At 43.7% G+C, this 121,896-nt stretch overlaps 1 protein-coding gene across 1 annotated transcript; it reads left to right on the top strand.

Moving 5' to 3' along the window:
• The first annotated feature begins 2,002 nt into the window (after nt 1–2,002).
• ATP8B1 (ATPase phospholipid transporting 8B1) lies at nt 2,003–113,241 on the top strand. Its single transcript, XM_054724149.1, has 28 exons — nt 2,003–2,240; nt 57,231–57,433; nt 65,970–66,067; nt 67,382–67,495; nt 69,555–69,653; nt 69,770–69,831; nt 71,811–71,883; nt 71,986–72,056; nt 73,281–73,363; nt 73,479–73,637; nt 73,808–73,896; nt 76,030–76,220; nt 79,970–80,178; nt 81,554–81,597; nt 82,252–82,408; nt 89,646–89,834; nt 91,799–91,911; nt 93,814–93,978; nt 94,710–94,821; nt 96,053–96,128; nt 99,174–99,306; nt 100,146–100,434; nt 104,507–104,730; nt 105,881–105,964; nt 106,954–107,199; nt 107,516–107,654; nt 109,867–109,997; nt 111,585–113,241. Exons 2-28 carry the CDS (start codon nt 57,253–57,255, stop codon nt 111,807–111,809), a joined length of 3,756 nt encoding a protein of 1,251 aa, XP_054580124.1. The 5' UTR covers nt 2,003–2,240; nt 57,231–57,252; the 3' UTR covers nt 111,810–113,241.
• Nucleotides 113,242–121,896: the final 8,655 nt, after the last annotated feature.

The following is a 121,896-nucleotide window of genomic DNA, read 5'->3' as shown; positions in this document are numbered from 1 at the left end:
TGTTTCCCTGGACAGATTGAGCACTTGCTGGTTGATCTACATGAAGAGGAATCCTTCCTTTAGTCGAGTCATTGCTTGATTCCTAGGTTTACAGAGCCCTCCTCAATGGCCTCCCTCCTCCTGACTCTGCTGTTCCTACTAATGCCATCACCCAATCTGCTGAACTTGACTCACCATCCATGCTTCTGTCTGCCAGTCAGTTGCAAGTTCTGGCCACTCTGTGTCTTTGCCATTTCCCCCAGCCTGTCCCTGGAAGCGCATCTGTCTTTTCACTTCCACCGTCTATTTTTCTCAAAGCATTTGTCACATTTTCAGATACAATTTGCCTGATTGGTTCACTGATGCATCCAAGCAAGTAGAACAGTGCCTAGCACATAGTTGGCACTTAATAAATGCTTGCTAATTTTGAAACAATACCCAACTCCTTCAGGCCCACCTTTTGTTACTGTATTAGCCCCCTGAGCGGTACTTCAGTCTTATCCTCTTCCAAGACTATCCCCACTACTTTCCCTAAACACAACCTTGATCACATCACTGTCGTGGTCATAAACTTTCAATGGTTTGTAGGTGCTGCTTGCATTCAAGGGCTTCCAAACTCCAACTCCCTCAGTAGCCTTATGCAGTACCATTGCATTGCCAGCCAACTGGTCTACCCCACCGTCATTAAACAGGCCCTGTCTCCAGGCCTCTGTACCTCTGCTCTGTTGTTGGGCTCAGAAAATAAGCCCTGGAGGGAACCATTTCAGATCATCTGGTCCAGTGTCATTTTACAAATGAGGAAACCGAGTCCTAGAGAAATTAAGTGATGAGCACTACCTAGACAAAGATCAAGTGTGACGAATGAACAAGAAAACCAGGGCAGTCTAGGGTCTAACTGTATCAGTTGAATCTTTCATATACCTTAAGATTATATGGTGGAATACCCTCTCCATGCAACTCCGATCCCTAAAAGTGTGCATCTTTGAGTCCCGCCTCAAGCAGAGCCTCCTCAATGAAGTCTTCCTTCAGCCCCCAGTTGTGAGCCTGAACCCTCAGGCCAATAACCTAAGCCTGTGACCTGCAGGGAACTAGAGTCCTATCTCCCTTACTACATGTTAAGCAACCTCTGATTCATCTTCGACTTTCCTTCATTCTTATCCCAGAGACTTGTCCAATGCAGCTTGAGCAGCAAAATTCTACTGAAGGGGGAGCTTCTGGCGTGTGGAGGAGCGTAGTGTGCTGTCAAGCCAGGGAGGTGCGGTTCACAGGCCGGGTCACCAGCTGTCAACCGCGCCTGCGAATCCAACATTTCCAACGACACCGCGCCATTCAAATGCCGCATCTTGGCTCCCATTGACCCCAAACTTGTAAAGGTGAGGAAGTTTGGTCTCGGCAAAGAGCCTACTTGCTGCAATTACAGGATACGTTTCTCGAAGTCTTCTGGCACCGTCTCTTTCCCCACCCTCCGCGCGACTTGTATTCAGCGACCTGTCCCGGAACGTGACTTGGCATGGAGAGAGTACAGCTCCCCTTACCGAGGGAGCTCAGGTCCCGGGCGAGCCGTGACCAAGACAGCTTTCCGGGCTGGCGCGGTCACCGACCCCGGGCGGCGGCCAGGGCAGCCGAGGGCAGCGGAAAAGGGACGCGGGGCTGGTGGGGCGGGGTGGCGAGCGCGGCCCCCAGGGAGGCGGAAGCATCTGGGAGCCGAGAGCGGCCGCAGCTACCGGGTCGCGGAACTGGCGAGGCGCAGGCCACCCCCCAGGGCGCCCGCCTGCCGCGGGGGGACACCGAGGGCGCGGGGCTCTACCCGGGCCGCGTCTGTCAGCCCTGGGTTTCGCTGTCTAGCTCCTCTCAGCCCCCGGGAGGGACAGAGGGAGGGCCGACGGCTGGGCCCGCCCCCAGCCCTTGCCGTGCGCGGCTGCCGTGGCTGCCGAAGGGAGACGGGAGGCACCTACCCGGAGCGGAGAAACCAGTTTGGCCGGTCGCTGGGAGCGGAGAGAAAAAGGGCGGCCGCGGAGGGAGGGCGCGCGGACGCGGGGCGGGGATCGGCGAGGAGCCATTGGTGAGCCGCGAGAGCCGGAGGAGCCGCCGCCAACTGGACGAGCTTCCCGGGGCCCCGGGCCAGCCCCGTGCGCCATGAAGCGCTAACTCGGCGGCCAGAGCTGGGGCCGGGCGGGCGGCAGCGGCGGCCAGGTGCGCAGCGATCGCGCGGAGAGGCGCGCACCCGGCGGATGCCCCAACCGGGGCCCAGCGAGCGCCAGGTACGTAGGGGCGCGGCGTCGGGGGCCTCCGACCTCTCCCCACCCCGTTGCCCCCGTGGGTCTTCTGTCTGTCCCGGGGCCGGCGTTCTCTGGGGATCCGGGATGCGGTGGCAGCAGCTGTCCGCGAGCCTCGGGCTCCGGAGTCCTCTCGCGTGGGACTTGGGTGAGGGTACGGGAGCCTTCGCGGCCTCGGAGATGGGGAGGCACAGCTGGACGGGCAGACAGCACTGTGGAGAGGTCCATGGGGTTTTCACCTGTTGGGAAGAGGGGGAACTCGCGGGAAGTGTTTGGGTCCTTCGCTCACCGGTAACACACACGCCCGGGGTTAAGCTCGGAGGGTCAAGCTTGGTGGGGCTTGCGGGTCCCTGGGACGTGCCGCTGGCTTCCCTGCCTTGTCTGCTGCCCCTGCGGAGGTTCTGCTGGAGCCCCCTTTGGGAACCGATGTCAACGCGTCCAAACACTCCTTAGGGCCCTATGTACCTGGCCGCACCTGCGGAGAAGGATGGCGAGGGCGCCTGCACCGCGCCTGCTGCTGGACCAGGCGCCCACCCGACGCGTTCCGTGCGCTTTTACGCAGGCTGGGAGGTGGTGGGGGAAAAGTCACTTTTCCCGGTGATTGTAGGGTGGTATCCGCCGGCTCGCATGACCCCACTACAGCCCATCTACTTTTCCCAGTTTGGAGCCCAGCCGTGTCACCTCGTTTTAGGTGTGCGGAGGGACAACTTGTTGCGAGGGGCGGGGGGCGGGGGAGGGCTTGCAGAGAATGGCGAGTGTTTTCACTTCTCCGGTCCCCACTCCTCCCCAAGCGAAAGAAAAGCTTGAATGGTCCGGACAACTTATCCCAGGGGGTGTGCGCTCAGGGTCCCCGCGGGGAGGACACTCAAAATGCAGATCCGTGACAGCTGTAGACGGGGAACAGAACGGGGGAGCGGGATTGACAAGCGCAAGTAAGGGGAAGCTGGCCACATTTCCACCCAGTGAGCCTCCCTCGACCCGACCCGACCCTCTCCGCCTGCCCGCGCCGTCCTGGCGGGCTACAAGCACTTGGGTAGCTCCGGACGCCCCCGAGTTCCCTTCCCGGAAACCGCCCGCCCTGTTGGCTGGAGAAGAGATTCTCTCCCCTCTTCCTGGCTCCGTTGCCTTCCAAGGTCTGTCTCACTCCTTGAGAATGAAAGGACACACCACAGGCGAAGTGCTTGAATATCGCCCGCCACGCAGTAGGTTCTGGGCCAAGGGTAGCTGTTTTTAGGAGCAAAAACGAAAAAGTGACGTGTGTGATAGTAAATACAAGCGCCTATAAAAAGAGGAAACAACACAAAACCTGAAGTAGAAGTTCTCATTTTCACTCTCAGGAGTCCTTTTGTGTTAGAACTAAAATGCCATTCATGAACTCTGGGCTATTGTTGCAGGCCTTGTTAAAACCCATTATAACTGTATATACTGTGCAGAGGATGATGAATCGTTACTTGCTGGTTACTGTCTGGGGAGATGCCGGCCTGCCTGCAATAACCCCTTTGAATTCTCCTACTGGTTTTCACTACGTAGTGGAGGCTTTCTTCATTTCAGTGTCCCAGTGGTTGGTGCTTTGGTGCGTTTTAGTGATTCTCTGTGTCTGTTATTAAGGGTCAAACAAGATTCACGCGGCTCAATACTATTGAACACAAGTGCCATCTGTGTGCGAGCAGGGGTGGCTACCTTCAACGTTCAAGCTTTCCACCTGGTTTTATCTCCAGGAAAATGCATACAGGTGTGTACTTACTACCTGTTGGTTACTGATAGAATTAGAAGGAGGTGGTGGTTGTTGTTGTTTTTAAATATATTTTTTATTGATTTCAAAGAGGAAGGGAGAGGGAGAGAGATAGAAAGATCCATGATGAGAGAAGCATTCATCGGCTGCTTCCTGCACACCCTGTACTGGGGATTGAAACTGTGACTGCCTGGTTCACAGGTGGACACTCAACCACTGAGCAACACCGGCTGGCCGGGCTTGTTTTGTTTTTAAACTGAGGCTTTAAAATAATGATTTGGTAAAGCAAATGGCTCACTAAAAAGAAGCCTGCAGGTGTAAGTCAAGTTTAGGATTAGTTCCGTGTGTTACCTGGATTTCAGGCTTTGGGATCTTAGTGCTAATGACACTGACCATTACTTTCCCTGTCTGTCTGCAATCCTTTTCTTTCCTTTTTCCTTCCTTCCTTCTCAAGCAAGGAATAGTGGAAAGCATGTGGATTTAAATTCCTGTAGACTTTGATTCTTTTCCTTACTTTAAGTTGTATTTAATTTTTACAATTTATTTTTAATATATTTATTTACTTTCAAAATTGTATAACCTTAGGTGAATTCCTAAATTTTCTGGACCTCAGTTTACTCATTTGCTGAGGTAAAAAAGATAGCAAGGTGTTTGGGTAATTGAGAAAATTAAATGAGAGGACAGGTGAAAGTCTCTTGTACATGGTAGAGGTTCGAATGTTGTTTTCTTATTTTCTTTATTAAACATGTTTTTTTTAAGTAGTGTGATGCCCAGGTATTTGGGGGTATTTTTAATGATTTATTGCCTTATTAATATGAATTCCATTTTGTTTTTCATAAACAACACTCACGGAATCCAGATGATCCTTATAATCTGCCCCAGAGATATTTTAATCTACTAGTTACCTTTGCTCTCTAGTTTCAATCATTATAACAGAAGCCTATGCTCTTATGAATGCAGAGGAACTTGCTTTTTAGGCACCAGAACAAGTTTTATGGGGTTCATTCATAACCTGTATCTCTAAAGAGATGTGCCGTTAAAGTTTCTTAAACAATTTTAGAATTTGCTTCTAGATTAATCTCCTGGGAAGTTTTAACTTATGGTATCTTTAGGTATCTTGTGAGTTTTAAAGCCTGTTTGTTGGCAACATTCAATTAGATTAATTGTAGTCATGCCTGTAGGTGTTATGTTACTTATTAAGATAAGAAAAAAATTAATTTGCTGCCAGAAGAGTTTTAATAACACACAAAAAAGATAGCTTGTCCTTTTTATTCTGTTAACTGTGTTATTCCTGAATTCCCATCCCTGTCCTAGCTAAAAATAATGCTCAGTCTAAGATCTTTGAGGTCCTGTGTCCCTGAAGACCTGGCATTATGGAGTACACACACACACACACACACACACGTACACACATGCACACTCATGCCTTATTTCTCATTTTTATTCTTAGAAGACAAAGAAAGTTTTACTATCTGGTCATTTAGGAACACATAAGTACCGTTCCTAGTACTTCTAAAATACACTGCACTTTTATTTTTACTTTTTAATTTTTTATTATTATTAATCCTCACCTGAGGACATACTTGAGAGAGAGAGAGAGAGAGAGAGAGAGAGATCAACCGGTTGCCTTTCATGCATACTCCATCTGGGGATTGAACCCACAACCCAGGTATGTGCCCTGACCCAGAATGGAACTAGCAACCTTTCGGTGCACAGGATGATGCTCAACCAGCTGAGCCACTCCATCTGGGCAATGCATTGCACTTTTAAATAAATTGTTGCCAAAACCATGCCCAATGGGGGCTAGATGTTTGATAACTGGTTGCAGCGTGTACTGAGCCCAGAGGCAGTGGTAAATACAGGTGGGTCACACACTCTGGATTCCTTTGACCTAGCCTGGAATACAGGTCTCATCAAAACCTAGAGTAAGTCACTTAATCCCTCCCTCTGGCTACAGTTTCCTTACCTGTAACATGGAACAGCAGCCTCACATGGTTGTATGATGAGTTCCAAATGAAAGAATTAATCAAAAAGGTTTAGCACACAGCTCAATAAAGAGGAGGCATTACTGTTGTGTTGTTATTATCACTCAGTAAATATTTATTGCTCACTTATCAATTCCCTTTCTCCTACACTGTGAGGAACCAGGAATCACTCTGTTAGTCTTTATTTAGCAAACATAGGTGCTTATTCACGCCAGATATTGCTCTCACCCTAGAGTAGGGGCCAGGTTCTGGAGCACGGGCGTCCCAGGGTGACACAAAGGCCCAGGGTGCTCAATGACCTAGGGACATGCCCACCCAGTCACAGGCACGTGGTTCCTGGTTGCTCTCGCCTGGGTGCTCCTCCTCCACAGTGGAGGCCCGTGGGGCTCCTGAGTTCCGCTGTGTCTCCTTTGTCCCCTACTTCCGATCTGTCTTGCTTCTCCCTCAGCCTCTGTGCTCATTTAAAAATATATATCTATTCTTCCCTTAAAAATATATTATAAATTCAGAACTTCTAAACCTTGAGTGTTTTTATAGGATCTGTGCTCTCCATGTGGTTTCTTAGTGATGGTGCCTGGTAAGTGTTGCTAATGACAGGGACCCTTGGTTCTATCCCCTTCATTCAGTCATTAGTTTTTAAAATGGCTTGAGCATCTTCTCCAGGCACTACACTATGGATTACCTCCCTGCTTCATGGAAGCCTGCGAGGTTTTCAGAAGGTCTGAGTTGTGTGTTCTTGTTCTTCTTCAGCAGGAAAGTGGGTCGGATGTTCTCTCTCTCCCTGCCCTGGACTTTGTTCCTGCATGGAGAGAGGGTTGCCTTAGCTTAGACCCTGGAGGATGGCCCAAGCCACTTCCAGCTCTGAGCTCTGTTTCACGACCAGTTTCCAAATCTGGTGAATTTGCATCTACTAAGGGAGAGCTGGGCCTGGAAGCCATGGAGGGTCAAGGTGGGAAGCCCACTGACTTCGGGGGGACAGAAGTCCCCCTTGTTCTGGGGCAGTCCTTCAGTGGTGACAGCCACCTGCCCAGCGGGACTGAGAAGCCCTGCACTTCTGCATTGAGTGCGTGTGTCGCCTGACCTTTGGATGGTAGCTCAGGTCGTTATTTACAGGGCTGGCGTTTATGGCTTTGTCTCTTTGCTGAGTGGCTTTTGTTCACCAGAGTGGAGGTTTGTTTGATTTAGCGCAGGCCGTGTTTGAAATCAGTTTTTTAACCTTTACTCATATTGAGTTGAGCTGGAATATCCTCATTGGAACTTCTCAGGTGCCCAGCATTCCCCTCACGCAGTCCCCGGAAGCTTCCATGGGTTGGGTGCCTATTGATTTTATAAAGTGCAATGTGACTTGTACACAAACCCTTCCTCTGTCTTCTTGGGACACAGTGAACTCACCCCATTCTCTGAGATCTGTATATGATTGATGGGCCCAGAAAATAAATGTTCAGTGTTCTCTATCAGAAAACAGATCACCATTTGAGGTGGGTGGTTTAAAATGAGGATATGGATGGGTCAGGTTTCATATGGACACAAACCTGAGGGCCTTTAAGCCAGGCACTGAGAACTTGTGTGGGACTCTAAGCCTCTAGAATTTGTGACGAACAAGGAGAATAGTGTGTGGGTTTTATCAGAGCGCAGAAATTGTGAGAATTAAGTGAAAATCTATCCTCTGTTTTTGGAACCAGAACAACTCTGGGAGGAGAGGAGGTTCCTCATGATCTCACCTTCGGGCAGAAATTTATTTTATGGGAGTTGTGTTCGTTGTGGTAAAATGTTTATGAAATTTGCCATGTTAAAGTGTGAATTCGGTGGCATTAAGCCCATTCACAGTATCATGCAATTATTGCCACTATCCATCTCCAGAACTTTTTCATCATCCCCACCTGAAACTCTGTAACCATTCAACAGTAACTCCCTCTTTCTCCTTCCCCACCGCCCCTGATAACCTCTGTTCTGTTTGTCTCTGTGAATTTGGCTATTCTAAGGTACCATATACCGGTCTAAGTGGCATCATGCAATGAGGATATTTGTCTTTTGTGACTGGCTTATTTCGCTCAGCATCATGTCCTCAGGTTCATCCATGTCGAAGGTTCATCCATGTCGAAGCCTATGTCAGAATTTCCTTCCACTTTTCCAGGCTAACATTCCACTGTATATACATGGTACTTTTTGTTTACCTGTTCATCTGCCGATGAACACTTGTCTACCTTTTGGCTATTGTGAATAGTGCTGCTATGAACATGGGCATACGAGTCTCTGTTCACAGTGGTAGTTGAGATCTTATCCGGTTTTGTGAGACTTATCTTTCATAGTCTTTCATAGAAAGTAGTTAAGATGGGCAGAGACATGTGGTGTATAACATCACATTTCAAAACATCCTGGAGATAAGAACTCAGGAAGCTTCGGGGAGGATGGGGGTGTGAAGACACGTGTAAGGCAGCCACACGCTTCTCCTTTTCCCTGGCAGCTGCTCCGGTAGTCCTTTGGCATGCCATCACCCAATTGCCCGCGGTGTGGCTGCCACTGTGCTCAGTGCCAGCGTGGGCATGAAGCTCGGGAGACCTCTGCAGACCACAGCTGCCTTCTAGGAAGGACATTCTGTAGTGGAGGGCGGGGGGGAAATCCTTCACTTTCCTCCAGAAATAACTTGGATTTTTTAAAAAAAAATTATTTTGGTGGTGGTGGTGGGGGTGGTTTAGAATATGAGGAAAACTGATTATTTAAATGTTTGAAAAATTGAATAATTAAAAGTCAGGTTTTTCTACCTTAGGGCAGAACCCATGGTTTTCAAAATCAGCTTTAAGGTCAAAGGTCAGTCGCAGACTGTAGGGATGGCTGGATGATCGAAGGTTGCATCTGTGTGAGAAGGCGCTTGTATGCATAGCAGGGTGAACCAGAGGCCTTTCTTTAATGATGGGATGTCAGTCTGCGTTAAAGACATCTTTGAATTTTCTAGAGAACAATAGACTCCCTTCTGAGTTTATGCTCAGACCGTGCCCTGAAAATTAGCCAACATAAGAATTTGCATGTTTAATATTAGCAAACACCACCATCCTTGGCTATTATTCCACCTTCCTATCCTACGCCAGTCGCAGCCACAAAAAAGGATGTTGGGGCTGACATGGCTCATCTCTCGGCTTTGATACTTTGTCTAGCTCAGCTTGATTAAGGTCATTGAAATTTATTTAGCCGTCTTGGGCTCCTCCCATTACATAGTAAAACATGGCGATAATTCCAATGTGTCTTTAAGATTACTCGGACCAACACTCCTCTGAAAGCTGAAGAAAGTTTGCCCAGGCCCTAACTCTTAGTTAACTATTGGTCTCGTTTCCTGAGTTCTGTCTTGAAGGGCTAAAGAAATAAACTGATGGCTTCTCCTAGAGAACTTCATGTTTCTCCAGTCAGTCCACATTGGAGACCCTCCTCCTCAGCCTTACAAATTCTGAAACAAGCAGGCCCCACTTTCCCAGCCAGCTAGACAGCCAGCAGATACGTAGTAGAAAGCACATCCTGTGTGTCAGGCACTTGGCGCCTTAGTGAGTCAAGCTTGAAGAGCCTGCCCTCGGGGAGCTCACAGTCTAGAGAGGGGAGAATAAAGATAATAGGTAGATTAGATGGTGCTTGAAGATAAGTGCTTCAGGATAAACAGATACAGCTGAGGAGGGTAAAGGGGATTGGAAGGAGGCCAAGGGAGCGGGATGTAGTTGTAGAGTGGAGGCCGTGGTGTGTGAGCAAAGACTGCACCAGGAAGAGGGTGAATCATGAAGGTTTCCCAGAAGGTGTCCCTGGCAGAGGGGACAGATCTTGGTGCGGAGGCCCCAACATGGGAGTGCCTGGCTCCTCTGATGAAGTCTGATGCTGGTCCTGGTGCCTCTGAGCTGGGAGGGGAGGGAGAAGGAAAGACCAGAGCGGAGAGGTAGGGAGCCCCCTCTGCAGGGCTGCCTAGTGAGGAAGGACTTTGGCTTTGACTTTATGCAAAGGGGCGGGGGGGGGGGGGGAGAATCAGTGCAGGACATTGCCCATTGGAGCAGCGTGATCTGTGATCTGACTTGCATTTTCAAAGGGTCCTTCTGGTTGCTAGGTGGAGATCAGGCCGGGGGAGGGCTCCCAGGTAAACAGCCATTCGGGAGGTTTGGACTCACCTGGGTGAGGTGTCTGAGAGAGAAGGTTGTGGATGTATATATTTAAAGGTAGAGCCAACAAAATTTCCAGACAGCTTGGATATGGGATGTGAGAGAAAGAAAAACCAAAGATAACTTTCTTGGCAGAGCCTGGGCTGTACACGGAAATCTGAGTTTGTAAATTCAATGGGCAGCGTTCAGATCACTCATAGTAGGTTACAAAGAGGCTCGTCAGAAATGCGTATATTTATATAAGGTTTTGGGTGGTTCAGAGAACTTAAACTGTGTTTATCATCAGAGCATGTCTTCCTACTGTGGTGGGGATGGAGATGGTGTACATGAAGCAGTGGCCTCTACTTGTATTGGAGGGATGATGGTTTGGAGGATGGTCTGACTCTAGCAGGTGCTGGCCGGGCCCTGCTCCCTTCCTTGCCTGCTGTGCATGCGTTGAGAAGGCAAACTTCCCAACTATCAAACAGGTAGCACCCCATATTTACAGAGATATAATTCATATTCCATACAATTCATCTTTTTTAAAGAGTACAAGTCCATGGTTTTTAGTACATTTACAGAGTTGTACAACCATCACCAGAATGTATTTTAGGAAATTTTCATCACCCCCCAAAAGATATCCTGTGCCCATTAGCCTTCACCCGTGTTCTGTTCTGCCCTCAGCTCCTGGCATCCTCTCCTCTGCTCTCTGACTCTATGGATCTGCCTCTTCTGGACATTTTATGTAAATGGCATCATACACTATGTGGTCTTTTGTGTTTGCCCAGCTTAGCATAATGTTTTCAAGGTTCATTCATGTTGTAGCATTAATCAGTACCTCCTTGATTTCTCTATATTGCCGAATATGCAAGTTACTTTTGCACATGATGCATTCTGGAAAAGAACGCAGGCAATGGAGCTGTGTGCCCGTCACAAACAGACTGACTTCCATGTTACAAAGGCAGTTGGTGGTGCCCAGAGAACTAAAGGTGTCTGTGCATGTGTGTGCACGCATTAATTTGTTCTCTTTCACAGTTGAATACAAAGTCCATGGAATTTGCCAGGGAACATAGGCTGGTGGCTTTCTGGTGGCCTAATGATTTTCTTTCATTCAATGATTCACAATTATTTATTAATTACCTATTACACTCCAGGCCGTGTCGGGAACTGGTGATTAATACAGGGATGAACAAAGCAGACATGCTCCTCCCCATTGTGGAACTTATAAGGTTGTTAGGAGTGGGGTGATAGGAGTAGATAATAAACAAAATGTTGAACAAAAGAGATATGAAACAAGCTGATATTAGAATTATGATCTATGAGAAGCCCTGAAAAGAAAATGAGACATTACTAAGATAATAACTAGAGCTTACTTTAAAATGCTCTGAGAGAAATGAGATGGCCTTTGAGGGGTGAATAGATAAACAAATTGTCGGGTATCCATACAAGGGAATATCATTTGTCTTTAAAAAGAAGGAAATTCTGACCCAGCACGGATGAACCTCGAAAACAATGCTGAGTGAAATAAGCCAGGTACAAGAAGACAAATATTATATAATTCCACTTATGTGAGGTACTTAGAATAGTCAAATTTATAGAGACAGCCCTAGCCGGTTTGGCTCAGTGGATAGAGCGTCGGCCTGTGATCGGAAGGGTCCCAGGTTTGATTCCAGTCAAGGGCACATGCCTGATTGCAGGCTCAATCCCCACTATGGAGTGTACAGGAGGCAGCCAATCAATGATTCTCTCTCATCATTGGTGTTTCTATCTCTCCCTCTCCCTTCCTCTCTGAAATCAATAAAAAAAATGTATTTTTTTTTAAATTTACAGAGACAAAAAGTAGAATAGGGATTACCAGGGGCCAAGAGGAGGAGGGATGGAGAATTAATGTTTCATGGGCACAGAGTTTCAGTTTGGGATGATGAAAAAGTTCTGGAGATGGATGGTGGTGATGGTTGCATGACAATGTGAATTTCTTATTACCACTGACTGTACACTTTAAAATGTTTTAAAATGGTAAATTTCATTATATATATATATATATATATATATATATATATATATATATATCTTACTACACACACACATGAAGCTCAGGAGGGTCTCTTGGAAAAAATTATACTTAAGTTGAGACCTGAAGGATGAGAAGGTACCAGTCAGAGGTTCCCTGGTCCAGCCAATGGGAACAGCATGTGCAGAGACCCCGTGGACAGAGCTCAGTGCTGTGACCTTGGAACTGTGGGAAGGAGTGATTGTGGGGCCAAGAAGCCTGGGGTGTAGGCAGGGACCCACCTGATAGGGAGGCATTAATATAGTTTTTAAGCAGTGGTTCCAGATGTGATTTCTGGTTTCAGTGGATAACTCAGCAATGATGTGGAATGGACTGGGGGCAGGGCCAAGACCATCAGGTGACTACTGTGCCCATGAGAGATGGTGGGGGTTGGGCCAGGGTGACAGGAGTGGAGTAAGAAATGGAGGGTAGAAACTGCATTTTAGAATTAGAATGGGAATCTTGGTCTTGGAGATACATCAGATTGAGAACCTCAGAGAAGGGAAGTATCAAGTGATTTCCAAATTTCTAACACAAGCAGCTAAAGATAATGGTGTCAGAGACAGAGGTTCAGACTGGAGGATTAAGAATTTAGCTTTGGTCACATTCAGTTCCAATTGCTGGACACCTAGAAGTGGCCAGAGGTCAAGCTTGGACAGATTCAGAAGTCTTGGCTAGAGACATGAAACCTCACAGAGGATGGAATTGAGTTTGAGGAACTCTATAGGGATAGCCTTTAAATTTTGACTATTTTTGTGAAATCACACATTCAACTATTATTGAGCAATAAAGCACTTACATTTGAACCATAAAAGCACTTGTGCAAATGCACAAGCCCTACTTTCTGGACGAAGAGGACAACGGAGAGCTGGTTCGGGGTCGTCCTATAGGCAGGCCCACCATATACTGAGCAAAATGCTTATCAGATTCAGGAGATGGCCAGTTTGTATTCAATGAGAACTCTCTAAAGTTAGGAAATTTCTCATGGGAAATAGGGTACTTGAATTGGCTTGTGTGGCCTCACCTACAAACCAAAGTGCTCTTTCCAATAGTGTGTATAGGGTGATACGACAAAATGGTGTTGCCTTTGTTAGCGGAATACTGTACTTTCCACATGTAGCATTTACCCACTCAGTCCGGTGGTATTTATTGGCCTCTTCTTGTAAGTGAAGGAACTAGAACTTGCCTGAGGTCTCAGAACTAGTAATTAATAAAACCAGAAATTGAACTCAGGTTTCTACACTCTCAAGGTGAGGGTTCTTTCCAGAACCTCACAGCTGATAGTTGGAAAAACAGTACAGATGATCCAGAAATAGATTAGCAAATAAAAATAGAGGGCAGTTAAATTTGAATCTCAGATAAACAAATACTGTTTTAACAGAAGTATGTCCCATGCCGTACTTGGGACATACTTACACTAAAATTATGTATTATTTATTGAAAATTCAAATTTACCTGTGTGTCCTGTATTTCATTTGGCAACACTACTCAGGAATGAACATCTGGAACATAGGGCTGTGTATTTAAGCTCCACTTGACCACTCCTGGATCGTTCATGCAAGTTTTTGAAATTTGAGAATGGGGTGGAAGGAGGATTGATTTTCCTAGTCTCTCAAAATGACCGTATGGGGTTATTCTCCTGCTCTTGAATAAATATTTATGATTTGTAATAAACAGCAGCCTGGTATTTGGAAACAGGGCTTGGGTTCAGAGATGTCAAATCTGGCTAACTCATTCTCCAGTTCTCTGGCCTTGGCTGGTAATAACAATGCTTATTGTTGATAGGCCACTTTAAATTTTTCTCATCTGGAAGCAGTTAGGACAGATATTATCCCCATGGAACAGATGAGGAACCCAAGGGGAAGCAGTGTGTGGGGGGTGGTCAGTGGCCTGATTTGGGCTCGAACACTCCCAAAATTCACTTCAGTGATCATCTTCAGTTCATTTTCTAAGCTCCCATTTCTTTGTGCTTCAGATCAAGGCCCTGCTGTTTTATAGGTTACTCTTCTGATGTAATTCCATGACTTTTTGTGGTCTCGTTGGCCATAAGATTCCAGTTTTAAATGTACGTGATGTAAATTTCAAGCATTGCAGGCTAAGAAGGCAATGAAACATATGCTTTTCTGATGGCAGATAAATACAATAGGTTCTTTGATCATTCCATATACTCACATTTAGAAAGTATTTTTATGTTGACACAATGAATACTACAGCTTCCTTTCGGAGGTTTATAAAATTACAAATGAGGCCTTTTTACTATAAAGGTTTCCCCACCTCCATTTTGAGAGATTCTAAATCTTTAGAAAAAATAAAACCAACATTCATGTTCCTGATCATGGAGGTTTGACAAAATTTAGGGCATTTTTAAGTGACAAGACTCCTTTTTTTAAAGTTGAAAATTCGTAAAGCTGTGTAATCAATAAAGCACTAAAAGCCAGTTTTGGAAAAGAAACTCATGGCAAAGACCAAGGGAGAATAAGAAGAGGAAATCCACACTGTACCCTGGCTGCCCAGCCTCAGTGCTCAGGACCGGCTCTTAATCCTTACTTGATGAAGTTATGTCTTCTTACATGTAAGTTCCTCTGCATGTGACGTAAGGAAACCAGTAAGTATGATATGGCTTTAATTGCACTTGGCGCAGGACAAGGCAATATAAAGGTTACAAGAACTGAAGTGCATTTTGCTTGCTAGTAAAATTTTGTTTGCTACGTTGTCTTAGGCATTGTGCAATGATCTCCAGTCCAGAGTACCCTTTGAATTTAATATGAATGTCATAACATTTATTGTCTTCAAAGTTTTATATTTGAATGCTTCACATCTTTTAAGAATTATTTCTCCTCTGATTTCCTGTTGGCAGTCTTTGTATTCTTTAGAATGTGTCTGACTAAGCTCTAAGTTGTTACAGGTCATTTTTCTGTTCCAATGTGTTCAAAGGCAATGTTATCGTCCATATCTGGCTGTATTTTAACCTTTCTTACTAGACAGAGATGATAGTATCTCTCCTTTGTACTCAAGCAACTCTTGATTTTTTAAAACTTCCTTTAACATGTGGGGGGTTCCTATTTTTCATGAACCTTTAGAACACATTTAATTATTGAAAGGAAGGGACTGAGTTTAGAAGATAATCAGCAAAATTCCCACCTCTAACATCACTCTTTATGTCCAGTTTGCTGGATCCTTCCCTCTGTCCCAATCAGTTTCTATTTAAAAGGTGATCCTGAGATTTTTTTTATTTCTTTGTTCATTTTCTGGACTGTTGCAGGCACCATCTTTAGGCTAACTGAGCACCCCACATTTGCACATATTCTTAGTAGTGATATTCAGATGTCAGGGTTATTATTATTTCATAATCCTGGCATTGGGATTCACTCTTCTAAAGCTCGGGCTATTGTATAAGGAGGCAAGCATCCGGTACAAAAGGAAGAAGGATGACAATGAAATACAGTCATCCTTGGTATCTGCAGGGAATTGGTTCCAGGACCCCCAAAATTTGTAGAAGGTCCAGTCCCTTGTATACAATGATGTGGTATGTTTGTATAGGTTACAGCAGGGTGTGTCTACAGGTCACTTCATTCACTTCATTGGAGTGGATTCAGCATTACTGCTTGGCACAAGGCAAATTCAAGGTTTGCTTTTTGGAACTTTCTGGAATTTTTCCCCCCAAATATTTTCAATCAGTGGTTGGTTGAATCCAAGGATACAAAACCCATGGGTATGGAGGGTCAACTATCTTTGGTCATTAAAATGCTTTCAATAGAAGGAATGTTTTTATTCCTGATGCAGTTGCTTTTGCTAACCTTGCCTGAGATCTTAGAATTCTATTGGGACAGGGTCTGTTCCCTATGTCTCCGAGCATTGGCTCTCCTTCCCCACCCGCCTCTATCTGCTGACCAGGTGCTGCCTCCCCCTGGAAGATGTCCTGTTCTTTCAGCTTTACTCATCCTCCCTCCCTCAGCCTCTCCCTCCTTCAGTCCCTTCCTCCCGCCCTCCCTCCCAGGTCAAAGTGAGGGGCCCCTCCCTTGTTCTGGTACCTGTCTGTCCCATCCCCATCCCAGCTTGGATGGTGCCATTCCAGAAACAGTAGCCAGCTTTTATCTCGTGTGCCACCTCGGCCTGAGTATTAATAGTGGCCTAGACACTGGTTTTCCTGGACCAGCAGCATGGGCGTAACTGGGGCCCCATCGAGACTCACCGAATCAGAAACTGCGGGTAGGACTCAGCAATCTGGGTCTGAATGCACCTTCCAGGGGCCTCTGATGCGGGCTCCAGGTTGAGAGACACGGGCCTAGAGGTTTTTTTGATGAGAAGGATTCCAAGGTAGTGTCTGGCCACCGCAGGGAAAGGTGTGTTAGGATTCCTTAATGACCTCACCCAAAGGAGGTGAGAAGCAGGACAGATGTGGGTCCAGGGGATGCCATTCCTAAACTGCGTTGTCATTGCTGGTCTGTTTGTCTGTTTAAACTAGACTAGGCTGTGACCTTGGTGAGAAGAGCAGCTTTTTAAGGTCTGCTGAAACAGCCCTGGCCCCAGGCAGTGCTTAAAGTGTAGTAGCTGTTCTACAGAGTAAGCCAGGGAGCCAGAAGCATGTCTTCCCCACACTTCCAGGCACTGGCTTTAGCTGCCATTATTAAAAGACTAGAGGCCCGGTGCATGGGACTCATGCACTGGTGGGGGGCGTGGCATGCGGGGATCAGCCCGCTGTGGGAGCACTGCTCATCCCGGTCAGCCAAGCAGCTGTGGACCTGCCCTCTGAGCAGCTGTTCCATGGTCTGGCATCTTCCTTGGAGCCGGAGCACTCACCTGTCCAGGAGACCAGGTTCGGGTCCAGGCCCAGGGACAATAGCACTGAGAGGCAGCAGAGTAGGCCTCAGTCCTGCAGCAGCCACAAACCCACCTCCCAGCCTCCAGGGTCAGCTCTGCGAGCCCTGCAGCACTGCATGGCCTGTGGGCATCTGGAGGAGGCAGCAGGGAGCGAGGAGGAGGACCCTGGGGTGAGGAGGCTACAATCGCAGCCTGGTTCCTTCCCATTGGCCCGGGGTTCGCAGCGGGAGCAGCCACTCATCCTGGTCAGCTAAGAAGTGCTTCCACTCTGGTAGTGCACTGACCACCAGGATGTTGAGCATCTGCCCCCTGGTGGTCAGTGTGCATCATAGCGACTGGTCAACTGGTGGTTCTTGTTCTGCCTTTTGGTCACTGGGCTTTTATTATATAGGATGATCTATGAGAGAAGGCTTCAAAGTTGTCTGTATTTGATAAAAAGAACCCACCTTGGCCTGATCATATAAACTCTAGGACTTTCGTTCCTTCAGTAAGATACCAGAAGAGAATAAGCAAGTTCTTGGACCTTGTTACTTAGTAAAAGTGGGTGAGTGAATGAATGGGGACGAGCCTGAAGCCGTGAGGCTCTGGGAACACAGAGAAGAAAGTTACTAACTCAGTTTGGGGTGTTCAGGAAGCTTTCCAAGAAGGCGTTGCATTGGAGTGCAAGCTTGAAGAATGATTTGGGGTTCTTCAGACTTGGGAAATAATAATAATGTTCCAACTGGGGTGGGGGAAATACTTGAAATTAAAGAAAATCTGGCCTCTGATCATGCCCCCATATGGATGCCAGGGACCTTTCAGAAAGTGGCTCCTCCCACAGTGTCCCCCAGTCCCTTCTCAAACAAAATTGCATGGGACTCTCCTGAGGGATCCTGTGAAAAAGTAGATCCCGGGTTTGGCATGGGGTGATGTTTTGTAATTCTCACAAGCTCTTGATGCTATACATGCTGCTGGTCTGCAGACCTCACTTTGCATAGCAAAGACACAGGACATGGAAGACCAGCCGTGCTGTTGAAAGGACATCAGCTCTGTCATCACCTGTCCTTTGATATTTGGTCAAGGAAATGGCTTCTGTCTTTTCCTCAATATTTAATTTTCTTTTACATTTTCTTTTGTGAATCATGTAAGCAAGAATTTTATGACTTCATTTTAGGCAGCACCTACCAGGCATATTTGATATCTTTATTTTTTTTAATAGATTTTTTTTTTTTAATTTTAGAGAGAGGAAGGGAGAAGGATAGAGAAACAGAAACATAGATGAGAGAGAAACATTGATTGGCTGCCTGTTGTATGCTGCCTACTAGGGATCAAGCCCACAACCCGGGCATGTGCCCTGACTGGGAATTAAACCTCAACCTCCTGGTTCATGGGCCAATGCTCAACCACTGAGCCACACCAGCCAGGCTATTTGTTATCTTTAAAGTTATTATTTTACACTAGAGACCTGATGCACAAAATTTGTGCTCAGGAGGGGGACGTCCCTCAGCCCAGCCTGCACCCTCTCATAATCCAGGACCCCTCGGGGGATGTCCGACTGCCGGTTTAGGCCCAATCCAGTGGGACATCCCTGTCGCAATCCGGGACCCCTGGCTCCTAACTGCTGGCCTGCCTGCCTGCCTGATCACCCCTAACCACTCTGCCTGCTTGCCTAATTGCCCCTAACCACTCTGCCTGCCTGCCTGATCACCCCTAACCACTCCGCCTGCCTGCCTAATTGCTCCTAACCACTCTGCCTGCCTGCCTGATCACCCATAACCACTCTGCCTGCCTGCCTGATCACCCATAACCACTCTGCCTGCCTGCCTGATTGCCCATAACCACTCTGCCTGCCTGCCTGATCGCCCCTAACCCCTCTGCCTCAGCCCCTGCCACTGCAGCTTCGTCCGGAATGATATCTGGAAGGTCATTCTGCTGTTAGCATATTACGCTTTTATTATTATAGATGGGCCCTCTTATATTATTAAAGGAAATGGAAACATAAAAAATAGAGTTGTTGCCCTGGCAGGTTTGGCACAATGGTGAGAGTGTTGGCTCAGGACCAATGAAGGATTTGATTCTCAGTCAAGGGCATGAACCTCAGTTGTAGGCTCCATCCCTGGCCGGGGGCGGGTGGGCACGGGAGGCAACCAATCGATGTGTCTCCCTCACATCAATGTTTCTCTCTCTCACACTCTCCCTTTTCCCTCCACTGTCTCTCAAAAAAAAAAAAAATCAATGGAAAAAATATTTTTGAGTGAGGATAAAAAAGAGTTGTTTTTGAGTCCTCCCTGTTGCATGCCTGACATCACTTTCAAAGGACCACAAGAAGCTGATAGTATTTTCATTAAACAGAAATGCACCTCAGTATCATCTTAGCCATCCTGCCTGCATTCCTTCAGGTGCACCCTCTCTCCTAGAAACCGCATATTATCTATTTTATGGCCCCTTTGCAGAGCATTTTTAGTCTGGACAGTCTGTTCTCTTGTCATACTTCTGGGCAACCCCCACTCGCTATCAGCCTGAATTTCTTCAGAAAAGACAGCATAATATTCATCTAGGCCAGTCATCATTCAGGGGGTAAATGTTTTCCTAAAAGCACCATAGTACAGTCTAGACTGAAGACACATGGATCTCATGTTTCCTGGAGGCTTCTTTAAGATGTATAAACCAGAGGGGACAGAGGAATTTCCTTATGTGGGAGTGTGTAGCCCCTTCTTGGTTTTGCAATAAATGAGGTTCTCAACGTTGGCTTCACATGAGAAATTCTTGGGCAGCATCAAATATACTCATGCCTGAGCCCCCACCTGGAGATTCTGTACCCAACAGGGGTACATCTGGGGTGAGTCAAGTCAGAGAACTGCTCTTTGGAAGGTAGGAATCGGACCTCTTTGGGATGCCTTTAGTGTATCAAAAATTCACTTGGGTTTAGGGAAATGTCTGGATCTGAACATATGGGAGAAGTGATTTAAATGAATGAGTGGTGTAACTCAGACATTGGACTGGAGTCTGTAATGCATTGGCTGTAGGTGGCCTTGATCAAGTCACTTAACCTCATGCTCACATCTGTGCAGGGATTTGCCGATTACAAAGCACCATCACACGAAATATCTTATTACCAGAAGAATTCCAAAGAGAGAGGGCAGGCACCTTTGCCCCTTCTGCCCTTTCTCCAGGGAACACAATTCTTCATTGTTTGGATTTAACATCCTTCTGGCCTGGAGTGCCTCCCCAGCTCTTCCCGTACGGCTTCTCCAAATTTCCACCGAAGCGGGAACACATCACCCTTTCCTGGCACTTACCATATTGAACTGTGATAATCCTGTGTTACGGGTTCTCTCCCCGTGAGAAGAGGGCCGTCATATTTTATTCATCCCAAGCATCTGTTACCTAGTGGGCATTCAATAACTGTTTGATGATTGAATTACTACAATAATCACTACTTTACAGGTGGGGATGCTGAGGCACAGGCCTCATATTCACCTCACCTATCCTTTCTGAGCTCCAGATTCTTCTTGTGGAAATGAAGAATTTGGAAATTTTCTCTAACAATCCTCAGAGATCTCAAATAGGGGCTGTTCTAGTCTACATGGTAGTATTATCAAAAGTCACAAAGCTCTCCAGACCGGTGTGGGACAGTCTCAAGAATAAAGAGTAAAGAAATATGATCAGAGTAACCTATTTATTGACATGAACAGAAATTCATATTTCCACTTCAGCCTAGACCAGTAACCCAATTACTGCTATGCTTTTCATTCATCTCAAGAGAATGAGAAAGTAGAGACTCCTGTGTTAGTCCCTTTGGTTTCTCTGTAGTTCCCCAAAAGATTGTGATGTAGACTGACCAGCAGTTAAGGCCTACTTTCTGGTGTTCTGGAGATTGCTCACATCTGACCAACAGTGGTTCTGCTTTTATGGATTTTAAACAGCTGGCTGATGCAAACACAGCCCTGTTTGACAGCTAGCGTTGGCCAGCCACAGATATACACGAATTGTTGAGACGAGGATGTTGTCTTCTGTCCAAATGAAAATGGAATCAGGGACCTTGCTGCTGAGCCTGGATTCCTGACCACTTAGAAACCATTTCCTAATCGGCTAGGGTGAGGAGCAGGCGTGGGCGTTCTGGAATACAGAAGGAAAAAGGAAGTGGGAGACCTCATCATCTTTCTCAGGGTAAAACTGTTCACAGAAGAAATACGTTTTTCACAGATTGTGGACTTTATTATTTCCATCAGGCAGCCCCTCAGCCAAAGCCAATTAGGAGATTATTAGGGCCTGGCTGGTGTGGCTTAGTGGTTGAGCCTTGACCTATGAACCAGGAGATCATGGTTCAATTCCTGGTGAGGGCACATGCCTGGGTGGTGGGTTTGATCCCCAGTGAGGGGCATGCAGAAGATAGCAATTGATGTTTTACTCTCATTAATATTTCTATCTCTTCCTCTTCCTTCCCCTCTCTAAAATCAATAAAAACTATTTTTTTTAAAAAAGAAATTTTTAGGGCTGCAAAATGTAAGGATTAGGCAAGTATATCTGATTATTGAATTTTTTTTGTTTTAATTAAAAATAATTTTTTTTAGAGAGAATGCATTATTTATGCATTCATTGATTGATTCTTGTATGTACCCTGACCTTGGCATATCAGGACAACGCTCTAAACTACTGAGCTGCCCATCAGGCCCAGTGTATCTGAGAATTTAAATTAAGTAATTTCTCTGGCCGGGAGTAGGATTGCCAAACTATTGAAAATCCATATTCAGATGTAATTGCGACCATCACACACACACACACACACACACACACACACACACACACACACACACATATTTTCCGAGGAGTTTTTCTTGGTCTCCCACCAACACAGCCCTGAATTGGAAGCCAGCCTACCATAGTTCAGCGGATGATAAGATCTGACACTTTTAATTGTTAAGTTCCCGAAGCTGTTACTATATGCAAACATACAGCAGGATGTCCTTACAGCTGCAGTGAGGACTTGGGAGCCAGGCCAGAGGGAGTCATGCACAGGGCGAATCCTGTCAAACCTTCCTCATGTTCAGACTAAATGTGAACTCTTGCATTTTTGTTTTCAAAGGACTTTTTAAAGAAACGGACCAGTTGAATATTTCTTAATCCTTTTAAGGATTTACTTATGTGAGTAAAAGATGAAAAAATACCTTGTTTGCTTTACCTTTCCAACTTCAGATTTAAAAAAAGATGTTTATTGACGTCTCCAAGACAGTTTTACTTATACAGTTTTTTATACACTTGTGAATTTGAAATTCATAAGGATCAAACAGGAGGATCAGCAACGTGGCCTTCAAGGTCAGTTGCTTTATTCAGCGTTTGAACTCTTAACATTTATATGCCACAGTGATCTACATGGGCTTAGCAAAAAGACAATGCTTAACATTATTCCTGAGTGTTTCATTTCTCTCTTATTACATAATACAAGAATTGATATTTAATCATTAAAAAAAATAAGATAGAAACATCATGTCTAGTGTTGCTAAAATTTAAAAAGTGGGCATAACAGATCAACTGTGATTTTAAAAGTTAACTTTGAATTTTCTTTTTGCCTTCCCTGGATGCCTCCAGCTCCGTCCCTGAGTGTTCATGATGTCTGGCATCTGCTGATGCTGTGTTGTTGTTTTTTTAATATATAAATATATTTTTATTGATTTCAGAGAGGAAAGGAGAGGGAGAGAGAGATAGAAACATCAATGATGAGAGAGAATCATCTATCGACTGCCTCCTGCACGCTCCACCCTGGGGATCCAGCCCACAACCGAGCATGTGCCCTGACCAGGAATGGAACTGTGACCTCCTGGTTCACAGGTTGAAACTCAACCACTGAGCCACACCGGGCTGAGGCTGTTTTGCGTGAAGTCAGATCTCTCTGGTTTTCATTTACCACTAGACCTCTCATGCTTATTCCATATGACTTTTCAAATGGAACTTTCTCAAATGACTTTTACCGTATTTGGGATCCTGTTAAATGTCAGGATTCTCATTAAGTGTAATTTTTGGCTGCTTCTGTTTCTGGGTATCCTTTCTCCTGGAGGATGGCTGGACCTGGAGATGCATTCTGATGAATAGAATGTGGCAAATAGGAGGGGAGGTCACTTCCTAGGCAAGCGTGCTCTAAGCGAAGCCAGCTGCCGTATATGAGCTGCCCCGTGGAGAAACATGCATGGCCAGGAACCCAACAGCCCATGGGAACCGAATCCTGCCCGCAGCCCTGTGAGTGAGCTTGGAAGCAGAGCCTTCCTGAGGGAACCTTCCTTCAGATGCTGAAGCCTTTTTTTTTTTTTTTTTTTAATATTTTTGTTGATTTTAGACAGGAAGGGAGAGGGAGAGAGAGAGAGAGAGAAACATCCATGATGAGAGAGAATCATGGATCAGCTGCCTCCTGCACGATCCTTGCTGGGGATTGAGCCCGCAACCCTGGGCATGTGCCGTTGACCGGGAATCAAACCCGGGACCCTTCAGTCCGCAGGCTGATGCTTTATCCACCAAGCCAAACCGGGTAAGGCCAGATGCTGCAGCCTTGACTGACACCGGACTGTGGCCCTGAGAGAGACCCCCAGCCACTGAAACTGAGATCACGCTTATGTTTTAAGCTGCTAAATTTGGGGTAATTTGTTATGCAGCGATACATAACTAATGCAGGGACAGAGACTTAAGGCAAGTGCTCCCTGCTTGGGGAGCTCACCATCTACCTTGTAAGCTCCATGGTTGTCTAGCATCACGGGTAAACCAAGATGTGGAATCGTCAATTGTTATTTTTGTATGAAGGGCTCCAACAAAAATGGTTTCCAAGCTTCAGTTTTGTTTCACATATTTTTTCTTTGTTTTTCAGTTGAATTTTATGAATAAGTAATACATGCAAATGATACAACCTTCAAAAGGTACAAAAGGATATAAGTGTATAGTAAATGTAACTGCCCCCTTTGACCCTAGTACCGTTTCCCTTTCCAAAGGCAACAGCCATTACCAGTTTATTGGTTAACCTAGCATTCAACTTTTCATTTACAAATGTGTACATACATACATACCACCCCACCCACCGCCAAAACAAAACAGAACAGAACAAATGGCAGTGGAATTTCACTTTCAAGTTCGACTTGAAATCAGGAGGATGGTTGATACACAACAGATTGAAATCTTACATAATTTCTGCCAATGGATTCTACTCTCAACTTAGTAGGTAATTACCTTGAAGAAACCATTGGAAACCTTTGAGAGAAAGGAAGATAACATGTCGCCTAACGGTAGGGCTGGAGTGGGATCTAAGAAGCCGTCTGGTTTGTCCACTTGCCTTGGGGCAGGACAGTATTTACAACATCAGGGAGGGCTGCTTTTGAGAGGCTCCTCAGTGAAGTGCCTTGTTGATCTTTGGGGAAGGAGGTAGGGAGAGATGAACATACACTCCCGATCAGAACATGTCCTAGACGATTGTCCCAGCTGATCAACTTCTCCCTCACTTCATGCTGTGAACAATTAGGGGTGTCTGTGATTTGCTTCTGATCACTTTAGGGAACTAAGCTGACTCCTGGTTAGAAGTGGGATGAGCCCTGAGAACAGGTATGAAGAGGGAAGGGAGGGCATAATCTTACTGCTTTGCTAGTTCTTTCTATTGCCCCAGTGGTGGAGACTGGGTAACCGTTGGTAACTGTGTGGGTGGTGTCCCAGGCTTGCCGAACAGGACTTGCCTCCTTCCTCGCTTGCCCTGAGACCTTGGCCACACATCTTAACCTGTTCATGTCTCCGTTTCCCGCCTGCAAGGTGAAGGCGCTGGAACCAGGTGGCGAAATACTTTCAACAATGGCGGAGGTCTAATTAACATGGTATACCAAGACTAATTAATGCTCTAGAAGAAAGGCTCTGTATGAATATGAGGTGATATTATTATTACAGTCATTACCTTTAAAGATTATAGGCCGCATGCCAAACAAGTCGCAATGGAGGTAAAAGAGTAATTGGCCAGAATTCAACTGAACACAGATGTTAGTTTTGTTTCCTTAGTGTGTAGTATCGACTTCAGATTGAACTGAGTCATAGAGTGCGTTCACCTGGCTTGTTAAGCCAAATCACAAGATTAGTCAATCCTTTGAATTTATTATTCAGAGAACCGCAGAAGAAAGCAGCCAGAAATAATGATAATAATTATTATTCAGTGACTTATGATTCTTTTGATTGGAATCCAGGGTATTGTTTATTCCTTGTCCTTCCATCATGACTAGATATACCACCCCCCCCCCCTTTATTTTTTACTAAAGGAACTCGTGAATGGATCAATTTTAAATGAGTACCTACTTATTTCATTGCTTCCATACAGAATGTCTTGTACCAGAAGAACCAATTGTTTCTTTCTTTTAAGCCACTCATCTGTGACCCGGATGATATGGAGTGAGAATTTCTTTGACCCTCCCCCCTACCCTTCCCTCCTGCCTCTCCCCCTCCTCCCTCTCTCTTCCTTCCTTCCACTCACTTACCAAACATGTAGATTCTGTTTCCAGAATCTAAAACCTCTCGCTACCTACCAACTACCTCCTATAGTGCCAGGCACTGTTCTAGGTGCTCTGGATACAGCCAGGAGAAAAACAGTGCGGGGTGGGGGGGGAGGAACAAACTTTACCCCAAGGTCCTTCTGGCTGGTCGAATAACCAAATAGACATGAGGCTGCTTAGCAAGAGAAAACCAAATTTAATGCATACGTATAGGAACCCCCGCATGCATGAGAGAGTCAGAGGTTCAGAGACAGAAAGGGGGTCAAGATATACTAGTATCTGACATCGTGAGCTAGGGATGCAGTCATGCTCCTTGGGGGCTTCATAGGGTCACTGAGGAAGATGAAGGCAGATGTTTAGTAAATGAAAGTTTGCCCAGCCCCATTGGTGGGTCAGAAGGGTTATCGCTGACAATCTCTTATTATGGGCAAGGGCCCTAGTTCTTCCAGGTAGTGAAAGGGAGGCGCAGGGGTTTCTCTTGAGCCTGAAGCTAAAATTGCCTTTAGCTTAAAATAACCCACCTACCACAGAGGCACATCTTGGGGTGGCTCGTTCTGAACCCCACATGACAAAGTCCCTGCCTTCCTGGAGCTTACTCACATGCTCACATGGAGAGACAGAGAATGAGGCCTCTAACAAGCAGTGTGTCGGTTGGTGATAAACGCAGTGGAAAAAAATCAGCCGGTACACAGGGAGGCCTCGTTAACAAGGTGCCCTGTCATCCAATCACAGTATCTCTAACATACCTGTATGTAGGGCTCTGCTCTCGGTGCTGGGAGTAGATCTGAACAAAAACCCCAGGAAGCATGCGTGCTGGCGGGGAGAGACAGGTGGTACATGAACACATTTTGGAGTCTGTTAGGAGGTGAGGGTGTGGGATGGTGTAAAGGAGGGTGAGGGGCATCAGGAAGGTAGGACTGCACAGGTCAAGTACAGAGGTCGTTGGGCAAGTCCCCTAAAACGGTGACATTTGAGCTATGGCAAGGACGAGATGAGGGGCTGAGCTTTGCTGTGACTACAGGAGAGTGTTCCAGGCACAGGGAACAGACACTGCCTGGCCCCCAGAGGCCCAGGGCCAGGAGGGGCAGTGTGGCTGGAGCAGAGTGGGTGAGGGTGGTGGAGGTGAGGCTGAGAGGTTAAATGGTACATGGATGTTGGGTTTTGCTCTGAGAGAAATGAGAATCCATAGCAGGCTTTTGAGCAGAGAAGTCACATGATCTAAATTACCTTTTGATAGAATCAGTCTGCCTTCTGTGCTGAAATTAGGCTGACATGGAGCAAGGACAGAAGAAGCAGGACAGGACGATGGTGGCTCAGCCAGGTGGCCAGCATGGAGGTGGTGAGGTTTTAGATTCTGGAAACATCTGGAAGGCAGCACCAATAGGGTTTGCTGATGGCTTAGGGACAGGGTGTGGGGAAAGAGCAGAGTCGAGCAGGACTCCAGGTGTTTGTCCTGAGCACCTGGAAGGATGGAGTCGCTTTTTTACTGAAATGAGGAAGACTGGGCAAGAGTGGGCTTCAGAGAGAAAGTGAGGGGTTCCGCTTTGGTTAGGTTTGGTTTAGGCTCTAAATTTAGCTTCCTCTGGAAATGTGGAAACCACCTTCCTCTTGAGCAAAATGCTAGGCCCATTAAAATGCTGTTGCTGAAGGGTCTCTCAATGAGAGGGTAAAACTAAGACTATTTCCCATTCGAGCCGCTTGCTCTGCCTCGGGTTACAGCAGCAGCTACCTGAGCTAGAAGCCCCGAATCTTCCTTGATGTTTGTCCTACCTGAGCCCTTGCCCCAACCAGGTGAGCTGTGAACCGCTGCTGCCTCTCCCTCTGAGAGGTTCCATGGCCTCCTCTCCGCCTGCACTGCCTTCGCCCCTGTCTCTATCGTCCAGAGGTCAGAGGACCGAGGAACTTCCTGCAGCCTTGTCTTGGCCACAGATTAGCATCGTCTCTCTCTGGAGTGCGTGGTCAGGGTCATTTCCAAAATGCAGGTCTGATCAGACCAGTTCCTGTTGAAGAGGCTCCCGGCCCTTTGCACAGTTCCTACAGCTGTGCTCCCTCTCTTCTGTCACCCTGCGTATGCTTCAAATTCCAGGGTGACCTCTGTGCCCTTACTTCTGTGGGACACATCCCTGCCTGTGTCTTCCCTTTAAGCTGCGGAAGGACAGGAGCCATGCCTCGCCCACCAGCAGCTACCTAAGTACCTGTCCTGTGGTTTGGAGACGATTGTTTTCAAAGCTTAAGCCTCTCGTGGCCTGTGCTTACTTAGCACACACGTTCCGAACGCCTCTAACCTGCGAGGCTTCAGTCCACACCTCTGCAGCCCCTTCTGCCAACCATCTCCTCCTGCACCCGCCTCCACCTCAATAACTCAATGAAGCCTGTGTCCTGTTGTGCTTTAGAACTCTCACTTCCATGGTTTCCTCTCCTGAGATGCCGTTCTCCTCTCTCTTCCAATCTCACAACTGGACCTTCAAGGCTCACCTCAAAGAACTTCCCTCTTCCCTCTGCCTTCTCTACAGTCCCAGCTCATCCTACCTAATAAAATAGTAATATGCAAATTGACCACACCTTCGCTATGCCCAAGTCACGCCCATCAGCCAAAGCCACGCCCACCAGCCAATCAGGGCGAGTATGCAAATTACCCAACAAATATGGCAGTTAATTTGCATACGCCGAGGGAGGGAGGAGTGAAGACTGAAGACAACTTAGAAGGAAGAGGGAGGAAAAACAGAAAGCAAGGTGGCTGCCAGAGGGAAAGCCCAGGCAGGGCGGAGCGGGGTGGAGCAGGGCGGGCTGCAGTGGCGCACGGGTGCAGCCGTGGCGGCCGCAATGGCGGCAGCGCACGCAGCCACAGTGGCCGCTTGCAGGATTCTTCCTGCAAATGGGCTACTAGTCAAGTATAATTGACAGCAGTCTCCTGTGGATTCTCCTTCTAGCATCTGTCACACCGAATTATGGTGGGCATTTGCCAACCGTGAGCATAGGAGGACCAGGCCGTATTTCATCTCTCTCTATACTTATATATACTTCCTATACTATGTGTCTTTATATTTCTCTATACTGTATGCTGTTGTCTTTATATACATTATATGTAACTGATAATTTGTTTATTGCATTGGTTTTTCGGTTAATAGAAAAAACAGTGGAATATCACACTTTAGAAGGCATGTTCCTTATGAGGAATCTTAACTCTTTTGTAAAGCACAGGTGTAAGCAACAGAATCACAGGTCGGACCTCAGAGAGCACAGGAAGGATTTTGTGGTGGGAACCTGGGGCTCTCCATCTGGTTTATTTGTCTCAAAACTAAAGGTACAGCCTGCCTATTCCCTGCCAGCTATTTTATCACCAGTTTCCAGCCTCAGGCTGTGTTGCCTCCTGTGTTTTTTCTGGTTGTTTCAAGAAAAGTGCTGAGAATGGCCCTTAATGTAATTAGAAAACTAACTTGTCTCTTTGATACCATTCAAATCTTCATCATTATTACTTTTTTGTTAATCCTCACCAAGGATATTTTTCCATTGATATTTTAGAGAGATTGGAAGGGAGGGGAAGAGACAGAGAAAGAAACATTAATGTAAGAGAGACACATCGATTAGTTGCCTCCTACATGTATCCCAACCAGGGCCAGGGATTGAGCCTGCAACTCAGGACCCTTCAATCCAAGAGCCAACGCTCTATCCACTGAGCCAAACTGGTTAGGACATTCAAATCTTTAGAGACTGCATTATGATCAGCTCACTGGTTTTTATCAGCAGGAATTCCGGTAAACTGTAGACCTGGGAGCCTGAGAGCAAACTGCCTTTAAGGGTGCCCTGAGTGAATCACGAGCCCCTGACAGCTCATCATTGCTTATCACAAAGAAAGCTCCACAATCAACTTAAAGTGCTGATGCCTAAGAATGACTCCTCGCTGATTTTCGGAAGCTTAAGTAAGGGAAAGCTGATTATCTCAGATCATTCAGGAATTACAAAGATGAATTGAAGGGTCGGAAGTAAGGCAGAATTAGAACCTGGAGCACATTTTCCTGTAGAAATAAAAAAACTTTTACCAGGAGTCTTTTTGAACATGCTCCATGTTTATGTTGGTTCTGTCTGTCCATGTAGAGTTGAGTGAGCCCGAGCAGAGAAGAGTAAAATGCTAGTTTCCCTTGCCAAAGCCGGTTTGGCTCAGTGGATAGAGCGTCAGCCTTCGGACTCAAGGGTCCCAGGTTCGATTCCGGTCAAGGGCATGTACCTTGGTTGCAGGCACATCCCCAGTAGGGGGTGTGCAAGAGGCAGCTGATCGATGTTTCTCTCTCATCGATGTTTCTAACTCTCTATCCCTCTCTCTTCCTCTCTGTAAAAAATCAATAAAATATATATATATATATATATATATATATATATATATATATATATATATAATGCTAGTTTCCCAAGGGGGATGTAGGGCTTTCTTCCTTTGGAACTCAATGAACTGTTCTATCACTTTGTACACAGGGGTGGGGAACCTTCTTTCTGTCAAGGGCCATTTGGATATTTATAACATCATTCATGGGCCAGACAAAATTATCAACTTAAAAATTAGCCTGCTATATTTGGTCAAACATTTAATTAACGCGTTCCTGATGCCTTGGCAGGGCCAGACCAAATGATTTCCAGGTCTTATATGGCCCGCGGGCCAGACATTCCACACCCCTGAGACTAACTTCACCCATGTGTTCCTTAGACACAAAATAAACTTTCAGAGTTTTCTAAAATAAAATAAAAAGAAGAAGAAAATGAAGTAAGGCAGAGAACAGAATTGTCTGAAATATGAGATGTGCCAAACACAGTGCTGAGGAGTGGACTAGATCATGCTCAGTAAAACGTGTGAGCAGGTGAAGGACTGCTAACCTATCCTCTAAAGTAGGTAGGTAGTTTGTCTCCCACAGAAATAGCTCTATTTTGATTTTATGAGGTGGATGTGCTAAAAGATTGACCATCTTAACTCCCTCATCAGTTGTACCAGCACTGAGTCGAAATTTACTCCTGATAAAAATAAAAGTCCATATCCCTAGTAGAGCAGAGACACTAAATAACCCATGTCTGACGGTCCTCTTTCTGTCCTTCTACCTCTCTTTAGCAGCAGGGCATGTCGGATGTCTTCACCTAAAAGTATATTGCCATGAAATCTGCTGCAGCTGACAGGCTCGATGTACCTGTTTCTTACTCCTGGTTTGCCCTAATTTCTCCTCCACATCCCATCTCGACCGCCTACTTCAGGCCCTCCTTTGCTGTTTCCTGACACTGGAGATAAAGCACATACTACCTGCTTCTTGCTTTACCCTGGCACGCCCAGTGAGTCTTACCATTCCTGATTTTAACCAAGCCAGCAATTGGTAAATACGTGATCATCCATTCTTGGCGGTTTGTAGTATAAAAGCCGATGGACATTCTTAGAAAGGCTCTAGAGAAATAGTTTTAACCTGAGGAAGGATTCTATCCACAGGGCATAGAAGAGGAAGCCAAATAGATCTTGATTTTCATCTCCTCAAAGGGCAGATCCAGGCAGAGATATGGGGCATAGGAGCAAGAGGTGGCTGAGTGGAAGTCTGCATCTCAGCCTCTCCTCCTCTAGCCTCTCTCACTCATTGAAGCTCTTGTCTCCGTGGTTTGGCTCTGGGGCATCCTGTTCTCAGAGTAGGCTGTTGGGAGCCAGTGGAAGGAGCCTCGTGTCTCATGAGGGTCATGGGGTGAGGAAGATGAGTGGAGAGGAGGCTCTGGCATTGCAAACTGAACATTATTGCACCTGGTGACTAAGTTTGATGGTGCCATTTGGTGTAGAACCTCTCAAGGCAAAGGAACATTCTGTGGGCTACTCTGGAAATATCCCGTCCAATTCTAAAATCTGGGGTTGCAGTTTCTACTGGCAGCTTGGGTGAGCGGGGCCCCTGGGAAGGCCTGCTGGGCTGAGGTCTTTCTGAAGCCTGAGAGCAAGCTGAAGGAGTCCCAGGCATGACGGTTTGGTGAGCAGGATGCTGGGACCAGGATGCTGGGAATCTGAGCTCTACTGTGTACTGGTTGTGAGATCCTGAGGAAGTTTCTTGGCCTTCATTTCTTCATCTGTAAAACGGGAATAACAGAACCTACCTCACTGGGTCTTTGTGAGCTTTAAATGCATGTATATGTATTAAGTGTTTGGAACAGTAACTGGCACAAAGTATTAGCTCCATAAATGCTGGCTAGTGTTACCATTAATCCATTATTAAATCTGAATTACAAGTAAACGATTCTTGGAGGACCCCTGCCATGTACTGTGCATGGGGAATGCACAGATGCCCGTTCCTCCTGAGTTCACTTTCTCCTCCAAATCCCATCTCGACTATCTACTCAGGCCCTCCTTGGCTCTTTCCTGACACTGGAGATAAAGCACATACTACCTGCTTCTTGCTTTACCCTGGCACGCCCAGTGAGTCTTACCATTCCTGATTTTAACCAAGCCAGCAATTGGTAAATACGTGATCTTCCATTCTTGGCAGTTTGGAGTATAAAAGCTGATGGGCATTCTTAGAAAGGCTCTAGAGAAAAAGTTTTAACCTGAGGAAGGATTCTATCCACAGGGCATGGAAGAGGAAGCCAAATAGATCTTGATTTTCATCTCCTCAAAGGGCAGATCCAGGCAGAGATGGAGCATAGGAGCAAGGGGTTCCCCTGAGGGCAGGCAGAAAACGGAGCTGGGGGAGTGGGGTGGGGCCGTGGGAGGGGAGTTGGGGGGGAAGCTGGGGAGGAGGCAGGACGCCTAGGCTCTCCTGGGCCTGTCTGTGGTTTTGAGCAATGCAGACACACAGCTCTTGTTTCTTTCTAAGATGCCCCTCCTTTAACATGCCTGGACTCTCAGAATGCTGAACAAAGCCTACAGGTGGTCTGTCTGGGTACTTCCCAAAGCCACCTGTGCCTTGGCCTCCCTGGGAGGACCATCTAACCATTGGGAACTCACCTACCAGATTCTTCATGGAGGCTTGGGGCTGGGCTCTTGGGCGTTGCCTCTCTACTCCTGGCTGGTCAGTTACTTCCTGAGCAGCTGGGAAAATAAAAACACCTCTGGCTTCAGAAATCATCACCCACCTCTGGCTTCTTAGTTTGTTAGCTAACTTAAAATGAAGGGTTAAACTTTTCTCCTGGGCGTGGGTCTCATTTCACAGCATAACTCATTTCCTCTCTGCATCAATTTCCATTTCTGTCCTTGGCTTCAGATTTGTTACCCACTTGGAATGCAATATGTCTTGCCTTTTATTTTTGGAACTTAGAGTAAGAATTGGCACTGTAATAATATGAATCCTACCAATTGAAATACAAGAGAGGAAAAGCCTTAAAAGCTTAGCTTTTTTGGCTCATAAGCAGTCAAAATGGCCTTTTATAATTTTAATCCAGGGTGTATTATCCTTCCTCAATTCCTTTGGCTAATTATTTTGAGGATTTAGAAATGGCTTTGGAGAATGAGTGTGATTCTAGGATTCTTCTTAGTGGCCTGGAAAAAATATGCCTTTTATCTCCTTATGTAAGTGATATCTTAGAATATTTGTAGCTTGAATATATATTGTGAGGGACTGCCAGTTGTCTGGGTTTTTACTCTGTAATTTAAAAAATTGATTTAGAGCTGTGTGTGTGTGTGTGTGTGTGTGTGTGTGTGTGTGTGTGTTCATGAATGACGCCCAACTCAGTTGCATGCTGGTTTAATGCAGTAAAGCCAAGATGCCTGGCAAGTCTTAGATCCAATCCTGCTTATATATCCTGGACCACTGCTGTCCAATAGAACTTTCTATGATGAGATAAAGGTGCTACCAGCCACATGTAGCTATCGAGCACTTGAATGTGGCTAATGCAATGGAGGAACTGGCTTTTAATTTCATTTTATTTAATTAAATTGAAATAGCCTCACATCACTAGTGGCTACCTGCATGGGACCTCACAGGGGACTGGACTATTCTTACCTGAAGCACCCTGTAACTCAGGCATCAGTTAGCTTTCTGAAGAGCTAGAGATTCTATAGGGGGTCAGCTGGGGTGACTAGAATTAGAAGGACACGAGACACAGGCCACTGCCCACTCCCCAACTCTCCAGGCAGTGTCTCTGCTGGATGGAAGCAGTCCCTGGGGCAGGATGATCTAGCCTTAGCTCTTAGAGTGTAAATCCTTTAATGCTGAAAGCCCTTGGGAGCTTCCTGCTGCTCTGAGGATAAACTCTAGGCTCCTTAATGCTCTGGGTTATCTGCTCACCTCTCACTTCCTTGCTCATCACTTTCGCTGTCACCCTCTGACTTTCCGTCACATGGACAGAGTTGCATCCGTCGCATGGACAGGCTGTGTGCCTTCTCACCTCGAGTCCTTTGCAGATACTGTGCTCTCTCTCAGATATTAGTATGACTTTTCCCTTCCCCTCACCTAGCTCACTCCTACATGGCTTACTGGTCTCAGTTTAGATATCAATTTTTATGGTATCTCCTCCGGGAAAAGCTTTCTTGACAACTCCTAAGACAGACAGGTGCCCCTGCTGATATATAAACTAGGTGGATCCCCAACGTAGCACCCACCACACTTGATTGGAATCATAGGGTATTTGTCCTTTTGTGACTGGCTTCTTTCTTTCCTTCCTTTCTTCTTTCTTTCTTCTTCCTTTCTTCTTTCTTCCTTCCTTCTTCTTTTCTTTCTTTCTTTCTTCCTCTTTCTCTCTCTCTCTCTCTCTCTCTCTCTCTCTCTCTCTCTCTCTCTCTCTCTTTCTTTCTTTTATTGATTTTTAGAGAGAGAGGAAGGGAGAGGAAGCAAGAGAAACACCGATGGGAGGTAAAACATAGATCAGCTGCCTCCTGCATGCTCCCTACTGGAAGTCAAACCTGCAATTCAGGCATGTGCCCTGACTGGGAATTGAACCAGCGACCTTTAGTGTGCACAGGATGATGCCCAACCAACTGAGCCACACCAGCCAGGGCATGACTTGGTTTTTCACTTAACATAATGTCCTTGAGGTTCACAGTATCGCAGCATGTGTCAGAATTTCCTTTTAAGGCAAAATATTCCACTGTGTGATATATATATCTTGATTATCTATTCACCCATCAATGGACACTTGGGTTGTTTCCACTTTGGCTGTTGTGGATAATGCTGCTTTGGACATGGTGTTCATAGATGGCACCATTTCCCCAGTCTCTTTAAAAACAGTAACAACAAACACAACTGGAGGTCATTCAGCCTTTTTGGCTGGATTAGTCCTCTATTTTCTCTTGTTTCAAGAAAATCCTTTTCTGCAAGCTGCCTATCTGGGAAAGTGAAGCTATTTTTATGAAGTCATCCCCTTTTAGTAATAGAGGTGCTCCGTGATTACCGACTCTCGAGCATGTTATTTCAGTCAGACATACTGACCCTTCTAAATATTTTCTGTAGAACAGAAGCAGTTTTTAATTGGAGAGGAAACATTAAGTTATAATCCATTGGATACAACTTTTGGTGTGTGAATTAGATCTATTTCTATTACGTTTTATTTTTTTTTTGGGGGGGGGGAAGAACTTTGGGCCTTTTAACGTTGGTCTTTGAGGGTCCTAATTTATGGTGACAGGAGAAGATTTTACTGTGGGTACATGGTGGGCACATGGTGCAATATAGAGATCTTGTAACATAGAATTCCATACCTGAAACCCATATGTTCATGTTGACCAATGTCACCCCAATAAAAATAATTTTTAAAAAGTTTGTTTTTACATCTTGGTGAACAAAGAGGATAGCTAGCATATGACCATCCTTCCTGGTCAGAAATTTCATGAAGGGGAAAAGATTTTACTGCAGGCCTAGGATTGAACTCCAGGATGTGGTTTCCTCAGGGGCTGTATCTTGTGAAAGCCACTGGTTTCTCTTTACCTCCAGGGTTCAGTTCAGGGAAAGTGAGAGAGAAGAGGTGAAGGTGGAGGTGGGCTGGCCATGGGGGAGGCCTCAGGCACCACTAGAGCTGCCTCTGCCCAGCCTCATATTCCCAGCCATTGCATTTTGTGGACAGGACTCTCACTCAACCAGATAGGACAGGGACTGAGGCTGAGCCCCTCAGATATTCCATCCATCCTTAGCCTTATCCGACAGAGATTGTGTTTGTGACATATTAATCCCCTGAGACTTTTAATTATGATATTAGGATACCTTCTTCACTTGTGGCTTTCTTCCCTTTATATTTCTGTATGCTCACTAAAATCACTATGGTGGGAATCATGTTTAGTCGTTCTTTTTTCTCCTTGACTTTGTATATTGGAGAGATTGGCCAAGTTGGAAAAGCCAAGTACCACAATACTAACCACCTTCTTGTTGGTGAGTAGAGTTTGGAGTGCAAGCCCTCTCCAGGGCCTTTGAGTTTGGGTGTGGGCCACAAAGTGGGTAAACTCCTAGCAGCTCTCCTTCTTGGTGGGGAGGATGGGAGGAGTCACAGAACATTAGCCTTGAACTGCAGTTGGCTTGCCAAGGGCAGGGCTGAGAGTGAGTTTTCCAACAGTGGTGCTGGGTTTGTTTTGAGTCATCCTAATACCTTCTCTTCTTTCCTGGTTCCTTTTATGGCCACTGGACACAACTGCCAGATATCTGTCAGGGTTTAAAGGTTCACAGAGTATCTTTCCTTTCTATTCCCTATGCGGGAATATTTACTTAGTTGCTACTATTGAGGCCACCATTTTAGATAAAAATTTTGCCAGTCCTAAGTCCCTGGAATGTCGTAAGTATCTTACCTGGAGATTAAGAAATTCACTGTAGCCCTGACCTGTGCTCTGTGCACTGCAAGGTCGGCGGTTTGATTTCCACGTCAGGGCACATACCTGGGTTGTAGGTTCGATCCCCAGTTGGGGCATGTGCAAGAGACAACTGATCGATGTATCTCTCTCACATTGATGTTTCTCTCTCCCTTCCCCCCTCTCTCTACAAAAAAAAAAAAAAAAAAAAAAAAAAAAAAAATTACTCTAGCCCTGCTGAAGTTGGGCCCCTAAAGGCAAGCTGGACCTTAGGACATGGAGTGGTGGATGATGACTCCTGTCTTGGAGAACAGAGAGCAGAAAGGGAGCAAAGCACAGTGGAATCTATAAATTTCCTTACAAAGTTTTCCATGCCAATGATTTAGACACATATTATAATGTTTCTGTACTTCGTTTGTAATCAGTATCTGAAAAGTGAATTTTAATGATTTCCAGGAGATTCTAAGTTAGAAAAACAAAGTTCAAAGGAGCATATATATTCAACTTGTGTATAAGAAAGATAAAAGTAAGAAATATATATTTATCTTTATAAAAAGAATAAACAGAACACAGTGAAGCTGATTACCAACCAGAGGTGGGTGGGGACAAGAAGGGGCTATGTGAGGAAGAGCCACTTGGCTAAGTACCTTTTAGCAGTGTTTTGACTGAGGAGCATATTAATGTTCTATATATTCAAAAAATAAATTCTAATCAATAAAACGTGACGGTGGGGGAAAACCCTAAAACTGAAAGCAAAATAAAATGAATGAACCCAATTGCATTTCAAATGAGTAAAACAACCACAATGAAGAGGGGAAGAAGGAGAAAAAAAAATCCAAGGAACAATGGAACTATTTTACTACAAATGCTCAGTCTTAGACAAAGTGTGGGAGAAAGGCAAAAAAATAAATATATAAAAATAAAAAAATCCTAAAATATTTTAGTATGTTTTTCATAGTGATATTGGCAGAGCAATTATGAAAAAATTTTGGATGTATGTTAGCATTAAGCAAATGAATAAATGTATTGATATGGGGAGCCAGGCTTCTCACTAAGGAAGAAGGGACCTAGAGATAATATGGAATGGGAGAAAGTGTGGGGATCAATTGGAATTGGAAGTATTGGTATGAACTCATTTCTGAAATATGTGCATGCAGAAGCATTCTCATGTAACATATATGCATGTATATGTGTTTGTATGTTTAAGATATCTGCATATACATGTCCATCAACGGGCCAAAAACTCAAGCCACTCCAGTAGCAATGAGCACTCTGGTGCCCAGATCTTGGTCTCTAATATCATTCCCCACTAGAACTAACAGGACTGGGCAGAAGAGATGCAATGAGCCTGGCGCATGTTGTTCCTGCCGCAAAGTATATAGAAATGCTCAAAGAATGTTGTGGACCTGTCACAAGGATATATGTGCCAGCTTGAAGGGACTCCCACTGGCCCAGGCTGGGACAAGTTGAACAGGAAAGTAATTATGGACAATAAGGTATTAAAAACCATTGGGAAAAATAGAGTGTGTGCATTCATACTGAGAACCAATGGATAAGTAGACAAATTAAAGGGAATAAGGGAGACACTCCTTACAGTGAAATGCTCAAGCGACTAATACATGCAGAGGGAATGCTGGAGCTGGGGTGTCATCCTGGCATAGACATCGTAATGATGGGATCAGGCAATATCCTCAGTGGATGCCACATCTAAGAGGGAGTTTTGATAAGGAGCAGGACATTGGCATTGTCTCCCCACAGATTGCAAGTTAAAAAAAATGCAGTGGAGAAATCAGATGAAAATTAAAACACCAGTGAGGAGTGGAGGATGTCTGTGCCTCCAGATGTGATGTCCTGGGAAGGATGCAGCATCACCTGTGCAGTTTCCAGCAAGGATGCATCGCCTGGATTCAATCATGAGGAAGCATCAAAGCTCAAATGAGGAACATTCTGTTTTGTTTGTTTCTTTTTAAAAAGTGGGGGTGGAGGGTGGAGGGGGTAGGTGAGAACTGTACTCTTTAAAAATGTCAGTGTCATCAATGACAAAAAAAAAAAAAAATAGGTTATGGGAATGTTCCAGACTAAAGGAACTGGCCATTTAAAGTAATTCCTGATTCTAGACTGGATTCTGTTGGGAGGCAAAATCCTATATAATAAAAGGCTAATATGCAAATAGACCAAACGGTGGAATGACCGGTCACTATGACACGCACTGACCAGGGGGCAGACGCTCAATGCAAGAGCTGCTCCCTGGTGGTCAGTGTGCTCCCACAGTGGGAGTGCCACTCAGCCAGAAGCCAGGCTCACAGCTGGCAAGCACAGCGGTGGCGGGAGCCTCTCCTGCCTCCATGGCAGCGCTCAGGATGGCTGTCTGCCAGCTTAGGCCCACATCCCCCAAGGGCTCCCGGACTGCAAGAGGGCACAGGCCAGGCTGAGGGACTCTCTGCCCCCCAAAGCACGAATTTCATGCACTGGGCCTCTAGTAATACTATAAAAGACATTGTTGGGTCAATGATAAAAGACTATTAGATAGCCTATTAATGGTAAATTGTCTTATGCCGCTAACTTATGATTATGGCTATGTAAGGAAATGTAAGAGACTCCCCCTAAAGGATTTAGGGTAGGGAATGTGCTGTAACTTATCCTCAAATGGTTTGGAGGGAAATTCACAGACATGCATGAAAGTGACCTAAGATTAAAGCAAATGGTGTAAAATGTTAACAGGTGAATCTGGGTCAACCAAAACACACACACACACACACACACACACACACACACACAAAACGATTCCTGTTGTAGAAATGGTCCGTGGTTCCATAGATGGTATTTTTCTTTGACCTTTTTAAGAAGTTTATGACTAATTTGTGGCTATCTTATTATTCTAATTCAGATCACCCTATATTGATTAACTGAGAGGGTGTCTTTGGCAAATAAAGAATTTGAAAATTACCCAGATCTATCTATCCTGCCGGTTGACATTCTTGGTCTTTTGCTAAAAGGGGACAAGTGATCAAGAGTGTGTGAGTTAAAAACACCAGTTGGGAGCAGAACAGACTTTGAATGCAATTCCAGCTTGCCACTTGCTAGTTGTATGATATTGAGGGAATCACTTAGCCTTCTCTAAGCCTCAGTTTTCTTTTTGGTATAACAGGAGTAGTAAGAGTATTTGAGGGGTCCCAATTCAGTTCCTGAAAGGGCTAGGGAGGGGTCCAGGCTGGCTGGGTGGGGAGTGGGGCACTCAAAAGGGGCAGTTACTACCCAGCCCCCATAGATAGTCGTCTTGCTCAAGTGTTGCCAGATTTATCAATTTAAGAAAATTTCAGAAATCTGGATTTCATGCGAATCAACAGATTTTTAAATGCACCGAACTACAGTTTAAGTAAACAAGAAACTCTCAGTGAGCCAGACAACACACAGCTGCAGGTTGCCTTCAGCTGCCACATATCGGTTTCTGCTCCAACTCCAGTGGGCACATGGCTAGCGCCACGTGTGTCCCGGGAAGTCTGGCTCCCGTGTGATGGTCGGGGGTTGTTGGCATTGGAAGAACCACTGAGGCTGTGCTCTTTTCATTCAAACAGGTTTTTCAGATGACGGGGCAGGATAGAGAATTTAAGGCCTGGAAATGATTGGGGCAGTGACCACTTCGGCCCATTCTTTCAACAGTTAAAAGTGAAAAACTCCCTGTGGGCGCTTGCCTGTGTAAACAGGTGAGGCCATCAGGTGATCAGGAAGGGAGGCCAGCCTGGGACTCACAGATAGTGAAGCAATCAATCGTTAAACATGCAGATAATCAAGGATTAACTTGATGAAGCAGTCCATGTGAAGTTGCCAAAAACCATAGGAAATTTTATCAAGGATGTTTGTCTCAGTAGGAAACAAAATGGGAAGATTTCGTCTCTGTTATCATCTTTGTCTCATCCCAAATGTTAATGTGGTTTTTATAATACACAGAATTGTCCTTTTACATTCCGATGCGATCATAGGAACCATTTAATAAAGCAATTTCGATAGGAGTGTAACGTGTGACTATAAGAATCCATTCGGCTCGGGTTCTCCAATGTACAATTACACATTGTTGATAAACAGCCTGAGACTATTTTGGGCTGCCTGGTGTAGTATGTCTCTTGTTGGCAAGACGTACACCGTATATTGTGGCAGAGGTGTCGGATGTGGACAGTTTCTGTTTCTGAAAATAACACTTTCTCTTCCTGAAAAATCCCACTTTTATCCATTCTGCAAAGGTAGGGACTGTGAGGCGTTGGGTGTATACAGTATTTTACATTCTGGAGTGTGGGTTTTGTAACGCTTTTCCCCTTTACTCGGGAGATCTGACGAGGAGGTAATGGATACACCCCACGCTGCTTTGTTGAGAGCAGCTGGGAGAGTAAAATATTTAATGTCTCTCTCACTACTAGGGTGACATTTTCCTGCGGCCCAAGCATAACAGGTTACGAGCCGGGTATTCCCCTGGCTATCAATGATTCAACAAACGAAGGTACATTTGAGCCTCGGCATGAGCTGGAGTACTTCTCAGCTGTTCCCGAAGTGAAGGTCTGCTCACACATTTCCTCTCCCAGGAGAACAACAACGACCAGTGTTTATTGTGCTCTTCCTTTGCGTCTGGTTCTGTTTCAGGAGCTTTCCATATGTCCGCTCATTTCATCCTCACAGCAGCCCTAAGAGGCAGGTGCTATTATTTTACCCATTTTACAGATGAGCAAACCAAGGAACAGCAATGTTATTAAATGAGCTTTCTTGAGGTCTCCCACCTGGCAGTAAGTGTGGCTCCAGAGTCCACACTCTTTGCCACTAGAATGAACTTCGAGCAGGCTGAGGATGCCGGATCACTGCACAGGGAAATGACCTTGACACTTGGAGACTTGGGGCGTGGCTCCAGTTTCAGCCCTATGGCAACCCACTTTGTGACCTTGGGCACTTCATACAACCTTTCTCAGCCTCAGTTTGTTCATCCTTGAAATGGGGATAATGACAATATTTTACTCACACTTTGGGGGAGGAAAAAAAATGTGATAAAGGATGGGAATGGTATTTGAGCTAAAAAGGATTCAAAGAAAAGAGTTAAAATGCACAAAAACAAGTTCTTAGTGATCCAAAGAGCAAATATGCCTCCTCCGGTACCATACAGGTGGGGCTGCCCTAATTTGTACAATGTTGTAACTGTGACATTTTTACTTCATGAACTATTTAGTGAAATTCCCTTTTTACTTTATTAAATATTAAATATTCAATTTTCTTTAAAAAGATTCTCCTTTTAGCTACGAAAAGACTTGTCATTTAATATCTGAGGTCTTAAGATGGGCCAGTGGCCACACAAAACACATGGTACCTTCTGAACCTATATTGGGAATTAGGGTACATGTGCTACATAAGAGGGTGACTTAGTGTTAATACATTGGTTTATTTTAAGACTAGTTTTTTTGTTTCTTATTTTTTAAATATTTTTTATTGATTTCAGAGAAGAATGGAGAGGGAGCAAGAGAGAGAAACATCAATGATGAGAGAGAATCATTGATCAGCTGCCTTCTGTGTGCTACCTACTGGGGATCGAGCTGGCAACCCAGGCATGTGCCCTGACCAAGAATCGAATCGCGACCTCTTGGTTCATAGGTAGACACTTAACCACTGAGCCTTGCCAGCTGGGCTTGTTTCCTTTTTTTTAATTGAGGAAGATTTTAAACATATATAAAAACAGGCCTGGCTGGTGTTGCTCAGCAGTTGAGTGTAGACCCAGAAACAAGAGGTCACAGATCAATTCTGGTCAGGGCACATGTCCCAGCCACTGTTACAGGCTCAATGCCTAGTAGGGGACATGCAGGAGGCAGCTGATAGATGATGTTTCTCTCTTTCTCTCTCCTTTCCTCTCTTTAAAATCAATTTTATATATATATAAAGCATATAAAAACAAACAATTGTATAATGAACCCCTCTTGTGCATGGCCATGTCCCTCTGTCTCCCTCCCCCATATTATTTCAAAGCAAACACAGCCATTGCATCTTTTCAAACTGGTTTTTCAATTTGAGTTTGTTTCACTTGGTCATACCAGGATAAAGATTGTTTGCTATGCGGACTTTGAGGAAAGCAAAAATCTGCATTGCAGTTTGAGTAATTAGATCACTAACTATACCTCCCCCGGATGACACACAGTGATAGTTTTGTTGGTTTGTTTTCATTGGGGTCCACTTTTACGTGGTCTTGGAGCTATTATTATCTAGAAAATATATGGTTCTCTGGAACCTGACCCCAGTGGCAAGAGACAGGGCGGTGGAGGGGAAAGGATGCAGGACTTGGACTCAGAGGATGAGACCTGATTCTAGTCCTCTTCCTGTTGAACTCTGAGAACCTGGATACAATGTTGACCTTGAAGCTTGATGCTTCATTTATAACGTCCATTCACTTAGTAATTCTTTATGCAAGGTCTGCTGTGTGTCAGCCACTGTTCTGAGCCTTGAAGATATCAGAGAACAAAACAAAAAGAATCTACTCTTCAGTGCCATTGTATGGATCAAGTACATTGACCTATATGTGAAAATGTTTTGCAAATTCTGAAATAAAATATCCAGGTTACTATTACACTTATTTTCTTACTCTGCTTTTCACTTGAAAACTTCAGTTCCCAAGTATTCTAGGCTTATAAGAATCTCTCTATATAAAAGCTGAAGTTACCGTTCGACCGTTCAACCAGTAGCTATGATGTGCATTGACCACCAGGGGGCAGACGCTCTACACACAGACATGGAAACATAGAACAGACTGATAAATCTCAGAGGGAAGGTGGGAGGGGGAAGGAGAAGAGATTAACCAAAGATCTTATATGCATACTAGAGGCACGGTACATGGATTCATGCACCAGTGGGGTCCCTAGGCCTGGCCTATGGGGATTGGGCCAAAACTGGCCCAGTGGTTCACAGATTTCTGCACCGGTAGGGTCCCTTGACCTGGCTTGTGCCCTCTCACAGTCTGGGACCCCTTGGGGGATGTCAGACTGCCGGTTTCAGCCTGATCCCCATCAGCCAGGCTGAGGGACCCCACTGGTGCACGAATCTGTGCACCAGGCCTCTAGTTTATAATAAACTAAGTTTCATTGAGGAGAAAGATATCACTCATTCGATCATATCTACGCTGTCTTGCTGCATTTCTGATGAAATAGATCACGAAGTTGTTTACATGGTGGATGGATACTTGAATCCCAGTACTGAGCACTCTGGTTTGACATAATATCAAAACTGAGCTTCACAGGACCCTACAAAGTAGGCATTATCCTCATTTAATAAGTGAAGGGTCTTAGTGAGGATATTTGTCCCAAAGTCCTATAGGCTGTAAGTGGTAGAGCTGGGATTTTAGCCCTATCTTGTTGTCTGTCTTCAGACAGGGAGCCCTTAACCATTTCCTGGTTCTGCCTCACTTGGGAAATAAGAGAAACAGGGCTTGGTCCTGAGCCTTTGAAATTTACACTCTATTGAAGACAAAAAAATTATAAAAACACAATACAAGGCAGAATACAAAGAATGGGCAGGGCAGAAAGTAACTTGTTCCAGTGCAAATGAAAAGCCATTACTTGGGGATTTGAGGATCTGGAAAAGAATGAGAGTGCCTGTGGCCTTTGTATGCCCCTGGGTGGAGGTGGGAGGTGGATGGAGGAGGAGAAGCTGGTGGTGGGTGGGGCCAGAGCAGGTACCCTAACCCTCTAATTTCTAATATAGATGTGAAACTCCAATAATTTCCATAATGAAGCACGTCTGAAATCATCTGTCACCAGCTTTTGAAGACAACCGAGTAATCTCACAGATTCCCCTCCTGACCTACAACCCCACTTGAGTGTCATTGATTCATTTCAGAATATATTGAACATTAATTGTATTTGTACCTGTTCTAGAGAGCAAAACATATGTCCCATTCAAATAATTCTTCACTTATTGATAGACTAAGTATTTAGAACCTGACAAGCTTGAGTAATATGTAAATCCTCCTGTGATATCTGCAAACATCCTTAGGACAACATTGTTTTCTGTGCATGGGGTTTGGACTTTAGGAAGCTAAGCTGCGAATTCACCATAGTCAGATCTCCTGGGTGAAAGAGGAAGAGAGAGCTGAGACCTCTGAGCATCGGTTGGGCTTGTAGCCCATGTTGAGTCCAGGGACCCCCTTGCTGGGGCAGGTCTGGTTGAGGAAACTTAGACACTCCTGATAATTGACTTGTTCAAAATCTGACAGCCAGAACAATTAGCATTGTGACTATCTGTAGGAAACCTGGAGACTATAAGAGCCAAATGCAAGTGCTTCCAAGGGACATATACAATATTAATCACATGTTTGCTCTATGGTCTTGGTCCAAAACTCCAAGTGTGAATTCACCTGTCTGGGAAGAGTTTGTAATCTAAGTTGAGTCCTCTAAGCTGACTAAATACAGCAGAGAGGAGAGTGTTGTTAGCATCAGTTGTGGCCTTTGTCCCTAAACTTCTGGGACCCAGAGTTTATGAAGGTGTTAACTTCCAAATGGAATGAGAAATAAGGCTCTATGACCAATCAGAGGTGTTTATGAGGCCATGGCATGTCTAGAAAAGATCTAGAAGTTGTCCTAAGTATACTCGATATGCCAATCAGACATGGTGCCATGTAGACCTTGAAAGGTATTTACCCATGAATATTTGGAAAAAACCTGCCGCATGGAGGTTTAGTGAAAGTCAATGCTTGTCCTCTAAGAGCCACTCTGACCTGTACGGGCACATAGTACAGGTCAGAGCGGCTCTTAGAGGACAAGACAGATGCAGACTGGACTCTAGGCACCTCGTGAGCTTGAGGAGAGAATTGGAATCTGAGGTGTACGGATGGACTGGGAAAGAGCGATGATACAAAGGACAAAAATTGGTATGTTTCATCTCTCCTGCTCTGCCTGACATGCAAACCATCCCATCTTTGCGCTCAGAGATGGCCTCTGGGTGAAATGGGCCAGCTTTCATGCTACTGTTTTCGGTTTTGCAGTCACTTGCAAAGAGATGGGGTGATAGCAAATCAAGTGTGGGTGAGCATGGCGGTAAAGACATTAATAACCCGATACAACTCTTCTTCCCCCTTGAAACCGCTCTGTGACAAGTTTTAAGGGAGTTGGGGGCAAACAGAACTGGTTGAAACTTCACTGTATGACCCTGGAGAAGTCACCTGACCTCTATAGGGCCCACAAAACAAGGCTAATCCTCCCTTTTAGGAATGTTGTAAGGATTCCATAAAGTAAGCTCAGCATGTAAGTGACTGTTCAGTAGTCTTCAACAAGGGGTGGGGAGTTATCACCAACTGTTGATTATATTGGAATGAGAAACACATTGGATCTCTTCTTTCAGAGCAAAAATTCAGTTCTGAAGTATGCACACATATTATCTACAGAGCTGCAGTAATAGGACCCCATTCTGTCTTTCCCCCTTTTCATATTAATATTGTTTCTATGACTGTTGATAGATGAACATCATCATTTATAAAACCATTATCCTGTTAGACTCTCAGGTGACTTTTATTCCTGCTTTTTAAGCTAACAATGACAATCAAATATTTTGCATGAATAGTTATTTCACTGTTTATTTCTGTTGGAGGGATTTCTGTAGATTGTTGGGTCAGATGTTACAAATATCTGTAGTGTTCTTGGTACATAAAGTGTTGCTCTACTGTTTTCTAAAGGAAAGAAGCAGCTTCCATGTTAGCAGCAGTGTGTATGTGTCTGTGTGTGTGAACACTCATCCCACTTAGCCACCACCAGCATTTGATGCTGTCACTGAATATTGTTAACCTAATGGGCGTAAAAAGGGATCAGATGCTTTCATCAGTCTGCCTTTCTTTGATTACTAGGGAAAGTAATCTTTCCCATATGTGTTCATGGTTTCCATTTACTCATCACATCTGCCCCTCCTACTACCCATTTATTCCGACCAGCGCTGCTGTTGAATCTGAATGGGGCATATAAGTAGTCACTCTGTAGGTTGAAAATTTCCAGGTTCATGTTCAGGTCTGGAGAACTATGCTGATTCCTGTGTTTTCCTGTAGTGTCATCTGCGTTAAATGCATCTAGCAATACCTTAGTTACTCCTCAAACATTAAAATTAATTCAATTTGAATTGTTTTACCTTGGAGGTTCTGCTTCCAGGCAGCTGTCCCTTGTAAAACCCCTATGATTTTATATCATTTAAGCATGAATAAAATTTATAAGCCTAATCAGGGAGGCAGGAGTGATGAAGTAAAAATGGAGCCATTGTCCCTAACAAGTAAGCATGAAGCTTGAATGTGAAAATAACAATGCTTTTCTCCTGGTAACTTTCAGTGTTTCTTATAAAAAATAATTGTGGATTGAGGCTGAGTCTCCAAAATAAACATCTGGGGAATTCTGGCATTATTATCCTATGGGAACCAGTTCCAGTCTTTTGTTTACTTCTTTTCTTAGTTTTCCAGACAAAAGAAGGGCAGCCCCACCCGGTCTTCATTTTATACACATTTTCCTGGTTGCCACCACCCTAACTCAGGCCTGTGTTCCTTCTTGCTGCCGCTGCGCCCACTGAGTGTTGCTGCCGGCCCCGCTGCAGAGCTGCTAGGTTCTGTAGATGACACAACGGTGACTGGGAGACTCAGGGTCCACTGTGACCTCTGGACGGGCTCCCTGCCTAGCTCTCACCTTCCTGGCCTCCAGCACTCCCTCCTCTATCAGGTTCATCTTCCTGAAGCACCTTTTGGATCGTATTTCTTTCCTTGCAGACGCCTTCAGTGGTTCCTCCGGCTGCTGGAACAAAGCCTTGCCAAGGCCTCATGGACCAGGGAAAGTGACTCCGGTCAGCCTCCACCAGCTCATGTACCCCTAAATCTCAGCTGGGCGGGTGACTCGTATCCTCCTGCTCCTACGTCTTGTCTGAAAAGCTCTCTCTCATCCCCCCTGAATTCTTGCTCTCGCCTGTGACTCCTATATGACCCAGCTCAAAACACCTAAGAAATGATTATTGACTTATGTACACTCTATCGTGATAGAAATTGGGAAGCATTTATGATTTGGGTGCTCGTAGGAGGGACCTGTCTGTAGATTACAAAGGTAGCTTTATTTTGCTTGTCAGTTTCTCCATTTCCTTTGCTTAGGTTTTTTTTTTTTTTTTTTGTGACTAATGGGGCTTTAAGTTGGTATGGAGAGGGGACAGCAGTTGACACTAGCAGTTGTGGAGCAGGCCCTGATGCCCCCAGACAGAGCTCGAGTTCTAGGATGAATCCTGATGCGTTCACTGTGCCACATCTGGACAGACTTGGCTTTGCAGTGAGGCGCCCGCATCCAATCCCAAACAATCTTGGGGCTTAACCCCTTCCCTGTTCCCATTGGTAACATGGCCATGATAGTGCTTGGCCACACATCTCAGAATAATTCCATGATAATTGTGAAAAATACTTAGAGAACTGTTAAGGGCTGCCAGACATTGATGGGAAATATCATCAGCTTTAGTAGGATGTGATGGGGAGCCCACAGAAGAGGTAGACCACATTACCCAGAAATCCTTTCAATTTTTTTTTTTTTAAATATTTTTATTGAGGTATTATATGTGTACATACCTTACTATTACCCCCCCACACCCCACACCCACACATGCCCTCCCCCAAATCCTTTCAATTTAACAGGAAGGTCCAAATTTGAAACTCTCCTGTGCCTTCCAGTGATAACCATGGAAGCTGTGAGAAGTGAAATGGTGGTCAGTCTTCTCTGTGGCTGAGGGTTCTGGGGTGGACTTTCGGAGGAATAGAGGATGGAACTGTGGACCCAGAGGAACCTTTTCTATCATGAGTAAAGGTCTGGGCTTAGTTCACGTTAGTTACCCCAGGCTTCTAAGTTTTCTAGGCTTCAGTTTGGGAGGAAATAAAATATATAACCCTCTTTGTCCTGGGAACAGTAATCATGTTGTTTCTATAACAGTATAAAGTTTAAATTTAATCTAGATCCTAGATATGTTTTATTACTATTGCTTCATGAGATTCTTTGTCTAATTACAACTGTCATCAAGCTTGTCAGATTATGCTCTTGAGAGTATTGGGTAGATTCCAAACAGGGTGTGGCGTGTGTCCGAGTAACAGGTTCCCGCTGCTTCTTAGATGGGGCTGTTCTTCAGAATATGTTTGAAACAATAGTGGCCATAGAATTATTATTACCATGGAGTTATTATTATTTATGATTAATGATATGTGTATTAGTTATCTGTTGCTACATAACGAGTTACTTCAAAATATGGCAGCTGAAAACGACCCACATTTGTTATCTGATAGTTGCCATTGATCAGGAATCTGAGCACTGCTTAATTGGGTTCTCTGCTTCAGGGTCTTTCCCAAGGTTACAATTAAGGTGTCAGCCCAGGTTGGGATCTCATCTGAAGGCTGGAGTGAGGAAGGGCCCTTGTGGTTGGTGGCAAAATTCATTTCCTTTTTTTCTTTAAAAAATATTTATTTTTTCTAAGTTTTATTGAGATATAATCTACACTAATAAAAGAGAAAGATGCAAATTGACCGTACCGCTGCGACACTCAGAAGCCAATCAGGAGTGGGTATGCAAATTAACCCAACAAAATGGCAGGTTAATTTGCATATGCAGGCACAGAGCAAAGACTGAAGGCTCTGCTGTGGCCGGAGCCAAGCCTGAAGACTGAAGGCTTGACTCCTCTGCGGTCGGAGCCAAGCCTGAAGGCTGAAGGCTTGACTCCCCTGCGGCCAGAGCCAAGCCTGAAGGCTGAAGGCTTGACTCTGCTGTGGCCGAAGCCAAGCCTGAAGGCTGAAGGCTTCACTCCCCTGTGGCTGGAGCCAAGCCTGAAGGCTGAAGGCTTGATTCTGCTGTGGCCAAAGACAACCCTGAAGGCTGAAGGCTTGGCTCCACTGTGGCCCGGGTCCCAGGTGCCAGAGGAAAACCGGTGCCGGCAGCCAGGGGAAGGAAGGCCTATTGCACGAATCTTCATGCAATGGGCCTCTAGTTACTAATAAAAGGGAAATATGCAAATTAGTCAGGATGCCCTCACAGTAACAACTGAACAGCAGGCTGTGTGGGGTGACAAGGCTGGCAGGAGGGTTAGTGAGGGACAACCAACTAACTGAACAGCAGGCTGCGTGGGGCAATCAGGATGGCAGGGGGGTTAGTGAGTTACAATCAAATGACTGAACAGCAGGCTGCGTGGGGTGACCAGACTGGTGGGGGCGGGCAGTGAGGGGCAACCAGGCCGGCAGAGGAAGGCAGTAAGGGGCAACCAGGCAGGCAAGGGGGGCAGTTGGGGGCAACAAGGCCAGCGGGAGAGGGGCAGTTGGGGGCAACCAGGCCGACAGGGGGGCCGCAAGGGGTGACCAGGCCAGTGGGGGGGCAGTTGGGGGTGACCAGGTGGGCAGGGGGGCAGTGAGGGGTGACCAGGCTGGCAAGGGGGGCAATTGGGGGAACCAGGCAGGCAGGGGGGGGCAGTTAGGGGCAATCAGGCCAGCAGGCAGAGGCAGTTAGGGGCAATCAGGTAGGCAGGCAGGTGAGCAGTTAGGAGCCAGCGGTCCCAGATTGTGAGAGGGATGTCCGACTGCTGATTGGGCCTAAACCAGCAGTCAGACATCTCCCAAGGGGTCCCAGATTAGAGAGGGTGCATGCTGGGCTGAGGAGACCCCCCCCCACCCTGGTGCACAAATTTCATGCACCAGGTTTCTAATCTATAATTATAAAAGCATAATATGCTAATTAGACCAGACAGCTGAACGACCTTCTGGACATAATTCTGGATGTAATTCCGGACATCCTTCTGGACAAACCACAGTGGCAGGGGCTGAGGCAGAGGCGATTAGGGGCAATCAGGCAGGCAGGCAGAGGAGTTAAGGGCAATCAGGCAGGAGAGTGGTTAGGGGTGATCAGACAAGCAGGGAGGTGATCTATTAGGAGCCAGCGGTCCCAGATTGTGAGAGGGATGTCCGACTGCTAGTTTAGGCCCAATCCCTAAACCAACAGTCGGACATCCCCCGAGGGGTCCCAGATTGCGAGAGGGTACAGGCAGGGCTGAGGGACACTCCCCCCCCAATGCACGAATTTCGTGCAATGGGCCTCTAGTCTATATATATAATAGCCTACTATGCAAAGTGTCCTCTCAGGAGTTCGACCGAATGAGATTTCGATCGCTTGTTATGACATGGGCTGACTACCAGGGGGAGACATGGAATGAAGGAAGGCCCTGGCTGGCAGCTGGTGACCAGGGAAGGGAGGCCCTGGCCAGTGGCTGACAGCAGCTAGGGACCCTACCCATGGACAGTCTCTAGTCTATATCTATACTAATAAAAGCCTATGTGGTGGTCACGCCCTCACACCATGATGCCCTCATGCCATAACAATCCATCACCAGGAGGCTGCGTGTACAGCAGGTGCGCACGGGTGGACGGGGACTTGACGCTGCTTGCACGGTGCAGAGGCAGGTCACGGCGGCTCTGCACCACAACACCAGGGATCCCAGTCCCGGCAGTGCCGTGCAGTAATGCTGGGGGCAGGTCCTGGCAGCTCTGGCCTACCTCTTTGGGGCAATTCATTGAGGAGCCCCGGATGGGTGGATGGGGCCTACCTCTTAGGGGAGATCAATCGCGGGGCTCCTGCACTGTGAGAGGGCACAGGCCAGGCTGGGGAACCCCCTGCCGAATGCACAAATTTTGTGCACCAGGCCTCTAGTATACTAATAAATATGTATTAGTTTAAGTTGTACAACATAATGATTTGACAGCTGCATAAAGTGCAAAATGATCACTATAAGTTTAGTTAACATTCATCATCTCACATAGTTACCTATTTTTTTCTTGTGAGAACTTTTAAGATCAACTCTCTCAGCAACTTTCAAATGTACAATACAGCATTGCCAGCTATGGTCACCATGCTGTATGTGTACAAAGTTAATTTCCTTGAGGGTTGTTGGACTGAACACCCTCAGTTCCTTATTGCCTGGTGGCTGGATGCTCACTTCATTTCTTGCCATATGAATCTCTCCATAGAGCAGCTGCTTTCTCAGAGTTAAGAAGGGGAGAGAGCTGGCTGCCAAGAAGGAAGTTACAGCCTCCTGTAACCTAATCATGGAGGAGACATCCCCTTTTCTGTTGGATGAAAGCAAGGCTTTATGTCTAGCCCCCTCTCATGGGGAGGGGTTACACAGAAAGAGGTGGGATCAGTGGAGGTGTCTTAAATTCTGCCTGCTAGAGTTGTAACTTATTATATTTAGTATAGAGCATATAATAAAAAGCATACAGAGTCTAGAAAATACAAAAATATAAATATACAAATTTACTATATCATGTGTGTTATATATTTGTATTATTTTTAATAATAATAAGCAAATGAAATGAAGAAAACACATTCCAGCCCTAGCTAGTTTGGCTCAGTGGATAGAGCGTAGGCCTGTGGACTGAAAGGTCCCAGGTTTGATTCCAATCAAGGGCACATGCCTGGGTTGTGGGCTCGATCCCCAGTAGGGGGTGTGTGCAGGAGGCAGCCAATCAATTATTCTTTCTCATCACTGATATTTCTGTCTCTCCCTCTTCCTTCCTCTCTGAAATCGATAAAAATATTTAAAAAAAAAACAGAAAAGAAAAACAACATTTTCTTGTTGAGGACTTTAAAAGCTGTAAAAAAAAAAAAAAAGATGACAAAGAATAAACAAAAATGAATACTGTGAACTTACTTCCTGTCTAAGCTTGGGTCTCCCTTGACACAAATCAAGTTACACAACAAAGATATCATTGATCTGGGATTCTTGGCCTCTCCCAGCCCAAGTTCTCGTTGTTGCTGTGCATGCACACAGATCATATCCCAGCAGTGACAAAACTCAACTATTATTGTCCCCATTTTCCCTTTATTTGACCCTGGAAACCTGTGTTAGCAAAGAAAGTTTGAGCTCTCATTCCTTCTAACTTCAGAGTTTTATTGCAAAGGCAGAAAGTTTATTCCTTTTGCCTGGATTCCCTTTTTCTCCCTCCTTCAACACCTCCTCCCCCACAAAGGGGACAGAGGATTTCAAGTATTTGAAGATGACAAATGATGGATGTTAGGGGTTCAAGTTTGGAAATCCTGCTGTTTACCCCTCCTGTCTTCTGGAGTTCATGACTAAGAGGGCTGAATACTATAGGAGGCAGGATGGGAAATGAGGCACTGCTGTATTAAAGTCTGGAAAAACCCCTAATCGAGCTCTGGTGTAAATAAGGCCTCATGGTTCCTATTCTTCCCTCTGTTTCTTCCCCACCCCAGACTCATTTTAGGAAGCCTGTAGAAAGGTCTAGAGTCCACTACCCAGACAGCTACATGGTGGGGGACAGAATAGAGAGGAGGGGGACACTGGGGTTACTACTAGAAGGCAGACCCCATCCTGGGGTGTTGCCCACATGGAGATGTCAGGTGGAAATAGCCCACACAGCAGCCTGAACAGGAGATAGAGTAACATGACCCCCTTAGTGCTGCAAGCTCGGGACCCTCCCTTAGGGAGGACCAGGTAAGGGGTGGACAGGAGGGCTGAAAGGTTTTGTCTGCCTTGGGGAATGGTCTTTGAGGCTTTATTTTGAAAATCTGTGTCTTTCCTGAGCACTGAGAAGGAGGGGTGGGAAACAGCCTGCAGGGAATGGCAGGGCTCTGGTGGCCTCATGGAAGGTCATCACAGGAAGTCCAGTTAGAGTACACTTGTAGTGTTTTAGGAGAGAGAGGATGGTGGTCTGCATTAGTGTGGTGGCTGTGGAAATAGAAAGGGAATGGATGGGAGGGGTGTATTTGGGGAGAAGTGACTATGTCTCATAGCTGTCAGGCATTGTTCATTTATCTGTACTCCTCCATAGCCTAGAACCGTGGTTGGCAAACTGCGGCTCGCAAGCCACATGAGGCTCTTTGGCCCCTTGAGTGTGGCTCTTCCACAAAATACCACGGCCTGGGCGAGTCTATTTTGAAGAAGTGGCGTTAGAAGAAGTTTAAGTTTAAAAAAATTGGCTCTCAAAAGAAATTTCAATCGTTGTACTGTTGATATTTGGCTCTGTTGACTAATGAGTTTGCCGACCACTGTCCTAGAGGAAGTCTCTAGGGCAAACATGTCAGACTCGCAGCCCACAGGCTGCATGCCTTGTTGATTTGGCCTGTGTTAGCCTTTGAGTTTGACATGCTTGCTCTAAGGCAGTGGTCGGCAAATTCATTAGTCAACAGAGCCAAATATCAACAGTACGACGATTGAAATTTCTTTTGAGAGCCGAAAACTGACTTCTGTGCATGGGCCACGAAGTTTCAGTCGCACTGTACGTCTGCGCCCGCACGTGGTATTTTGTGGAAGAGCCACACTGAAGGGGCCAAAGAGCCGCATGTGGCTCGCGAGCCGCAGCTTGCCGACCACGGCTCTAAGGGGTCTGTTTCCAGGGCCTAGTGTAGTAGCCTCACCAAGCAGGTGCTTAAAGGAGGCTGAGGAAACACACAGGTGTCTGCAGTGTGCTGCCGTGGTGGTAAGAATGTTACAGTTTCCAAAGCCAGGGTGTACATAGTGCCTGCCTTGTAGGGATCATGGTTTGGACCTGGGAAGCTTTGGCTAGGGTTTCAAAGAAATTATTTCTTCCTTATTTTTCTTTCACTGCCCTAAAGTGACAGAGCTACAGTAGCCCCGTGTGTGGCTGTGTCTGGACTGCACACACATGCAGACATCAGAGAACTTCCCACGCAGCTTTAAGCTCCCTGCCCGTGCCTGCTGGGTCGCCTGCACAGATCGGGCCTGTGTGCGTGCTCTGGTGGGGAGCTGGTTGGTTATGCAAGGCCTTGCTTACTTTGGATCACATACTTGTGGTTGTCAAATCCCTTTCTTTTTGTGTGTTTGTCTCCTCCCCCACCTCAAGGACTGGACTCAGTCTTAATATGCAAAATAAGCATGGAGTTGCTTAGAAGTGATGATATGTTTGCTTACAAAATGTATCTATAGAAGGCGTTGAATGCCACGGACCTGTGCACTTAACAATGGTTTAAGTGGTGAATTTTATGTTGTGTATGTTTTACTACAATAAAAACTGTTTGTATAAAGTGCTCTCAGACTTTATGATATTTTATATGCCCCTATAATGGAGAGATTAGATCTTGATCCTGCTACTTACCAGCTGAGCCTCAGTCTACTTACCTGTAAGATGGGATGATAATATCTACCTCCCAGGGTTGTCCTGCTTGACATAGTAAGTGCTTACTTAGTAAGTGGTAACCACTTTATTATTTGTGTTCTGAAAGACTTCTGGTGTAAGTTTTGCCTCTCAGAGTTTGGGAATTTTTAAAAAAGAATGTATTAAATTTAAATATTAGCTAAAGCCGTGGTCGGCAAACTGTGGCTCGCGAGCCACATGCGGCTCTTTGGCCCCTTGAGTGTGGCTCTTCCACAAAATACCACGGCCTGGGCAAGTCTATTTTGAAGAAGTGGCGTTAGAGAATTTTAAGTTTAAAAAATTTGGCTCTCAAAAGAAATTTCAATCGTTGTACTGTTGATATTTGGCTCTGTTGACTAATGAGTTTGCCGACCACTGAGCTAAAGCATTGATGCCACTATATTACAAAACCACCAAAAGGCCAATTAAATGCTTGTGAAGTCCCAAGAAATATCCATTTACAAACCCACAGACAGTTGGGAAAGAGGGAAAACTTTTCACTCTGCAATTAAGAGGTTTTATAGCTGAATATATCTGTGCTTAAGTAGACTCATATTTTATAACTAGAGGCTCAGTGCATAAATTCGTGCAAGGGTGGGGTCCCTTGTGGTGGCCTGCGGGGATTTGGCCGAAATCCTCAATCCAATGCCACCTGCCGCTTCTGCCTGCCGCTCCTGCTCATCCCGGTCCCACTGCGCCTGCTGCGGGCTTGGGCCCAGTCAGTCCCGATTGGGAGAGGCTCGCGCCGCTTCAACAGCGCTCACCAGCCATGAGCCCTGTGCCTGGTGCCCATCCTGTGCCAGCCCAGGATCCAGATCCATCCCGCTGACATTCGTGCTAGTTGTCGGGAGCCACCTGGTGACCACTTTTATATCGTTTCTTCCTTGCAGAGCATCTAGGGAGGGGAAGCAACCAAGGTGCGCAAGGCCACCTTCCAGGAAGCTGGCAGTGTTGTCGGGATTGTGCCAGCGGCACCGGTCCGGCGGTGCCTGGCCCATTCTCCGGAGATTGGACCTACAGGACTACTGAGGGCGGGAGTGGCTGCTGCCGGGCTGGTGGGCCGCTGGGACGGGTCGGTCAGCTGATTGGCGCTCCCGCCGTTGGAGCGCACTGACTACCAGGGGGCAGCTCCTGCGTTGAGCGTCTGCACCCTGGTGGTCAGTGTGCGTCGTAGTGACTTGTCAACTGGTCATTTGGTCACTTAGGCTTTTGTATGGATAGATAGCCTAATATTTTTACTCCCAATGATGAGTAGGTGCATTTTAGAAGTGATCTTTGAAGATGGAAAAGCCTAAAGGGATAGATCTCCATATGGTCCCATTTATTATTGTAAATAACTTTTTTTTATAATTACGGGAATAATTTTTAACAATAGCAATGGCTAATGTTTGAGTACTTACAGTAGGCTAAATCCTGAATCAAGCAATTCATGCATCATCTCATTTAAAATCATGCATGCCAGTTGTTGGAATTCCGGAAAATGAATAAATGTGTGTGTGAATAACTGGGACTGTGCTGTACATAGGGATTGTAACTCACTTTTCAACTTAATGTGTTTAGACATTTACAGTGTCATTAAAAACTCTTATGATCACTATCTAAATAACTAGTTTAGATCTGTCCCCATAGTATGAAGAGGCCACAATTTATGTGCCATTTTAAATAACACTGGACAAAAGCCTCATAAATATTTGAACAGTTCTTGGATGTACACTTGTGACTATAAAAATGTACATGTCCAAGAGGCTAGATTTGGTATAAAGCCATGCAGTCAGCTAAATAGTTCCACACACAAGGCAACTAATACTCCATTAAAATATATAACAACTTGCAACATAAAAGTAGAATATAGAAAATCTCGCTTTGGGAAGCAGATGATTTTGCTGCAAATTTTTAATAATTATCATGCAAGTTACTCAACCTATTCAACAGAGAAGAAAACTCTAAGCTTTCTTCTCTGTTGAGTAGGAATAACAATAATACCTTCACCAAGGTGGTAGGGGAAGTTTCAAAGGTCAGTGCCTATAATGCATGTAGGCAGGGCCTGGTGTGCTGGTAACACTAAATAACTGTGAGGTGCTATTGACAATACTGAGTACATAGTGTGATGCTTATGTAAATATTGCCCGGCTGTATGTCGATCCTGAAGTATTTGTGTAAATATTTCCCTAATATAAATGTAACTAAGGTTGTCTTTGTTACTTGTGGACAGTCATTTTATACAGCGGCATATACACAAATACAAAATGGAGATACAGGCAGTGGGTGGTGGCAGTTAGGAAAATGGGCTAGGGAGTGCTCCCAGGAAGTCGTTAGCAGAATTTGAGGACTTAAGCTTGTATTTAATGTATCGGAGTAAAGACTCAAAATATTAGTGTTAGCAGAAACCAGATATCTTAGGGCAATGGTTTTTAAATTTTGCGAGCAATACACAGTACAAAATTCAGTTCCATTTATTTGCATTGTGAGTCCCTTCAGACTCACAATGCAAATAAATGTGTGTAAGCATTGTTTTGTAAAACTGTCTCACCAACAATACTAACTCTTACTGTGTGTGCTGTACTCTGAAATTTTAGAATCGGTTTCACTTTCTTTTAATGTTGGTTGTGAACCAGTTAAGTTGCTTTGGCTGGGTAGAGACCCCCAATTTGAAATACAACCTTAAAGTTTGTCTATCCTTCCTCTTTAAAAAAAAAAAAAAAAATTGCAGCACCATTTTTTGTTGTTAATTCTCACCCAAGCATTTTACCAATAATGAATGGTTTGGTTTTTCTTTGCATAAGAACTTGAACTTTGGGGTCATTATTCAGACATATTTATGTTAGTAAGATACTATTCTATTAAAAGGGCATTGTAACCAGAGGAAGACAGAATTCTACCAAAAACGGGGCACGGGCCATAATGCACTCTGGTTTCCCTTTCTCTTAAACCAGGTAGTTCCAATTTGCCAGCAGGATGAGTACAGAAAGAGACTCAGAAACGACCTTTGAGGAGGATTCTCATCCCAATGATGAAGTGGTTCCGTACAGTGACGATGAAACAGAAGATGAACTTGAGGACCAGGGGCCTGAGGTTGAACCGGCACAGAATCGAGTCAACAGAGAAGTGGAGGAAAGACGGGAGACACTAAGAAAAGGTAACTGCTCTGGGACTGGAGACCAGGTACCATCCTTGTCATCCTCACATGAGCAGTGGCACTGGCTGCAAAGGATGGATGGCCCGTGTTAGATAGTCCAGGAGTTACCTTCCTTCTCTTATCTCAGGATGCAACTGGGAGAGTGGCTTGGTCAAGTACACAGCGTCCTCAGTATATAGGGCCGGTCTACCTTATCTGATGAGTTCTACCCAGAAGCTGGAGGTCTTCAGTGTTCCTTCGTGTCTGTTTTTTAGAAGGGGGTTGTATGTGAAGAATTTGCTTGTTACTGAGCCCAGGGACCTTTGAGTTACCATAGCTTTTGTTCAGTCATTAGTGACTATAAAATGGTTTTGGCTCTCTATTTCTCTAGGAAAATTTTTATGGGTTCTCTGACTGCCACATGGGGCCTGTTATATAGCAGCTTCGAGGCCGTGTCTAGACCAGGGTTGGCAAATTTCTTCTGGTAGTGGCTTTTCTATTTCATTTCCTGCTGGTTCTCCCACCCTGTGGCCTTTTCCTTAGCTCTTCTGCTCCACGAGGAAGCTGATCCTTTTCTCTTTGGACCCCAGATTTGCTCCAGGTTGAAACCGTTTCCTCCAGGTTCCTAAATACCAGCGAAAGGTCTGTGGTTTCCAAGTCACAGAAATCTCCATGAAATTGATCTGGTTCTGACTCTCCAGACACACCTCTCCACAGCCTCTATCAGAATGACCTCTGGTTTTATCTGGTTTCTCCAAAGTCTCCATCACCACCAGTCTGCCTTTCCAAGGTCTCCCAGAAGCCTGCGTCCCTCCTGTCACCCCTTGCCCCCTCGTCTCTCCTTCCAGCGTTCTGCTGCCTGTTAAACTGGTCTTTTTTCAAAGTTTTCACCCAGAGAAAAAAGTGGCATGGCATGAAATCCCTCACACTTCTGCCATGATTCCTCCTGATCAGACGGTGCCTCTGCTCTTCTGTGTGGGGAGGCTCTCAGTGGGGGGGGGCGGGGGGCCATATGTCCACGCAGGACCCTCCCACCGCAGCTCTGAAACCTGGGAGGCCATCAATATGTGTATATCGCTTGCCTGTTTCTCAGCTTTCCACATCAAACTTGTAGCCCGGCCGGTGTGGCTCCGTGGTTGAGTGCTGACCTATGAACCAGGAGGCCATGGTTAGATTCCTGGTCAAGGCTCCATCCCCAGTGGGGGGCGTGCAGGAGCCAGCCAATTAATGATTCTCTCTCATCATTGATGTTTCTATCTCTCCCTCTCCCTTCCTCTCTGAAATCAATAAAAATTATTATTATTTTTTAATTTCTTTATTGATTAAGGTATCACATATTTGTCCTCATCCCCCCATTCCCATCCCACACCCCTCCCCACACATGCCCCCACCCCCCTGAAAATTATTTTTTTTAAAGTATACTTTTTAGACTTTCTCGTGGACTTCTGGCTGATATTGAGTATCAAGCTTACGTGCTTTCTGCCTCTAAGTAGAAGTCATGACAGTGGAGCTAATTGAAAATGGAACCACTGCCAAGCTGAACAGGAATGTGGCTTCTGTCATAACAGGTCCAGGCTGGGTAGAGTTCAGATGGGGAAAGTTAGCGAGGAGTTCTAGCTGGTTGCCCAAATAGTGCACAACCTGTTTCTTCCTCATTCCTTTCCCGCTGCACTTCTAAGTTTCATATCACAACCTTGGAATCTCTACCGTAGAGAGATATCTGGTGAGCTGGCTCCACGGGTAAAGGGTGAACTTGGCTGCTGGTGCTTGGTGTCACGCTATCAGATTTGTGGTTGAGGACACAGCAAAGGGCCTGGGGTTGGGTGCCTGCAGAAATGTCAGACAAGCACGTAGTGGGTGGCAACTCTCACCCCTGGTTTTTTCCAACTCTGCCTTCACATGCTGGTGCTCCAGGCTCTTTCCTGATGGCTGAGTTGGCAGGTCTTATTTCTTGTCGATTTCTATCCTCAGAATATAGGCATTGAGGGGGTTCGGCTTGATCTGGTCTCTTCATAGTCTCTTCCAATGGGGGCTTATATTTCTAGAAGAATTTGGTGGTTCTCATTTCTCAAAACCCCTGTTGAATAACTTTGCTTGTGACTTTTAAAAATATTATTATTCTGACACTTCTGTCTGCCCTTCCAAACACAGAGAGGACATTCAGTAAGTGCTAGGCCTCTTCCCCCATTCCTTTCTCCTTCTGCCTGGCATTTGCCCCCAACCAGTCTGCTTCCTCTTCTCCCCTTCTCCCCTTCTCTCTTCCTCTCTTCTTCCCGTGCATCCCTCTTTACCCCTTTCTTAACTCTGCTTCCCTTCCTATTTTCACTTGGGCATGAACACTCTCTTTTCATGATGAACAAACACACTAGCACAGAACAGTATTAGCTAGAATGTGTTCTGGGAAACACCAGTCCCACCGAATACTCCGGGGCACTGAGTTTCTGTGGTCCTGTAACCAGAAACTCAGAATTCTTGATCTTTGTCTTGGAGTTTAAGGTTGTCCATTGGCATAAAGGGATCCAGGAAGGTTGTGCTTTAAAGAAACCAGTTTAATTCTATTCAGCCACAGCTTCCTTAAATTCCTTGACGCTAGAATGCTGGGTCTTTTTGTTTGTTTGTTCTTTGGTTTACCATCCTGGTGTTACTAGGTTAGCTCCCTGGGTGACCCTGTGCCAGTTGGGAACCAGCTTCGAGAGGAAGTCCTTGGGAAGAAATAGTGGTCCGGAGGGGATCCCTGGATGAGTACAAATTGGCCCTTTCTTCTGAGCCCGGGACGGAATGGAAAAGCTGTCTCCTGCCTCCTTGGCAGCATTGCTTTAATGAACTCTCCCATCTTCTCGCTCTGGCTGGCTTACAGATACACCCACAGCTTCCCATCTACAGCAGATTCTTACCTGAATCTTGCTTTCTGCCTCGGGCCGGTGTCCTGTCTCCTGTTCTCATGGCCATGCATCTGGAAACCCGTTTATCCACCTCCACATCCTCCTCTTCTCTCAGGTTCTTCCCCTCCGTGGGCTGCCTGTGGATAGCACTTTCTGAAAGGTCACCAAGAACCCCAGTGCCAAGTCCGGTGAGCTTCGTATCACTCACTTATTCCCGACCTCTGTTTTCTCTGACTGCTTGACCTTTTCAACAGCCTCTCTGTCAGGAAGTGCTGACCTCCTTGGCAGGTGATACCCTCCTGTCCCAGCACTCCTGTTTCTCCTCTCCCCCCACCTTTAAAATGTTCACATTTCCATTCATCCTCTGTTCTCTCTCTACAGGCCTTCCTTTGGCAAGCTAATAACTTTAATCTGCTTCAGACACCACACCTCTATGCGTGACTCAAAGACAAAACTCGTGTGATGGTGAGGAGGGAGGACCCTGGATGGAGATTGTGGCATAAAATGGCGATTTCATGATGTTCACAGATTCTGAGTCAGGAGTTCAGACAGGACACAGTGGGGGTGGCTTGTGTCTGCTCTCGGGTATCTGGGACTTCAGCTGTGAAGACTTGAACCATTGGGGTCTGGAATCATCTGGAAGCTTCTTCATTCCTATGTCCGGCCCTTGAGCTGGATAGCTCAAATGCTCAACTGGGCCTTTGGATGGAAGCACCCCCAGCATCTTGGGCTTCTCCTGGCATGGCGCTGGGCTGCCATGGGAGTGTCCTAAGCGGGATCATCATGCCAAGAGATCAAAGCAGAAGCCGGTTGTAGAATTCAGGCAGCATCATGAGTGCTACGTTCTCTTGGTTATAAGAGAGCCACTGAGGCCAGCCCTGATTCAAGGGGAGGGAAATTAGATGCTACTTCTTGATAAGGGGGTCACAAGGTCACATTGCAGGATGGGAGATACGGCTGTGGCCACCTTTGGAAAGTGCCTTCTGCCTCGGTGGATAACAGAGACATCTGTGGGGATGAGTAATCGGGTGGGGGGGGTGGTTCAAGAAGAGGGTTGTTGTTTTGAACCTAACCACTTGGAGATATTTATGGGACAGCCACTTGTGTTGCTGGCTGGCAATTAGAAGTTTAGGATGAACTAGTAAGAAACGAACAAGAATGGTGCAGCCTTGTACCTGGAAAGTGACAGAATTTTAAACGCTTAACCACAATGTAATAGACAGCTTTGAGCTTTAGTTTCCAGAATGCAGTCCTTAGAGGAGTCGGCTGACTTTTGGGTTTTGCTGTGCCCATGCCAAGTCACGTATTCTTAGGGAGAGGGAGAGTCCAGGTAAGGGCTTTAGGAGAGGAGCCCCTTCCGTGAGTTCCTGCCCCCAGTCCTTCCATAAGTGCACCCACCCCCTACTCCCCATCCACACATTCTTCACATTTGCATACATTCTAAGAGGTGTGACTACTGCGTATTAGAACTGACTGATTCTGACTATACAACTTGGAACTGGAGGTGATTCACACAAAAGCTTCAACATCATTCATTCATTCATTCATTCATTCATTTTAACCTAAATGATAGTGTACAGGGAGTCCCCCAAGTCCTTTCTTCTTGACTGTGTTGGGTTGCTCTCTGTACTTTAAAATAGAAAATTGCATTTCTTTTAAAGCCTTTTCCAACTCGGAATTTTGTGTAGGGGTGAATTTTGTGTTGTGTTGCTTGACTGTTTAGGATGGAATGTTCAATCATGAGGGCTTAAAGGTATCACCAAGAGAGCATCAGGACACAGGGAGGAAGTGTGCTGCGTGTGACTTCAGACTGGGTGTGGCATCAACAGAACAAGAACAGCTGCAAACCCCACGGAAATGCTGTCTTCAGAGAAGAATGGGAATGAAGGGTGTGGCTCTCTAGAGTATCTTTGAATTCTCTTCTATCTGGAATCAGAAAACAGACTAAGCTAGCCCATTGAAATATGTGAATCCTAGGAAATCCTTGGAGCATGCTGAGGATCAATGTTTTCTACTCAATCAGATTCGTTTTCAGTTTTCAACACCTAACATGTGGAAATTCCACTCTGATTACTTAATTTCTTTCTCTAATTGGCTGTAAACTGCCTGCCTGTTCTTTAGCCTTAAGACACTACAGTAACTGGCAGTTTGTAAAATAAAGGGTGTGTGAGCGAGGGGGTGGGGATATTCCTGTGTCAATGATTTGTAATGGGGGAGGGGGTGGTGAGACTGTGCCACCTCCCTCTTTGGAACTTGATTCTGAGTAGTGTCATTCATGACTGAAGCTTAGGAGAGGAGCTTTTGCTCATGGAGACCTAACACGGCTTGTGCTTTTCTTACTGCCTGCTTGGATTCTGAGTTTCTCTCCCCACTCTTCTCTCATTCTCTCTCTCCCCCTCTCCCTAACTGGGGGTGCTCAGTCTCACTGGTGCATCAGAACCACATTTGTGGAGCTTTTAAAACCCTGTGGGTGCCTGGGCCCAGTCCCTGGAGATGCCGATAGAGTAGGTCTGGAGTGAGACAAGGAGAGAATCCATATTAATATGAATTCACCAGTTTCTACCTCGAATCGGTAGAATAATGCATCTCATCCCTACTTAGCACACCTGCTCCTCAGAGCCTAGTGGTCACCAACTAGCATCACTGGGTGCTTGTTAAATGCAGAACCTCCAGCTCCTCCCAGACCAGCCAATCAGACTCTGTTAACAAGATCCTCATTAAGGGTGAGGGCACTTTATTTCAAAAGGCAGTTGAGCCCCCAAAGTCCTGCTTTGCTCCAACCCTGCAGTGAGTTGCTTAGTGACAACGTATATTGCTGGGAGGGTTGTCACTGTCAGGTGTGATGGAGGCAGGAGAAAGGCTGAGGAATGCTGCTCTTGAGCAGTGGATTACGTCACCTGCAAATTAGGGTCACCTGGGACCTTTACTGGGCTCACCCAGACTAAAGCAGAAGGGGTGGACAAGGCTTTGGGAAGTGATTTAAAAAAAAAAAAAACACCTTAGGGATTCCATTTGGATCAAGAGCAGCTAATCCCACAGCCATGGTGCACAGGAATCCATCTGAGATCTTGTGAAAATACTGATTCTGGTGCCCAAGGTCTGCGTGTGACCTGAAGAGTCTGCATTTCTAACCAGATCTCAGGCGATGCAAGTTGTCCATACTTTGTATAGAAAGGGCCAGAAACAATGAGTGAAGTTGTTGTTGTTGTTGTTTTTGTTTTTGTTTTTGGCAACAGAGCTGAATGCTCCAAAAGCACACAATCAAGCAGCCATGATAAATTCTTGACTCCAACCTCTGACCTCCTTTCCCATTTTCTCAAAAGCTGGTCAGACCTTCACACTCCCTGTAGGTGCCCACTTTGAGCCACCTCATGCGCTATCCCTTGAGAAACTCAAGGCCCTACATACCCTCCCTCACTCATCCTTCTCTACCCCTCACCCCAGGGAAGAAGCCCTCCCTCTCACCTCCTCTACACTCCCCTCCATCAGCCATCCCCTTGTCTTCCTATCTTCTAACCATCACCTCTCCTGGTACCTTCAGGCTCCCATTCTAAAAACACTTAATGAGCTCCCCCTTAGTTTCTTATCCAGAAGAAACTTCTCAGCGAGGGCTGAACCAGCTGCAGGCCCCTTGGACATGACAAAAAGAAACAAGTTTGGAGCAGTCCAAGGGGCAGTAGCCACAGCCCCACCACAAAGGATCCTAGGACATCCCACAAATCAGAGAGGGGCCCCTCTCCTGCTATATCAGGTTCTGGAAGTAAGAGACCCACTATGAGTTATCCCTTTCCAAAATGCCAGCCCTACCACAAAACAGTCGTCACCATGAGGTAGAGAGGTGGGTGTTGGGTCTAAAGCCATGGAGGACACCGTAGAGAGGACAGAGGGTGGCCAGGGAACTGTGTCATGTCACTACTGCAAGCTGAGTCCCCAGTCTTCAGTCAGGCTACCCACCTCACATTCATGCTTGTCAGAGCTGTATGAGGGCACTGCCCTGCCTCAGTCCTTCCTGGCTTTGGTTCCCCAAGGCTGTAGCTGAAAGTCACACCACCACCACCACCACCACCACCACCACCACCACCTTCCTCTCCTATTCTTTCTCTCCCCCTCAATGATGACTGAACTCATATCCCTTCAGGGGATGTTCAAGAGAGGGAGAAAGGGTGCATCAAGATTCATGGGCAACCAAAAGATGAAAGTCATCATCTAGACTTAGCAATTCCACTCCTAAATAGATACCTGGGAAAAAATCTTACGAGTTCCAGGAGACAACCACAAGAATGTTTATAGCGAAACAATCTGTACTAGCCAAACACCCCAATCGCATTAACAGAGATTTGATAAATTGTGGTATGTGCATATGATGGGATACTAGGGAACAGTGGAAATGAATAACAGTTCTTCACCTGAATGAAACTCACATAATGTTGAGGGATAAAAAGCAATTCACAGAAGAATGCACATGATATAGCTCAAGAACTGGCCTGAATAATATATTGTTTGGGGCTCTTGTTTGGTAAACATGTATGAGAAAACAAGAGGATGAGGGGTACACATGTTAGGAATGTGGTTGGTTGAAGGGTAGAAAGGAGGAAAATGTGAGGGGGGAACACACAGGAGACTTCCACAGAGTTGAGAAATGTTCTGTTAAATCAGGAAACATCTTCTATATATATATATATATAGATTTCAGAGAGGAAGGGAAAGGGATAGAGAGATAGAAACATCAATGATGAGAGAGAATCATTGATCGGCTGCCTCCTGCACACCCCTTACTGGGGGATCGAGCTGGAATCGGTAACCCTTGGGTCCACAGGCTAATGCTCTATCCACTGAGTCAAACTGGCTAGGGCTGAACTTTCTGAAGTGCCCTGGAATTTAGATGTGGTGACTGAATGGTAGATGGGATGTTAAGTACGTAAAATGAACTTATAAAGATGACAGATACTTCAGATCGGGATAAAGCAGTGCATAGCACTAACCTAGGATCAGAACTCAAAAGTTTGAGTTTGTTGTTTATGCCTTTTTTCTTTGATTTATTCATTCACTGAATATTTAATGGGTTATAAATTAGTTTCCTAGGCCTACTGTAACAGAGTACCACAAACTGGGTGGTTTAAAGATAAGTAAATGAGTTCGAAAAAATAATTTAATTTAGCTGTGACCTTCTGGGGCTCTGGGATTTTTTGTTTGGGTATTTAAACAAAGTTCGCTCTTTTAGGACCCTGATGTTCTATGGACAAGTTACAATATGTTCATTAGTGTGCCATAAACTGGGTAACGTCAACAGCAGAAGTTTCTTGTCTCACAAGAAGTTCAAGTCCAAGGTGTTGACAATGTTCATTCCTTCAGGGAAGAATTTGTTCCAGGCCTTTTTCCTTGGTCTCTTGGTCTTTCCCCTGTGACTTCACATCATCTCCCCTCTATGTGTATCTCTGTGTCCAAATTTACTTTTTTTAATAAGGATATTAGTCATGTTGGGTCAAAGGCCATTCTAATGACCTCACTTTAAATTGATTCCATCTGCTATGATCCTATTTCCAAATAAGGTCATATTCTGAGGTAGGGGTGGAGGGTAAGATTTTGGCAAGTGAATCTGGGAAGGACACAAATCAACCCATAACAACATGCTAATTGTCTACATCATGGATTTTTCTCTTCTTTCTTTTTTAAAGATTGTTCATGGCAAGTCAAAGCAAATGACCGAAGCTTCCACGAACAGCCCCATTTTATGAACACCAAGTTCTTTTGTATCAAGGAGAGCAAATATGCAGTAAGTTGATTTTAACTGCCTACATTGTCTTCACTAAAAGCCAGTTTTCTCCAATAGCCAACCTGCTTGCCAGCTTCATGTGACACCTGCCTTCTAGATAACCCCTGGCTAGGGCCATGACAGTCATTGTTAGGTCTATAGAATGTCATAGCTGTAAGTTTAGCTGCCCTGAGGCTGTCTAAGGGTGGTTTGAAACAAAACAAAATTATGTAGATTTAAAATTTTTCTATGTATTTGCAAAATTCTCTTTACCGTGTCTTATGAAAGAATATACAGTCATATCACAGAAGCCTTATGTTCAAAAGTAAGAAAAAATTGAAAGGAATCTTAATAACTTATCTCTCCCTTTCCTGCCTATGATAGATTTAGATATTTTGGAGATATTTTCACCTCAAAAATGCTTATTATCTTTGAAATATGCTAAAGGACACCTGTGCAGCATGGGCTGAAATGTTGTCTGTTAGCTCTCTAGGAGTGCTGCAAGGAAGGACCGTACACTGGTGGTTGAAGACAACAGAAAGCCATTGTCTTACAGTTTCAAAGACCAGAATCCCAAAGGAGGGTGTTGGCAGGGTTGGTTCCTTCGGGAGGAGCTGAGGAATGGTCTGTTGCAAGCACCTGTCCAGCTTCTGGCAGCAGCTGACCGTTCTCACCATTCCTTGGCTTGTAGGAGCATCCCTCTCGTCTGTGTCTGTCTTCACATGGACTTCTCCCTTGTTTCTCTGTGTCCCAATTCTCCTTCTTCTAAGGCCTTCAGAACTGGATTAGGGCCCACCTTAATCCAGAATGGCTCATTGTAACTTGATTACATCTTCAAAGATCCTATTTTCAAATGAGGTGACAGGCACATGTATCAGGGGTAGGACTTGAGTGTAACTTTTGGGGCACATAGTTCAGCCCACAACGGTGTTTGTTACTCTTTCTCACATAGCAGCCTCCATCACCCCTTAAACAGAAAGTGTTCCTTCCCCTCCTGCTTTGCCGCCCATGTTGACATCTCCCTTTGTCCTGTTTTCTAAGAGGCTCTAAGGGGTCAAGAATATAGCAGGGCCCGTTTGGTCACAGTTGGATTTGCCAGAGACTTCTGAGTGAAATGTCTGCATCTTGATACCATCTCTGATTTAGGCCTCCAAGGAGTCATTTTGAGACCTGATTAGAATTAGAAGCTTAAAGGAAATCTCAGTATCTTTCTTTGGGATAAATGACGTCTCTGTGTCACTGTTGGCTATGGGACTTAGTGCTTTCGCAGATGTGTGTACATTGTGATAAATGTGTGGGCGTGATTTAGAATGACTTTCTCCTTTTTTCCAACAGGGCAATGCAATTAAAACGTACAAGTATAATGCCTTTACCTTTCTACCAATGAATTTGTTTGAGCAGTTTAAGAGAGCAGCCAATTTCTATTTCCTGGTCCTTCTTATCTTACAGGTAATGCCCTTTGATATCTTAAAATCTGTTTTGAATTATGGTGACTCAGTAACATTTATGTTGTGGATGCATATAAGTCGACTAATCTTGAAAGTTTTTATATTAACAGCAGGGTGATGCTCGTACAGGAATATGCTTTTTGCACAGAACTGGCTCCATCGGTGCTAAATGAACAGGGAAAGGGAGCAAATGAAAATGTTATTTTAATTCTGTATTTTTAAAAATTCCATTTAATACTGATGTGAATGTTAAAACTGGCTTCCCTGATGTGAATCCAGTTAAAATCTTCACATTGTAAAATTATTTTTGTACCTTAAAATTAAATCTATTGTTTATACTTCTCCTTTATTTTTTACTTAAATGCCTAATTTCCCCAAGTATATTATTGATTTCCATTCATATTTTAGTCATAAATCTCAATAAATTATTTTTGTGATGTTGTTTTACGTTGGAAAAGGCCAATTTTTTTCCTGAGTTTTAATTTTTTCTTTATTGTGACCAAAAAAAAATCACTTATCTGGAGAGCATTAATTTTATCTGTTTAGGAGCTGTTATAATCACAGGAACTCTACCACTGGGAGTGTCATCCGTTAGCATCTCATATACAGGTTACAGAGGATGGCACATCTTCTTGGTTTTATCACATTCTTTATACCAAGCATTGGATCTCGAAAATAGTCTCACCTGCTGGGATTCACCCAGGAAGGTTTTGTGAGAATGGTAGCATGTGTGTCTGGGTGGGGATGGAGATGCATGGAGTGGAGAGGAGAGAGAGAGAGAATGGGAGAGAGAGAAACAGAGAGAGAGAAACAAATCTCACACACACACACACACACACACACACACACATACACACACACACATATGCACAGAAACACACAGAGAGAGAAATAGATACTCATCAGATTTAGTGGAATGTAAGACCTGCTGACTCCACAGTGCAGGATGGTCATGTTATCACAAGGGACCTTTGAGATAGGCTTGGAGAGATAAACTATAAATTATAAAGTCCCACTGTGATAAGTGGGTGACTTTCCTCTTACTTCCTTCTAGCAGGGGAAGGGGAGTTACACCTATGGACAATAATGTGGAAAATGATCTTTGTCTCCTCCAATGGCTCCAGTTTCTGTCAAGTACAGCAATCCAATGTGGATAATAGGAACAGCCTGAGACAGCCCTTTCCTTGCACTGTTACCTCACTTGCTTCTTGTGCTCTGAGTTGAGTACTACTGTAACCTGCATTTTGCAGAGAACTGAGGCCAAGCAAGACAAAGGAACTTGGTCCAAGTCTGGTGGCCCATAAGTGGTAGAACTGGGCAGGACTTGGGTCCAGGAGCTTGACTGTAAGGCCTGCCATTTTAACCAGTACGTATGGCCCAGTGATCAATTAGATGGTAACAAAAGATCTTCACTAAATTTTGTTTCCAGTATTTTATTCCAATTTGTATGCCATCTTGATGGACGCCTGGCTTCCTGCAAGGCCAGCCTCTTTTTTGCCTGGACCAATAGCAATGACACTGAAGGAAGTGCTTTCTTCTAGTGCCCCCAAAGATGCCCCATCCAATCATTAGCTTTCAGAGCCAGCCACTGCCCACTGCCTTCTTTGCCTGCATCCGAGCCCCCAGGCTCAGCCCCGAGCAGTGAAGAGCCTGCTGTATGCATTCCCTCAAAGTGAAAGGACTCCTTCCACCCACACCCCATGCTACCCCCCCCCCCCACCCCGCCCAGTTAATTGGGATTTTCGCACAAAAATTGGAGCACTTCTCCTCTACGGTCATGTTACAAAGACTCCTTGGTGTTCAGCTAAGGTCACAATGAGACAATTTCAGGAGCCACTGTTCTCTGGGCTCTGTTTCAGGAGGCCAGAGGCTAGAGAGAAGGCAGATGGTTAAGAGGAAGATTAGCTGGACGTATAGATGCCTTTTCTCTGTTTTCTGCAGGATGCACACTTGGGTGGGTGATGACGGAGATTAGACTTCGAATTAGTAAGCTTAGAATTAGCAGTTACCTGTGGGTTTGCCTTCGTGGGCACACATGTATGCCTTTTTGTCTCTTCCAGGCCATCCCTCAGATCACAACCCTGGCGTGGTACACCACGCTGGTGCCCTTGCTTCTGGTGCTGGGCATCACGGCGATCAAAGACCTGGTGGATGATGTGGTAAGGATTTCCCGTGAGACTCTCCCCTTATGGCTGCAAACTTATTTTTAAGTTTGGCATTAACACTTTACACTTTGAGATTATTAAAATAACCTTTCTCCATCTCTCTTCTAAAGGCTCGCCATAAAATGGATAACGAAGTCAACAACAGGACATGTGAAGTCATTAAGGATGGCAGGTACTGTCTGTCAATGGTGACCTAGTTACAAGGCTCTACTGCATAAATGTGTCTAGAAACATAGTTGGAGATAACCATCAGAAAAGTCTAGCGGCGCGTTCACCCTCTAAAATTCCTAAGGCTTTGTACTCCCTTTGTGACCTGGAGGCTCTACCCAAATTGCATTATGGGAGGTTGCAGATTGGACTGCGTGATTGGCCTTGTGTTTACACAACTTCTTCAGTCTGGAATGTGCTGCTCCCCATCTCTGCTGGGGACAAAAGATGAGACGCCCACACAAATAATTCAAATAAGATTCAGATCTTAATGAGAAAGATGAAAACAAGATGTTCTGAAAGTTCACTGAAGGAAGGAATCGCTTTAGCTGGTGTCAGGCATCTGAGCAAAGCCCTGCACAGCAGAAGTTAGGGAACAGCAGCAGAGATGGGGAGGCAACAAGGGCCTCCTAAGGGGACCCGAACATCCCAGCGGAAGAGTCCAATGGGATTGCCTCTATCGCCTGCAAAGAGCTGTGGCAAGAAGGTGCTAACTTGTTTAGTTATCGTTAGAGATCCATGTGCAAATTGCTAATTTACAGTTTTAGAGATATTGAAATGTAAACTAATTACAATTTCATTTATTGAAAGCCAATTTTAAAAAAACTGGGCTTACGAATTGTGTGATAAATTCTTGTAAAATCAGGGAAATGAGCATGTTAGCATGTATCTAAAATGTATTGTAATTCTCTAGATCTTTTTTTATCCATAAATTCATGGAGGACAAGCATAGTAATTGAATTCCTGCCTCCAAAAAAGTTAAGTTTATTCATTGTGTAGGTTCATAATATCTGTTGGGAATATCTTTTTTATATGTGAAAAACCTTTAAAACAGACTATATTTTAAAACTTTTAAAAATGTTTATTTGTCAGAAATTTAAATGGGTATTGCCTATGCAGTTTGATGCTGAAGGTAGTCATCCTTTTATTTATTTTACATTTTATCAATACCCTTATTAGACTTATTATGAAAGTGATACAAACCCATTTAAAAAGGTAATTTAAACTTTAAAGTTCCATGAGGATTCCAGGTGGCCCATGTGGGAGTCATAATGTGTTGTTGTCCTGGGACCACTCAGACCTGCAGCTGAGGAGGTAATGGATAATGGAGAGACAGGAGAGCCCTGGCCGGGTGGCTTAGTTGATTGGAGCATTGTCCCTTGCACCAAAACGTGGCGTGTTCGATTCCTGGTCAGGACACATACCTAGGTTGTAGGTTCAATCCCCGGTAGGGGTGTATACAGGAGGCATCCAATCAGTGTTTCTCTCGCACATCGATGTTTTTCTCTCTCTCCCTCCATCGAAAATCAATAATAAAAAAAATAGTTTCACCCTAGCCAGTTTGGCTCAGTAGATAGAGTGTAGGCCTGTGGACCAAAGAGTCCCGGGTTTGATTCTCGTCAAGGGCATATACCTTGGTTGCAGGTTCCTCCCCAGCCCAGGCCCTGGTCAGTGTGTTTCTCTCACATCGATGTTTCTCTCTGTCTTTCCCTCTCTCTTCCACTCTCCCTAAAAATCAATGGAAAAATATCCAACAACAAAAAATAGTTTCCCTTAAAAAAATAAAAATAAAAAGAGGACAGGAGTGGTGGGAACACAGGACGTGAGCAAAACCAAACACGGGTGGCATGTGTCTCTGGCCACATGTTTAAGTAGCCCCCCTTAACCCTTCATTATACGACGGGGGAGAGAAAGAAGACAATCACCATCATCACCATCATCATCACCATCATCACCGTCATCGTTGCTTCCTTCAGAGGATAACACCTTTCTCATGACCACTTAATGGGGCTACGTCATTAAATGGCTGAACTTTTTGCCAAACTTTTCCTGTGATTTTCATGTTCTCCCAGAACCTTTGGCTTCCTGAAAGAATAATGCCAGATCTCTTGTCAGTAACTTTTTTTAAAACACCCATAACATATCTGTATTTTTAATATTTAGATTCAAAGTTACCAAGTGGAAGGAGATTCAAGTTGGAGATGTCATTCGTCTGAAGAAAAATGATTTTATTCCAGTAAGTGAATAAGCTCGCATCTCATTCCTCGTTCTCCCATCTGACTTGGCGCTCGATCTGGCCTGGGGTCTCCGTGTCACTGGTGTGTTTTGTTTCGAACAGGCTGACATCTTACTGCTGTCCAGCTCCGAACCGAACAGCCTCTGCTATGTCGAAACAGCTGAACTGGATGGGTAAGTGGGTCTCAGGTGGGCCTGCGTTAAAGCTTCCCTTGGAAGGCTCAGTCTGCTATGTTGAAAGCCGTGCCTGGAATGGAAGCCCTGAGAGCTGGCCTGGCCTCTACCACGTGCTCTCTGGCCAGCAGTGTCCCTAATCGACCAGACTCCCTGTCTGATTCCATTTATAAAGTGGTGTTGTCACACCTGCCTTTCCCCACCTTTCGAGCCCTGCCCTTTGTGAACTGCTGAGCAGTGTTCAGACAAGTCCGAATGATATTAATATAATCTATTTTAGAAAAAAAGAACAGATTGTCAAAGTCTTTGCCAGCAGACAGTTTTGAATTCTCCCTTTATTGGTCTTGATTATTGTGCTTCCACTTGAAAGAGAGTAAAGGCCTGTTTTTGACTCGTTTTCAGTACATTTATTGAGTGCCTACTAGGTTACATTAGATTAATGGTTTAGCTCCTTTAATCTCCTCAACAACTGTCTGAGACAAGTAATATTATTACCTTGACATTACCCATGAGGAAACTGAGGCCAGGAGGTGATGTAGCCTGTCCGAGGTCACACAGTGTAAGTTTCAGAGTTGGGACGCCGCTAGTGTAAACCCCTTTCCTTACAGCCTAGTTGTGCATATGCCTCTTTAAGGAGAGCTGAAATCACCGAGTAAAACTTAGATCTTCCTCTGTTCTGTAAGCCAGTCGGAGGATGTTCCATCTTAATTATGAAACAGCTGTTATTCCCATGAGTGAGAATAGTGAGCGGGTGGGACATGCCAAGATTTGGGATTGGAAAGAGAGGATTATCTTTCAAAGACATGGGATCTACTTCTTCACTCTGGAAAACAATAAGTTGACAGTCTAGACACTTTCTGTAAAAAAAATATGTCTTGTAGAATCACCTTAGTGTGATGCAATATTAGAAGCTAAGTTGTTAAACGGCAGTTTTATAGTTTAGGCTGGTGTAAGCGTTTAGTTAGAAGCAGGAAGGAGCATTTCTGGGTGCCTCTGTCTGGCAGGAATGTTGGCAACATTTCCTAGGTCAGGAGTTTTTCTGTCGAAATCTGAAGTTCCAAGATGATCAGAGAGTTTGAAAATAAAAAAATAAAATAAAATAAAAAGCTAATTATTTAGCTTTTGCTTCTAGGATTGCCTAATGTTACTTTGAACAATTTTCTTTGTATTCCCGTTTGAACTCTAAAATTTGTTTAATTCTTTCCCTGCCCCCTCCCCCTCTAGAGAAACCAATTTGAAGTTCAAAATGGCACTTGAAACCACACACCAATATCTCCAAAAAGAAAATTCATTGGCAACATTTGATGGTTTGTGAAAACACGTCTTCCTTTGTTTTAAATCTTAGTTGCTTGATTCGTTCCCTATTCATTAAAATTAGAAAACCTTGCATGAGTATTTATGTGAATCTTATCTCTTTTAAAGGTTTTGTTGAATGCGAAGAACCCAATAACCGACTAGATAAGTTTACAGGGACGCTCTTTTGGAGAAACACAAGTTTTTCTTTGGATGCTGATAAAATTTTGTTACGTGGTTGTGTAATTAGGAACACCGATTTCTGTCATGGATTGGTCATTTTTGCAGGTACTTTCGAAGTTTCTTGGGAAATTGATATGATAGGTACTTTCAAAATTTAAAGGAGGGGATTGCTCTTCTGTTCTTTCTCCATTGAAACCAAAGGAAGAGTAATTTTATCCACAGGCCAGTGCATTGACTTTTCCAATTATTGATCATACTGAATTTTCCATTTCTAGGTGCCGACACTAAAATAATGAAGAATAGTGGGAAAACCAGATTTAAAAGAACTAAAATTGATTACTTGATGAACTACATGGTTTATACGGTATTTATTTTCTTTTTCTGTGGGTGAGAGGCTAGATTGCTGTCTTGTGTTCTAATTTTGTTGTATGTTTTTCTAACACAAAGAAATCTTACCTCTGTAGGCCAGGTAGAAACAGGCATAAGTCACTTCAAGGTTGGAGTGGGGAGAGAGGCTTCCCTCACTTTTTCTCAGAAAGGCCACATTCTAAACCAGGGGCTAGATAAGTTGGTGGGGCTGGGCTCCTGAAGTCAAGGTTAGGTTGACTTCACGGTTAGTTTCCCATACGGGTAGTTCTGTTAAAAGCAAACTTTTTTCCAACATATACTGTATAAGTCCAAATATAAGGCAAGCCTAAATCTAAGGTGTGTTGAGAATCCACAAGACATGCCCCCAGGTTTGATGACTCACAAAGAGGACTCCCAGAATTCAGCATAAAGTTGTACTCCCAGCTCTGACTTACTATAACTTATTACTCTAAGATCAGCAAAGGCAAAAGGCTCCTGGGGCAAAGTCTGGAGGAAGCCAGGCACAAGCTTCCAGAGTCCTCTCCCAGTTGAGTCACACGCACGACACAGTTAATTCCCCCAGCAACAATTGGTGACAGCCCATGTTAAATGTTGCCTCCACCAGAGACGCTCATTAGAGACTCCGTGCCTGGGGCTTTACTGGGGTCTGGTCACGTAGGCACTGTCAGCCTGGGATCACCAGACTTCCAGGTTCCCCGAAGGAGAGCGGTGGTCAGCATAAAACATACACCAAGAGGCATAATGAGCCATTCTTATCAGAGCATAAGAAATAAGGAGTCAGGCCCGGCCGGTGTGGCTTAGTGGCTGAGCATCAACCCATGCACCCAGGAGATCTGGTTAGATTCCCAGTCAGGGTATATGCCTAGATTGTGGGCCCGATCCCCATTAGGGGGCATGCAGGAGGCAGCCGATCGATGTACTCTTTCATGGATGTTTCTGTCTCTCTCTCCCTCTCCCTTTCTCTCTCTCCCTAAAATCAATATTTTTTTTAATTTAAAAAAAGAAAGAACTAAGGAATCAGGAAACTTCCTCAAAATCTAAGTTCCCAGATGCCAGCTAAGGCCAAGCTTGCAAGCAGGCCTGCTAAGGATAGCAGTCTCAGGCCTGCTCCTTAGGGTAGCCGCACATACTAAGTGCTCCTCCAGGTTCCCAAAGAGAACTAATTTTTTTAAAGTATTTTGTTTAATTTGAATATACTGTATATACTTATAGGGAGGATATAATACTTATAATACTTTACTTGCATATACATATTTAAAATCATAAAAATAATGTATTAATTTAAGAAACAATTCTTTTTCCCTGCTCTCACATTTCATGAAAACTTAATTTGAGTTTTTCATGTGCATCTTCACTGTCTTGCCTTGACTAAGGCTGGAGCACTCACAATGAGCTCATCATCTCTCCTTCTGTGGCAATTTGTTTTGAGATACAGGACTTGGTGAATCTGTCCAGAAATTTAAATCTGTCCCTGGAAATTTTATTACTACCACAAGGACCCAAATACTACTAAATAGTTGACTTTTATTCAGCCCTTAAGTATATAATCATAATTTCCACAACAGAATACTTACTATATTGTTTCTTAAATGATCTTTAACATGAAGTGATCATTAAGCTTTCAAGAATAATTACCCACATATATAATACCTTAATCAACAAAGAAAAAAAAATTACCCAAATCTGGGTGAAATTTCCTTGCCTTAAAAAAAAAAAAAGTCATTTCCATTAAACATTATCTATAAGCATCCCATTAAACGTTTGAAATCCTTTCATACTAAGGTAAGGTATCTTCCCCAAACAGTGTGTTATTGTTTAAAATAAAAGTAACTGAGAGAATGTGGTACAATATGAGGGTGTTTAAGGATTTGAATGTAAGACACTAGCTGCTCTTCAGAAATATAATTTTGGAATAAAACCTCACCTCATAATGGAATGTAGGATAAATCAATCATCATAGAAATCAAATAGACTTTCAAAGCATTCTTATGGCACTGTTTCTATTTTAATTGTGTTGTTTTAACAGGCTACTAAATTATCAGAAATGTGTAAAGTAGTTAGTATCTATGAAATGCACCGAGTGGGCAATCCTGCAGAATGCTACACTTCAATGTTGTATTTCTTCTAGATCTTTGTTCTTCTAAGCCTGATTTCTGCTGGTCTTGCCATTGGCCATGCTTACTGGGAAGCTCAAGTTGGCAATTATTCTTGGTACCTTTATGATGGAAAAGACTCTAGCCCCTCCTGCCGTGGGTTCCTCAATTTCTGGGGATACATCATTGTTCTGAACACCATGGTGCCCATCTCTCTCTATGTCAGGTAAGGCTGTCTACACTTGGGCCTTTGCTTTAAAGGAAGAACACAGTACATTTTCGCAACTTGTGCCTTTCTAGCAATAATTGTTTCAAAGGTCATAACTAACAAGTAAGAAAATAACTTTCATTTCAGAATTGGGGGGAATGCAGAGAAAGGAAGTGAACAGTTTATTGTCTGCTCTGTGCCAGGCTCAGCTTGTATCTCAGCCTGTTTACCGATAAGACTACTAGAGGTCAGAGATCGAACCCTCCTCCTGTAATCACTTGCTTAGTAAGATCCCTTCTCTGTGCGCTCCAAAACCCAAGCTTCAGAAAGAGCCTGGGAGAAAGTGAAGATTTAGGATGTCATGGGAAAATTTAATTGCTTCCTTTTTAGGAGCCTTTCTAATGTCTTATCTGCCTCTTCCTTATTACCCTCCCCTCCCCCATTGCCGCTGCCACTTCCGTTCCTTGTAAAACTCATTGGACTTCCCAGCCACAAACTTCCCATGGGAATGCCACTCTCCCTGTTCCCCTTAAGCCTCTCAAAATGTTTTATTCCTAATCTCAATCACAACCACAATAACGGACAGACTCATGCCTCTGACAAAAGTAACCTCCTGGTTTTGTGCTATTTCTTCCTTTTGTACTTTTTCTTTCGTTTGTTAATCCTCACCCGAGGATATTTTTCCCATTGTCGTTTTAGAGAGAGTGGAAGGGAGGGAGGGACTGGATGGGGGGAGAGCAAGAGAAGAGAGGGGGAAAGAGAGAAAGAGAGAGAGGGAGAGAAAGAGAGAGAGGGAGAGAGAGAGGGAGAGAAAGAAAGAAGGAAAGAAAGAGAGAAAGAAAGAAAAATCAATTTGAGAGAGACATATGGATTGGTTGCCTCCTGCACATGCCCTGACTGGGGTCGGGGATCAAACCTGCAATCCAGGTACATGCCCTTGACCAGGAATGGAACCAGCAACCCTTTGGTGTGTGGGCTAGTGCTCTAACCACTGAGCAATGCCATCGAGGGCTACTTTTTCCTTCTTTAATATCCAAGTTCATTGTCACTGGTCAGTTGGATTTTAGACCTTGGGGAGAGGGATTGTGTCTTGAAATGTACTCAGCAGCCAGAGTCTGCTTTTAGTTCCAGTAGATAATAACATAGAGGCACACAGGGTCAGATACACACCTGTAATTAGAAGCATTTATTTTATTTTAATTTTATTACATGTGCATTTGTGTGTTTTTTAATTTTATTACATGTAGTTATTGTTGTTCTTTTAACATGAAGTAAAGCCCAGGGGAGCCATCTGTTTGCAGATGGCTTTAAGAAACTCTGAGATGAGTTTTACCTTTGTCAAGGGAGCTCGTACACAGATTATTTTGTCTAAAACTATAAATGTAATTTATAAAATAAACTGTATGTGTAGTTATGGTTTTAAAAAAGTCATGTCATGTGACTACTGGGATTTCTTTATTTCTCTTGGAAATAAAGGCCCTTTTAAGGCATGAGTCAGATCAGGTCATTCCAGATAGTATCTCTGCTTTGTGTTCAACCTGCAGTAGCTCTGTTACCTTTAGAACAAACTTAGTGAGGCCACATCATAACCCACAGGCCCAGCCAATCTGAGGCTCTGCCCTCCTTCACCTCCAACTGAAACCTCCTGGGCTTCCACCACTCTCCCTCCTTGATATGCTCCAGAGTGCCAGCACCTTCATGCCTGCTCTTATGGAACACCCTTCACTACATATCTACATAATTGCTCTTTCATTTCCTTCAGCTCTCTGCTCATCTTATCACCACCTGATCACTTGGCCTTTCCACCCACTCTATCTTAAATGTCACTTCTGTTTCCTGTTGGTCTCCATCTCTCCTTACCCTGCTTTGATTTTTCTCCAGAGAAATTTCACCACCTGATATGTGTTTACTTGTCTTTTTATTTATCTGACTAGAGGCCCGGTGCATGAAATTTGTGCATGGGGGACAGATGTCCCTCAGCCCAGCCCACACCCTCTCCAATCTGGGACCCCTCAAGGGATGTCCAACTGCCCATTTAGGCCCGATCCTCTCCAATCTGGGACCCCTCAAGGGATATCCAACTGCCCGTTTAGGCCCGATCGGGCCTAAACGGGCAGTCGGACATGCCTCTCACAATCCAGGACTGCTGGCTCCCAACTGCTCACCTGCCTGCCTTCCTGATTGCCCTTAACTGCTTCTGCCTGCCAGCCTGATCACCCCCTAACCACTCCCCTGCCAGCCTGATTGATGCCTAACTGCTCCCCTGCCAGCCTGTTTGCCCCTAATTGCCCTCCCCTGCAGGCCTGGTCACCCCTAACTGCCCTCTCCTGCAGGCCTGGCTCCCCCCCCACTGCCCTTCCCTGCAGGCCCGGTTGCCCTCAACTTCCCTCCTCTGCCAGTCTGGTCACCCCTAACTGCCCTCCCCTGCAGGCTTGATTGCCCCCAACTGCCCTCCCTTGCAGGCCTGGTCCCTCCCAACTGCCCTCCTCTGCTGGACATCTTGTGGTGGCCATTTTGTGTCCACATGGAGGCAGCCATCTTTGACAACATGGGGGCAGCCATCTTGTGTGTTGGAGTGATGGTCAATTTGCATATTACTCTTTTTTTAGATAGGATAGAGGCCTGGTGCACGGGTGGGGGGCAGCTGATTTGCCCTGAAGGATGTCCCGGATCAGGGTGGGGGTTCCCTTGAGGCATGGGGCAACCTGGGCAAGGGGCCTGTGGTGGTTTGCAGGCCGGCCATGCCCCCTGGTGACCCAAGCGGAGGCCCTGGTATCTGAGATTTATTTATCTTCTATAATTGAAACTTTGTAGCCTTGAGCAGAGCCAAGCCTCCTACTTGCTCCGTGGCTGCAGCCATCTTGGTTGGGTTAATTTGCATACTTGCTCCTGATTGGCTGGTGGGCTGGCTTGTGGGTGTAGCAGAGTGATGGTTAATTTGCAGATTACTCTTTTATTAGATAGGATTCCATTAGAAGGTAACCTCCTTGAAAGTGGGGAGTTTGTCTGCTTTATTTACTAATGTGTCCCCTGTACCTAGAATGGTGTCTGGTCAGAGCAGGCACTCAGGAAGCATATATGGAAGGAGGAAGGGAGTTATCCTTCCATCTGTTGAACTTGTTATAAGGCATCTTTGCCCACTTAACATTAGCTGGATATGTAAACAGTTTCTTATAACTGGATATATGTAATCATTTAGGGTTTTAGACTTGAGATGACCCTCTTAGAATATCTTATTTTGGACATTCAATAGCCCTGTAAGAATTTAGGGGGAAACTGTGCTTTTTCAGAGTGTGGAATCACAGTTTAGGAGTTATTTGCCAAGAGCCCTTTTCCCTTCTGGAGAGAGTGCAGGGTCTGTAACCTTGGTGAACTTGCCCTAGAATTGGGGTGATGGTGAACATGGCCATTCCAGTTGTGCCCAAGTACAGTGGAGAATGAGAGAAAAGAGAGTGAGAATAGCCACATGGTGCCCTCCGCATGCCACCAGGTCACCCGTCCCACTGGGCTGTGTTGGAACATGGGGCACTGTGGCCATGGCTGGATGTGCTCAGGAGTGAGTGGGAATGAGAAGGGTACTTTGGCCCTAAACCTAGAGAAAGGTATGTTTGGTCAGGAGAACCCAGAAGCTGGGCACATGGGCTACCTCCTGGCTTGTGTCTTTGTAGGTAAGCAGCTCACTCCTGTACGTACAAGTGAGGATAAAATCCACCATCTGCCAACTCGCATCTGAGAATTCTGTTGAAAGTAATCTTCTGTCTTCCTAGTGTGGAAGTGATCCGTCTTGGACAGAGCTACTTCATAAACTGGGACCTGCAGATGTACTACTTTGAGAAGGACACGCCCGCAAAGGCAAGAACCACGACGCTGAATGAGCAGCTTGGGCAGATCCATTACATTTTCTCTGATAAAACAGGGACTCTCACACAAAATATCATGACCTTTAAAAAGTGCTGCATCAATGGGCAAATATATGGTGAGTGGAAGCCGTTCCTCAGCCCCTGGGCATGTGTGACCAGAGCCTACCTTCCCAGCATTGCTAGTGCCTCCCAATGCGGAGCCCGGTGCTCATCCTGGGCTGAATCCTGAAGCCAGAGCACTGGTGGCATCAGGAACACATGGTGGGAGGGGTCAGCCGTCAGAAGTAGGCACACATCCCTCAAAAAATTAAACTCAAAATTGCCATGTGATCCAACAGTCTCACTTCTGGACATACACCCAAAAGAATCGAAAGCAGGGATTGATGCAGAGAGATATTTGCACACCGATGTTCATGGGAGCATTATCCACAGTAGTTAAAGCATGGAAGTAACCCAAGTGTCAGTTGAGGGATAAAAAGATAAAGAGTGCTATATATACACAATGGAACATTTAGTTTTAAAAAGGAAGAAATTCTGACACATGCTTCAATATGGATGAACCTTGAGGACATTATACTCAGTGAAAGGAGCCAGTCACAAAAGAACAAATACTGTATGGTTTCACTTATATGCGGTATCTTATCTAGAGTAGTCAAATTTCTAGAGACAAAAAGTTGAATGGTGGTTGCTGGGGAGAGGGAGTTATTATTCAGTGAGAACTGAGTTTAAGTTTTACCAGATGAAGAGTTATGCAGATGGATGGTGGTGATGGTTGCACAACAGTGAGTTTACCACTTAATACCACCAAACTGTACGCTTAACAATGGTTGAAATGGTAAATTTTATGTTATGTCTATTTCACCACAATTATTTCTAAGTTGATTTCCATTTTAATATTTTGAAATGTGCTGTATACTTATAAAAATATTAAGGATAATACTATATTCAATTAGAGTGCTCTTTTATTTAATACAATTTTTTTTTAAAAAAAAGCTTTAAGAACACTGTATGCTTTCCACTTGTAGCAAACTTTATACTAGGAATGTGTTCTTACTAACGAATATCTGTAAGAAAGGTGGGATACCGGAGGGGCTAAGGAAGTGACTATCGTGTGCCCACTGACAGTGCCTTCTGAGCTGGGGGAGGTAAAGAGCCTCAAAGGACATGGTCTGGGCCCAGAGGACATTGCAGCATAGAGGACACAGGCACCCTGTTTGAACCTCCAGGAGTTATCAAGCTTTTTCTATAAAGAGCCAGATAGGAGATATCTTAGCCTTTGCAGGCCATATGCAGACTATATCAAATATTTTTCTTTGTTTATTTTTATAATTCTTGAAAAATATAAGTAAAAACCATTTTTGACTCAAGGGTTGTCCAGAAATAGGCTATGAAACCCATAGAACCACCACCAACATAGACCCAAAGCAGGGTGAGGAGGGAACTCTGGACACAGGCCGAGACCCAGTTGGTTTTGTCCTATTTGCTTTTCAGGAGACCATCGGGATGCTTCTCAACACAATCATAGCAAAATAGAGGTGAGTCCTTTAACTTAAGGAATCGGTGGTGGTGCGAATTTACTTCCTGGGGTTGCTCTCACAAATTACCACAAAATGGATAGCTTACAACAGCAGAAATGTCTTCTCTCACAGCTCTGGAGGCCAGAAATCTGAAAGCAAGGTGTCCGCAGGGCCACACTCCCTCAGAAGGCTCTAGGGAAGAACACTTCCTTGCCCCTTCCACCTTCTGATAGGTGCCTACAATCCCTGGTCTTCCTTGGGTTGCAAATGTCTGCCTCTGTCATCACATGGTGTTGTCCTGTGTGTGTCCCAATGTCCCTTCTTTGGATTGGGTCCACCATAACGCAGTATAACCTCATTTTAACTGGATTACATCTGTGAAGACCTTCTTTCCAAATAAGGTCATTCCCAGGTAGCAAGGGCTATGACGTCAACATACTTTTGGGAGCCATAGTTTCAACCCACAAGGTATCTTGGGAGCCATAGTTCCAACCCACAAGGTATCTTTTAAGACAGGTGTGAACTTTTTGACAGTTAAGAATATGTTGAAATCCTACAGTGATTTTTGCATAAAGACTTAGCTTCAAATAAAAGTTCATATCATATGCTAAGCCCAAATTGTTGGGTTTTTTAAATCACATTTTCTTTGCCTTTTCCACTTCTTTCTTTTAGCAAGTTGATTTTAGCTGGAACCCATATGCAGATGGGAAGCTCGCCTTTTATGACCATTATCTCATCGAGCAAATCCAGTCAGGGAAGGAGCCGGAAGTGCGACAGTTCTTCTTCCTGCTTGCAATCTGCCACACCGTCATGGTGGATAGAATTGATGGTGGGTGTTTTCTTTGTACCTCCGATATTAAAGACCAGTTTTTTAGTTTACAGGTAACATGTGCTTTTGGGACTCAAATGTGTATGAAGCAGTTTGAGAAGTTTGTCTCACACTCGAGCAGTGAGCACTCAGGGGCACCTGCCGCTACATGGTAGATGGGGTAGCAAAGCATGAAACAAGGTCACGGCCTCTGAGAACTGGTATCTTCTCCACAGCTGTAGCTCCAGTTGCGCTTATCACTTTGAAAATGAAATCTTATCACTGGAAGAAATGGTTGACTCTTGAATTATAATAGGAGGGTCAAAATCCTTTCAGCTGTATTATTACTTACATGGTTTATTGAGAATGAAGAGTCAAACCATATCTGGATCATAAGTGGACTTTAAACATGGACAATCTTTCTACAAGATAATTTCAGAGACAGACTTTTCTAGATTCAGATGTGTTTAGGGTTTGAAACATAATATCAGTCAAAGCCCCTCTCTAAGGTGCCTGTTTCTCATTTGAAAGAGCATAATGAATCTGCATTTGCCCGGGAACAAGCAAAGCTGACTTATAGGCTCCTTTACAGAATTATTATTATTACTCTTTTATTTTCTGTAGTCTTTTATTCTTCTATGATGATTATGTTACTATTGTATAGTAACAAAAGAAAAAAGTATCCTGTGTTCCCCCAAAATATTTAATTTAACCTGATGCCAATTTTTGTTTTTATCCACTAAATTGAAGAAGCAACAGTTTTTTGGTCTACATTAAGAATTCAAACATATACTTAAAGATATTTACCTACAAAATTGTTGCAAATATAGTTAGAAAAACAGTTAAATAGTGTCTAAGAGTCTAAACACAATTTCTTAACACTGCTTGTATTTACATTTTTTAAATTAAAGGGCCTATTTCTATTTCATATTGGTAAGGTCCATACAGAGAAAAAAAGTATTCCAAGTGAATGTTGACTATAATATTCTATTTGTACATCCTTAATGGAATCTATTCTAAGAACAAAAATTACTGCAAAGAAATCTTAAAACTTTACTAGTTAATTTTATTGCTGATAGTAATACTGGTATTAGAATTAATCAGGACCCAAGATTTTCACTTCCAGTAAAAAAAAAAAGTTCAGAAAGATCCCTGTAATATTAAACATAAATTATAAATCCTTTGCAGAATTCTGAAGTGCAACTTGTGCCAGCTTTGTCTCAGCAAGTTTATCCAGAATCTAAGAAAATTGTTCACTTTCTCACATGTGAATGTATGACAAATTATCTGGAAAGACATGCACATTATAGAAAGAGCAAAAGGAACCCTTTGGCATGTCTGCCTGTCAACTCTCCACTTTTCATCAGCGCAGCATAGGATGGTCCCTTCCTGCTTTCTGGCCCTGGGGTTTCGTATGTAGCAGGTATTAGAACTCCAGAGAAGGAATATGCATTGAAGACTAAATCTGTAGAAGCCATTTGTAATATCTTTCAGTAAGTTTCAAAGGAACCCATTCTCCAAGGATGAATCTAATAGGGCAATAAAGAGAGATAACAGTAGAATTCAAATTGGGGTAGATTCATGGAAGGGGCTATTAGCAGGCAAAGTGGGGTAGATAAAGAGGGATGACATCCGGTGACCAAAGCACAGGTCGAAGTCTGTTTGACTAGCCAAGCACATTTCACTCCTATAAAGGGGATCAAGTATGATATTGTTAAGCAGCTTTGTTCTCTGAGGGTTTTTTGGAGTTTTTTTTAGTGTGTGGTGGTGTCATTTTCAGCGCTAACTCAGGCAACCAGCCAACTTAGGCAACTGTGCATTAATCTTCTCTATTTTCTTCTCCTCTCCTCCTTCCCCTCCCCCTGGGATATAATGGGAAGAGTCCTGGACTGTGTGCTGGAGATGGGCCTTCCCAGTGTGGGTTCCTGTCATAACACTTAGTACAGAGAGGGACTCTGTCTGAGCACCAGCTTCCTCTGTGTTGCAGGAAGAAGGCAGGAGTTCAAAGTTTCTTCCCACCTAACACTGTGCAGCTCTTTGTCCCACTTTCCGCTAAGGCAAAGTGTTTTACATCCTGAGGAATCCTTCCTCACACAGTAGATGATAGGCACATGCTCTAGCCACTGAGAATGGAGAAGCTGGATTTCCAGAAGGTTAAAAGAATAACTAGTTTGGCATTGATACCTTGAAAGGTTCCCTTGGAAGGGATCTTGGGGGCACTCCTCCAATTTTTATAGGGAATGAAATTCAGACCCAGAAAGTACAGGGAACTGCCTGAGCACCTACCCATTATTCTAGTTGAGTCCTCTTTGAATTTCGCTATGCTGGTGTGTGTGTGGTCTTTTGCTGCTGTTTTCTCTCTTTTATAAGAATAATAGAGATTGGTTAGCCCAGTGGTCGGCAAACTGCGGCTCACGAGCCTCGGTTTGCCGCTCTGTTGACTAATGAGTTTGCCGACCACTGCCTTAGGGAAAAAACACTTAAAAAACATTTTAATAATGTACTAATGTCTTTAACCTGAAGTCAAAACTTCTGGGTAAGGGTAATGCCTTACGCAGTGGTCGGCAAACTCATTAGTCAACAGAGCGGCAAACCGCGGCTTGCGAGCCACATGTGGCTCACGAGCTGCGGTTTGCCGACCACTGGGTTAGCCTTTATTATACATAACGTCAACAAGAGGAAGGAGGAAACCCATATATATATATATGTTACCACAATATCTGACTAGTTCAGCAGAGTTTGTGTGGCCCTAGTGTTGAACACGTGTGGGGCACAACGGGAGCCAAGTGTGGAGAGGCTGCATTGGTGTTTTATTGCTCTGTAATGAATTGGCATAACTCAACTCATTAGCTCACAGTTCTTTAGGTTAGAAATCTGGGCATGGCAGAACTGGGTTTTCTGCTCAGGATCTCATTAAAGTCAAGGTCAGGCCATGTTCTCATCTGGAGCTCAATGTCCTCTTCCAAGCTGTATGTAACAGGCATTTGTTCTAAGTTACTGAGAATGGAGACAAGTTGGATTTCCAAGTGTAGGAGGTTAAAAGAGGTGAGCTTGTGGCAGAATTCAGTTCCTGTGGTTGTTGGACTGAGGTTTCCATTTCCTTGCTGGCTGTCAGGACTGCTCTCTGCTCCTAGAGGTCTCCCTCCCCCCATCTTCAAAGCTAGCAGTGAAGTGTCTCCCTTCCATCAAACCCCTTTATGTTTTGAATCTCTCACTAGGAAGAGCTCTAGTTTATTTTTTAATGATCTGAAGGAGAGATAGAGAGAGAGAGAGAGAGAGGAGAGAGGAGAGAGAGAGGGAGGGAGGGAGGGAGGGACATCTAGCAATTGCCTTCCACACGTGCCCCAGCCAGGGATAGAACCCACAACCTGGGTATGTGCCCTGACCAAGAATCAAACCTGAAACCTTTTGGTATACAGGACAACACTCCAACCAACTGAGTCACAATGGCCGGGAGCCCTGTCACTTTTAATGATTGACCTCATTGGGTTGGGAATACCCAGATAATCTTCCTATCTTGAGGTCAACTGATTTTATCTTAATTATACCTGCAAAAATTCCTTCCCGGCAGTACCTACATTAGTGTTTGCTTGAATAATTGGAAGAAGATGTGTGGAACCTTGGGGCTATCTTACACTCCTGCCTCCGTCAGAGGCCACATGAGAGCAGCGAGTGAAAGAATTGGAGGCCTTTCCTTACCCAAAAGTCTTTAAGTTGGGGTGCACCAGGATTAGACAGCTATGCTTTAGGAGATTGGATGGGGAGATGTAGGAAGTTGATGCACAAGTTGAGGGCCTGGATTAGTGTGGGGCTTTGAGAAAGATGAGAAAGCCATGACAGTGGGGGATACTCTACAAGTGATTTGAAGAGAGGCGTATGGTTGAGGGGAAAGAGTCATCTGAAAGGTGACTGACTGGTTTCAAGGCTGGTGACCAGAAGACTGGGGGAGCTGTTACTAACCAGAGGAAGCTATGAAATCAGTGTCATGAGAAATGGGATTTGTGTAGTGTGAGCATTTTTTTTATTTCCATCAGTTTCATCTTTAAAAGTTCTTGTGATTGGATTCCTGGTCGGGGCACATGCCCAGGTTGCCGGCTCAATCCTGAGTGGGGGGCGTGCAGGAGGCAGCCAATCAATAATTCTCCCTGATGATTGATGTTTCTAACTCTCTCTCCCTCTCCCTTCCTCTCTGAAATCAATAAAAAACATTTATTTTAAAAGAAAGGTTCTTTCTGGTTGACTCTGAGTGTCCAGTAAATAGTTTTCAGAAATGGTTTCAGAGGATCATTTTTTAGTCCTGGTTGCTTCCTGCAAACATAAAATTGGAATTTGGACCAGGTCTCTGAAGTTCCTCCCATTTCTTAGTCTGTAATTCTGTGGTTCCATTGCTAGAACAAAATGGAAGGGTTTTCTTTAATGATAAAAATATCAGTGTTTGCTCCAGATATGATTCTTACTCTTGGGAACTTTACCACCTTTTATCATTGTGTTTCTTTCCTCTGTTGGAAATAAGTTTGCCATCCGTATGATGCAATATTCATATCTCGTTCCTGCTACTCTTGGTGGAGGAGGTGGGGGGCGGTGCTGTGTTCTCACTGCTGCTTGTTTAGCTCTGGTTAAATATTTTGCCCTCTGGCGTGTGTGTGTGTTTGTAGAATGGCTGGATTTAGTAAGTGGCATTCGTCACTCCTGCTGTATGACTTTCTCGGTGAACAAATAGAGAGGGAGAGAACCTAAAGTATCATTTCTTAATTACTAATTAGGAAGTGATTAACACTGACTTAATTAGAGGGAACCATCTGTGCAGCATTGCGAAGGAAGGAGGGAGGGAAGAGGTGTTCAGCTCTACCTCCAGCCCTTCACGCCCTAGCCTCCTCCCCTTCCACGTGGACTGATGGTGGGGAACGCTGCCCATCCACCCATGGCTTGCATCCTGGGCAAACCTTGGTGGAAGACCAAATGCCTTTTTCTGTAAAATTCATCTGACCACAGAAATACTTTTTTCCTGCTTTAAGGCAGAAGAACTCGAGTAGAAAACCAGGGGGTGGAGGCAGGTGAAGAGGGTATTGAGGGTGGGAAATGGTGATGGAAGGAGGCTTGACTCTGGTGGTGAACACACAATATAATATACAGATGATGTGTTATAGAATTGTACACCTGAAACCTGTGTAATTTTATTACCCAATGTCACCCCAATAAATTCAATGGAAAAAAAGGCAAAAAAAAAAAAAAAGAGTAGAAAAATAGAAAATCTTGGATAGGCAGAGTGGTTGTTGTTTTTTTTATTAACTTTTTACTTAAGTGCAACATGTATACAGAGACAAGCATGTATAGCTCAATGAAATTTCACAAACTGAATACTCTTTTGTCACAAATACTTAAGATTTTTTAAAACAGAACGTTATGACTCCCCTAGAAGTTCCTTTTGTGTTCCCTTCCGGTCATTGCCCCTCCAAGGGTAACTACTGAACTACTGTCCTCACTTTGAATAGCACAGGTGAGCCTGGTCAGTTTTGTGGTCTGTACACATGGGACCAGATAGTACACACTTGCACTCCACATGGGGAGACGGACTTCTATTATTGAAATGTGTTGTGACTATAAGGCGGTTTTCCATTATGTAACTTTAAAAAAAATCCTCACCCAAGGATTTGCTTATTGATTTGAAGGAGAGGGAAAGAAATATCAGAAAACATAGATTGCCTGCCTTCCATATGTGCCGCAATTGGGGATTGAGCCCACAACTTTGCAGTGTACTGGACGATGCTTCAACCAACTGAGCCACAGTGGCCGGAGCGCCATTATGTAACTTTTAAAACATAAAGATACTTAAAAATATTGGTGAATTGTGAGGGTTGTTTTTTTTTTTTTTCCAATATGAGAGTATAGCTAAAGTGAATACACTCTTCTAGAGGGGAAGATAAATATGAACAACACTTTTGGAAAACAAATGAGTCATATATACTAATAGGCTTAAAAATTATCAAGATTCTCTAAATTAGTATTTTGCTAAGAAATACTAAGTGTGGCTCAGTTAGAATATAAAGCCAGAGGTTTTATGCACACATACAGAAGGTTATTACAGTGTTATTTTTGAGAAGAAAAAATTTTGAAAGTAAACTAAGTACCTAAAATAAGAATATGGTGACATGTTAACTTTCACTAAAATTATGTTTAGAACAAATTTTTAAAGCTATGGTAACATACTCAAATATAATGTTAAAATATTCAGGATATAAGTGTATATTTAGAACTAGCTTTCCCGTTGCAGGAAAAATCCTGCAATAGGATTTCCTGCTGCACTCTACCCCGCCTCCGTTCCTCCCTTGTCCCCCGCCTCACCTTCTCCTCCAGCCCGCCCGCGTTTCCATTTGCCCCCAGCCCCGCCTCCGCTCCGCCCTTGTCACCCGCCCCGCCTTCTCCTCCAGCCCGCCTTCTTTTCCATTTGCCCCCAGCCCCGCCTCCGCCCCGCCCTTGTCACCCGCCCCGCCTTCTCCTCCAGCCCGCCTGCTTTTCCGTTCGCCCCCAGCCCTGAATTCGCTCCTCCCTTCTCCTCCCCTCCCCCCCTTTCAAAGCTGTCTTGATATGCAAATTAGCCGCCATCTTTGTTGGGGTAATTTGCATACTCGTCCTGATTGGTTGGTGGGCGTGGCTTGGCTGGTGGGCGTGGCTTAAGTGTAGCGAAGGTGCGGTCAATTTGCATATTTGTCTATTATTAGATTAGCTGATAGAAGCTGTTACAGAAATAGGCTTTTTCACCTTGTATGCATATATGCATAACCCATGGACTCAGACAGTGGGGTGGTGAGGGCCTAGGGTGCGGGGGGCGGGGGGTTAGAGGGGGTCAATGGGGGAAAAAAGGGGACATATGTAATACTTTCAACAATAAAGATTTTTAAAAATATAATAATAGTAATAATAAAACAAACAAAAAAAGGAAAGAAAGGCTTTTTCAAAAGGACTGGAAGGAATTGTAACAAAATGTCAGTGTTGTTATTCCTCTAATTTAAGTGTGATGATGGGAATATTTTTCCTATTCTTGGCCAATTTTTTTAAACTCCTAGTTTATGTTACTGTTTATAGTTAGAAATAAACCATGAAAGTTTAACAAGTGTTAACATTGGCACACTCCTTTCTTGGGGAATGTTGGGCTCTGCAGCTTGTCCTCACCCCACAGGCACCTCAGGGTGAACTGCTGGCGATAAACTCTGCGTTGGGTCTGAAAGCTTGTCTGGTTTTCTCCCTGCTCCTCTGTTAGGTCAGCTCAACTACCAGGCGGCCTCTCCTGATGAGGGTGCTCTGGTAAGCGCCGCCAGAGACTTTGGCTTTGCCTTCCTCGCCCGGACCCAGAACACCATCACCATCAGTGAGATGGGCACCGAGAGGACCTACACGGTTCTTGCCATTTTAGACTTCAACAGTGACCGGAAGCGGATGTCTATAATTGGTATGTCTGTGAATCTCTCATTTAGATGCTGCCTGTCACACATTTGCTTTAGGACACCAGGAGAAAGCAGCCAATGAATGAATGACGAGGCTCCTGGAAGATTTCCACAGACTTACTGAAGCCAGTGTTTTTCCTTCATTCTACTGATGTCCATTGCCCAAGAGACAATTGCAGTAGATCTGAATCTTGCAAGTGTTGATTGACACTCTTCGACGATGTGGGCTGGCAGCTGCTGAATCTGGGCTGGCAGGTGCAGCGTGCTCAGAGTGGCAGCTGCAAAGCTGGCAGCATGGCCCACATGTGCTTTTACCGTGTGAGCCGCTCCAAAGCCCTCTGGTCTACACTTGATGTCAGAGGAGGAACGCAGCAGGAGAGGAGTTCTGCGTACAGCAAGGATGTGCTTAGGGATAAAAAAAATTGTACCTCCAGTCCAGGCATGTTACAATAGGCTGTCAAATGGAGATGAAACTTGCTTTCTAATAGTGACATTTTTTAAGTCATGATTTGAAATAATTTCAAACTTATAGGAAAATTATAAGAATGGTTAAAGAACTCCTTTATGCTCTTCCATATTCACCAACTGCTAGCATTGGCCACATTTTCCGTCATTTTCATTTTACAGAGGTTCTTGTTTTCTGAACCATTTGAGGGCAAATTGCAGCTCTAATGCCTTTTGCCCTAAATACTTATGTAGGTATCTCCTAAGGACAAGAACCGTCACTCATATATCCAGTAGTGATCAGAATCAGAAAATTTCATGTAATACCATATTATTATCTAATCTATGGAATGTTTTCAAATTTTACCAGAAATGTTCCTCATTCCATCACCCTTATCCCCTTTTTCCTCCCTCCCTTTCTTCCTTCCTTTCTTTTGTCTTTCTGTCTTTTGTATCCAACCCAAGATCACATTAGGTGATTGTTACTCTGGTTTCCTTTCACCTAGAACAGTTGCTCAGCCTTTTTTGATCTTTCATACACTGACAGTTTTGAAAAGTACAGGCTCGTTATTTGTAGAAAGCCCCTCAATTTGGGTTTGTCCGATATTCCCCCATGATTGGATTCAGCTTACACATTGTTGGCAGGATGAATATATAGATGATGCTGTGTCCTTCCCAGCATATCATATCAGAAGGCACATAATTATTGGTGATGTTAGCTTTTGATCACTCTGTAAGGTGGTGTCCACAAGATTTCTCCATTATGAGACTGAATTTGCAACCAAGAAAAGATACAGAGCTGCCTACTGAACTCTGACTAGGCATACGTTGCTGAGTACTTTCTGTGTGCCTAGCACTGATTTGGGCTGATGAACATGCCTGGCATTTACCTTGGAGAACTTAAAATCTAGTTAACTGTGAGGCACGTGCTATAGTTTGAGTTACAGGTTTGATCCCCAGTCTGTTTGGGGTGTATGCAGGAGACAACCAATCAGTGTTTCTCACATCAATGTTTCTCTCTCTCTCTCTCTCTCTCTCTCTCTCTCTCTCCCCCCCCCCCCCTCCTTTTCTCTCTTCCACTCTAAAAATCAATGGAAAAAAAATATCCTTGGGTGAGGATTAACAACAAAAAAAGGTCATGAGGAGTCATATCATGGTCTGAGTATCAAAGGCAGTAAGAATTTACAGCAAGAAAGAGCCCTATTGGTTAGCATGGACAAAGAAGGTTCTATGGAAGAAACTAGCACAGGGCATGGAGTCAGTAAGTATTTGCTGAAAGAATAAGTAAGGATATGGAAAGCTAAGTGACCAAAGGAATCTTTTCATATTTACTTCATTAGTACATTCTATGTAGGTAGTGGCTTACCCACTTTGTTGAGAGCAACATTTTTCCAGGTGCATTGATGAGTTTAAACTAATAGGGCATTATTAGCACAGTGATAGTCAAATTAACTTTATCAATGTAGTTTTCTATTAAGAAATCAAACCTAACTTTATTCTTTGCTTTTCCTTTCCTTGCTGCTAGTAAGAACCCCTGAAGGCAATATCAGGCTTTACTGTAAAGGTGCTGACACTGTGATTTATGAGCGGTTACATCCAATGAATCCTACCAAACAGGAGACGCAGGACGCCCTGGATGTAAGTCTCACCTTCACTCTTTATGCCACAGGTTCCAAACTCACTCTCTGCTACTGTTTCTTAAGCGTGAGTGAGAGCTGTATGTTAACTGTTGATCCTTCCTAGTCTTGGTGTGGTTGAATGGAAATAACACCAAAGGAGGAATATTTGGTGGCTCCTGCTCTGCCCCTGCTGCTGACTTCCTAGGAAATGACCATGGACCATGCCCTTTCCCAACATCCAGGTCAGCAGGAACGGCAGGATTGGCCCACAGGAATGACTGGTCTCTCTTCCATTGGCCTTGAACAAGCTACACAACCACATTGAGCTGGAGTCTTAATATCTGTGTGGATCCTAAGAACTCCACCAGCCTCGTAGTATATACCGAAGGAAAGAAAGCATTCATGTATGACAAGGCATGATAAAGCCATGTGTTGGATAACTGAGTTCTGATACCTTGGTTAGGGAATTGGTTTGGTTCTCATTCCTTCAAACTTGTTATCTAAGAGGACTATGTACTTAGTCCAGTGATAATGCGATTATTCAGAATGTTTCTGGAAATTTCTCTTGTGGAATTGCCTACCAATCCTCATGTTGTTTTGATTTTATATAACGATGGCAATGAAGTATGGAGGATTTCCGTCAGACCTGGTGTTCCAGTTCTTTCTCTTTACTTGTTTTGTGTCCTTGGGGAAAGAAGGGGGTTGATGTCTCAGATGAATCATTCTTTGTCGAGTGAAAGAGGCAGAGGATAATTCCTACTACCATGGAGTGTTGTTGCAAGGGAAAGTATCTTGCACAGTTCCCAGCACTTAGTAAGTGCTTAATAAAGGGTAGTTTCTTCTCTTTACTTTAAGGTCAAGTTTGAAAGCCACCCAGAAGTCCTTCAGAAAGAAGCCTGATGAATATGTTGTTTACTAATTGAGGTCACATTTTAAGATTAGATATGCTGTTGCCTGGCTGGTGTGGCTCAGTGGTTGAGTGTCGACCTATGAACCAGGAGGTCACGGTTCGATTCCTGGTCAGGGCACATGCCCAGGTTGTGGGCTTGATCCCCAGTGGGGGGCATGCAGGAGGCAACCAATCAATGATTCTCTCTCATCATTGATGTTTCTATCTCTCTCTTCCTTTCCCTTCCTCAATGAAATCAATAAAAATAAGGGAAAAAAAAGATTAGATATACTGTTAAAGCAGTTATAGTGGGTAATTATTTCTCATGAGGATATAAATTTAATCAAACAAATGCAGAACCTTCCAGAGAACCTTAGAAAGCAAACACTTAGTTGGGTGAACCAGCTCTGCCATCTTGGCTAGACCCATGTTAGTGTGAAATAATGAAACATTTTTACTGGCTCATATACTGTATAAACCATTTAAAATAGCTTAAATCTCTCTATGGTTACATTTTCAGACACTCTTTTTCATTAAAATGTTTCATGTCAGCTTTAACAGTGGCTCATGTATTTCATAATTGGTTTGAGGGAATAACACTTGAGAGCTCATAGTTGATTGGGCCTGTAACACAGTTTGTGGGAACAGATTATAAAGTTGTCAGTTCTGTGTTTACAACATCATTAACACCCGCAAGGCATCTTTCTTTGGCTGTTATTTTCTTAGTCATGAAGAGAAAAGGTTTTTTTTTTTACTCTAGTGACTTGATTTAGAAGAAAGGTTTACATTTCCCTTTAACTAACTTGGGAACTAGAAATAAATAACTAATTTAGGGTCTTAAAGATACTTGGGAAAACAAAGTGTTTGTTTAATCTCCTCTATAAAGTATATTTGTCCGAACCCATCATTTTTTTTCATGGCCTCTTTTTAAACTCTCTTATTGTATTACTTTAAGTAAGATTTCGAACTTGATCTTGAATTACACAAAGTTAACTATTCTTTGTGTGGATGGTTGTCTTCTAAATAAAACAGGTCTTTGCAAATGAGACTCTTAGAACCCTGTGCCTTTGCTACAAGGAAATTGAAGAAAAGGAATTTGAAGAATGGAATAAAAAGTTCATGGCTGCCAGTGTGGCCTCAACCAACCGGGATGAAGCTCTGGATAAAGTGTATGAGGAGATTGAAAAAGACTTAATTGTGAGTTTTAATCTTAAAAAAATTTCCCCTTGATATCCTAAACAAAATTGGAAATTTTAATTAAGTTTTGATTTCATTCTTGAAAAATAATTCTAACTTCAGCATTTGAAACTGGTACAATGAAATTAGGTCATTTGAGGGTTTTTTTACTCAGCAAGCAAAATACAAGTTGCCATTATGAGAAACAGAAAACATTAAAACAGGTTCTATTCTGATTATTATATCACTTATTAAAATTATGATTTTTACACAGTAACAAGCCAGACTATACTTAGTACATAGAGAGAATTACTGAAATGATTTCTATTTTGCAAACTCTTGAAACATGAAAAAAATACCATTTGTAAATTAAACTTTCAGAGTTAAACATTGCCTGTACAGTTTAGATTAATGGAAAATGTTCAGCAAACAGTAATGACCTTTAGCAAGAATTGGCTTATGTCTGTTTAAAGTAACATATACATAATGAAAGTGTGTTTTTATTGTCCTTGATTTTGTTCTTGCATTTTTGACTTGGTCAATTACTTTAGGAAAAACGATTTTGGTTATTTTGGTTTGGGGTGTGCAACACAGCAACCCTCCCTGCTAATGCCAGCCATCCACCCCAGTAGAGAACCTACTAGGATACATAATTATCCCTTCTTCTCTATGTAGGTTGGCAAATTGTTATTACAGAACATATTGCTTATTTGCTAATTCATTGTTGTTGTTGTTTTTAATGTTTATTGCAGCTATTGGGAGCTACAGCTATTGAAGACAAGCTTCAGGACGGAGTCCCAGAAACCATTTCAAAACTTGCAAAAGCGGACATTAAGATCTGGGTGCTTACTGGAGACAAAAAGGGTAATTCATTGTGTAGGGAAGCATGTCTGTTAACTCGCAGATATTCAGAGTTCCTGTTTCCATGCCCGAGATGACCTTCTCAGACTTTCCATTCTGCACAGACACTGGCCTTTCTTTGGAACATCCATGCTTTCCCTAAGAAACCTTTCTTTGTTATTCCAGGCCACCCTGTGTCCTTCCCCATACTCCCTCATTTATTCCTTGTACTTGAGCTTCTGGTTGTGGTCAGTCTTATCTCTCCAGCCAGACATGGCTTGCTGTCCTGAGGGGCCGTCCTTTGTGTCCCTTCTGTCCGTCCCAGCACTGCCATTTGTTGGCATGGGTTAGAACAACAAACAGTGAACAACTCTTATTTTCTTGCCCGTTTTATTGCTTGAAAATAAATTATAATTAACATTTTATACCCAAGGGAAGATTTTAATTTTTAAATTTAGAAATGAACAGAGTTGGTTGGGGTTGATACTTTAATCCACAGCATTCCACAGGAAACCAGATAATTTCTCTTGCTTTGATTTACATCAGCAGTGGGTCCCACACTCTGCTAGGCTCAGGGAAGTACAGTCCCAACCTTAAAAAAATACCAATGGATGGTAATGCAAAAGGGGAAAAAGTCTTCAATAGGAGCCTCGTGTGAATGAAGGTTGATAGAACTTGTTATCTCTTCACCCCCCCCCCACACCCAATAATAGAATGATTAAACCACATGAACTGAATGTGTTTAGGATTGCAGTGAACACTGATTTATTAAATAATCAGTTAATATATTTGATGCTATAGCACATTTTATTATTGAAAAGATTTCAAACCAGACTTTGAGTTATACTTACTTTATTACAGAAAGAGGGATTTTTTTTAAATGTGATTTCTATACATTGTTATGGAAAAACAGCCTAGTTGATTGAATCTGCCTATTTTATTAATTGAAAAAAATCATTATTCCTGCCAAAACCGGTTTGGCTCAGTGAATAGAGCGTCGGCCTGCGGACTCAAGGGTCCCAGGTTCGATTCTGGTCAAGGGCATGTACCTTGGTTGCGGGCACATCCCCAGTAGGGGGTGTGCAGGAGGCAGCTGATCAATGTTTCTCTCTCATCGATGTTTCTAACTCTCTCTCTCTCCCTTCCTCTCTGTAAAAAATCAATAAAATATAAAAAAAATCATTATTCCTAGGTAAAGTTGATTATTAAGTTCATCAGTAGGAATGACATCTGACTTCATTTTTTTCTGCTGTAGAGACTGCTGAAAATATAGGATTTGCCTGTGAACTTCTTACTGAAGAAACTACTATCTGCTATGGGGAAGATATAAAGTAAGTAACGAGCCTACAGGATAAGAATAATGTCTCATTTTTATAAACACAAGACTAGGTGTAGAAGACACAGATACGGAGAGATGAGAGCTACACTGTCACTTCGGGCAGCTTCCTCTGTTTACATGAAACAAGAGAACAACAGGCAGCTCCGAGTTACCATGGTTGTACCATAGGGCCTTATGTTGTAGGGAAACTTGGGGCCTTTATTTGCCCTTCCAGGGGCCAACGGTCCCCTTTCCTTAGACGTTCTTGGGACTTGTCTGCTGATACAAATTAATGTGAATTACATTCATGTACTGTCTTTTCTAGGAATTTTACCTTTTCAAGGGAAAATAGAAGCCCCCACAATCCTGCCTGGAGGAAAATTTTGGGGTTGGTTACATCTGTAGTCTTGTCTAGTTGGGCAGGCCGGATAGTTCAAAGGTGAAATATCTCATTGGCCCTAAATAAGAGTGCAGTGGACCTGGAAATGTATAAGGACAAAGCCCTGACTTGTTATGAAGCTACACATGTGCTGTACACAGTTACCAGGATGTGTTTGCCGCTGGCTTGAGACTTAGTTCCTTTTATTCCTCAAGACTTTTCCTTACGATGCCTCAAGGCCAATTAACTAAGCCAGTGGTCGGCAAACTGCAGCTCGTGAGCTGCGGTTTGCTGCTCTGTTGACTAATGAGTTTGCCGACCACTGTATATACTACCCTTTACCTCTTTGCACACAATATGCCACAATTGCCTAATCCTCACAGCTTCCAACTACACGGTAACATTTAGTCTAGTCCAGTGGTCGGCAAACTCATTAGTCAACAGAGCGGCAAACCGCCACTCGCGAGCCGCATGTGGCTTGCGAGCCGTGGTTTGCCGACCACTGGCCTAGTCTGTTAAGATAATGAGGGAGTTGATGGTTGTTATTAGTCTTCTTTCTAATGATGATGATAGAGTTTCTGAGTTCTTTCAGTGTATTAGGCACACTGCTAAATTAGACAAACAAAACCAGTAGCCTTATAATCTAAGTAGATCAGTTCTGTTTGAATAGAGGTATATAAATCATGCCTCTTTGTGCTTTTAGGATTTGAAAAATAGCAATGGACAAATAAATACTAATATGTTGACTTAAGTAGTTTCTTGATTTCAAGTAACCTGACTAATTACCATATGTTTTTGTTTATTTCTTGTAGATAGGAGACTTAATATATTTCTGTTCTCTTTTTTGAAAGTGTTGAAAGTTGGGCTCTGAGCTAAATTAGAAGAAAAAGTGAATGCAAGTAGCAGATTTTATGATCATGTTCTTAGCTCAATTTACCTTTAAGAAATGAATCATCTTGCTAGATGGGCCATCCTGTAGAATAGTTTGAATGGGTAACTTCTTATTTTTCTCTTCCAGCCTTTTAGGGATCACTCCTTATTTCAACTTGAAAATAAAAATTAAATTAATGTGGAAAAATGGGTAGCTAACCAATCCTTTAGAGCAGTGGTTCTCAGTGGGAGGCAAGTTTGCCTTCTATGGAACATCTGGCAATGTCTGGAGTCAGGTTGTCAAAAAGGGGTGCTCGAAACATCCTACAATCCAATGGATAGCCACATTCAACAAAGAATGATCTGGCCTGAGACTGCAATCGTGTCAAGGTTGAGAAAGCTGTTCTTGAAGGTGCAAAATAATGGCTCAGTGTGTGTAATGAGGAAAGCCCTGGGCTGAGAGTTAGGGGACCTGAGTCTTCATTCTCGTTTTCCCATCAACCTGCTGCAGACAAATCACATCATCTCTGCCAGGCTTCATTTTCTTATTTGTAACATGAAGAGACTGGATAAGATCATTACAGTCTCTTCCACTCCAAAATCCTGTGCTCATTTTGTTATCACATGAATGGGTTAATGTGGTCTTCTAAATAAGGTGTTGATAGAAAGCACTGAGCATTTCTCTAAACCAGACTTTATGTGGAAATAAGTTTCTTTCTGCCAAACAGCCCCCATTTATAATACAGTAGGGTTCACCCCAGTATTATAGTTCAGATTAAGATTGCCTTCCTTCTGTTTTTTTTGTGTGAATATATTTTCAATTGTATCTTTCTTGTGCTGTTTTTGGCAAATGATGAAGTACCAAGAACATGGTGCCCCCATAGTGGAGGAATTAAGACTTAGTTAGGTTGTATATCACTCATTTAAAAATAGGCAAAGGACTTGAATCAACATTTCTCCAAAGAGGATATATAAATGGCCAACTAAGCATATGAAATGATGTTCAACATCACTAATTATGAGGGAAATACAAATTAAAAATACAATAAGATATCAGTTCACACCATTAGGATAGCTATTATATATATTGAGTGTGGGCAAGGATATGGAGAATTGGGACTCTTTGTTCACTGCTGGTAGGAAGTAAAATGGTGCAGTCACTTTGGAAATGGTAGGGTGGTTCCTCGAAAAAATTAAAAATGAAGTTACCATATGATCCAGCAATCCCACCTCTGGGTATTATCCAAAGAACTAAAAGCAGGGACTCAAAGAGAATATTTGCACACCCATGTTTATAGCAGCACTATTTACAATTGCCAAGTGTAGAAGCAAGCCAAATGTCCATCATTGTATGAATGGATACACAAAATGTTGTTCACCCTTAAAAAAGAAAGGAAATTCTGACAAATGCTACAACATAGATGAATCTTGAGGATATTATGCTAAGTGAAATAAGCCAGACACAAAAAGAGAAATACTGTATGATTTCATTTTATATGAGCTATCTAGAGTGGTCAAATTTATAGAAACTGAAAGTAGAGTGGTGAGTAGCAGGGGTTGGGGGAAGAAGGATTGGGGAGCTATTTAATGGGTATAGAGTTTCAGTTTTGAGAGATGAAAACGTTCTGGATATTGGTTCTACAACAATGTGAATATACTTAACACTATTGAACTGTACACTTAGAAATAGTTAATGATAAATGTTATGTTATTTTTTTTTACCAAAATGTTAAAAAGAGATTATACTAGTATGCCAAAATTATCTCACAGTCAAGGGCCTGTTTAAACACTTCAATTTCTTTTCCCCAGTGCTCTTCTTAACACAAGAATAGAAAACCAGAGGAATAAAGGTGGAGTATATGCAAAATTTGTACCCCAGGTGCAGGAACCTTTTTTTCCACCCGGCGGAAACCGTGCCTTAATAATCACTGGCTCTTGGTTGGTACGTATATCATTAGGGTGTCTGTGCCTTTGGCTCAAACTAAAGCAGTTCAGTATGGACCAATTTTAGATGGTTTGCCATATTAACTACCAACCCAAAAATCTTTTAGCCAATAAATGAAAATTCAATTTCCCAAGTTTGAAACTTAATGTTCTAAGGTACATGAAAGGAATTACACCAAACTGCTAATAGTGGTTATACCTGATTTATCAATTAATGGTATGGTTATTTTAAATTTTCTTCTTTGTACATTTTCCTATTTCCTAATTTTTAAAGTAAAATTTATATAAATAGAACAATGTAATCAATGCTATAATCCAGTGGTCGGCAAACTCATTAGTCAACAGAGCCAAATATCAACAGTACAACGATTGAAATTTCTTTTGAGAGCCAAATTTTTTAAACTTAAAGTATATAGGTAGGTACATTGTTATTAACTTAATTAGGGTACTCCTAAGCTGGCCTTTGCTAAAAACTCCAGGGGCCAAAGAGCCGCATCTGACTCGCGAGCCAGTTTGCCGACCACTGCTATAATCCAAAAATTATCCTTTCCCATCATCAAAATCTTGGGAAATGGGACTTTTTTTTTTTATAAGAATAGTTTATTGAGTTTTAGAGAGAGTGGGAGAGAGAGAACCATCAATTGGCTACCTCCTGCATGTCCCTTAGCAGGGATCAAGCCTGCAACCCAGGCATGTATCCTGACAGGAAGCAAACTGGCAACCTTTTGGTACATGGGATAATGCCCAACCAACTGAGCTACCTGGCCAGGGCGGGAAACGGGACTCTTGATATAAAAACTAAAATGGTAGTAATTCTTTCCCTCTGTGATTTCATAGAATGAAATTCTTCTAGAGAAAAAGACCAAGACAAGTAATATTCTGAAGCTGAAGTTCCCAAGGACAGAAGAAGAAAGACGAATGCGGACGCAAAGCAAACGGAGGCTGGAAGCCAAAAAAGAGCAGAGGCAGAAGAACTTTGTTGACCTTGCCTGCGAGTGCAGTGCTGTCATCTGCTGCCGGGTCACCCCCAAGCAGAAGGCCATGGTGGTGGACCTGGTGAAGAGGTACAAGAAAGCCATCACGTTGGCGATTGGAGACGGAGCCAATGATGTAAACATGATCAAAAGTGAGTCTTTATATATATTATTGATTTTTTACAGAGAGAAAGAGAGAGGGATAGAGAGTTAGAAACATCGATGAGAGAGAAACATAGATCAGCTGCCTCTTGCACACCCCCCACTGGGGATGTGCCCGCAACCAAGGTACATGCCCTTGACTGGAATCAAACCTGGGACCCTTGAGTCCGCAGGCCGACGCTCTATCCACTGAGCCAAACCAGTTTCGGCAAAAGTGAGTCTTACACGGACAGCCAATGCAACCTGAATTACTAAATTGATGGCAGGATCAGTTTTGAGGGTAGTTTTTTCCAATCTTATTGCTCGGGCTTTCCTAAAGCACATATTAATAAAGGTGCCCTACCGGGATGGCTACACCTGTGACCCTGCCCTCAGGTAGTTTACAACCCATCCGGTAGGAGAGAGCAGGCATGACAGTGCTCCCCACAGAATACCAACTAGAAAACGAGTTCCATATGGTTGAATTTATCCTTGTTTGCTTCTTTTATGTGTTTGGATTTTTTTCCTCTCCTTCAGCTTCTCCCATGTTTCTTTGGGGCTTATTAAAAGTCCTGCTATGTAATCAGTTTTGTGAAGCTTGGTATAATTGTTGAACTCTTTCTGGTATTTGTTTTGAGATTATTCTCCCTCCCCTAAGCATTATTTTCTGGGGCTTTCTTCTTGCCTTTGATAAATCTGTTAGAACTTCACCATTGGGAGACCTGCAGTGAGCTCAGAGTGGCACATTTGTCATTGAAGCAAAGCTCCGAAATAGTCTCACCTATTTCTTGACCTCCCTGAAAGACTGCCGAGGGTCCTTCATACAGAGAAACACAGTCGTGTGGGTATTAAAGGATGTGGAACCAAACCTCATCGACATGTCTGAATCCTGGTCCTTTTTCCCTTCCTATATTACTTAAGGGTGATCTTGTAATGAAAATACCCAAAGTAGGGAGACTTGAATACTTCTCATCCTACTGCCAACATGCTCATCTGAAAACAAGAAAATTATCTCCGATGTCACCTCCAGCTTTGTGATGTTATTAGGATGAACGATTATATGACTACATGTGTATATGCACATCCTGTCGTGCTGGGTATCTTAATGCATTACGTATAACTAGGTTTTATATTCAGCCTATATTGTGACTCATGCATCTGTCTTTCTTTTCTTAGAGTCTCTTCTCCTCCTTGGCATATACTAAGAGTATTCCAACTTTATCTTCTTCAAAGGAGTCAGCTGTATGATGTACGTCTTCTTGCTTTTTTATTATGTGTATCTGTCGCCACTACCAGTTTAATTCCTCTGTACTGTGTTTTGCATGTGCTTGTGCTACCATGCAAATGGCATTTCTTGCTCTGAATTAGATCTATTTCCTCTGTACCTAGCTCTTTCTCTCCCATCATATAACATTAACTCAACTAGCTGTGCCAAAAAAGAGCAAGGATCTCAAACATGATCTGATTTCAGTTATACTGCAGACTCCTAGATGTTTGGGGAGGCGGGGAGGGTTACCTTGCAGATTTACCCTCTGGTTTACGATTTAGACTTGAAAATGTTTTGTTCCTCTGAGTTCACCAACTGAGAGCAAAGGGATCACAGAAGTCAACATAGATCTTAGAGACTTGTTTTTCTTAAGTTGTCTTACCAATTTTATTAAGCTGTTATGGCAGGTGCTTTTATATATAACCTATGGAGCATCCATTTGCGACAAAAATCAAGGAAACTCTGAGGTCTCCTTGAAAGTCAGTAGCTTTATCCAAGTATTTTTAGTGCCTTTTTGTACTTTTCAAAAAAACTAATTTCTTTCAGCTGCATCAAGAACAATGTACAGTGGTGAGGGGGATATTTGTTGTTTATAAAAAAGTAGAGTGAAATTTAAATGTCAGAAAAAAATCTGACCATTGGCTAACAGATTTCATGTTTAGCAGTACAGTAGAAGTAGAGGAAATTGCAACCCACCATGTTCCTTCCCCTAGCAAGGATCCTAGGACTCTCATAAGCTGCCCTCTCCCTCTTGTGCCTAAAGATGTCTACTGACTGGTGGGTGGTTTTTCTAAGACCCCGAGAATGAACAAGCTTGAGGAAATGATCTGTTTGTTAAGGAATTATGGAGTCTTTTGAAGAGGCATTTAAAACCATATTTGGAACTTCAGAAGAATCTATATTTAGATTTTAGGGAGAAAGCCAGTGTGGCCTTATGAAGTGCATCTGTTCAGTTGCCTTGAATCACCCTGTGAATCATTTCACACACTGTCCTTGGTCTGCTCAGCAGAAAGTTTGGCAGGAACTTCCTCAGCCTCAGCTCCAGCATAATCTCAACATTTCCCTCTGTGGCTTGTTCAGGAAAGGAAGCCGTAGTTGGATAGGAAAGAGGAGTTGGTAATCATGATCAGTCAGGTGAACTATTTGTGTGCGTTGAAAGAGGTCGTAAATATTGAATGAGATGCAATTTATTCTATTTTTTAGAATTGTATAATATTGTCGGAAACCTTGGTTTGCACAAGTGACTCCATTTTGAATTTGCCAGACCTCGTGTTCTGCAAATGGGGGAGGGTTTTTAAAGCTTCTTTTAGTTGGAAACCCTGCTGGGTTGGCAGTCACTTCTCAGGGTCTGAGTAATAGGTTGTGTTCTCCAAACACATGTTCTCTTGAATGATCTCACTGTCTGTCTTTCCTCTCATGACTTCTGAGACCTAGAAAAAAAATGTGTAATTCTCTACATTGAATATGCAATTTAATAACTATTGGAACGATGGATAAAATGGTGACTCGTTTTTTATCTATTCCGGAAACCTTCCCCACTACATTAAAAAAAAAAAAGAGAGTGTCTTAAGGTAATGGTAGGCTATAAATAAGTTTTTGAAAGTTTAATAGTAACTTAGTTAAAACTGTTTTGATTACTTGTGTCGGGGAATAACTAACACTAGCTTAAGACAAAAGATATTTATTTTAAAAGATACAAAGATGTCTCATGCTGCCCAAGAAGGCCAGGCCTCAGAAGATGTTGGAGCCAGGACCTGGGGCTTCCCCAGGAATCCCATGTCTGTCTGTCTCTCCCTCTCTCTAAATGACATTTCTCTGCCTTCAGAACCCCTCAGAAATATATCCATCCCACACCTTAAGAATTTACATGTTTAAGTTTTAAACGTAAACACATCCAAATCCTAATTCCAAATGCCCAGAGACTGATGGGCCCAGCTTATGTCTTCTGTCAGTCAGAGCTCAGGACAGGAAACAGACACCTTGAGGTCCTTTAAGCAGAAAGTGATTAACACAGGGGCCAGGGTACTCAAAACAGCTCTGGATGGACTGAAGAAGCTGGTTTTAGGCTGCGCGTCTAACATCTAGTATTCCTCACTAGAGGAGATTCTACTTTGAGGGTCCTCTGCAAAGCTTTTCAAGTAAGAAGCCTCTGCAGCTTTCAATGAACCTAAGGCAGTGTCTCTGATTGTCCAAACCTCTTCCAGTCAACATCTGACAGCCGGAGAATGGACATGAACTCTGTTGTAGAAATGCCAAAATAGGAAGTGATGCTGGGCTTCAATTCACTTCTCCCAAGTATTAAGGGGATCAAAACAGTGGAACTTAATTCACAAAGAACCTAGCGGTAAGGGAATCTGGGCAATGTAGGGTTTTTATTGGCATCCCCATCTTCAATTAGAACAGGATGGAATGAAGCTTGAGAGAGTCAATTCGTAGTATCCACCTCAGATTATGTGTCTGCCCATGACGGACTCAGCTGTGGTGGGGAGTCAGAGACACATTAGGGCTCACGCTTTGGGTGAGAAGGATGGTTTATGAGCTGGGCAGATAATCTGACTGGAATTCCGCATTCACCTGAGATACTTCCACAAATGTTCATGAAGGCACAACCATGTGCACTATTTGGCAACTACTACCTCTGACTTTGAAATTAATTCAGAAGCTGGAGTGGAGGCTAGAGAGCAAGAATTTTCATATTTATTATTCCATGAATGTCTTTTTCTTTTTTTTTTTTTTGCCATGGAAACATTATCACTTCAATGTTTTGCCTTCAAATAGGCTTACGACTAACAGTATCTTCTCCCTCTGCCCCATAGCTGCCCACATCGGTGTTGGAATAAGTGGACAAGAAGGCATGCAAGCTGTGATGTCCAGTGACTATTCCTTTGCTCAGTTCAGATACCTGCAGAGACTGCTATTGGTGCATGGCCGGTGGTCTTACATCAGGATGTGCAAGTTCCTACGATACTTCTTTTATAAAAACTTTGCATTTACTTTGGTTCATTTCTGGTACTCCTTCTTCAATGGGTACTCTGCACAGGTAATATTTATTTATTTGATTGGCAGTTTTTGGTGTTCTGTCTCTTAATAGCTGAGGCACAGATTAAGATATGGATTACTTTTCTAAAGTGTTTCTGGTGCTTTAACAATGTCTTATTTTGCCTTTAAAGGGGTAGAGTTTTTTCCTGGTCTGTTGACTTCTTTTTCTGTCAGTCAGCGCGCAGGACAGGTCCTTTAGGCGGGAAGTGATTAATACAGTGATGAATGCCTTCACCCTAAATGTTTTTTCTAAGTTACCTTGCCATTAAAGAACAGTGATAACAAATTGTTCAACTTTGCAAATATAAAAAAGTATATCGTGACCAAGGCTAAAGGCATTATGCAAATTTTAGATGACCATAGATCTATTATGTCTCCGTTTGTTTGGACTTTTAGTTTTTGCTGTAACAGTAATGGTGGGCATATGTAATATGTCAAAATGGTGATACAACAGTTAAATATCATTAGTGAAAAATGAACCTAAACCAGTGTCTCTGATTGTCCAAACCTCTTTGATGCTATGTCACAGACAAATGGTTATCAGAACAGCCTCAGGAACCCGGGCCAGGAGTGACCTTGAGCAGGGCTGGCGCCTTCTTCCTGTTCCCATGCAGGACTGTATATACAACTGCTGGTGCTGAGTAAGCCCGTTTCCTCTGCTCCACCCTGAGGATGGGTGTGTGCACAGCCTTACTTATCCCTTTCAGAAGCATAGTTCTTATATTCAGCTGAATTCTGTTTTAGGAAGTGTTTGAATGGCCATACTGGACTTGCAAGATAAAAGTAAAGAAGATTTGAATGGTATTTGTGCGCTTTTGAATGGGTTTTATGTATTCTCATTCATTAAGGGACATAAAAAGGATTCAAACACTGACTTGGTTTCTAACTTTATTAAAATAGAATAGACTCCTTTTCCCAAATGTGTTGGGGTACATCCCCCCACTCATTTAGGGGGAAGTTAGTTTCTGTGGAATGGTTTTCTATTCTGCCCATTACATAGAAACAGACTCATGCCGTCTGCAGGTGCAGAGGTAGGGCAGAAGTCCCACTCAACCTGGGACATCCTTGCTTTGACAGAGCAGATGAATGCATGTTGACTAGGCTGCCAGTGTTTCCTGGTTGGTGACACACACTCTGTAATCTCCTCCCAGACTGCGTATGAAGACTGGTTCATCACCCTCTACAACGTGCTGTACTCCAGCCTGCCCGTGCTCCTCATGGGGCTGCTCGACCAGGTAGGGGCCTTGTGCTGACAGGGACACTCTGTACGCCTCTTAAAGAAGGTCAATGCAAATATTTTTTTAAAATATATTTTTATTGATTTCAGAGAGGAAGGGAAAGAGAGATAGAGATAGAAACATCAGTGATAAGAGAGAATCAAAGCAAATATTTTGATGCATTCTTTTGGTTTTCACTTGGTTCTGAGTAAACCCTATGATAGTTCTGGTGTCCAGCAACAAGAGTAACTGCTGTGCTTCTTGTTGAATGGTCTGTGCCTGGGTTGAATCACTGACCGGAGTTGATAATCTTCCTTTGGACACTAAGACTTCCTTGATAAGACACTTGACAGTATAGTATGTCTCTATAATAACCTATTCATTTTAAAATAAATTATTTAAAAACTTTCTAAGTCTTATGTGTTTAATTCCCAGATTACTACATTATACATTTTATCTAGTAGTAATTCTTAAAGAAAGTGATTTAATGAATAAAAAGAATATTTTGGAATGAGCTCATCAACTTGTGTATGAAAATACTTCCCCAAATAATTAGAAACAATATATTCTTTGAGGAGGGAAAATAGCCTCCCTACATTTTTTTTACATTACTGATTTATTTTCTTTCCATAAATAGCAAATTACTTCCTTAGACTAATGTAATGATGTTGATCTCTGTACAGTGAAACTATTCATAACTTATCTTGTTTAATTGTTGCCTTCATAAAACTTAAGTTGGTTAGAGTGTTGTCCCCATATGCCAAGGTTATGGGTGGATCTCCAGTCACAGGGCACATACAAGAAGCAACCAATGAATGCATAAATTAGTGAAACAAATCGATATTTCTTTCTCTCTCTCCCCCCCCTTCCTCTCTCTAATTCAAATAAATAAATAAATGAATAAATAAATAAATAAATACCTTGTGACATGTAAGCATGTAAGTTTTCTCTGAGCTCTTTGATTCTTCATGGACAGTACACAACTCTTCTTGTGTTTTTCCCTTAAGGATGTGAGTGACAAACTGAGTCTCCGATTCCCTGGACTATATGTAGTGGGACAAAGAGATTTATTATTCAACTATAAGAGATTCTTCGTAAGCTTATTGCATGGGGTTTTAACATCGATGATCCTCTTCTTCATACCTCTGGGAGCTTATCTACAAACCGTGGGACAGGATGGAGAGGCGCCTTCCGATTACCAATCTTTTGCTGTCACAATTGCCTCTGCTCTCGTGATAACAGTCAATTTCCAGGTACGTGGTTTTAGTCACCTGTTTTCAGTATCTCTTGGTGCCTGTATTTCCATACAGACCAGTGTGCACATCCAGCTGGCTCTCCCTCTCCCTCCAACTGAGCCTCTGCCATTTTACACAACATGACTGCTGTTTTCACTCCTGATAACCAAACACATTTCCTACTTCTTGCTTGAGCCAAGGATAGTTTGATTGGTCAGTATTCCAGCCAAATCATGCCTACGTTACTGAATTCTGTTTTCCAGAGTCCTTAGATCCTTTATTTCTTGCTACCTCCCCAAAGTGAATGCTCTGTTTTTCTCTGGTTTCCCAACAGATTGGCTTGGATACTTCTTACTGGACTTTTGTGAATGCTTTTTCAATTTTTGGAAGCATTGCACTTTACTTTGGCATCATGTTTGACTTACATAGTGCTGGAATACATGTTCTCTTTCCATCTGCATTTAAATTTACAGGTTGGTATTTTCTTTCTAAATTCCAAAAATAAATGTACAGAAAAATTTCAAATTATAAATTATTGCTAGGGAAAACTAATGTCCTGAGAAGAAATTGAATGGTGGTAGTTTGGAAGAGTGGTAATGTAATGTGAGGAAAGCAAATTAAAATAAACTTAAGATATAATTGTGTATGTTAAGTTAGATAAAAGCCCGCCCCCATAAAACCTAATATTGGTAGCTTATTGGGGAACAGAATACATATATTGCTGGTAGCACAATAATACAGTTTAATTATTCCAAAACACTATCTGGAAAAAAAATGAACTATTCAATTATTTGTACACTTTGAGAAGTATTTCCACTTGGGGAAAATACTCGAAGGTAAAACACATCAAATTTTGGAAAGGTAATCTGTACAAACATTGTATCACAACATTTCTAATTATGTTTTGAAAATGGAAATAACCCAAAGGCCTAAGAATATAAAATTATCTAATCCAAGTATGAATTCCATATCATAGAATTCCAGAACTCAAAAATGGGCTACATTGCCCAGCTGGTGTGGCTTAGTGGTTGAATGTTGACCTATGAACCAGGAGGTCACAGTTCAATTTCCAGTTAGGGCACATGCCCAGGTTTTAGGCTCAGTCTCCAGTGAGGGGTGTGCAGAAGGTAGGCAATTGGTGATTCTCTTTCATCATTGATGTTTCTATCTCTCCCTCTCCTTTTCTTGCTGAAAAAAAAATTTTTTTTTAATTTTTTAAATATAATTTTATTTCAGAGAGGAATGGAGAGGGAGAAAGAGATAGAAACATCAATGATGAGAGAGAATCATTGATCAGCTGCCTCCTGCATGCCCCCCACTGGGGATAGAGCCCACAACCCGGGCATGTGCCCTTGACCAGAATAGAACCCGGGACCTTTCAGTCCATAGGCCGATGCTCCATCCACTGAGCCAATCCAGCTAGGGCTATAAAAAAAATTGTTTTAAGTGGACTACATTGGAGATATGTATTCAGAGCAATAAATACAATTACAGAAAACACAATAGTTTACAACTGTGTAAAATATAGGACAAATTGACAAATGCTGGAATGAATTTGAGTTTATAAATATAAATATTATAAATAACTATCATGAATTGGAAATTATGAACTTCTTATTTTGGATAGAGTATCTTGGACTTACAATGGAAAAAAATCCCCATAAACTCGGTTTCCTGTAAAAGATGAATTGTTTCTTTTTTTACAACCAGTTTTGGCTTGTAAAAGATGGTTGCTGTGGTAACCCTTTTCTTCTTGGGATTGAGATCATTTTTTAAAATTACATTTTTCTTTAGTGACTTGGTTTTAAAATTTACTGACTTAGACTATTCCTATAGAGATTGGTTTTTAAACCCAGACACATTTATCAATGTAGAAACCACATTTTAAAAACTATACCTGAAACCTATATAATTTTATTAACCAATGTCATCCCAATACATGCAATAAAAAATAAAATCTAAAAAAAGACCATTATTTTTAGAAACTTACAGTATAAATATAATGTTGTGTGAAAAATTTGGCTCTAGTTTTAAAATTGAGTAGTATCTGTGATGATCCGATTGTATTATAGAAATGAATGGTTACTTCCTCTGACATCAACTAGAAGCCGAATTGCAGTGGGAAATGCCTGTCTCTCGTTAGTCCGATGTGGGTCTTAATTCGGGAGTTGCCATAGCTAGTTCTCTAATCTTGGGCAAGTTACTTCTTCATGACTCAATTCCCTTCCATGGCAAAGAGGGACTACTCATCTCTCAGAACTGATTACATGGCATGATCTGTGTCAGACACCTACTACAAAGCCTAGCACACAAATGGCAATATTAGTATTTGGAGTTTCAAACCAAAACTATGAATAGGAAAGTGCTGTTTTAAGTTCCTGAAAAAAGTCAGATTGCCTACTTCTGTATTTTTAATCAATGCACCCTGTCAACAAATGCACTTTTTTCCCCCCTTATTTGTTCACTTATGCACATTGGTCTTGTTCCAGAGACTTTAAGCAAAGCAAAGTTTGGAAGGTAATCTGATTTTAAAATGTTGATTCCGTAAGCAGTGATGGGATGTTTTGGAAGGGTAATCTGCTTCTTGTAAAACTTCCACAGAGAATCCAATTATGGACAATGGAACAGGAACTGTGTCCTTAGGCTGGAAGGACCCCTATGACTCTCTCTCCACATTTCTTACAGGCACAGCTTCAAATGCTCTGAGACAGCCATACATTTGGTTGACCATCATTTTGACTGTTGCAGTGTGCTTACTGCCCGTCGTTGCCATCCGCTTCCTGTCCATGACCATATGGCCATCAGAAAGTGATAAGGTACAGAAAAAATACTCTTTGTCCTAGCTCTGAGTGCCCCTCACAAAAATCAAAAGAGCACTTCCTACTCTGGCTGGTTTTGCTGAGTGGTTAGAGGGTCAGCCTACAGACAGAAGGGTCTTGGGTTCAATTCTAGGTCAAGGGCACATACATCAGTTGCAAGTTAGACCTCAGGCCCCAGTTGGGGCACAAGCAGGAGGCAATCAATAGATGTGTCTCTCTCACATCGATGTTTCTCTCTCTCCCTCTCCTCCCTCTCTTCCACTCTCTCTAAAAAAAATCTATGGAAAAAATATTACTGGGTGAGGATTAAAAGAAAAAAGCTTAAAAACAGCTTTCCTGCACATGTCTAAGCTTTTGGGAAGTTTGGTGTGAACATTTTTTTATGACTACTTCTCTTTCGTTAGCTCCATCTTGCAAATAAGTCATTTGGGGTAAGCATTTTTGTTTGCTCACTTTTTGTTACAAAACTTATCAAACCTAAAAGGGAGAATGGTATAGAACCCCCATATATCTATCTTCTCGATTTAACAATTACACTAATAGCATTCTGCCATGCAGATAGGTTCGCGTTTCTTTCTTCATTTAAAGAAAAATGTCACCTTGTAGCTGGATCCTTTGAGATACAAGAAAGCTGTAGCTGAACAATAATGTGGCTGAACAACTCACAAAACAATTAGCAGGCTTTGGGCTCTGTTGATGAGCAATTTAATGCCATTAAAAAGTACTGGGGTTCTTTTAATCTCTCCCCTCTGCTATTTTCATCTTGAAGCGAAAGGATGGATGCACAGCAGTTCCAACATCGCTGCATCCTAACATGTCTATATCCAGGGAATTACTCTATCATTTTCCCTTTAGGAGCCTGGAGACTTCCTGGAAGGGCCAGACCCACTTCCCTCCAGTCTCATTGGCCAGAATTAAGTCACATGCTCATTCCTGGCCTAGTACTGAGCAAGGGAAATCCATGAGTCCCAGCCCTGGGAGTGGCATCCAGGTCCCAGGAGGAATGCGACTGTATGGAGCACAGGGTACCGGAATAAATTCAGTGTCCATCAGAGAGTAGGTGCTAGGTAGGTCACCTGCAGTAACCGCTGGATCTCCCTTTTCCACTGACAAGTGTATGCAGTAGCAACGAGGGAAAGAATTTTCTCCTGAAGCCCAATCAGTCTGATTTAGGAATTGGAAAGAGCACGAACTTAGGAGCTTAGGTTCCCCATCTTCTAGCTCCAAGATCTAAACTTCACATCCTCACATAACACTTCCTTTCCCCCCCCCTCTCTCTCTCTCTCTCTCCTCTCTCTCTCTCTCTCTCTCTCTCTCTCTCTCTCTCTCTCTCTCTCTCTCTCTCTCTCTCTCTTCTCACACACACACACACACACACACAATCTCTCTCCCCCCCCTCCCCCTTTTCTCATCTATAAAGTGAGGGTGGTGATGCCCGCCTCAGCATGTTGTGGGAAAGCCTGGTATAGGTCCTCCATTGACATTTGATCCTGTCCCCGTCCTGTTGGCCAGGCTTCTTCTGCCTTCATCTCCATTCCGTCAGCCCGTTCCTTTTAGCCCTGACCCATCTCTCTCCCTCTGTAGATTCAGAAGCATCGCAAACGATTAAAAGCAGAAGAGCAGTGGAAGCGGCGGCCATACGTGTTCCGTCGTGGCATGTCCTCCAGGCGCTCGGCCTACGCCTTCTCCCACCAGCGGGGTTACGCGGACCTCATCTCCACGGGGCGCAGCATCCGCAAGAAGCGCTCGCCCCTGGACGCAATAATCGCTGATGGGACTGCGGAGTACAGGCGAACTGTGGAGAGTTGATGCACCGGCCTCAAACTGCCCGGAGCAAAACAATCACCCAGAGGAAATGTCTTTTTTTTTTTTGTATGAAACTCTCAGGACTAGTTTTAAAAAACTGAACTTGTCACGAGGATTTTGAAGACATAATCTTGTTGACAAACTACTTGGGTTGGACTATTAAGCAATAGCAAATCCAAGAATACCTTTTTAAAAGTCCTATTGTTCAATTGTTTATGTTTATTAGGATTCAAAGGGAAATTTGTAAGCCAGTCTCAATCTAGAACAGAATTAGAAAATGTCTTGTATTTCAATTCAAATGGTATTGCATCATAAAATTTGAATTCGATATTGCAGTCTGGGATCTTCAATGAGAATTTCCCTGAGGCTCATATATATACCACCTTTTAACCAAGATCTTTCATTTATGATGGTAGTGACAAAAGATTCATGAATGCTCCATCACCTGGAGCTCAGTGGTCCAATGCTTTTTCAGGGTTGTCAAGGGGCTAATGGTTTCATGTTCTCAAATTGGTTTAATAATTCAATCAAGGAAAATTACTTCAGATTTTGTAAGTACAAGGTTTTAGTCTGCTTTAGTTTACCACGAGGTTAAAATAGCACATTGCATACCTTTACTCTTACTATTCCATATTACTTTAGCCACTTCATGTAGTTCTGGGTGAGTTTGTTCCCTACTTTCTTAAAAAAAAAAAAAAAGGATTTAAATATGTATGGGCTTTTAAAAAAAGTTTTAAAAAACTGAGGATATCAGTGATAAGTTGCAAAATATTTTGCAAAGCTTTCTTTTGAAAAGCAAACTTTGTGCCTACCTATATGTAAAGTATTTTATAAGAGACTTTACTATATGTAAAGTATTTAACAGAGACCTCATTCTTTTACACTTGTTAGACCTTGAGAGAAAAGGGCTGTTGGTAGCTACATTTCTAAGACTGAGAGGCAAAAGTTATTTTTCCAGAAGCTTTTCTCATTCTGTTTTTCACAGTTTCCATATTTTAGTGAAGATGCAGAAGTGTTTTCAATAATTCTGTTCTTTAGGCTGTGAACATTCACAGTATCTGTCCCATTGAATTGCTATGAGGAAATCTCAGCATGTACATAGTTCATTTTCTAGGTATGATAAAAGAATGTATGGCTCTTTATGAAAGCAAATTTCTGAAAGTTTACAACTTCTCTTTATCTTGTAAATTGAAAAAAATTGTAAGTTGTTTTGTGTGTGTTTGTAAAGAAAAGTTAGCTTGTGTAATTCTATTTCAGATTTCTCTCCCATTTTGTGAATTGTGGGAAAGGTCGAGAATGCAAATGTGTCAAAGACTTATGTTGCGGGGTGCAATATTAACAATTTTAAAATTGCTTTGGATAAATTATTTCTACATTCTGTAAATCTGAGATTTAATGTATATTTTTGTTTAAAAAAATAAATGATTTAGTAAAATCTTTGGAAAATATAATCTTTTAAAATATATTTTAAGTTGGGTTATTTATTTTACAGTTGTATAGATGACTTAAGAATCTAAGCCTGCAAGGTTTCTAAAGGAACTAAGGGGTCCTCAGGTGGTGAGGAAGAAGCAGAGTACTACGTGTTAGGGAGAAGTGACTGAGAAAAGGTGATCAGACTTTGAAAGTCTCAGGGTATGGGTTCCAATGGCAGAGTTGAGAGGATTAACTCCCATTTTAAAAGAAATTTTACTGTGGGTCTAATGCTAATGATAAGGAGAAATCTCTCATGAAAGAGTCAATAGATGTGGTACCCAACCTTCAACAACCACCCTGGTCACTCAGCAGCCCTCAACCTGGAGGCAAGAGCTCCACCGCAAGCAACTCGCTGACGGCTCAGAGGATGGTAAGCTTTCTTTTAGCAACATTTTTAAGTTTAGATATGTACATTGTTTTATTTTTAGATGTAATACTACTGCGCACTTAATGGACTACATTATAGTGTAAACATAACTTTTATATGCACTGGGAAACCAATAAATTAGTGTGACTTGCTTTATTGTAACACTCCCTTTATTACAGTGCTCTGGAACCAAACCTGCACTATCAACAAGGGAGGCCTGCGTATCATTTACTTCAAAGGAAGCTGCAGAGAGAGAGAGAGAGAGAGAGAGAGAGAGAGAGAGAGAGAGAGAGAGAGAGAGAGAGAGGGAGAGAAGAGGGTAGTGAGACTTTTAAAAATTGAATTTTCTTTTTAAACTTTTTTAGTTTTGAACCATATGAATATATTATCCACGCCAAAAATTAAATAACAATATAAATGGTTATTAAGCCAAAAAATAAAATAGTAGTTTGAGTTGGTATTTTTCCCACTGAACATTACAAATCCTCTCAAACTTAGAATCTCCCTAGCCCACAAATTTCTAGACCAGCAACCCATAGCTCTCTACTTTGCCCCTTTGGGTGACCTGGGAAGCATCCTGTTCATGGTTATAGACTGAGCAGTGGGCTTTGTTAGGCCATTTATATGCAAACAGGTTTTCTTTGCCTTCGGAAAAGCCTGGGTAACATTTTTTTAAAAAATATATTTTTATTGATTTCAGAGAGTGAGAGTGAGAGAGAGATAGAAACATCAATGATGAGAGAGAATCTGATTGCCTGCCTCCTGCAGGCCCTCTACTGGGGATGGAGCCCCACAACGCCAGTATATGCCCTGACCAGGAATCGAACCGTGACCTTCTGAGCCACGCCAGCTGGGCCTCTCTCTCTCTCTCTCTCTCTCTCTCTCTCTCTCTCTATATATATATATATATATATATATATATATATATACCAAATTCAGGATATGGGCTACTCACTCTAGATAACCTGTTCAGGATCTCCAGTTGGAGAGATTACCCATGTTCCTTTTGGCCCTGATACTGTTAAGCAGTGTCATAAACCCTGGAACGTCTCCCTGTGTCTTTTCCACCCAGGGATTAAAGATATTGGATCTGGCTTGTGAGGCCAACATGGGAGAGATCTTTAGTCTAGCATTTCTCATCAGGAATCAATTCTCCTAGGTGCTCAACCTTTAGAAAAGAGGTTGATTTGCCCACTGGGAGTCGTCTTGCAGTTTCATTCTAAAGTGGTTCTGCTGAGCCAAGGTGCATAATGAATAAGCCAGTCTATGGAAATCCTATAGGAGGTTTGGGGTTACCATCCGCTTTGGGATTCCACCTGCCTTCAGCTTCCTTAGTTAAACTTTGTGTGACCAACATGAAAATACATGCTTATTGGAGTGTAATACAGTATCGCTAAGGACTATTTCTAAAGGTAGAGTTTTGGTTCCAATTCCTGGAAAACTTGTATCAGGATTTTATCCTCGCAAACATCGTGAATAAAGGCGGACCAAGAAGAGCTCTTTTCAATTGTCTGCGTATGTTCAAGACTGGGACATTTCTTCGCATTTTGTGACTTGGGGTGACCTGCTCCAACAGCAAAAAGCCTCTTAAATCAAGAAAGCAGCAACAGGGCCTCGGAGACAACCTCGGGGCCTCATCTCTTGCTAAACTGATGCAATGATTGTGCTCTTCATTGCTCAGAGGACGCAACTCCTCCATTTTGACTGCCCTCAACTTTCTTGAAGGTCATCCCAAATCCCACATTGCACCCAGGATAATGCAGTGACGAAATTAGCTCAGGCTGCTGGCAATTGTGTTTTCAGAAAGCAATGACTTGCCAGGGCACATGCAGCCTGCTGAGCATGTAGGGAAATTGGGGTGAATCCCGAGAGCAAAAGGAAGTCATGGGAGGTTGCCAGCTGGAGGATAGAATGGTTGGGTTTGTGTCTGTAAGTGTTCGCCCTGGTTGGTGTGTAGAGATTAGACTGGAGAGAAGAGAGGGATCTGGAACACAGGAGGGAGGATACTACTTGCATTGTAATAGAAAGGATGGGCGTTGAAGCAGGAAAGTTTGACGGTTTTAAGGGAGGGCTGTCAGAGAGCTCCTATTTAACGGCATGATGGAGGAGACAAGTCACTTGCTGAGAGCTGGAGCAGAGGGAAAGATTGCAAAATCTTAAGACATTCTGATTCTGGCCAGAATTCTCCAAGGTGAAGGGGTGGGGTGAGGGTGGGGAATGGGGGCGGGTGTACCAGCAGCCCTCAGCAGTTTGGTTGAAGGCTTAAAGGTTTGATTCATGCAGGAACAAAAGAATAACAGTAATTTGTTATACCGTTTATATCCTAACCAGAGACCCGATGCACGAATTCGTGCACCAGTGGGGGTCCCTCGGTCTGGTCTGTAGGATCGGGCTGAAACCGGCTATCCAACATCCCCTGAGGGTCCCAGATTGCAAGAGGGCACAGGCCAGGCCGAGGGACTCCACTGGTGCACCATCGGGGCTGAGGAGAGACATGGGAGGGCTCTAGGGCATATCCGGCCCATTTTGCTCAGTCCCAATTGGCCCGACCCCAGCAGCAAGCTAACCTATCGGTCGGAGCGCTTGCCCCCTGGTGGTCAGTGCACGTCATAGTGACTGGTCGACTGGTCAACTGCCCCCTGGTGGTCAGTACACATCATAGGAAGTGGTTGAGTGGCCTTAGCATATCATTAGTATATTACGCTTTGATTGGTTGAAGGGCCAACAGGTCGACTAGACACTTAGCATATTAGGCTTTTATTATATAGGATTCAGAAGGCTCGCTAGATGCCAAGTACTTACTAGGCATTTTTGCATACCTAATCTCTTATCAACCTCACAGCAACCTTTCCAAAGAATTATTATCATTTTACAGTAAAAAAAAAAAAAAAAAAAAGTCTGTGGCACCCTTCCAGTATGGCTCAGTGGTTGAGCATCAACCTATGAACCAGGAGGTCACTATTACATTCTGGTCAGGGCACATGTTGGGGTTGTGGGCTCAATCCCCAGTGTGGGGCGTTCAGGAGGCAGCCAATCGACGATTCTCTCTCATCATTGATGTTTCCATCTCTCTCTCCCTCTCCCTTCCTCTCTGAAATCAATAAAAATATATTTTAAAAAAATAATTCTGTGCCTTAGGTTAAGGAACCCAACCAGGGTTCGAGGAGTCCTGTGTCCTATGGTTATACACAGGCATACTTTAGGGATGTTGTGGGTTCTGTTCCAGATCAATACAGTGAATATCACAATAAAGCTGGTCTTAATCTTTTTTTTTTTTTGCGGGGGGGGGGGCGGGAGGGGGGAGGAGAGGAGGGTCTTGCCTTCAATTTGTTTAAAAACCGCAACATCTGTGGAGCGCAATAAAGCCAAGTGCAATAAAACGAGGTAGCTTGATGATAAGCCCAGCTGAAAAGAATTATTATTCAACCTCCCTAATGGGTGGGCAGGTAGCAGCACCTGACCATCTCATTCATCTTTATTTTTTAGGAAAAGATTCTAGGCAAGCAGTGCACAAACATAAAGGAGCCCAGAATCACGGAAATAAATTAACCAGCAAACCTTGTGTGCTTACAATGACCTCTACAGCAGGGAAGAAAGTTACGTTTTCAGTTCCTTAAATTAATAGTTACCTCGTTATTATAAGTCCCACTTTTGTTTGCTGTCTCAAGCCGGGTTTAAATATTACTGAGATTTTTGGACATTTGGACGTCTTCGCTATTTAAGCGAACACTAGGCTTTCCCCCACCGCACCCCCGTTCCCGGCCCTCGAGGCACTTAGTGATTTTGGCCTCTTCTGTCTCCAAAGACTGTTTCGAGGTGCAAATAACTGAAAAAGCTTAAAGGCATCTGTTGATTTGCTAAGAGATGGTGCCGAGAGCAGCTGAGGATTCCCTCCTCACCGGCAGGTGGACCGGGCAGCCTGAAAGGCGGGACCGGGAGGGAAGCGCGGAAATGGCCCAGAGAAAATACGGCGGCGGCAGCATCGCGAACCTGAGCTCTACGGGAGTCAATACACTTTTAGGACGGCGATTCGGCCAGCTGGAGCGAAAGGGGCATCAACCCAGAGACTCGGACCACCCTGAGTGGGCGGGGAAGTGGAGCAGGAGCGCGGGAAGAGGGCGCCCCAAGCTGGCCAGACTCGGAGGAGGAGACAGAAGAGCAACAGCTATTCATTCAGTTCATTCCATTTATTCATCGGCACCAACAAACTTCAGTTTGTTCTTGGAAGTGACCCTTTTAACGACGCTGTAAGGAAAGTTCTGCTTCCAGAGGGAGGTTCGACTAAAGGAGACTAAAAGGTAGTTATCAATCGCTTGCTAAGTGCGAGGCTCTATGCTAAATGCCCTGGAAGGATGCCAGGAACGCATTTTACCTACGTTAAATCCTGTGGGGACAGGTAAGGGCCTACCAGATCCAGTGAGCACAGGCAAGTACATGCGGGATGTGGGCAGATAAGGAAAGAATCCCACTGGGAAAGAGGCGGTGCAACCTCACCACTTTTTATTTATTACGAGGGAGCGGGGGAGGGTAAAGACTGAGGGTGGTGAGGCGAGGAGATGGTCTGCAGGAGCTGTGTTCCCTAAAGATTCCTGCCTATTAGTTTCAGGGCAGGTCAAACACATCGCAGCTATTTTATGTCCATGAAATACCTGGAGACTTCTTTGAAACCAATAGACATACTGAAAAATAATAATACGCATCCCACTATGGGGGAGATTGCACTTTGCACTGGCTACTGGTTTAAGGCATAGATGGCACTCATTGAATGTCATAACTTAAAATAACAGCAGCTATTCTTTTAAGCCAACTGCTTCTGGGTAACGGGGCATGTATCTGTCTATTGTTGCAACAATAAAGCTGTGTAACAAAATGCTGCAAAACTCAGAGGCAGCACAGCAATCATTTTTACTCACTCATGCATCTAGGGATCAGCTGGTCTGGGCTGAGTTCAGTTGGGTTTGGCTCAAGCTGCAGATTCTCACCTTCCTTGGACCAGTGGGTCGATTGGGGTATGTTCTCATGATGATGGCGGAAGCAAGAAAAGTTCAACTGGACAAGCACAGTTGAAAGCTTCCATTGCATCACATATCCTACGGTCAAAGACAATCCACATAGCCAAACACTACATAAATGAAGCAGGGAAGTATATTTCTCCCATAAAGAAAGGGGAGCATGTGTGAACATTTAAAACAATAACCTAATTTAACACAAAGCCCATGATTAGACCAGTGAACTCCACAGGTGTGAGCCCATCGTCACACTGCCCTCACTGAAATGTGTTCCCTGGCTGGAGAAGATATTAGGTACATGGAGATGGGCTCAGCATTCTGTAAGTTCACAGGTGTTGGTGCTGCAGGCAGGGCGGGCACACCTCTACGTGGACTATGTACTCTGAGAGGCATATTGTTGCCTCCTCCTCTAGGGGTCTAATGTAAAAAACTGACCTGCCACCAGGTGGCCACCTGGTTCCCCCAAAGATTGGTGTCCTATCAGGTCCTCAAAGTTGGCTTCTGCTGTTGGCGGGCTGGGTGCTCTGCAGTGGCAGCAGCCAGCCAGATCAGCCCGATGAAGGGCAGTCCATGAGGTCAGAGCCATGCATAACCTCCATCCTGTTACTATAGCCACTTTGCACGTGGTTTCTTTGAGCAAACACTGGGGTGTTTGGGGGCAAAGGCCAATGTCCACAGATTACAGAGACCTGCTCCATGTTGAATGCCTTCTAACGGACATTTACATGGGACAATACATCCAATTTTGCGGATCAGGTAAAACTAAATTCATGAAGGGCCGTTCGAATGCCAGTCTTTTATTGCTACCTGACAGGAGCTGCAGCCAGCCTGCCATGAGGGAGCTGGGGTAATATGTACCGACTTCCCCACCTCCCTCTACTCTTCCCCCAGTGCTCCCATGGGTTGTATGGGACCAGACCCAGAGAGCCCACTGATGTGGTCCACAGAAGTCAGCCTCTAGAGGCCCAGAACAGGATGGAGAGGAGAAATTCATCTGGATGGGCTATGGTAGGCAGCCTCTAAGATGGTTCCCACTGAGCGCCACCTCCTGGTATTCACCCCTGTGTAGTCCTTTGTCGTGTTGCACTAGGGTTGGTCTTTGTGGCCAGTAGACTATAGCAGAAATGATGAAATGCCACTTTACCTTTTAGGTTGCTGTAATAGGCAGCTAAGGTGGCCCCCATGACCCCTGCCTCCTAATATGCATGCCCTGGTTTAAAACCCTTTCTTGGAGTGTTGGCTGGACCAAGTGACTTCATTCTAATGAAGAGGACATGGTAAAGTGATGGGATATCACTTCTAAGAGTTGGCTGCCAGAGACCGACTTCCATCTTGATTGCACTCTCTCTTGCTGTCTTGCTTGCTCTGATGACGCAAGCTGCCCTGTGGAGAACCCCACATAGCAAGGGACTGAGGGAGACCTCTGGCTAACAGCCCATAAGGAACTGATTCCTGTCAACACCCACTTGAGTGAGCATGGAAAAAGGTGAGACTTAAGAATCTTACTACATTTCAATGACTGCAACCCCAGCTGACACCTTGATCACAGTCTTTTGAGAGACCCTGAGCCAGAACCTCCAACTAAGCCACTCCTGAATTCCTGACTCTCTGAAAGTATGTGAGGTCATAAATGTTTGTTGTTTTAAGGTCCTAAAGTTTGGGGTAATTGCTTTGTAGTAATAGATAACTAATATGTGAACAAGCAAAAAAAAAAAAATTCAGGAAGGATGGAAGGGGAAAATCTATGAAATCAAGTGCAATATTATTAAAGAAAAGTATTTGGTTCATATTCTTAATTGACTCTGAACCTGTGTATGGAGTTATTTTTAGACTTTTTTATGAGAAAAATGTTTTCCTTTTACTCAAGGACAAACTCTGGTATTTCAATAAGTTGAGAATATTAAAAGGCAGAACCAGAATTCCAACCAGGTTTGAAGCCCTAGTTTTTTTCACATTATTATGCCTACCTATAGTGATCCTTATAACTTTATTTATTTTTCTTTTTTAAAAAATATATTTTATTGATTTTTTACAGAGAGGAAGGGAGAGGGACAGAGAGTTAGAAGCATCGATGAGAGAGAAGCATCGATTAGCTGCCTCCTGCACACCTCCCACTGGGGATGTGCCCACAACCAAGGTACATGCCCTTGACTGGAATCGAACCTGGGACCCTTCACAGGCCGACGCTCTATCCACTGAGCCAAGCTGTTGCAGAAGACCAAAGAAAACCAAGGACGCTTCTGAGAAAAAAAGGAGGGACACTGTTTAATACGCCAGCAGACTCAGGGAACAACCTTCCAAATCTGAGTGAAGGAACATGCATGGGGCCCTCCCTTATATCTCCCTGTGGTCCTTGTCCCGCAAACATGGATTATGCTTCCGGTCCTTTTCTTGGGCCTTGCAAGAAGGCCCCCAGGTGTTGGGGGTCTCCAGGCCATATCTGATGGTCTGGCCTGGCGTCAGCGTTAATAACCCTCCCTCTGGGCAGTGCACTGTCCACAGCCCAATGGCCTCTGTAACCGGTTCTGCAAGACCAGTATCTGGGAAAGAGGTAGTGACTTAATTATAGGTTATCAGGAATGTACACTGAGCTTGCTGGCATGGATTCAGATCACTAGCCTCCAAATATCAGGGTTTCATTGAATTAGCCCTTTTAGCCTCCTCAAAACCAGTTAGGCGATCCTTATAACTTTAAATAAAAATATACCACAGCCCTGGCTGGTGAAGCTCAGATGGTATATATATACCATATATATGTGTGTGTGTGTGTAAATATATATATATATATATATATATATATATATATATATATATATATATATATTAGAGGCCCGGTGCATGAATTCATGCATGGGTGGGGTCCGGCCAGCCTGGCCAGGGGGAGGGGACATGGGCGGTTGGCCGGCCTGCCTACTGGTCGAACTCCTGGTTGAGGGGACAATTTGCACATTAGCCTTTTATTATATAGGATATACACTGAGTGGCCAGATTATTATGCGTTCAGATATACCATTGTCCAAATTATAAATACAGAAGTATGTTCATTAATTTAAGTTAGGAAGTTAAAGTGTCATATTTCAAAACAGGCAATGCACGTGAGCAAGGACTACTCTCATCTATGTTCCTCACGCCCACCCCCACCCCACCTCATTGCTGGTGCTCAGTACATCTAATGAGGAAGAAACTGAGGGTTCCTGTGATTTTGATGAAATTCAGTTTTAAATCCTAACTCTAAAAATCC

Source organism: Eptesicus fuscus, chromosome 12 (assembly GCF_027574615.1).
Source record: "Eptesicus fuscus isolate TK198812 chromosome 12, DD_ASM_mEF_20220401, whole genome shotgun sequence".
Classification (NCBI taxonomy): Eukaryota; Metazoa; Chordata; class Mammalia; order Chiroptera; family Vespertilionidae; genus Eptesicus; species Eptesicus fuscus.
The sequence above is the reverse complement of the archived record's forward strand: the minus strand, read 5'-3'. Positions and strand labels throughout refer to the sequence as shown.

Bases quoted from the DNA above. Each gene is read 5' to 3' on its own strand.
- ATP8B1 (XM_054724149.1), top strand. From the start codon at position 57,253: ATGAGTACAGAAAGAGACTCAGAAACGACCTTTGAGGAGGATTCTCAT. The intron at 99,307-100,145 runs GTACGTATATCA...GTGATTTCATAG, and splicing joins TAATCACTGGCTCTTGGTTG to AATGAAATTCTTCTAGAGAA. The intron at 107,655-109,866 runs GTTGGTATTTTC...CATTTCTTACAG, and splicing joins ATCTGCATTTAAATTTACAG to GCACAGCTTCAAATGCTCTG.